This window comes from Bubalus bubalis, chromosome 8 (genome assembly GCF_019923935.1).
Source record: "Bubalus bubalis isolate 160015118507 breed Murrah chromosome 8, NDDB_SH_1, whole genome shotgun sequence".
NCBI classification, from domain to species: Eukaryota; Metazoa; Chordata; class Mammalia; order Artiodactyla; family Bovidae; genus Bubalus; species Bubalus bubalis.
Window position 1 is genome coordinate 106,310,932 of NC_059164.1, and position 115,104 is coordinate 106,426,035.

General features: G+C 46.3%; 4 protein-coding genes and 2 long non-coding RNA genes across 8 annotated transcripts; 5 read left to right on the forward strand and 1 right to left on the reverse strand.

Annotated features, from left to right (window-relative positions):
- Positions 1–22,684: 22,684 nt before the first annotated feature.
- On the forward strand, positions 22,685–28,317 carry LOC123334842. The gene is made up of 3 exons (XR_006552994.1): positions 22,685–23,272; positions 26,175–26,231; positions 28,100–28,317. It is a non-coding gene; the product is annotated as an uncharacterized LOC123334842 (long non-coding RNA).
- Positions 28,318–29,060: 743 nt separating this feature from the next.
- Positions 29,061–38,136, forward strand: ZYX (zyxin). Its single transcript, XM_006071870.3, has 10 exons — positions 29,061–29,221; positions 29,370–29,583; positions 30,067–30,266; positions 30,423–30,515; positions 30,630–31,124; positions 35,284–35,404; positions 35,567–35,736; positions 35,879–36,057; positions 36,901–37,021; positions 37,560–38,136. Exons 1-10 carry the CDS (start codon positions 29,075–29,077, stop codon positions 37,656–37,658), a joined length of 1,839 nt encoding a protein of 612 aa, XP_006071932.3. The 5' UTR covers positions 29,061–29,074; the 3' UTR covers positions 37,659–38,136.
- A 485-nt stretch (positions 38,137–38,621) lies between these two features.
- EPHA1 (EPH receptor A1) lies at positions 38,622–54,123 on the reverse strand. 2 transcript variants are annotated; one of them, XM_025291735.2, is made up of 18 exons: positions 53,947–54,123; positions 52,874–52,941; positions 47,941–48,222; positions 46,570–46,975; positions 46,177–46,332; positions 45,510–45,854; positions 45,255–45,382; positions 44,858–45,008; positions 44,312–44,408; positions 44,033–44,100; positions 43,116–43,241; positions 42,064–42,249; positions 41,834–41,895; positions 41,503–41,709; positions 41,183–41,332; positions 40,731–40,924; positions 39,040–39,195; positions 38,622–38,956 (listed from the first exon to the last, which is right to left on the reverse strand). In XM_025291735.2, the coding sequence occupies exons 1-18, from the start codon at positions 54,032–54,034 to the stop codon at positions 38,878–38,880; spliced, it is 2,949 nt and encodes a 982-aa protein (XP_025147520.2). In that variant the 5' UTR covers positions 54,035–54,123; the 3' UTR covers positions 38,622–38,877. The 2 variants fall into 2 exon arrangements, with proteins under 2 accessions (XP_025147520.2, XP_025147519.2); XM_025291734.2 differs by having other exon boundaries at positions 45,255–45,385.
- Positions 54,124–54,160: 37 nt separating this feature from the next.
- LOC112586630 lies at positions 54,161–61,548 on the forward strand. Of its 2 annotated transcripts, XR_006552996.1 has the most exons (4): positions 54,161–54,541; positions 55,513–55,641; positions 59,684–59,816; positions 61,155–61,548. It is a non-coding gene; the product is annotated as an uncharacterized LOC112586630 (long non-coding RNA). The 2 variants fall into 2 exon arrangements; XR_003111089.2 differs by lacking the exon at positions 61,155–61,548 and having other exon boundaries at positions 54,174–54,541; positions 59,684–59,947.
- Positions 61,549–89,275: 27,727 nt separating this feature from the next.
- On the forward strand, positions 89,276–90,659 carry LOC102395702 (taste receptor type 2 member 134-like). The gene is given in 2 exon segments (XM_025290742.2): positions 89,276–89,951; positions 89,954–90,659. Coding segments are annotated over 2 exon segments (924 nt in total). The 5' UTR covers positions 89,276–89,422; the 3' UTR covers positions 90,349–90,659.
- Positions 90,660–99,314: 8,655 nt separating this feature from the next.
- On the forward strand, positions 99,315–100,268 carry TAS2R60 (taste 2 receptor member 60). The gene has a single exon (XM_006071867.3). The coding sequence runs from the start codon at positions 99,315–99,317 to the stop codon at positions 100,266–100,268; it is 954 nt and encodes a 317-aa protein (XP_006071929.2).
- Positions 100,269–115,104: the final 14,836 nt, after the last annotated feature.

Sequence of the window (115,104 nt, forward strand, 5' to 3'; positions counted from 1 at the left end):
AATCCCAGATGAGAGATATGGGGAAAGATACTAATAATTTAATTGCAGATCTGGGAGATAGGATGATGGAGACGGAAATGATCTTTAGTCTCTGTGCATGAAGAAATAAACCAGATCTACATCTCTAGAACCACAAAAGAGAAGACAGAACAGTGGTCAGTAGGCTTAGATTTTAATCGCCTTGTGTATTTTGTGGCAAGATTTGCTATCTCAGTTTGACAGTGGAGGGAATTAGAAAGTATTTCCCCCCTGGTCAGCTTTTGTTGGTTATACACAAGAAGGACAAAGTGGATTTTGCCCTCCTGAAGTATAATGTCTAGCTGCAAAGAAAGAAAATAGAAAGATAGTTTAAAAAAAAAAAAAAAAGATGAAGAAACAGCCTCCATTACTGTAGTAATGCTCGCAAACTCCTGTTGTTTGAGCAAAGAAAGCACTGACTCTCCAGGTCAGAAGTCATGAACCAGGTGGCCAGCTCTGCTTTCGCCTTCTCACCTGAAGCTGTCCTTCCCTTGGAGTGCTTTCTGATTCTACTATTCTCATGAGTCCTCTGGTCCAAACATGGATACAAGCCCTTCCCTGGGTGCCCTTAGCACAATTGCATAAGGTTGCTGTTGTTCAGTCACTAAGTCATATTTGACCCTTCTCAACCTCATGGACTGCAGCATGCCAGGTTTCCCTGTCCTTCACTATCTCCTGGAGTTTGCTCAAACTCATGCGCATTGAGTTGGTGATGCTATCTAACCATCTTGTCCTCTGCCACTCCCTTCTCTTTTTGCCTTCAATGGTTCCCAGCATCAAGGTCTTTTCCAATGAGTTGGCTCTTTGCAGCAGGTGGCCAAAGTATTGGAGCTTCAGCTTGAGCATCAGTCCTTCCAATGAATATTCAGAGTTGATTATTTAAATCAAGTCAACTCCAAGTCTTGAAGATTTAGTCCCATCCTATATTCTGTCTTAAAGGTGTTTCAAGCATCAGAGAGAAGGAATCTATCAGAGGCACAACACTAATACGCTTCCTTCCTTCTTCTTGTACTGAATCATCTTACTTCTCACCATTTAAAGACATTTTCCCAGTCTCTTTGCCATCTTCTGAGCCAAGGTCAAAGACTCTAGTTCTGTTATGAACAGGAACAACCTTTCTGGAGGGCAATTTGACAGTGCAGATCAAAAAAAATCTTTAAAATATGCATTACTATTCTTACTAAATTGTGACACAGCAATTCCATTTATAGAAATAGTCTAAGAAAACAAAAATAGAATGTAGACAAAGATTTACAACACCCATCAGAGCACAATTTCATAATAATTATAAAGACTGTACGCAGCACACATGTTGAAATGTAGGGATAAATTAAATAAATCATGCTATATGCCTATAATAGAATATTATGCAGCCATTAATACTATCTTATAATTGTATTTGTTGAAAATTTCTCATGATCTATTGTGATATTATAAAAAAGCAGGCTATAATAATGACAGGATATCAATTTTTGTTTGAAAATCACACACATACACATACACATACACACACAGATTCTTCTCCTGCCTTTTGTCAGGATTTCCATCCCGAATAATTTATGGGATTCCTTGAAGAAAGCCTATGTTTTACAAATGTCCAATTCCACTCATCAGTTACAGTTTGACTCTCAATGAAATTACAATATTAATCAGTCCATTTCCAAAGTCTAAAAATATAGGACTTTGGCAGAATGCCCCAGTAAGACACTGGCACGTCCTTATTGGTTCCCTTTGGGGCACAACCCCAAGGTGAAGTTATGTTTCTGTCTTCACTGTGGTTGCTGCTTTGTGCTCCTAATCTCTTGTGGACAGAACTTGGACGGAAGGAACAAACCAATTTTAGAGACAGTACTGCTGAAAATGGGGACTCTTGCCCCAGGATCCATGGACAGAATCCACAGTCCATAACCTTGGATGGGAAAAAAAGGTGTTATGTTCACTAACTTGTCATAGAAATTCTCTGTGCTTGTTAGGGTTGTAGGCAGCAAATCGTGGTAGTATTAGAAGTGCTGCACTGTGTCTGTATCAGCCGTGAAAAGTGCAGATGCGTCTATGTTGTTGCACAGTCGCTGAGTCCTGTCTGAGTTTTTGTGACCCCATGGACTGCAGCACACCAGCCTTCCCCATCCTTCACTGTCTCCTGGAGTTTGCTCAAACTCATGTCCATTGGATGGCATCGGTAATGCCATCCAACCATCTCATCCTCTGTTGCCCCCTTCTCCTCCTGCCTTCAATCTTTCCCAGCATCAGAGTCTATTCCAATGAGTCAGCTGGCCAAAGGTGGACAAAGTATTGGAGCTTCAGCTTCAGCATCAGTCCTTCCAATGAATATTCAAGGTTGATTTCCTTTAGGATTGACTGGTTTGATCTCCTTGCAGTCCAAGGGACTCTTAAGGGTCTTTTCTACCACCATAATTTAAAAGCATCAGTTCTTCAGTGCTCAGCCTTCTTTATGGTCTAACTCTCACATCCATATATGACTACTGGAAAAATCATAGCTTTGACTATAGAGACCTTTGATTAAATGTTAGCAAAGTGATACCTCTGCTTTTTAATACAGTATCTAGGTTTGTCATAGTTTTTCTTCCAAGAAGCAAGCATCTTTTAATTCTGTGGCTGCAGTCACCTTCTGCAGTGATTTTGGCATTCAAGAAAATAAAATCTGTCACTGCTTCTACTCTTTCCCTATCTATTTGCCTTGAAGTGATGGGACCAGATGCCATGATCTTAGTTTTTTTGAATGTTGAGTTTTAAGCCAGCTTTTTCACTCTCTTCTTTCACCTCTATTAAGAGGCTTTTTACTTTCTCTTCACTTTCTGCCATTAGAGTGGTATCATCTGCATAACTGAGGTTGTTGATGTTTCTCCTGGCAATCTTGATTCCAGCTTGTGATTCATCCAGCCCAGCATTTTGCATGATATACTCTGCATATAAGTTAAATAAGCAGGGTGACAGTATACAGCCTTGACTCACTCCTTTCCCAATTTTGAACCAGTTTTTTGTTCCATTTCTGGTTTTAACTGTTGCTTCTTAACCCGCATACAGGTTTCTCAGGAGACAGGCAAGGTGGTCTAGTATTCCCATCTCTTTAAGAATTTTCCATAGTTAGTTGTGATCCACACAGTCAAAGGCTTTAGCTTAGTTGATGAAGCAGAAGTATATGTTTTTCTGGAATTTCCTTGCTTTTTCTGTGATCCAACAAATGTTGTCAATTTGATCTCTGGATCCTCTGCCTTTTCTAAATCCAGCTTGTACATATAGAAGTTCTTGGTTCGTATACTGTAGAAGCCTAGCTTGAAGGATTTTGAGGATTACTTTGCTAGCATGTGAGATGAGCACAATTGTACCATAATTTGAACATTCTTTGGCACTGCCTTTCTTTGAGATGGAATGAACACTGATTTTTTTCCAGTCCTGTGGCTATGGCTGAGTTTTCCAAATTTGCTGGCGTATTGAGTGCAGCACTTTCACAGCATCATCTTTTAAGATTTTAAATAACTCAGCTGGAATTCCAATACCTCCACTAGCTCTGTTTGTAGTAATGCTTCCTAAAGCCCACTTGACATCATACTCCAGGATGTCTGGCCCTAGGTCAGCGACCACACATCACGGTTATCCAGGTCACTAAGATCTTCTTTGTATTGTTCTTCTGTGTATTCTTTCCACCTCTTCTTAATCTCTTCTACCTCTGTTACGTCCTTGCTATTTCTGCTCTTTATTGTGCCCGCCTTAGCATGAAGTGTTCCCTTGGTGTCTCCAGTTTTCTTGAAGAGATTGTCAACTACAAATTGGTGCTTGCCAAGGACATTTGCTGTCTGCCTCTGTGGAGACTGAGTCCTACGCTGCTGCAGCCCTGAAGGGAGTTCAGGGTGGAAAAAGAAGCACTCTGTGCTCTAGGGAAACTGGTGGAACAGGTCTTTGGATAGTTAGATATTTTAGGAACTGATTTCATAATCCCAATCTTCACATCTCCTTATATCTAGAAAAACACTAAATCCATTCATGGTGACATCAGCTTCTTGTGACTAGTAGAAAACCTTTTGTAACATATGTGCTTGATTGTGTGAACTCCCCCTTCCCCAAAATCACATATATTGACCTTCCCCCAGTACCTCTTTGAAACAGTTTCTTAGAACTATTTGAGGTGCTGTCTCCCAGACTGCAGTCCTCATTTTGCCCCAGATAAAACTTAACTCAGAACTCTCACATTGTGTATCATTTTTTGGTCAAGAGTTATGGTGACTGATGAAGTGACCCAAAACAGCAGCCCCTTGCATCCATCTGCCTGCTCGGGGAGGGAGACCAGATGAATTTGGGTAAGTGTCTCCTGGTTCTCAGATCTTCTGTTTTAGTTGATGATCCTGAGTTTTACTTGGCAGTGGAGCAGGTTACGTGCCACCTTCCAGTTGAAAGATACTGGGGCATACCTACTCATTATCTAGATACTGAGTGGGGCTTGGTTGAAAGATATCACGGTGCTCAGTTGCAGGAGACTGAGTGGGCTGTGCTGAGTAGTTAGGTAAGAGGCTGATTGGATGCTTTTCCTCAGTTCGGCCCACAAACACAGAAGCAAGAGGCATTAGCAAGCAGCTATTAACTCCAGCCAGGGCTATGTATGTACAAAATTAGTACTTGCAAGTACCTATTTCATTGAGGAAATTATACTAAAGGAGATCGCAACCTAAAGGATCCAAATTTGGGGTCTTTTTGATATTCCAAAATTGATATTTTTGCATGCACAGTTACAAAAAGCCAGCAGTAAGATTGACTGAACGGAATGCGTACTTTGATATCTAGAAGATCCTAAAGGAGGAAATGATAGAGTAACTTCTTTGCAGGAAACCAACAAGAAGTTACTTGAAAATATATCAGAACTAAAAATGGCCACTGGCACTGACTCTGCCAGGTCACAGGTCTAGGAGGACTTACTGGGAAGTCATGTTTGGGGGATTTTTGCCATTTGGCTTTTGATTTCTGGGCATCTCTTTGCCATTTGTTTCATTTGGAGTGTGACTTCCAGCTGGTGAGGATCTGGCTTGTTTGGTTTGGTTTGGCTACTTTGATTTGAGCACACAGATTGGTTTGAGCACACAGACATCTGGTCCAAACTATATGAGTTAAGAATGGGAAGTGCTTCCTCTAAAGTTCTACACCCCACCTGGAAGCCTCTTGGGAAAAATCCTAAATGACTGGTCAACCTATAGCTATGATCCAATGATAAAGAAAAATGGCTTGAAAATATTAGATCTCTATTGCCACAGTATGGGAAAATAGATTGAAGTTCTCTTATGTCCAGGACTCTTCTCCTGTAATCAACAGTTTGGGGCTAATCAAACTAACACTCCCACCTCCCCAGAGGGACAATCCCTGCTGGAACCACTCTGCCTTTGTTATCAGGGCCTATTGAGCACTATCTGGTCTAAAATTTTGGCTATGAAACTATGACCACAGGAAAATAAAGATGATTTTTGACAGTGTGGTCACAATATTCTTTAGGATCCAGAGAAAGTTGATTAAAACTTTTTCGAAGTTGTCCTACTAGGAGAAGATGGTTTTCTCTCCCTATGCCTTGAGACCTTGACTTTCAGGGACACTTATCTAGACCATCTCTAATTCCTGAATCTGAAGGGGAAAAAAGAAGGAAAAGAAGCCTTTAAAAATTTGTCTTATTCCAACTGTTGTAAACTAGTGAGCTTTGTATTGTGATATCTAATTCATGGCTAAGTTTAGAAAACAAAGCTATGAGATCTCTTGTTGTTTCTGTTTGGGTATATGTATGGTGGGAGAAATATCAACAACCTCAGATATGCTGATGATACCACTCTAATGGCAGAAAGCGCAGAGGAACTAAAAAGCCTCTTGATGAGGGTGAAGGAGAAGAGTGAAAAAGCTGGCTTAAAACTCAATATTAAAAAAACTAAGATCATGGTATCTGGTCCTATCACTTCATGACAAATAGAAGGGATTACGGTGGACAGTGACAGATTTCCTCTTCTTGGGCTCTAAAATTACTGTGGATGGTGACTGCGGCCATGAAATTAGAAGACAATTGTTTCTTGGCAGGAAAGATATGACAAACCTAGACAGTGTATTAAAAAGCAAAGACATCACTTTGCCGACAAATGTGCGTATAGTTGAGGCTATGGTCTTTCCAGTAGTCATGTAAGAGAGCTGGACAGTAAAGAAGGCAGAGTGCCAAAGAACTGATGCTTTTGAACTGAGATGCTGGAGAAGTCTCTTGAGAGTCCCTTGGAAAGCAAGATCAAACCAATCTTAAAGGAAATCAACTCTGAATATTCATTGGAAGAACTGATATTGAAGCTGAAGATTCAATACTTTGGCCACCTGATGTGAATAGCTGACTTGTTGGAAAAGATCCTGATGCTGGGAAAATTTGAAGGCAGAAGGAGAAGAGGGCAACAGAGGATGAGATAGTTGGATGGTATCATCGATTCGCTGGACATGAACTTGGGCAAACTCTGGGATGTGAGGGTCAGAGAAGCAAGGTGTGCTACAGTCCATGGGGTCTTGAGGAGTCCGATGTGACTTGGTGACTGAACAACATGTCTCAGTATGTGTCTTTATTTTGGATATTGTTACTGAGGTTAATTCGTAAATGAGTTCTATTTAACTGGCTTAAAGAAAAGTCGACGCTTAAAAGCAAATAATTCTAAGTGCAAGAGAAATTAAGCTAAATTTGGATTTCAGGTTCATGTGAACTGGGAAATATTCAGTATCAAATTGACACTTGGTATTAATGTTTGTTGATGTATATGTGTCGGTACTCACACTGACAGTTGAGATGTCTTTGGTAACTAACAGGACAGAGCTCACATGTGACACCAGAGAATGCTTCCTTATTGCCTCAGGCTCTGCCTGTGGTGGAAAATGGGTTGAGATTTAATGGACTTGAAAGTACGTGCTTACAAATTAAATCTAAATATATAGAAAATTGGCCAAGATAAATTTTAGGACCCATCATATGGGAAATATTCAGTACTGAATTGATATCTGCTATTGAAGGTGTCTTAAGAGTGTTGGTTTGATAATATAGACATGTCTAGAGTTATCCATACTAAGTATAATATTTCTGTTGTACATAAGTTTACTAGAGGTCAAATAAGACCTCATTCTGTTATGAATTTGTCAACAAAAAAGTAATTCAGTGTTGGAAAAGCTTTAAGGAACCTAAGATATGTGTTTTCAGTAAAAGAAGATATGAAGAATATATATACCCAGTGAGACACTGGGTGAAGAATATATATATATATATATATATACTGAAAAGAGTTATGCATATCAGGATTTCCTGAGACTGGATTGAATTTAGTTGGATAAATGAACTTTTTTCCCCCTGATATGATTTTTTTCTTTTTTTTTTAAACCTTAAGCTTTTGATTTTATATTGGGGTATAACTGACTGACAATGTTGTGGAACTTTCAGGTGAACAGCAAGTGGACTCAGCCATACATATACATGTATCCATTCTCTCTCAACCCCCCTGTTCCATCCTGCTAAGTCGCTTCAGTCGTGTCCGACTCTGTGCGACCCCATAGACGGCAGCCCACCAGGCTCCTCCATCCATGGGATTCTCCAGGCAAGAGTACTGGAGTGGGGTGCCATTGCCTTCTCCACTGTCCCATCCAGGTTGCCACATAACATTCAGCAGAGTTCCATGTGCTATACAATATATCCTGTTGGCTATCCATTTTACCTATAGCAGTGTGTACATGACCTTCCCAAAGTCACTAACTATCCCTTCTCCCTGGCAACTGTAAGTTTGTGGTTCTCACTAAGAGTATGAGTCTCTATTGTTTTACAAGTAATTTGTATTCATTCGTATCATTTCTTTTAGATTCCACATATAAAGGATATCATGTGATATTTCTTTTCTCTGATGACATTTTCTAGGTCTGTCCATGTTGCTGCAAATGGCATTATTTCTTTCTTTTTCATGGCCGACCAATATTCCCTTCCATATATGTACCACAGGGATTTCCCAGTGGCTCAGTGGTAAAGAATCTGCCTGCAATGCAGGAGCCACAGGAGGCGCAAGTTCAATCCCTGGGTCAGGAAAATCCCCTGGAGGAGGGCGTGGCAACCCACTCCAGTATTCTTGCCTGGAGAATCCCATGGACAGAGGAGCCTGGTGGGCTACAGTCCACAGGGTTGCAAAGAGTCAGACATGACTGAAGGGACTGAGCACACACACATGCATATACGTGCCCCGTCTTTATCCATTCCTCTGTTGATAGACGTTTAGGCTGCTTCCATGTCTTGGTATTGGAAACAGTGCTGCAGTGAACACGGGTGCACATGTCATTTCGGATCATGTTTTTCTTCAGATACATGTCCGGGAGCGGGATTGTAGGGTCATATAGTAGCTGTATTTTTAGTTTTTTAAGGAACCTCCATTCTGTTCTCTATAAGGGTAAATGAATCTTGTTGACAGTAAGCTGAGACTTAGATTTAGTTTTTTCTTTCTGTTCATAGAAAAGTTTTCTTGGAATGCCATTTTTGATAACAGATTATATGAGTTTCTTTGCCTTTAAGGAGGAAACGGGGCAAGCCACAACCTTTGTAAGTATGACATAACCCAAGGACATTACATAGGCTGATTAGAAGCAAAATAGGTGGCCTAGTCGACTTCCACTAGACCTTGAGCCTCAGTATACGCTCTTTGTAACACATCAGCAGACTAAGTGACCCCAAGTAGGTGGTGGCACAATTCAATGTAAAGAAACTTTTAGATAAAGAAATGTAAATGAAATAAAAAAAATTTTTTTTTAAGATAAGGAAGCTTTAAGGAAAGAAAATACAAATAAGAGCTTTAAGTGAACTTTTATAAATAATTACATTTTAGGATCTCTCCAAATATTCAACAAATTGAAAGTTAAAATTGGGCTAATTAAGTGATAAGTTTAAAATAAGTTTAATTGAGTAAATGAACTTTAAAAGTAAGCTGGTACAAAACTTCAATTTGGCTTTTCTCTCTGTTAAAAAGAGACAAAATTTTAAATTGCCATTGATAACAGGTTTTTAAGTTTCTTTACCTCTTAAATGATCTATTCTGTATTTGCCTTTGAAATCATTTATTGTTACTTTGGTTAAATGAATAACTATTTCTCACAATGACCCATGCTCCTATCTGAGTGTCCTAAACCCTTTTGATATTTATTGACAAAACTTCCTTAATCAAATTCTAATGAAGTACTTTTGACCTCTAGCTAAGATTGGTATGCTTCAAAGGGCCTCTGAAACATCCCAAAGAGAGATATTAAACTAATTAGGTTCATTTGGTATGTTGAATTGCATGGGAGTATTGTGAAATGAGTAATAAATCTCCTCAGGTTATATAGTATGATAAATGTTACTAATATAGATACCCTAGAAATCATATGGAATTCCTAGAATTCTAACATATCCTGGTAAAATGTTATCAGTCATAATTCTAGTTACTATCTTAAACTGTTATCACAGTCATAATCAAGTTTCTTTGTCAATTGCATTGTAATCAGATTTTTAAAACATGCCTTCTTAAGTCTTTTGTCATTATTGACAATTATGGTTTTGTTCTGATGTTTTTGCAAAAATGCTTCCTCTTTTAGAAGATTTATAGAAAGGACCTTTGGATAAATACAGGTTTCTGACTTTCAGACCATAATGCTGAACTAGGTAAGAAATAAAAAATTAATGGAAAACCTGATGGCTTCACAAAGATTAACAAAAGGACTGAATGAACTGGTGAATATGCTTATAACTTTCATAGTTTCTATCTGAAAAATTACTGGTTTGAATCTGTGTTTTTCAAGTGTAATAAAGTCTTCTCAATTTAATTATAACTTATAGAAATTTGGTAACTTATACTTTTGTAAGCAAAATTGAAACATTTATCTTTTCTCTCTACCTTATCTGTCCAGAGATTGAAAACTGTTAGGTTTCCAGTAGCTTTAAGTTAGGATATCTATAAGTTAGGAAGGCCATTTCACTAACAGCCACAGAAATCTCAAGGAATTTTGGAGACCTTGAGAAGGGAGGCGTTCACCTAGATCTGTTAGACAAAAGCCCTTGGCATTATTTTCCCAGCTCTGAGAGTTTTCTTTTTTTTTTTTTAAGTTTAGTCCGAACTTCTTTATAAAAGTTTCAGCAAAGCAAAGAAAAAAAAGGTCTATGATCAAATATAGTTATGTAAATCATCAGGTTGAGTTTATTGAAACCAGACATATAGCACACAAACTAGTCTTAATTTGGTGATATTTGGTAAAAACAAGGGTAATTTTAGGAAGAAAAGATGTTTTAAAGAATGTTAAATCCCAGTTTGTTAATGGAGGTGTGTATCTACTAAGACTCATTTCCTGGGTAGTTCTTTGCTCTTATGGTATGTGTGTGCTCAGTCACATTAGTCATGTCTGACTCTGTGACCCTAGGAACTGTAGCCAGCCAGACTCCTCTGTCCGTGGGATTCTTCAAACAAGAATACTGAAGTGGGTTGCCATGCCCTCCTCCAGAGGATCTTCCCAACCCAGGGATCAACCTGGGTCTCCTGCATTGTGCTGCTGCTGTTAAGTCCCGTCAGTCATGTCCGACTCTGTGCGACCCCATAGATGGCAGCCCAACAGTCTCCCCCGTCCCTGGGATTCTCCAGGCAAGAATACTGGAATGGGTTGCCATTTCCTTCTCCAGGGGATCTTCCCAGGTCAGGGATAGAACCCGGGTCTCCCGCATTGTAGGCATATTTTTAAACTGCTGAGCCACTGGGGAAGCCCTGTTATTGTATATTAATGTAAATTTTTGATTAAATTATTAAAGGACACTCTAAGTTTGTTTCTGAAGCTTATCTCAGTAATCTTTGGATGAAGATCAGGTGCCTCACGACCTGCAACCAAAACTCCAACCAGGATGGAAAGACCTTTATATCTACTCTTAACTAGCTCATGCACAGTGAAATTGAAGGGAATTTGACTGTTGGATTAATTCTTACTTCTAAAGGCCCCTGCACCGGACTGGTCTATAGAGAGGACTGCTGACCTCAAACTCACCTTAAAATGACACTTAAACAGAAGAAACTGCGCTATACTAGGAAGAGAAGAAGATGACATCAGAAGTAGACAGCTTAGCCAAGATGCTGGACCTGATTTTTATGATCATTTATAATGTTTTCTTGACTTTTTTGACCTTTGCACATAAATAAAATGTTTTCTATCATGGACAGGATCCTATGTTAGTTTTAAAAAATCAACCCAATTGTTGGGTTTGTGGCCAATTACCTGTGTCTAGTACTTCTGGGTTGCCTTGATGGATTTCTTTCCTCTCAGCCTCTTATTGGATAGCCCTTAGGAAATTTATTTTAGAAGAAAGACTGTTCCGTCCTGTTTTGTCTACTCATGATATTATTAAATGGGATCCTCCCACCTGGCCAATTAATAATACCTGCTCTGACCCTGGCCATAGATTTATATTTTCTTTTAAGGTCACTCAAACTCAATCAGAACAACGACCTAAGTCTCAGTCAAAGACTGTAACCTTTCATCTATTTAAAGGAAAACTCCCATAATAATGGGCTGGATCTATATGGTTTACACCAGGCTGTGGTTGTTTAAATTTTAAGACCCCCCCCTTTATCTTGGGAACAGTTAAATTATACTAAGGATAATCAGCCTAATACCACTAGGAAATTAAACTGAGTGTCTTATGAACAGTGCCAATATATAATTTTCCTAAAAACAATAAAGATTGGTACAGAATACACTAAGTAAAATGATCTAAGGATATACTGGGCTACACATAATGGAAGTTCTTGGCTAAATTCTCACTTATGACTTTAATAATACTGTCAGTTATGTTACTTTTTCGCCAGTTTTACAAGATTGTTGTTTATTTCAATTACCAAATATGTAATGGAGACTCCAGTGAACATAATGACTAGGTGACTTGGAGCAGTTGATGAAATATATTGTTCTGTATACAATCAATGACTGTAATAGTGTAACTCTAGCGACTTAGCAGCAGCAGCAGCAGATATGGGAAGATGCAATAATAGAGAATGTTTTTCTGACCCATAACTAGAAGACAGATGTCCAGAGATCTCTGGTTATTAAAACGTAGTCTAGTAATAGCACATTGCATGACCTATCGGCAAAATCTTCTCCAGAACTAGGAAGGAGCCTTCCTAGCAGTACCAGACAGAATGGTCATGAAAAGCTTTCCAGTGTATGGTCAAATTTATAACCATGAGGGGGCCCTGTCAACTACAAATTGGCACTTGCCAATGGCATCTGGGGCTTCCCCGGGGGCTCAGAGGTAAACAATCCGCCTGCAGTGCAGGAGACGTAGGTTTAATTCTGGGTGGGGAAGATCCCCTGGAGGAAGGCACGGCAACCAATTCAGTATTCTTGCCAGAAATATCCCATGGACAGTGGAGCCTGGCGGGCTACGGTCCTTGGGGTCACGCGGAGTCAGACAACGCCTGACGCAACTGAGTAGGCAAGCATGCAAGGGGCACTTGCCGTCTGCCTCTACGGAGACTGAACCCTGTGCTGCTGCAGCTGTTGACCTTCGACCCGCCCTGAAGGGAGTTCCGGGTGGAGAATGAGGCACTCTGTGCTCCAGGGAAACTGGTGGAACAGGTCCTTAGATAGTTAGATATTTTAAGAACTGATTTCATGATCCCAATCCTTGCACTAAATCCCTTCATGGTGACATCAGCTCTTTGTGATTAGCAGAAAACCTTCTGTAAGATATATACTTGATTGTGTGAACTCCCCCTTCCCCCAAATCAAATATATTGATTTTGAAATATATTTTGAAACAGTTATACCCACTGGGTATAACTACCTTTTGAAACAGTTTCTCAGAGCAATCTGAGGTGGTGTCCTGGGCTGCAGTCCCCATTTTGCCCCAAGTAACTTGAAACTCTCACATTGTGCGTCTTTTTCAGTTGACACTATAATACAATGCTTGTTGCAGATTTTTTTTTTACAATATCCTTTACATTCACCACTACTTTGAAATTATAGTAGTATTGAACCTGCCTCTATGTTTCCTTATTTAATACTTGGCTCAGACGGTAAAAGTGTCTGCCTGCAATGCGGGAGACCTGGGTTTGATTTCTGGTTCTGGAAGATCCCCTGGAGAAGGAAATGGCAATCCACTCCAGCACTCTTGCCTGGAAAATCCTATGGACGGAGGAGCCTGATAGGCTACAGTCCATGGGGTTGCAAAGAGTCGGACACGACTGAGCAACTTCACTTTCACTATATTATATCACAATTTTATCATAACTATGTTTTATATAAGTGGTTCCCTTAGTAATCTATATTTTGTTTTACACATTTAATATTATTCTGAGACTGAAACCATGTCTTTTCCAGATTGCCAAGGGATCCAGGGCACAAAAATGTTTAAGAACTCCTGAGCCTCTAAAAACATGTTTGGTGGTGATGAAAGTGAAAGTCACTTAGTCGTGTCCAACTCTTTGCGATCTTATGGACTGTAGCCTACCAGGCTCCTCTCTCCATGGAATTCTCCAGGCAAGAATACTGGAGTGGGTGGCCATTCCCTTTTCCAGGGGCTCTTCCCAACCCAGGGATCCAACTCAGGTCTCCTGCATTGCAAGCAAGAAGATTCTTTTATAATTTTATTTATTTAGTTTTGGCTGTGCCGCGTCTTTGTTGCTGTGCGGGCTTTTCTCTAGTTTTGGTAGCCGAGGCTGGTCTCCAGTTGTGGTGTGTGGGCTTCTCATTGTGGCAGCTACTCTTGTAATGGAGCACGTGCTCCAGGGCACTCGGGCTTCAGTAGTTGTGGCAATTGGGCTCAGCAGTTGCGGTTCCCGAGCTCTAGAGGACAGACTCAGTAGTTGTTGCACAAAGGCTTAGTTGCTCCAAGGCATGTGGGATCTTCTCAGACAAGGAATCAAACCAGAGTCTCCTGCATTGGCAGGTGGATTCTTTACCACTGAGCCACCAGGGAAGCCCACAAGCAGATTCTTTAGCGTCTGAGCCTCAGACAAGTGGTGGTGATAGTGGTGGTAAAAGTGAAAGTGTTAGGCACTCAGTCGTGTCCTGCTCTTTGTGACCTCACGGGCTGTAGCCCACCAGGCTCCTCTGTCCATGGAATTCTCCAGGCAAGAATACCGGAGTGGGTAGCCATTCTCTTCTCTGGGATCTTCCCAAGCTGGGGATCAAACCTGGGTCTCCTGCATTGCAGGTGGACTCTTCACCATCTGAGCCACCAGGGAAGCCCGATAGTGGCAGTGGGGGTCTCTAATCCTGCAGAGCTAAACAGTCCTGTTAATAGTAAAAAACTTAAAGGACCAAGCAAGATACTTAGAGATCCCATTTTGAAGACCACGTCTTCAAGACAAAGATATGTCCCTTTTATCTGCAGGACTGAGACACATCAAAGACATGCTTGCCCCCAACAAATGCAGAGAGGCAGCTCTAAAACTCGACAGCTTAATAAAGTGCTGCTTTCGTTTTCATGGGAGACATTAGATCCTAATTAAGGGATTATGAAGAGGTCTGAGCAAGAGGAGAGGGTCAACATATCAGAGAGGAAGATTAATTGATACTCAGCAAGAATTCCTAAGGTAGCCACAGGGATATAAGCAAAGTTCAGGGAGAAAGATTAGGCTTAGATGGAGGTGTCCTGCTCTTTTCTGGAAAGAAGGTTGAAGCAGATGCTGGTAGGTTGTGTGTTTGATGTTGGGTAATGAGGGGTCTCTCTCTGATGGTGTCTGTTTACTCTGAGAAATAGAAAGTAGGATCTAGGGATGGAGGAGATACAGAATAAAATAATAATCAATAATATATGAATATTACTTTACAGTTGACAAAGAGTTTTCAGTCTCTTATGACAACAGTCCAATAAGGAAGCCACTATCTTTGTCTTGCAGTTCAGAAAACTGGGGTTCGAGGCCAATCCACTTTCTTTCCCCAGGATTACCCAGCTGCAAAGGGAAGGATCTAGAGCTTAAACTCAGCCCCTTCTAAGCCAGGCTTCAGCAATATGTGAACCGTGAACTTCCTGATGTTCAAGCTGGTTTTAGAAAAGGCAGAGGAACCAGAGATCAAATTGCTAACATCTGCTGGATCATGGAAAAAGCAAGAGAGTTCCAGAAAAACATCTATTTCTGCTTTATTGACTATGCCAAAGCCTTTGACTGTGTGGATCACAATCAACTGTGGAAAATTCTGAAAGAGATGGGAATACCAGACCACCTGATCTGCCTCTTGAGAAATTTGTATGCAGGTCAGGAAGCAACAGTTAGAACTGGACATGGAACAACAGACTGGTTCCAAATAGGAAAAGGAGGACGTCAAGGCTGTATATTGTCACCCTGCTTATTTAACTTATATGCAGAGTACATCATGAGAAACGCTGGGCTGGAAGAAACACAAACTGGAATCAACATTGCCGGGAGAAATATCAATAACCTCAGATATGCAGATGACACCACCGTTATGGCAGAAAGTGAAGAGGAACTAAAAAGCCTCTTGATGAAAGTAAAAGTGGAGAGTGAAAAAGTTGGCTTAAAGCTCAACATTCAGAAAACGAAGATCATGGGATCCGGTCCCATCACTTCATGGGAAATAGATGGGGAAACAGTGGAAACAGTGTAAGACTTTATTTTTCTGGGCTCCAAAATCACTGCAGATGGTGACTGCAGCCATGAAATTAAAAGACGCTTGCTCCTTGGAAGGAAAGTTATGACCAACCTAGATAGCATATTCAAAAGCAGAGACATTACTTTGCCAACAAAGGTCCGTCTAGTCAAGGCTATGGTTTTTCCTGTGGTCATGTATGGATGTGAGAGTTGGACTGTGAAGAAGGCTGAGCGCCGAAGAATTGATGCTTTTGAACTGTGGTGTTGGAGAAGTACTCTTGAGAGTCCCTTGGACTGCAAGGACATCCAACCAGTCCATTCTGAAAGAGATCAGCCCTGGGATTTCTTTGGAAGGAATGATGCTAAAGCTGAAACTCCAGTACTTTGGCCGCCTCATGCGAAGAGTTGACTCATTGGAAAAGACTCATGCTGGGAGGGATTGGGGGCAAGAGGAGAAGGGGACGACTGAGGATGAGATGGCTGGATGGCATCACTGACTCGATGGACTTGAGTCTGCATGAACTCCGGGAGTTGGTGATGGACAGGGAGGCCTGGCGTGCTGCGATTCATGGGGTCACAAAGAGTTGGACATGACTGAGTGACTGATCTGATCTGATCTGATCTTGGATGGAAAATTCATCCTGGAGGCCATAGGAAAAAGGTTTGTCTATGTGTTTACTCATTTTTTAAAAAATAGATAGTGTGACTTGATTCTGGAACTTTTATTTGATATACATTTTTTTCACTCATCTTTCTCTTTTAAGGTGGGGCCATTAGCTAAAGAGAGGGATACATTTATCTACATTCCTAAGGTGCAAAATGCAATGAGTGTTCCTCAGGGTGCCTTGCAGCCCCTGCTACAGGTCTTGGTACTGTCACAAAGTAGTGGTGACAGGAGCAACTCGGTTCCTATTACCCCTGTGTATCACATCTGAGTCTGTATCTGGAGGCAACAAGGAGGTGATTCAAACTACCATCAAATTTACTCAACTTGAGGGCAGCCCTTAGTGGCTCACAGGAGGCCCTATTTGCTTAAGACACCAGATGTAGGCATGCCGGTTCTGGGAAAACTTGGTTAAAGGGCTGGGGTGGATTGTTTGGCAGAGCTTACCTGGAATAGCAAGGGGTCTGGGTGGAAATCTAAAGACTCTGAGGCAGGTGATGGAAGTCTCAGTCAGTTCAGTTGCTCAGTAGTGTCCGACTCGTTGCCACCCCATGGACTGCAGCACGCCAGGCCTTCCTGTCCATCACCAACTCCCGGAGCTTGCTCAAACTCATGTCCATTGAGTTGGTGATGCCATCCAACCATCTCATTCTCTGTCAACCCCTTCTCTTCCTGCCCTCAATCTTTCCCAGCATCAGGGTCTTTTCCAATGAGTCAGTCTTCACATCAGGTGGCCAAAGTATTGGAGTTTCAGCTTCAACATCAGTCCTTCCAATGAATATTCAGGACTGATTTCCTTTAGGATGGACTGGTTGGATCTCCTTGCAATCCAAGGGACTCTCAAGAGTCTTCTGCAATACCACAGTTCAGAAGCATCAATTCCTCAGTGCTCAGCTTTCTTTATAGTCCAGCTCTCACATCCATGGAATTCTGGATTCATTTAAAAGGGATTAATTTCCTCAAGACCCAGTGAACAGGAAGGAGTGTTGGTAGTGTGTTAGCTGTGTTTCCACAGAGTAGGAAGTGGCCACAGAATCTGTGCTGGTGGTCAGTGGTACTCTCTTTCTCACGCCCCCCTCCCTGGATCGCCAGTATCATCAGTAGATGAGGTTCCTGGCTGTTGTGCTGGGGCAGGGTTTTCCTGGACAGAGTAAGTTTGCTGAGGAAGGAAGGACTTCTCAGGGCAGCTAGTTATATATAATAACATAGTCCATAGCAGAAATGCTCTACTTTCAAATGAGCCCAAAGGCCTTATTTGACCAATCTCCGCTTTGTTGGACATCGAGAAAGATAAAACCTTTAACACCAGCACAGGTCATTGTGAGTTTGATTTCTAGGTGAGGTTTGAAACCTTTGCGAAGTGTTAGGGATTTAAGGTGAGCTCATTCCGGCATGGAGGATAATAAAGAAGCTTAGTAGCATGGGCAATGATGGCAAACTCCCCACTCACTCCTGCCCACCTTGGTGCTGTCCCCAGACACATACCTCTGTGCATGAGCCAAAGCTTCCACGGGCAGGTCAGCATGACTGCATCTATGTTACACAGGAAGGATCCTGTGGTTCCCATTCAGCGGAAAAGAATGCTTGAACAAATGTTTCCCTGGTGACTCTCCTGGTCTCTTCTTTAGATTATCAAGGGAATGCATTTGCCCTGTCCTTTCTTGGAGAAACAGGACTGTGGGAAAGTCTGAAACAGAATCACTTCAGATTCGGGGTACTATCCAAACATCTTGATGAGAAAAGCCAGGTCAGGGTTCTGTCCTGATGGGCCCAGGGGCATCAGCCTGAGCAGATAAGCTGGAGTCAAGCAAAGAGACTGAGAAATATGGACCAAGGAGATTGAGAAAAAAAGTATGAGTATAAGACATGCAGAAAGTCAGGCAACAAATGTTTCACAAAGGAGAGAGCAGACAACTGAATCAAATACAGTTGATATGTCAAGAAAAGTGAGAACTGAGAGTTTTCCATTGAGTTTAGCAATATGGAGGTCACTGCTGACCTTGAGAAGAGTAATTCTGGTGAAGTAGTAGGGGTAAAAGATGACCACAGTAGATTAAGAGAAAATAGAAGATAAATTAGAAGTAGCAAGTATAGAATACTCAAGAAGTTTTGCTGCAAAAATGAGCAGAGAAATGGAGTGGTAGCTGGAGAGGAAATTTTTTTTATGGTGGGGCAAACAATAGTATTAAATTAAATGACACTTTTAAAATAAAAGAATATTAAAAGACAAAATTAAAAGATGCTTGCTCCTTGGAAGGAAAGCTGTGATGAATCCTAGACAGTGTACTAAAAAGCAGAGGCATCACTTTGCCAACAAAGGTCTGTACAGTCAAAACTATGGTTTTTCTACTACTCATGTGTGCATGTGAGAGCTGGACCATAAAGAAGGCTGAGTGCTGAAGAATTGATGTTTTCAAAGTGTGTTGCTGGAGAAGACTCTTGAGAGTCCCGTGGACAGTAAGGAGATCCAACCTGTCCATCCTAAAGGAAATCAACCCTGAATATTCATTGGAAAGACTGACAGTGAAGCTGAAGCTCCAATACTTTGGCCACCTGATACGAAGAGCCGACTCTTTGGAAAAGACCCTGATGCTGGGAAAGACTGAAGGCAGGAGATGGAGACGACAGAGGATGAGATTGTTGGATGGTATCACTGACTCAATGGACATGGGTCTGAGACAATTCCGGGATATAGGGAAGGACAGGGAGGCCTGGTGTGCTTCAGTTCATTGGATTGCAAAGAGTTGGACACAACTTAGGGACTGAACAACAACAAAAAGATAGTTTATCAGTATACTGAGGAGAAGGATCCAGTAAAGAGGGAAGACTGAAATTCAAAGCAGTGCATTAATTGCTGGAGCAACCTCCTAAAACAGGTGAGAAGGAACAGAATCTAATACAAGGGTGGCAGGGAAGGCTTTAAATAGGAATATAGGCAGTTCCTTATTCTGCACTAACAGGAAGAAAGACAAAGGGCAGGTGGGAGGGGGGATGTCAGGGGAGCCCAGGCAGTCTTCTCAATTCCTTCAATTTTTCCAATGTGACAGGAGGCAAGATCGTCAGCTGTGTGTGAAGAAGGAGAAGTTGAAAAGAGAGAAGTCTTTCGAAAGAGTGGGAAATGGGTGGACAGGAGAAATTGGTATGTTTACCGGAAGTGGACTTTCTGGGTGGCACCTGAAACTCATCATGAATTTCAAATGAGCCTGGTCAGGAGGTCTGTGTGTTTTCCTCCAGCCCGTTGAGCTGCCTGGGTGCAGGTGTGGGGTTGGTAGACTGGAGTTGAACCCAGGTTTGACTTTGGTCCAGTAAGTACCAAAGAGTGAGAGAGAGGCAAAAAGGAGCTTAGAACAGATTCAAGGGAGGCAGGGGTAGGGGGATGAGTCTCCTGACTGCCTAAGGAATTTAAACTGGGTAAGGAGAACATGATGGGGCAGGGAGAGAGAGAAGGTGATATGAAGTGTAGGTCTCACTGGCTCGAAAGGTTATTAGGGTTAAGGTAAAGGAAGGCAGTGAACTGGAAAGACAGAAGGAGTTGGTTGGGGAGAAGGTTACTTAAAGTTAAGATTGTGAAGGAGTGGTGTGAAATCTGTCTAGAACTGGGACCAGTGCAAGTAGCCACTAGCAACATGTGACTCATCCAAACTGGGATGCACTTATGGTAAAGTTCATACTGAATTCTCAAGACTTAGTGCCAAAGACAGTGATGTATTTTATCGATAATTTAAAGATACTGATTATATATTAAAATGATAATATTTTGGATATATTGAGTTCAGTTCAGTTCAGTCACTCAGTTGTGTCCAACTCTTTGCCACCCTATGGACTGCAGTATGCCAAGCCTCCCTGTCCATCACCAACTCCCAGAGCTTGCTCAAACTCATATCCATTGAGTCAGTGACGCCATCCAACCATCTCATCCTCTGTCATCCCCTTCTCCTCCTGCCTTCAACCTTTCCCAACATCAGGGTCTTTACCAAAGAGTCGGCTCTTCGCATCAGGTGACCAGAGTGTTAGAGTTTCAGCTTCAGCATCAGTCCTTCCAGTGAATATTCAGGACTGATTTCCTTTAGGATGGACTTGTTGGATCTCCTTGCAGTCCAAGGGACTCTCAAGAGTCTTCTCCAACACCACAGTTCAAAAGCATCAATTCTTCGAGCTCAGCTTTTTTTATAGTCCAGCTTTTTTTACAGTCCAACTCTCAAATCTATACATGACTTAAACTATTCTATTAAAATTCATAGTTTCTTTTTCAGTTTCTTTTAAAATTACATATGGGGCTCCCTGGTAAAGAATCTACCTACAATGCTGGAGACCCAGGTTCAATCCCTGGGTCGGGAAGATCCCCTGGAGAGGGCACGGCAACCCACTCCAGTATTCTGGCCTGGAGAATTCCATGGATAGAAGAGCCTGGCAGGCTACAGTCCATGGGCTGGCAAAGAGTCGGACACAACTGAGTGCCTTTCACTTCACATGGGGCTCACACCATATTTCTACTGGTCATGGTTGAGGTATCACCAGATTTCAGCGATAATTTCATGTCCTAAATAGCCCTCTATCTATCCACCTTGTCCATCTCCACAAACCTGCCCATTGCACCTGGAGCTCTACCATAGCCTCCTAACTGGCCTGTCCACATCTGCACTGGATCTTCCTGTTATTTTCCACATTGTCCCAGGATATCCAGCCTTGGGAGGTTTTCAAAGCTCTCAAACCTTTTCATGCCATTTCTTTTCAACCTGAAACTCTGCAGCAGCGCCTCACTCTTCTCAGAACAAAGACAAAATCCTTCAGCATGACCCATTTCTCTGCATAGCCAGCCACCCCTCCGGCTCTCTGGCAGCGCATGCTTGTACCTCATTCTCAGACACCCAGGTCACACTTGCCTCCCTCCGTGTAAGCACGGGGCAGGTTGTGCTCACAGCCATCACAGGGCTCTCAAGTGCTGCCCCCTCCCCCTCTGTCTGGTCAGCTCTTCCTTATGTTGCAGATCTCAGCTTGGACATCCCTTCCTTGAGCTCCCTAACCATGACACATCTCCCAGTTATGTGCTCTATCACTTACATCATCTATCTTTCCCCTGAGGGCCTTGGCAGTTTTACATTTTGCTGTGATTATTTGGTTAACATCTCTCCTGGTCAGCTCCCTAAGGGCATGGACCCTTCATGAGAGATTACGATTGTATTCTGGTTTTGCTCAGTATTCTATCCCCAGCACCTAACAAAGTGTCCCCACACATAGTAGATCCTCAATAAATACTTGTTGAGTAAACAAGTGAATGATCCAAGATGTTCTAAAAAGCCTTTAAAGAAAGTGAAGTCGCTCAGTTGTGTCCGACTCTTTGCGACACCATGGACTGTAGCCTACGAGGCTCCTCTGTCCATGGGATTTTCCAGGCAACGGTACTGGAGTGGGGTGCCATTTCCTTTTCCAAAAAAGCCTTTAAACTTTGCCAAATATAGGGTCTCCCTTGATCTAATATGAGATTTCAATGGTTCTGGAAATCTGTTTCAGTCAGAAAATGTATATGAGGTCCAGGCTTGGTGGTAGGCAATCTGCCAGACCTCCTAAACTGCTGGGACTGAGTAGGTTTCTCTGTGGCATGAATGTCTTCTGGAAGCATCTCGCACTTGGGCGACAAAGGCCTGTCTCCAGCTTTCTCAAGCATGTTGGGAAGCTTTGGTAGGAAGCCATCTGCTGCTCTAAGTGGATCACCTTCCCTTTTTTTTCTGAAACTGAGGGTCCATTTGGCACACTCACCACGTGTCTGGATGACAAGGGCAGTAACAACTAAATGGGGGCCAAGAAGGTGCTCAAGGAAGCTCTTGCAAGCTCTGAGGGTTGGCTCAAGGGCACTCGCTTCCTGCGTCAGGCCGGCCTGGTGGGTTTCTTTACATTAGGACCACCGTGTTAAAGGGAGTGCGGCCAGGTGGCAGAGCCACTGGAGAAAGCTAAGGACTTCTCATCTCAAGCAGCAAGGTTGTCTATCTATATTTAACCTTCCCACTCGCTGACATGTTTATTTCCTGTAGTGACTTCGTCGGCTATTTTCAGTGATAAACAATCGAGCTTCTCACCCTGGCTCTCTCTGAATGTTGGCTCTCCCTGGGTTCTCGGTGCCAGCAACCTGCCTGTGTTGCTATGGGTGCCCTGAGTCTCTTTTCCTGTCTGCCCTTCCCAGCTCCCTCAGCTGCTGACTCTTCACCATCTGACCATCTGCTTTGCTCTGCCCCCCACAACCACCACATATTTCTGGCTGGCTGATGCTTGCAGAGTCTCTGGGTGCCCATCTGGCTCAGACCTGGGGATGTATGGAGACTTCCATGCCTCCTCTGACCTCTGTTCCCTAAACACCCTATGCAGGCTTGGCTTCCCTGGTCCTGGAATCCTCCCTGCTGCTCAGACCTGGTGGGATAATAATAACAATGAGGTTTAAACAGTGAGGTGGCCACTCAGCTATTACAATTGGTGTAGCCACGTGAAGCTGGTGCAAATGGGTGGATGAAAACTTTGTAATCTAATCTTAACACTTGATTACGCTAAAATATCTACTTAAGTGTTTCTACTCTAAATGAAGAATGCCTTGAAGGTAGGGACTGGGCTTATTTATCTTTATATCCTGTGTCCTGTAATAAAGATGTTATTGGTAAATGTTGGTTGAACTGAAGTTGGGGAATGGAAGAGAAAAGTGCACAGAGGCTGATGTTCTGATGTCCGGAAGAAAGGAGGAAAAGCGGGGTATTTGTGGTTTTAAGTTCATCCCTTCCGTGGCGGAAGGTGGGGGTAGGGTAGGGGATGTGGGGTGAGGGTGCCCCTGGGCACAGCAGGAAGCTGCTCTTCCTTGGCTGTGCCACAAAGATCCTGGGTGTTTCTGGGGGCTTCACCCTCCCCCATCCTCCCACCCTACTACCCTCCATCATGCCTGAAGCCCCACGGATGACGGATTCTTTTGTCCTGACAAGCAAATGCAAGTGGGACCAAGAGAGGAGTAAGTTTGGGAGGAAGTGGGAAAGCTGCTGACCACAGTACCCAGTATTCAGTGGGAGGAAACACTATGACATAAGCAAAAAGGGATGATTGCTCTGTCATTTCTCTTCTTTCTTTTCCTTTTTTAAAATGCAAAGTAATACTTGTTCATGGAGAAAAGGACAGTTATAAAAACCTTCTGTTGTTGTTTAGTCACTCAGTTGTGTCCAACTCTTTTTTGACCCCGTGGACTGTAGCCCACCAGCTCCTCTGTCTGTGGGATTCTCCAGGCAAGAATGCTGGAGTGGGTTGCCATTTCCTTTTCCAGGGGATCTTCCCAACCCAGGGATCAAACCCAAGTCTCCTGCTCGGCAGAGGCTTCCCTGGTGGCTCATACAGTAAAGAATCTGCCTGCAATGTGGGAGACCTGGGTTTGATCCCAGGGTTGGGAAGATCCCTGGAAAAGGGAATGGCAACCCACTCCAGTATCTTGCCTGGAGAATCCCATGGATGGAGGAGCCTTGCGGGCTACAGTCCATAGGGTTGCAAAGAGTTGGACATGGATGAATAACTAATACTTTCACTTTCACCTGGGAAGCCCAAAACCTTCTGCTTTCTTCCACTTCTATATCCTAACACCAACTAATGTTAGCAACTCTTTGAGAAGGAGCTAGAAATGTTCTATTATACAAATATATATTTGTATGATATGTAATTATATATTGTATAATATACTATTATATAAATATATCATACAAATATATATGTATATATGGCTGGAAGAAGCACAAGCTGGAATCAAGATTGCCGGGAGAAATATCAATAACCTCAGATATGCAGATGATACCACCCTTATGGCAGAAATTGAAGAGGAACTAAAAAGCTTCTTGATGAAAGTGAAAGAGGAGAGTGAAAGAGTTGGCTTAAAGCTCAACATTCAGAAAACGAAGATCATGGCATCTGGTCCCATCACTTCATGGCAAATAGATGGGGAAACAGTGGAAACAGTGTCAGACTTTGTTTTTTGGGGCTCCAAAATCACTGCAGATGGTGATTGCAGCCATGAAATTCAAAGATGCTTACTCCTTGGAAGGAAAGTTATGACCAACCTAGATAGCATATTCAAAAGCAGAGACATTACTTGGCCAACAAAGGTCCGTCTAGTCAAGGCTATGGTTTTTCCTGTGGTCATGTATGGATGTGAGAGTTGGACTGTGAAGAAGGCTGAGTGCCAAAGAATTGATGCTTTTAAACTGTGATATTGGAGAAGACCCTTGAGAGTCCCTTGGACTGCAAGGAGATCCAACCAGTCCATTCTGAAGGAGATCAGTCCTGGGTGTTCTTTGGAAGGAATGATGCTAAAGCTGAAACTCCAGTCCTTTGGCCACCTCATGTGAAGAGTTGACGCATTGGAAAAGACTCTGATGCTGGGAGGGATTGGGGGCAGGAGGAGAAGGGGACGACAGAGGATGAGATGGCTGGATAGCATCACTGACTCGATGGACGTGAGTCTGAGTGAACTCCGGGAGTTGGTGATGGACAGGGAGGCATGGTATGCTGCAATTCATGGGGTCGGAAAGAGTTGGACACGACTGAGAGACTGAACTGAACTGAACTGATAATATAGATCATACAAATATACACATATCTCACATATACATAACATGTGTGTATAAACACATGCAGTTGATGGATTGACAAACAGATACAATTTCATGGAAGAGGAAAATGGTGGCTCAGGGAACTGAAGTGGAGGATGGAGTTGCAGGTTGACCTGAAGAGGTTGTCCATGTACCAGGCTGGGGCTCCCCAGGGAGCAAGTGATGTACTGCAAGGGTGTAAGCAGGGTGCAGGGGTGTATTCAAATAATTATATACTTGCATTGCAAAAAATTTTTTGCAGTTTAGGAGGTAGGAAATCTAACATCCAGCTGGCCTCAGTTTCCTTACCTGAAAAATGGAATAATAAGGTACATTCCTCACAGGTTTATTGTGAAGATTACGTGGGGTAACAGGTATTGTGCCCAGCATCCCTCCTAAACTTTATCTCAGTGTGTGCTGTTGTTGCGGTTGTTACGGTGGTTGCTGTTCTTGCAGGCCTAGCACAATGCTCCGCATAGGCTTGATCCTCTGTCCATCTGTAGTAAGAACCTTGTGATTGCATTCCTCTTTTCATTTAGGAATTTCTTTTTTTATTTTCCATTGTCCTTATTCCTTTTTTTTTTTTTTCCTTTACTGCTTATAAAAAGTGAAGTGAAGTCCCTTAGTTGTGTCTGACTCTTTGCGACCCCACGGTTGTGGCCCACCAGGCTCCTCTGTCCATGGGATTCTCCAGGCAAGAACACTGGAGTGGGTTGTTCTTACTTTATGTTGTGAGAGCTTGAAGAAAACTTTCTGGCACCTGATGGATATATATCCTTGGAGGTGTGTGGAGATATTTTAGATAGTAAAGGTGCCTGCCCATTTTCTTACTTCCTCTCTCTTGCCTGGCTCCAAGCTGTTGGAAATGATTAGGTGGGAATGTCTACTTACTTGCCAAAGGAAGGACTGTTGTTGAAGCTGAAGCTCCAATACTTTGGCCATTTGATGTGAAGACCCGACTCTGGAAAAGACTCTGATGCTGGGAAAGATTGAAAGCAGGAGGAGGAGGGGGTGTCGGAGGAGGAGATGGTTGGATGGCATCACTGACTCAATGGCACGAATTGGAGCAAACTCTGGGAGACAGTGAAGGACAGGGTAGCCTGGCGCCTTGCAGTCCATGGGGTTGCAAAGAGTTGGACACAACTTATGACTGGACAACAACATCTACTTATTCACTACACTGTTACACATGCTACCAGAGGAGATCAATTAGAATTGCTTAAGAAAAATACCTAAAACTCATTAGTGCTGCTCCTACTCATTGTGTACATTTTATTTATTTAGGTTGTGTACATTTTAAAAGCATTGACCTTGCGGCTTCATTTGAGACATCCTGACCTGGTGAGTCTGTCCTTCTGATATACTCTGTGTACTCCTTGTATTTAGAATGCCTGGCTTAAAACTCTTAGCTTTAATATTCTGCATCCCGAATGCTCTTAGTTGTCAGTAAAACTGAGCCTGCCTACGCACTCTTCTATTCTTGATTTATAAATAGGTTCAGCTGCCTAACAATTAAATAGACTATATTTTGCAACATGCACATTCCTTAAGGAGATAGAGGGCAGATGGCTTTTATGATGCTATCTGGAAACCATCCTCCTAACTTTCCTAAGTGTGTATGTTTTGAAGGATTGGCAAGGAGACTTTTGCTCTCACAGAAAGTCTAGTATCCAATTTCTAGCAAATCTTCACAGGGACAGGCCAGGACCAGCTTATGCTGGTCAGGGAAGGTCTGCGCGACTTCTCTGCAGCACAGAGGTCATGGCTAAACATGGTTGTTGGAGAAGGCAATGGCACCCCACTCCAGTACTCTTGCCTGGAAAATCCCATAGATGGAGGAGCCTGGTAGGCTGCAGTCCATGGGGTCGCTAAGAGTCAGACACGACTGAGTGACTTTACTTTGACTTTTCACTTTCATGCATTGGAGAAGGAAATGGCAACCCACTCCAGTGTTCTTGCCTGGAGAATCCCAGGGACGGGGTCGCACAGAGTCGGACACGACTGAAGCGACTTAGCAACAGCAGCAGCAACACATGCTTGTGGCTGTGAGGAATACTTGTGACAAAGGCAGTAAGACACCAGAGAAAAGAAAGCTCAGTGGGATCTGAGGAGACAGAGATGTAGTCCTTAGGTAGAATCAAATATTTGATAAGATTGAAGGAAGGTGAAGGGATGCATATACCAAGGCCCATAAGAGATGTACCTGGCGAACTGGAAGGGGACCCATGTGGGAAATGGCGTTAAGGTAACCTGTCAGAACTGGGACTTGAATAATAATACTGGGTATGATACAGCACTTTCAGATATGATATTTATTTTTCTATATAATGGGCTTCCCCAGTGGCTCAGACAGTAAAGAATCTGCCTGCAATGCAGGAGACCCCGGTTTGATCCCTGGGTCAGGTAGATCCCCTGGAGAAGGGAATGGCAACCCACTCCAGTATCCTTGCCTGGAGAATTCCATGGACAGAGGAGACTGGCGGCCCACAATCCATAGGTCTCAGTTGGACATGACAGAGCAACTAACACCTTCACTTTCACTTCCGTATAATAATGCATGCTGTGCTGTGCTAAGTTGCTTCAGTGGTGTAATACAATGAGTGGTGGGATTAAGTATCATCACTTTTTTTTTTTTTTTTTCCCGTGGAGAAAACTATGTGAAGAGAAGGAAAAGACTTGTCCCTTAGTTGGGGCCCTCCAGCTGGGTCTCAGGCCCCATGGCCTCATTCTGCTCTCCTGTATCCAGGGTTACCCCACGTGGATATAGTGGGTAAGAAATAAGATCAGACATCAGAGCCCTCAAAGAGACCCAGTTCTAGTCTATCTCTTGCTGCCTACTGGGCATGACCCTGGGCCGAAGTCTTAAGTTCCCAGCCTGTTTTTTCCAGTAAATGTAAGGGGTGGGTCTGGACAATCTCTAGAGTGTAGCCCAGAGGCTGGCTGACAGTAGGGTGTAGCCAATTCGGAGGGCCAGGGACTGTAAATACTGAGTAGCGTGTGCAAACGGGGACTGCCTTAGATGGCAGTAAAGGCTGGGAACACAGAGTCCAGGGTGAGGCCCTGGACTCGCAAGCCAAAGCGCCTCGCGAATCCCGTTTGCAGGTAGTGAGTGTGGTAGAATTCAGTTGGCGATTTGGTTAAGTTTCTACGTTCAGTTAAAAAAAAAAAAAAAAAAAAAAAGAAGGAACCCAGGTCTGTCCCTTTCCTAGGACCTGGGGCACAAGAAGGCTGAGAAATCCCGTCGAACCAATGGGGGGCTCCACCGAGCGCATTCTGCGAATCCCCCGAGGGCCGCCCCCACCGCGCGCAGCTTCCTAAAGGGTCAGTCCTGGTGGGCGCTGAAGAACCGGCGAAGAGGAGTCGCCCGCGTCCACGTCCGTCCTCCCAGCCCCAAGTGTGCAGGGGCCGCCCGCGCCTCCGCCCCGCTCCCCTCACCTCCACGGCCCTGCCTCGCCCCCCTCGACTCCGATCCGCTGGCGGGGGCGCGGGTGATGCGAATTCCTAGAAGCCTGAAGTAGCTGCCCGGGATGTGAAGTTAGGATCCCCCCAAAGGATCGCTGAGGTGCGCACTCACCCGCCCCCCGCCCCCCCCCAACCCCAGGTCACAGAGGGCCTGGGGTCTGGGGTGGGGGGTGGACGAAGGCAGGGAAAACGCCTCTCCCCGTCCACCTAGAAGGCCAGTCCCATCCCAGTCCTGCCAGTCTGAGCTGAGCCGGAGGGGATTTGGGGCGCAGGGCTGGCGGCTGGGTGGGAAGGCGGAGAAACAGCTGGAGGTGGCAGGTAACGGCAGGCCGGGCGAGGAGGGGGCCGGGCCGGGGCGGAGGCGCCTCCGGGCCGCTTGGGCACCTCTGGGGCAGCCGCCCGACCTCCGCGGGCTTAGCCCGGAGTAGGGACGGTGAGTCAGATCTCCGGCACCCGCGGGTCGGGCGGGGAAGGAGGGCAAGTCAGGAAATGACATCAGAGGCCTGTGTTTGGGGAGGGGGTGGTCTGTGCCCGGCCGGGGCGACGGGGGCGGAGGTGCCCGCCTGGAGGGGAGGTGGCCGGGGCGGGGGGTGGGAGTGGGGGCGGGAGGACCTAGGCGAAGCCCGCGGCCCGGGGGCCGGAGCAGGGCCCCTTCCTGGGGGAGTTTCCCGCCGCGGCCGCCTCCCCGCCTCTCCCCGCCCCCTCTCCGGGCCGCTCCTTGTATGGTCTGCGCGCCGCGCTCTCCCCGCCCTCTCCCTCCCTCCGTCTTCCCTGCGTCCCTCCCCGCCCGGCAGGACCGGGACGCAGAGTCCGCGGACTCGGCTGCGAGGCGGCCCCTGGCAGACGCGGCGCGCACGCTCCGGCCCGCGGTGAGGCGCGGGGAGCCGCCCGGCGGCCGCCCACGGGGTCGGGGAGCCGGGGCGCCTAGGGGAGCCGGGCCGCGGCGCTGGGGGCGGGGGGTTCGGTCCTCAGCCCGGCTCGGCGCTGCGTAACCCCGGCACCTCCCGCCCCCCGCAGCCCGGCCTGGCCATGGCGGCCCCCCGCCCGCCTCGCGCGATCTCCGTCTCGGCTCCGGTGTTTTACGCCCCGCAGAAGAAGTTCGCCCCGGTGGTGGCCCCGAAGCCCAAAGTGAATCCTTTTCGGCCCGGCGACAGCGAGCCGCCTCCGGCCGCTGGGGCCCAGCGCGGACAGATGGGCCGGGTGGGCGAGATCCCCCCGCCGCCCCCAGAAGGTAGGTGGCCGAGCTTGGGGACTGGACCTCGTTGGGCGCCGGCCTAAGGGGGGAGGGGTTTCGGGAATTCGGGGGATGTCTGGAAAGGTTGCGGCGGAGGGGGCTGGGCGCAGACACCCAGTCCCGAGCAGATGTTCTTAGCTCATCGCGGAGCTCGTGGCTGGAAGCCAGGGCTCCTGGGACAGTTCCAAGTCCCCTCGCCTGGGGGTGGGAGGCGGGAATGTGGGGCACGAATGTTCCCCTCTGGGTCCGTTTTCCGAAGTGAAATGGGAGAAGCACCCCTCCTTTCCTGACCCGGGGCTCTCAGGGCGCCCTGCGAGCACTGCCCCCCACCCCCTTTACTTTCTTTCCCTTACGCTTCGGGACCTTCGAGAGACTTCTTGGGTTAGAGGTTAGGGGTTAGAACCGCTTCTTCAAGGAGGGGAACTTGACGAAGGGTCGGGGGGCCCCTGCTGACCGCCCTCCGTCTCCTTCCAATCCCAGACTTTCCCTTACCGCCTCCTCCGGTGGTCGGGGAGGCAGACGACGCCGAGGGCGCCCTGGGAGGTGCCTTCCCACCTCCGCCGCCCCCGATCGACGAACCGTTTCCCCCCGCGCCTTTGGAGGAGGAGATCTTCCCTTCCCCACCGCCCCCGCTAGTGGAGGAGGGAGGTCCCGAGGCCCCCACCCAGTTCCCATCGCAGGTACGGAGGCCAGGGAGGGGCAGCCTCAGCGGTCACATCCCCAGGGAAGAAGAAGGAGGGTCCTTTTCCGTCGACTTTGGCGGCATCTCTGCTCTCCGGGATGGCGGGGTGGCGGTGGGGAACTGGGATGGGGCGCTCTGACCCCTGCCCCTCTAGCCCAGGGAGAAGGTGAGCAGTATTGATCTGGAGATCGACTCCCTGTCTTCGCTGCTGGATGACATGACCAAGAACGATCCCTTCAAAGCCCGGGTAAGGGGCTGGAGAGCAGGGAAGGCAGGCCAGGGAGGAAGGGCGTGGGGCTGGAACTCCCGAGGGCCACAGCCTCCTCTAAGGCACTTCTCTTCCCTCTGCCTCCCTTCGCAGGTGTCATCTGGATATGTACCCCCGCCGGTCACCACTCCATTCATTTCCAAGTCCAATACTAAGCCTTCAGCTGGGGGCACAGCACCCCTGCCTCCCTGGAAGTCCCCTTCTAGCTCCCAGCCTGTGTCCCAGGCTCAACCTCAGAGCCAGACACAGTTCCATGTCCAGTCCCAGCCCCAGGCCAAACCCCAGGCCCCTCCCCAGCCTGTGCCTTTGGCCACCACCCAGCCTCGGGGGCCCCTAGCCCCATCTCCAGCCCCTAAGTTTTCCCCGGTGACTCCCAAGTTTACCCCTGTGGCTTCCAAGTTCAGCCCTGGAGCCCCAGGTGGACCCGGGTCCCAGCCCCATCAGAAGCTGGGGCCCCCTGAAGCTCCCTCTTCCACTGGCACCGGCTCCCCTCAGCCCCCAAGCTTTACCTATGCTCAGCAGAAGGAGAAGCCCCAAGTGCAGGAGAAGCAGCACCCAGTGCCCCCACCGACTCAAAACCAAAACCAGGTGAGGGATGCAGGGAGACTGGGCTGATTCCCCAGGGGCTGGAGGCCAGGGAGGCAGGAAGACCGGGCTGAGCCCTGGGGGTTGGAGGCTGGGCTAAGTCCAGGATCCTGAGCCTGAGTGGGGTGAGGGGTGGTGAGATCGTTTTCAGCCTCTAGGGTTGGATGGTGGAGAAAGTGCTTTTGAGGGGAGAGCCTGGCAGGGTCTGAGGCTGGGTGGGGCCTGACTGGGAGTGAGGTGAGCAGCACAGACTCTGAGTTAGGGGGAGGATTTTGTGCACCCTCCCCTGTGCCCTGCCCCAGAAAGTTAAAGAGAAGGATGAGATCATCAGCAGTCCAACTTCAGGTATTCCCCTTTCTTGGATTCTTGAGTTAATCTCTGCTCTGCTACGCGCTTTCCCTGCCCAAGGGCCCATCTGGTGATAAGAGCCACTGGCAATAAACGCTGGTAAACACTGGCTGAGGCAGCCAGCTACTGCTCAGTGCCAGGCACTGTGCTCTGTACTCGCGAGGAAAGAGACCTCAGAGAGCTTGAGCCTAAGGGAGTCAGTGGACCTGTAACCCTTCCTCGCTCACAAGACCCCAGGCAAGTTAGGTGAACTTTGAGCCTCTGTTTGCTACCTACCTTCACAATGGTGATGAGGATTACCTGAGCCAGAGCTGATGCTGGGGGTTGAGCACATGAATGCTCAAGGTAGAAAAGTTATCACTCCTGTCTGACCATTCCCGCCTTGCAGTTCAGGAGACTGATCTTCTGGGTTTAAGGTATCTTGCCAGATACCTGGTCCAAACATCCATGAAGTTAACTGACAGCATGGATTTCTGTGTGTGTGTGCGTGTGTGTGTGTGCAAGGCACAGTGTAGGAAGAGATGCCAAGTGCCAATGAGTTTTGCAGAATTTGGTTGTTACAGGAACTCCAAACAGGGAGCCAGTGTGGAGGCTGGCACATTAGGAAAAGGCATCGGGTGCTGGTGTGCCTTTAATGATGGCAGGATTTTAGAATCCAGAGAGGAGAGGGAAGGGTATTCCAGTGGGAACAGCATGAGCAAAACTCAAGGGCACAGATATACCAGGGGTGTCTGGGCCTTCCAGAAAGTGGAAGGCCCCTGGGGGGAAATTTTAGAGCTGTACTTAGAGAGGTGGGTGGGGATTTGGCGGGGTGGGGGGCTGGGGGGGGGCGGCAAGGATGAAATAGTGCACCCAGGAAGCCTGGGGGTCCTGGAGAGGCAGGAGTGTTGTCTGAGTAGAGGTGTGGCTGCGTCCGGAGGTTTTGGGACACGTTTTTCCAGCAGAGGTGTGGACTAGATGTAGGAGATCAATGACGTGTGGGGGTGCACTCCTGGGTGATGGTAACATTGGCAGAAATGAGAAATATGGCCCAGATCAGAGAGCTCTTATAAAGGAAGCGCCTCCAGGCTTACTGGCTGATAAGGAGTTGGAAGAGGGTGGGAGAGGAGTTAAAAAAAAAAAAGCCCGGATGTGTTGGGGAATGACAGCGTTGCTGACAAAATAGAGAAGTCCAGAAGGGGAAATGGTGTGGACGGAAAGGGGAGGGTCCGGCTGTTAGCATGTTGAGCAGCGGGTTCCAGGAGGATCTCCTTTCAGCTGGAACTGTCATTCAGTCAGAAATGGGGGGACGGGTGGCAGGAGAGGGCCAGGGCGAGGTGTGTGAACGCACGGCGTATGGGCGGTCGTGGGCCGTGACAGCTGCAGCCCAGGGGCGGCTCACACCGGAAGGGCTGGGAAGGAACCCGGGTGATGCTCTTGTGCGCCTGGGAGGAGCGGGAAGAATGACAGGAGGAGGAGAGTCACGAATCAGGGTGGCATCTCCGAAAGAGAATGGTGGCCGAGGAGCCCCATCGGTGGGGCTCCGAGGGGGGTGAGGGCTAAAGTAAGGCCAGGGATTGGACGATTCAGGATTCAGAAGCTGTGTCCTTTTGAGGAGCAGTGAAGGAGTGAGTGGGTGGTGAGAAACTTGGGAGTTGCCTAAGTAGCCTGTTCTTAGAGGTTGGTAGAGAAACACCGAGGGAAGACGTGTGTGCGTGCGTGCGTGTGTGTGTAGGGTTGACATTAGGGGAGGAAGCCTTAGGTGTGTGTGTGTGTGAACCAGGAGGAGGAAGCTTGTGGAAGAGACAGGTTGGGGTCCCTGAGAGCTGGGTGCACTGTTGGTGCCAGCTCCACCCTCGGGGCATTTCCAGCCTAGAGACCTTGGACGGAGTGGCCTCAAGCAGGCTTTTGTACTGAGGGAGCTCAGGCTGGCCGGCTTCCAGCTCCTGGGTCACGTAGGAGGTGAGGTCATCTGAGAGCGAGGGGGCAAGGCCGCGGGGGGCTGGAGGTGATGGAAAGGTTTGGAACAGCTGCTCTGGGGCAAGCGAGACTGGAAACCTGCAGCAGCCAAATACCACCCAGCCGTGCCTGGATGGAGGGTGCGGAGGGCCCTGCGGTGTTTGGTGAACTCCCTCTGCAGTCGTCTCCCCACCTACTTTCTGCAGCTGGGAGGCAGAAACAGGAAGCAGGCGGTGGCCTGGGCCCAGGGTTGATTGAGATCGGACTAGATAAGCAACGGTAGCCGACTGGTGGCAAGGGTGGCTGTGAGCGCCTTGTGGAAATCAATGGTCAAGGGAACCGGGCCTGCGGGGAGGCCAGATGGAAGGAGCGGATGCAGAAGGCATGTGGGAGAGGGTTGGGAATCAGAGGCGCCAAGGCTTTTCCGAGCAGGTTCCTTCAGGAGGTGAGAATGGGAAACGGGGAGGATGTGATGGTCGGGAGGTCAAGCCCAGGGTCTTGGAGGTGGCAACCAGTAAATCTCAGGTCTGAGGGGTCCCATTGTGGAAGGTGACTGAGCCGGAGGGATGTTTGGAGCTGTTGGAGTTGAAGAGGCGTGAGTGCCATGCATGATGAACCTGGGACGTCGGTGATGGCAGGCAGAGAGGGGGAAATAGCGGCTGGATTGTGTCATGGAGGAGCATGGATACCCAAGGGGAGCTAATACTTCCAAAGAATGGAAGAGGCATCTAAGTGGCACCAGAGAGCAAGGGCTGGCTGTGTCCTCTTCCTCTGTCCCCAAGATGTTGGGAGGGGAAGATTGGGAGCAGAAAAGGTGACGCTCACGTAGAAGAAGGGGCTTGCAGGAGACTCCCACGGTCAGTTAAAGACAGGAGGAGGCCGGGGAAAATGGCTGAGAGCTGGAACGTCTACAGCGGATGCAACTCTTGATGCAGACAGGTGTGAGGGTGGTGGTGCCAGGGCTGGGGGCAGGGTGACCGCGGGAAGAGGGAACTGGGTGGCTTTGAGGTTCCCCGTGTTAGGGACTGAAGGCATTGGCAGGTAGAGCGTTCAGTGGTGGGGCCGCAGTCCTGGGTGGACTTAGCAGTGGAGACCCACGCAGCATTCCTGGGGGACCATGTCATGGAGATGCTGTTACAGGTCGGACAGCCTCCGTGGGGCCTCCTCCCGGGATGTCTCAGTGTTACTGGCACGGCCAACCCCCCAACTTCACCCCCACCCCCAATCTGCAGCTGTCTCAGGACCCCCTGAACAGGAGGGGCAGGCTGGCCGGAGAGGGGCCACTGGAGAGTGGCCCTTCTCTGAAGCCTTCTGGGGAGGGCCTGGGGTCAGCCAGGTGGTCTAGGAATGCCCCTCGAGGGAGGGACCCTGGGACATCTGTGTGGGAGCTGGGCACTGGGGTTTAACCTGACTCCCGCTGTGTTGTACCCTCACGCTGACAGGGGCTGCCGGGCAGCCGGCAGGACGGGTAGGTGTGTGTGCGTGGGCTGCACCCGCCACCGTGCGCCGGTCTCTCCGTGGGGGCCGTGTCCTAGCATGCTCTGTGGGGTTGACGCGTGGCCTGGCGTGCTTGGTGCTTCCGTGACCTGAGCTGCTGTGTGTGTGGCCTCCGTCCGCTCAGTCGTTCCGGCCTGTCTGTGTCTTTGGGCAAAGCGGGTGGCAGGGTCCTAACCCCTGATTTGTGTGGTGCTGGGGGGTCGGGGAGGGGAGTTGAGGAGCTTTTGGGGGTCCTGAGTGTCTGGAAAACAGGAGAGAGGGCGGGGGGCGGGATTCGTCCTTTTTGAGGAGAAAGCAGAGAAGGCAGCTGGGGTGGGTTCTTGGAGGGTGGTGACCCTTGAGAGAGAGAGAGGGCACGAAGAAAGTGTTGGGATTTCAGGTGCGCCCCGCTGGGGCCCCAGGGCCTCTGACACTGAAAGAGGTGGAGGAGCTGGAGCAGCTGACGCAGAAGCTGATGCAGGACATGGAGCATCCTCAGAAGCAGAGTGTGCCCGTCAACGGTGAGAGCCCACCACCCCGCCTGGAGGGACGGCCCCTCCGTTTCCGGGCTGTTCCCAGGCCTGCGGCTCCTGGCCCTGTCTGTCTGATGCCAGCTGACCCCTTGCAAGCTCTTTTTTTTGCCATTTCTCCTGTTTCATCTTCATCCTCTCTGGCCTTCCCAGAGTCCTGTGGCCGGTGTCATCAGCCCCTGGCACGTTCGCAGCCCGCGGTTCGCGCTCTGGGGCAGCTCTTCCATATCACCTGCTTCACCTGCCGCCAGTGTGAACAGCAGCTCCAAGGCCAGCAGTTCTACAGCCTGGAAGGGGCTCCGTACTGCGAGGGCTGCTACACTGTGAGTCCTGGGGTCGGGGGTACGGGGGAGGGGGTGTCGGCACCTGGGGCTCAGCCAGGGTTGGGGCGGGCACGGGGCAGATGTCTGGCCCTGGGGTGCCGGTTCCCTGCCCGCCTCCAGCTGCTGCCCTCCCCCTCCGCAGGATACCTTGGAGAAGTGCAGCACCTGTGGGCAGCCGATCACTGACCGCATGCTGAGGGCCACAGGCAAGGCCTATCACCCGCAGTGCTTCACCTGTGTGGTCTGCGCCTGCCCCCTGGAGGGCACCTCCTTCATTGTGGACCAGGCCAACCGGCCCCACTGTGTCCCCGACTACCACAAGTGAGGACCCCCAGCCCACCTCCGGGCCTTTCTCTGGGTGCCAGTGACGGTTTGTTTGGGAGCCAGGCTGCCCCCGACCCAAAGACCGCTCTTCAATCTCTGGGGCTTGCTTGCTGTCCCCACCTCCTGTCTGTGGATAGCAGGGACCAGTTCATCTGGACTTGGCTGTCTAGTGGCCTCTGGCCTTCCCCTCCGGCTCATCCCCTTCCCCAGCCCGGGGCTCGCTCTCCGAGGTTTCTTTTGGGTGTGGTCTTGCGTTCAGCGCTGGCCCCCGAGTGACTTCTTTTCACACGTAGGCTGCATTCTGCCTTTGGAGATCAGCTGTTTGGAGCTCGGGGTTTCCCCTTAGAAACAGTGTTTACATGGTAGCTGCTTTCTGAGGTCAGCGGCAAGGTTCCCATGATGGAACCAAAGGACGGGAAAGCTGCAAGCTCGGACCCCCAGCTCCGAGTGTGAGTGGGGTGTAGGTTTCCAGGGCTCCGTATCCCTCTGTGCAACCCCCCTCTCCCCCCAACCAGGAACCAGGCCAAGGCATGCACATGACAGGGGTTAGCGAGGGCCGGGGGTCTGGGTTGGGGTCCCGGATATCGGGTCCTTTGGGAGTGCTTTGGGCAGGGGCTGCAGTGTGCGTGGTGGGGGTGGGGAAGGACTTGGCAGCGGTTCCTGGGGAGAGGTGGGACGTTCAGATAAGCAGCCAGCCTTCGGCCTTTCTTTTGAGCCTCCTCCACCGAGGCTTGTGGGGCGAGATGTACAAAGCAGCCTGCCCGTCTCATCTCCCTGCGCGTGGGCGGGGGTCAGCGCCCGGCGCCCGGTCCTGACGCACACCCGCTTTCCGCCCCGCAGGCAATACGCCCCCAGATGCTCTGTGTGCGCGGAGCCCATCATGCCGGAGCCTGGGCGCGAGGAGACCGTGCGCGTGGTTGCTCTGGACAAGAACTTCCACATGAAGTGCTACAAGTGCGAGGTCGGCTGCACCCCCGCCCCGAGCCCCTCAGGGATGGGAGGCTGGTGGGACGCTGCTCACGGGTCAGGCGGTGGACGATGCTGGCTTGCAGGACCTGGGTGCTGCAATTTTGAGGGTGGGCAGTGGAGGCGCCCACACCCACCCCGCGAAGACGCGTCCTTGGCTTCAGGATGGCGGTGTGGGGTTCTCTCTGAGGTCACTGAGTGATACAGCAAGGAAAGGGGGCCGACCCACGGGGAGGGAATGGTGCGGCTTTGTCATGGGCGGTTGGGGGTCTCTGCAACGTTAAAGGAGTCGGAAGAGAGGTGAGGCAGGTGGGAGACGCCCCACTAGAAGCAACCACTGCCCATCCTGGGGGAGAGTCCTCAGGCACAAAACTGCGTGAGAGAGGTGGGGATAGGAGTTGGGGGCGGCTGTGGATGGGCCAATGCAGAGAGACCAGGGCTGAGCCGTCAAGCCTCTGGCCTCCCGATGTAAAGATGGAGGTGGGGCATGTGGGTGGGGGGCCTGGAGCTAGCACTCTCTTTGCTCCTCCCAGGACTGTGGGAAGCCCCTCTCCATTGAGGCGGATGACAACGGCTGCTTCCCTTTGGATGGCCACGTGCTCTGCCGGAAATGCCACACCGCCAGAGCCTAGACTGAGTGAGGACTGGCCCCCTTCTCGGACCGCAAGCCCATTCCCCCATCAGCGGACCGCTCACGTTGAGACCACATGCCCTTCACCCTCCCCACAGTTATTTTTTGACGTCCAGCCCCTCCCTCCATATCAAACCTCACCCCAGTCTCCCTCATTCCCCTACGTGGCCTCGGGGCTGCAGAGTCCCAGCCCTGGGGTCCAGTCCCCCCAATCCTGCAGGGACCACCCACCATCGTCCAGGTAACCCCGCCTGAGGGGCACCGGGCTGAGCACTGCTGCTTGCACTGCTGCACCGAGGCCCTCAGCCTGCCCTGAGCAGCCCCGTCCTCTGCTTGCTAAGGGCCAGGTGATGCCCACATCCAACCTTCTGGAAGGCTGGGCTGGGCTCGCCAGCCTGGACGTTCCCCACACCCCCCAGCCCCAGCCCCTGTGCTGCCACGTTGTGGCTACAGCTACAAATAGACAGTGTTTTCCAGAAGGCTTAGTAGTTGACTCTTTTGTACCTACAGCCCTTGAGGATGAGATGGAGATGTTTAATTGCTCAGTCGTGTCGACTGAGTCTGTGACCCCATGGACTGTAGCCCGCCAGCCTCCTCTGTCCATGGATCTGTCCATGGAATTTCCCAGGCAAGAAGACTGGAGTGGGTAGCCATTTCCTTCTCCAGGGATCGAACCCAGGTCTCCCTCATTGCAGGCAGACTCTTTACCATCTGAGTTGCTAAGTTCTGTCTGACTCTTTGTGAGCCCATAGACTGCAGCCCACCAGGCTCCTCTGTCCATGGGATTCTCCAGGCAAGAACACTGGAGAGGGTTGCCATGCCCTCCTTCAGGGGGAATCTCCCAGATCCAGGGGTTGAACCCACGTCCCCTGCGTTGACAGGTGGATTCTTTACCACTGAGCCACCTGGGAAGCCCCAGATGGAGGAGGCAGAGGGATTAAAAAAACACACACACACAAAAACCTGGGGTGAAGTTTCTGTTTATTTACAAAAATATATATGTATATGTATATAATATATATTAAGCCCTCCCCCAACTCCCACAATTCACTTTTGTACTTCTACCCAACCTCCCTTTTTAAAACAAAGAGACTTCAGAGAGCTTCAGAGGCAGTTCCTCGGGAAGCAAGCAGGAGCAGCACCAACATCCTGTGTCTGGCAGGTCAAGGGACCTGGGGCCCATCCTTGCTCCCTGAAGACAGAGTCGGGGAGGGGAAGGCTCAGTCCTTGAAGCCCTGAATACTGTAAAGAATGCGCTTCTGGTGGCCCGGGAGCGTGATCCCCATCTGCACCAGGTCCCTGTGGGCAAGGAGAGGGGCTGGGTGAGTGCCAGGGCTCGATCCCCAGCAGCCCTGCCCTGCCCAGGCCCCCAGGGTCCTCACTCGGCCGTCAGGTCCAGCACGCACTCCATGGTGTCCAGCCCGGCGGAGCGGAAGTGCAGGATGTAGCGCTTCATTCGGATGGACTCCAGCCACTCGGCCACGCTTCGGTAGGGGATCCCATCGGAGCCGCTCAAGCTGGGCAGGCGAAGGGTCACCCTGTGGGGCATCAGGGGGACCCCTTAGTCTCACGCGATGGGAGATGCAGGGCTTTTCTGAAACTGGGGCTCAGCCTCCGGTGCCTGTGCTGCCGGTGCAAGCCAGGCGTCTGACGCAGGACTTTGTGGGTTAGCCCGGCCATTGTCTCTGAACCCATTTCCTGGCCTGTTGCCTGGCAACAGCCACAGGGCAGGCTGACAGTCATGCGGCACTGACAGACCTGGGGACAAGAGGCAGTTTTGGAGGTCCAGACAAGGGACCACCGGCCTGCGGGCAATGCAGTGGCCAGCTCTGGGCAACTGATGGGGGCCTGTTAAGACGCGAGGATCAAGTATCCTGGTTGAGAGGAAGCAGGAGGAAGAGAACAGAGGCCCCGGAAGGTGGATGTGGCCTCGCCTTTTCTCAGGGTGGCCCCCGGGAGTTCTGGGAGCAGCCCCCAGCTTGCCACCTCCAACCTTGGCTGTTATTCTTGCACTCTGACCCCCACAATACAATGAGTGTTCCTGTTCTGAAGCCAGCCGGGGCCAAAAACCATTAGCAAAGTAAATCTGCTGGGGGAAAAATATCCAACATTCCAGAAAGATTAGCACATGCGGTCTCCAGTGCACGAGGGAGTTGTGCTCCAAAAAGATAGTTTCAAAAGTTGGAACTGGGAGCACGTTTTCTCCCAGAAACAAGGTTATATATGGCGGTCTGATACAGAGGCCAGCACACCAGAGTTGCTTTACCCGATAAAGCATTTGAAGCCGTGCCCGTCTCTCCCAACTCACCCCCTCAACCAGTCGATTCTCTGTATTCTGGCACTGTTTTCAGTGAAATGCATTTCTGACCATGTCCCTCCCATGGACAGTTAAAAAAAAAAATTGGTCAGGATCAAGTCCAAACTTCTCTGCACCCTGCATTATTTGCAACTGGCACACCGTCAGCTCCCCAACCCTTGCTGTCTGCATGACCTGGGAGCCTTCCCAGACCCCACAAGGTTGCCTCTCTCAGTCAGGACACGCATCCCCCCGCTGGCTCTTGTTGGTTTCTCTGTCTTCCCTTCCCCATTCTCAGGGACCAAGGCCCCTGGAGCAGGTAGCAGGTTGGCAGCCCCTAGTATATACTCTCTATCTCAGTGTGCTTGCTTCCTGTGCTGTCCTTAGTCGCTCAGTCATGTCCGACTCTGCAACCCTGTGGACTGTAGCCCACCAGGCTCCTCTGTCCATGGGGATTCTCCAGGCAAGAATACTGGAGTGGGTTGCCATGCCCTCCTCCATGGGATACCCCCAACCCAGGGATCAAACCCAGGTCTCCTGCATTGGCAGGCAGATTCTTTGCCACCTGAGCCACCAGGGAAACCTCCATCAAACCAGAGCTATCATGGCTGAGACACAGCACCTCCTCCATCAGAGCAGACTCTTCTCAAAAGTGCAGACTGGAATCCTGCCTCTATGCCTGACTCTTGGGGAGTTCCACGGGCCCGGCGCTTGGTGCGTGTGGCCGCTGCCGGTTTCCATTCTCCCAGACCTGCCCTCCCCGCCCAGCTTGGTTACCTGGGATCAAAGTTGGCAATGGTTCGCAGGGAGTGGGGGTTGGCATGCAGATGTTCCAGCTGTGCCTTCAGGCGGTGGAAGGTGGGCCGGCGGGCACGGTCGTAGGCCCAGCAGTTCTTCATGAGTTCATAGAGGGGGGCAGGGCAGTCCACGGGCGGGGGCAGCCGGTACCCATCCTCAATGCTCTTCATTACCTACAGCGAGGAGGAGGGCAGGAAGCTAGCCTGACAGCCCAGGAGGAATACCTCTGTGCACACAAGATCATTGCCACGGAGCCTCTGAACCTTCTGACCAGGGTGGGCATGGTCAAGACAACAGGGCATGAGGTGAAGGGGACCAGAGAGGACAGGAATGCAGATAAAGGGTCAGAAAGAAGAAATCAGGGTATTTGCAGGAAAGGGCCGTGGAGGATTTGGGGAGGGGACGGGAGGTGTGAGAAACACCAGGCTCACCTCCTGATTGCTCATGTCCCCATAGGGCTTGTCCCCGAAGCTGAGCACCTCCCACATCACGATCCCAAAGCTCCACACATCGCTGGCCGTGGTGAAGATCCGGTGGGCGATGGCTTCGGGGGCTGTCCAACGGATGGGGATCTTCCCTCCCTAACGGGGCACATGGGGCAGAAAGCTGAGGAGTCTCAGCACCGAAGGGCATGGGAAGCTACCGTGTCCCCATGACCATGCCTCTTGTGTTCTGTATGTACTGACTGCTGTACGTACAGCGTGTAGTTGGGGGTGTGAATGTGTATGTGATAGGCGTATAAGGCTCTAACCTGGGTTTCATAGGTGCCATCAAAGTTGTCCAGGAGGCGGGTCAGGCCAAAGTCAGACACCTTGCAGCACAGGTTCTGACTCACCAAGATGTTCCTGGCGGCCAGGTCCCGGTGGACATAATTGTGGTCACTGAGGTAGTTCATGCCAGATGCTATGCCCTGCAGCATGGCCACCAGCTGCCCAGGCACTAGCTGGTCCTCCCGCTCCTGCAGCAGGGAGTGGGTGAAGTCAGGGGCTGGGCCTGGTCTCCTCTTCCCAGAACCGGGGTCCATGCCCAGGTGGGGCTCTGTGGCCAGTCCCCTTTCCCAGCTGGTCCTGTACCCTCCTCACCCTTAGGAAGGCATCCAAGGCTCCATTCTCCATAAACTCCGTGATGATCATGATGGGTTTTCCTGAGACATAAAGCACACATCACCCCAGCAGCCTCCACCCCTTCTGCACCCAGAACCAGACTTCCTGCCTCTGAGAGCACAGCCTCCCTCCACTTCCCGTGGTCTCAGCCCTCCTCTCCTACCCTCTCCCCCGGCCCCTGCAGCCCTCTTGGACCCCACCCCTCATACTCTTTGTGACCACGCCTTCCAGGTGCAGAATGTGCGGGTGGTTGAACTGGCCCATGATAGTCGCCTCGCGAAGGAAGTTCCACCACTGGCCTTCGGGAGATGTGTCTTTCAAGGTCTTAATAGCCACAATCTTGCCATCCTGGCTGGGGAGTCTCAGGGACCCCTGATACACTTCCCCAAACTCTCCTGGGTGGCAAGAAAACAGGGTCATGGCCGAATACACTGTCAGGCTCCCAAGGGGGACAGGCAGCGACCTCCCCAGTCCTCCAGTTCCCTTTTCTTCTCTGGCCCAGAGGATCAGAAACATGGTGTACCCTCCTCCCCGAGACAGGGCTTGGCTGTACTTCCCAGGCCTGGGGAGCCGGGAGCCTGGAACAGGAGGGCAGCTCTGTAAACTGCTGAGCACTGCATCCCCACCTAGCACAGTTCCGGTGCTCAGGAGACACTGGGCAAGGGGGTACTGTGCGGTGGGGCTGGACTGTGTTCACGAAGGGCAGGCTGGTCAGGGTCAGTGCACAGGTGACCGGGGAGGCTGACCACTGCCGCCTCTCTTCCGCAAGCTCCTCCGGTCACAACTCGGCCAGCTTGGCCACACAATCGGCCAAGACACTGCCGAGCTTTGTTCTCTGTTCAGATCCATTTCCCCTGGTGACCCAAGGGATCAGGGCAGCCCAAGGACACTGGGCCCCCAGTGGGGTGGAATGCAGGAGGCCCCAAATCCCTCCCACATTTGGGAACCCTCTGAGAAGAGCCTGAGCCTGGGCACAGTGACCCTCTCTCTTGACAGAGATGATGTGTCAAATGCTCTTTATCAGAAATTCCACAATCACAGAGACAGATGGTGCAGGAGGTGGGGGCTGCTCCAGGACACCTGATAAGGGGGTTACAATGTGAACACAGTGGTTTCAGGACACAGGGTACAATGGGGAGGAAACTCATCTGGGAGCTCCTGGGCCAGAGGAGAGGCCAGCTGGGCTCCATAGGGAAGGGCCGGAAGGAAGGGGCCTGCTGGCAGCTCTGCACTGCCACGCAGAGGGGACCACAGGGCTCACCTTCCCCTATGACGGTGTCCACGACCAGCCAGGCCGGGTCGAGCTCCTGGGTGAAGTCCAGGGCTCCCTGGGCAGGGTCTTCATACGCCTGGAGGTCGACGTAAGGCTTCAGCCACAGCTTGTCCTCTGCAGGCAGAACAGGGTGGACTCAGCCCAACTCCAGGGGCTCAGGAGTACTGCTTCAGGAGGGCCGGCAGACCCCAGAGTCCTGGCTCTTCTGACCCCTGAGGAGCCCTGTCCTGGCTGAAGTGAAAGACAGTCTCCTCCCTCATCAATGAAGCCTCCATAGCCCAGTCACTCCTCCTGTGTCTGCATGCAAAGCTCGTGTGTCCTCACCTCCCAGGGCCCAGAGCAGCAGGCAGGAAGCCAGACCCGAAACGTGTTCATGGCCTCGAGTGACCCAATCTTCCCGAGGCTCCTTGACCCTAAGTCCTTGCCTCCCTCCTCCCCGCAGCTCACCACCCTGCTCCAGTCACTCACAGCTCATTCACATTCCCAGACAAGCCTGGCTCCTGCCCCGTGACCTGGATGGGCCCCAGACTCCCCTTTCGGTGGGGCACCTAACGAGGTGACCAGCAGGAAGCCCACATGCCTGGAAGGAGCCTTTTCCTCCCTCCCAGCCTCAGCCCACAGACCTGGCCAGGCAGGGCAAGGAAGGCGGCCCAGAGCCTGGACATTTCCATACGGTAGCTCCGACAGCTCACAGGTAATTGCACAGAGCCTCTGGGGGACTATTAGTACGGAGTTAATTAACCAAAGTTAATTAAGGAGCGAAACACCACAGCCCCGGAGACAGGAGAGCCCACTCGTGCCCCCAGAGCTGCGCTAGCAAATCTGGGTCCCTGGGTCCTGTCCTAGGGGCACCTCCCAACATGCATGCGCACACAAACGTGGGCACACAGGTGCTCCCGGCTCACCTCGGTCTCCATCAGCGACGCGATCTCGCTGCCTCTGCTGCCTCTGGTGCCGCCGCCGCTGAGCTCTCCTGTCGGGGTGGGGACCAGGGTCTTCAGGGGCCCAGGACCACCTCAGGGGCCCAAATGCTCTTCAGCTGAGCTCTCCTCAGAAACAACGGGGGGTACTCAGGAGTTCTGGGACTAGTGGGTGGGAAGGCTGTTGGGACTGCATTCTGGAGCTTCTGCCTGGGCATGGGGGACCCAGGGCGGGGAGGGGGGTTGAGGGCACAGGAGAAACACCTGGAACGGAAGACCAGCATCCCGAGCAGCAGAGCTACACCCAGCAGCAGCCCAAAGATGATGGCCACGATCTCGCCTCCAGTCAGGACCCTGGAAACTGCAGGCACATGGGGTGAAGAAGTCTGGGGGTGCTTAGGGACCCCAGGGATGATGGAGGCTAAAGGGGCACATGCAGGGGGGTATGCGTCCCCCAACCAGGGAGATGGGTACAGGTGTGGATGAGAAAGCCTGTGGGAAGGGCCCCATCCAGGGACCATCAGCTTGGGCTGCCAGCCAGTGGACCCTGACCTGAGAGGTTAGGAGACTGGACCAGATGCTGGCTGGCAGTATATGGCATTAGGATGTATGTCTGAGAAGGAGGTGCAGTGTGAGTCTGTATGGAGCTGTCCACCCAGGAAGCTTCTGTGTGTGCGTGTGTGTGTGTGTGCGTGTGTGCGTGTATGTGTATACAGGAAGGAGGTCACTAACCAGAACAGGGTCTGAGAAGCCTCAGGGGGATGACAGGTGCGTGTGTGTCTGGGACAGAACACAGAGTAACCCACTGACCTGGTGGGCTGGTCCGAAACTCGTGGTCAGCGGAGAAGGGGCCAGGTCCCAGAGGGGTCACCATGCGGACTCTGACGATGTACGTGGTGTCGGGCTGCAGTTCCGTCAGCAGGACCCTGGGCTCTAGAACCATTTGGTACCGCTCTTCGTCCTGTGGATGGGGGGGCTCATGTTATCTGGGCCGTGCCACACCAGACCTGGTGGAGGAGATGGGCAGTCCTGGGAACATGTGGGAGGGGAGGCTGGGGAATGGTCAGGGCAGGGCTCTTGATGGGGTTCTGTCCTGAGACAGCCACACAGGTCACTGTGGGCCGTCCTCTCCCATCCTGCACCCCAGGCTAGGAAATGTCGGGTGTGTCCAGGCACAGACACTGGAGATGTTTAGTCGCGTTCTCACCTGGTTCAGCACGTGCAACTCGTAGCTGAGGTTCCCCCCGGGGCTGCGGGACCGGGACCCCGCCCAGGTCAGCTCCAGCTGCCGTGGTGCCTTCTTCACCAGTCTCAGGGACAAGCCTGACAGGGACTCTGCTTCAGAGGGAGGAAATCACTTAAGTAGCTTCTGCTGGCTTCTCACCCATCAACTTGTCCCCGTGGTCCTATGCTCCCCCACCCCCCATCTTCTCCAGGCCTTGCTGGCCCCCAAGCCCCTCACCTGCAGACCCCATGTTGATGCTGAGTGAGGCGCTGGCGGGCTTGGAGGCACCCAACCCCGACACTCCATTCTGGGCTTCCACATTGAAGGTGTAGTTGGCGTGGGGATCGAGGCCATCCACACGCACGGAGGATGCAGTCAGCCTGCTAGGGCCTGCAGAGAAGCTCACACCTGCCCCGCAGGGCTGGCAGGGCCCCCCGTCCAGCGCTGCTCCCTGACACTGAGAACACTCCACATTGTATGTGACATCTTCACGTTCCCCCAGGTCTGCTGGGGGTTCCCAGCGCAGGGAGAGCTGAGTCCCTGAAACGGAGAAGCTCAGATTTCGGGGGATTGAGGGGGGACCTGTGGGAAAAGACAGGCTATCAGTAGGGGCCAGCGTTGCTCTCTCCCCAAGCTGCTGGCTCCCAGCCTCCTCCCAACACCCTGATTCTCGAAGTCCTCCAAAGGTCCTGCCAAGAGATTTGATTCCTAGTGAGGAAAAGGTAGCTTAACTGCATCTCTGTGCTCTTCTAGGAGAGCAGGGGTGCGGGCTGAGGGCATTAAGTGGCTGGCACCCTGGATGGTCCCCAGTATCTTATAGGCTCTGGAAAGTTCTGACTCCAACACAGGCTCAGCCACAGTCCTGTACCCCTTCACAGACCACCAGGCCCTGGCCCCGACTCACGTGTGCACGCAGCATGGGGGCCCTCCCCAGGAGCTCGGTAATGCCCACTCTCGCAGGCACACTCCGTGGCCCCTTCAGCCTCGGCTGTGCTATGTTGGGGGCACTTGAGACACTGGGGTGCGTCCACATCACTCCGATAGGAGCCGCTCGGGCAGGCTGGAGAGAGAATGCCACAGAGCCAAGATTGTCCAGCATTTTACAGGCAGAATCATATCCCTCCCTCCAATCCTTTGTGCTAGAAACACCCCGGCACGTGTCTCCCTAGGGCCTTTGGACACCCAGTGTAAAAGTCAACTGAAATGGAGCGTCGGCTTCCCTCCAGCCCTTGGCACCCGGGAGTCCCTCCCACAAGGGGCCCCTGCAGGTTCTCCCCACATCCTCAAGTCTTCTTACCAAGGCATTCCTCAACATCGCTGCTGCCCTCCTCATACCCAGGCTCACAGTGGCACCGCCCCACCGGTACCAACCACTCGCCATCGGGGCTGCAGTGCATGCGGGGTGCACCTGAGGAGCCAGGGCTGATGTGCGCATGGGGCAGGCAGGTCCCTGCCACTTCGGCCAACCCCCCAGGTCCAGGGAGAGTGTCGGGGAATTGGGCCAAGCCATGCACAGTCTCAGGGCAGCGCTGGTAGAAGACCCGGACGGACACCAGGGCCACGCAGGCACCCGGGTTGTGGAAAGCGAGGTAGAGGCCTCGGCGGGTCAGGTGGCCCAAGGAGCAGCGTTCCACGTTCATCTTCACGGCTCTGGATGCAAGGTCTCGGATGGTGAAGCTCTGGTCGGCGGCCACCGTGGTTACCTGGGAAGGAGGTAGGGGATGAGGGAACAAGGCAAAGTCTTGCTTCATTCCCACATCACAGAAGCGACTGCTTGCTTGACACTTCACAATTTATACAGCCATCGGCGGAGGGCTGATTATGTGGCAGCTACTGAACCAAGCATTTTTATATGCATTAATCCTGCAAGGTGGAATGGTTCACCTCCCCATGTGACAGATGAAGAAATTAAGGCCAAGAGAAGTAGAAGAAAGCTGGATAAAATCACCCAGCTACCACCTGGTGGGGCTGGGATGGGAACACAGGCTTTAGGACGCTACAGCTCTGCTACTTCCCACTATTCACAGGTGTTCCCAACCTCAGTGGCAATGAGGTGATCAGTTATAAAGTGTGTCATCGTTCATTTATTACTAATAACCAACTTTACAACAGCTGCTCTTTGGGGAAAAAATGAGAGTACATCCTGTAACAATATGCTCACTTTTCTTTCGCATTCCAGTATGCTTTCTTGGGTAGGAAAGAAAGGGAAAAGATTAGAGAGTGGCCTGCAGAGAACTGTCTTCTTACACAACTCTAGGTATACTCATGAGTGTGTCACACACAGCTGTGGTGAGCACTGATGTAAAAAGTCCAAATACCTCTCTCCTGCCCCCACCATGCCACGCTCTTATTTCAATGGATGCTCATAAAGGCCTCTAAAATAGATGAGGCTGGCACTCATTAATAATAATAAAATATTTTTATCACCACTTCAAGACAAGGAAAAGCTCAGAGAGGTTAAGTGACACTCCCTGTATCGAGACACAGCTGAAAAGGTACTCGAATCCAGCCCTTCTGATTTCTAGTCCCATATTCTTTTTGTTATTCCACACCTACACCCTCTTCCTGTTTTTGCCACCTTCTCTGTCTCTGAGCAGAGCAGGGTCATGGAAGGGAGCGGGGCAAGGATGAGCATCAGGGCTAAAACGGCCACGAGGGGCAGGAGCACCTTCTGGAATAGGGGCCGCCGGAGCTGAATGCCTACGTCCTGGTCACTCTCCATGTACAGGAGGTTGAAGGTCTCCTTGCAGCCCAAAGGCCCTGCTTCCCCGGGGAAACTCTTGCAGTCCCGCACGGTAAACTGCAACTCCACGTGGACACGAGAGGCCTCCTCTCCCCGGTAGATCCAATTGGTGCGAAGCCAGTGGTCAGTGTCTCTGCCTTCTTGCATAGGGCAGTCCTGGTACATGTACAGGGGTGTCCCATTCAGTATCTGCTGCACCTCACTCCACTGTGAGGGAAAAATCAGAGTCAGCCTCCAAGTCATCATCACCAACTCCCCAGATACTCACTTTCTAGAGTGGAGGCGAGGAAGCTGGTGTCAGAGCTCCACAGGTTCACACTTCTTGTTCTGCTTTCTCTCAACCCCCAAGCACCCGGATAGTAAGGTAACTGCTTAAGACTGGGGACTTATTTGGATATAGCATAAGCAAGACAACAGGCTTCCCAGGTAGTGCTAGTGGTAAAGAACTCGCCTGCCAATGCAGGAGATGCAAGAGATGCAGGTTCGATTCCTGGGTCGGGAAGATCTCCTGGAGGAGGGCATGACAACCACTCCAGTATTCTTGCTTGGAAAATCCCATGGACAGAAGAGCCTGGTGGACTATGGTCCAAAGGGTTGAAAAGAGTCAGACATGACTGAAGGGGCTTAGCACGTGTGCAAGACAACACCTCCTTAACAATCCTGGCCAGCCAGTCCTGGACCCTTCAGTGAGCCCACTCCAACTCTAAGAGTATGAGTACCATTTTCACCTATTTCATCAGCAAAGCTGTCAGATACCCCAAAGGCAGATTTTGGTAGCAAAAGCTCATTCACAGAATCTTTCTGCCTATTTGTTCAGAGGAGGGGAGACTACGTATGATGTGAAGGCTCCTGACTTTTGGAGGGCAAGAGCAAGCATAGAACTCTTCTATATGAGGGAATCTCACCCTCTCCAATGTTCCTTCCAGTTAAGGCCACTATCAAAATCAACAATGGAAAGAGCTGGTTGGACTCCTAGACATCATCCAGTTCACCTTCCTTCACTCTTTCAACGTTAAAAAAAATGTTAAATATTAGTAATAATAATGATGGCCAGCACTAATAGAGTGCTTATCATGGGCCAGTCACTATTCTACGCATTTTGGATGAAGAAGCTGAGTAACAGTTAGGTGAAAGGAAGAGGAGGAGCTGGGAGGTGCACTCAGGGATTCTAGGCTCCAGAGTTTATGCTCTTAATCATCATGTTTCTATGTGCTTATTACAAAAAGCCAAAGAGTAAAAACCTACATAAAATAAAAAGTGAAATTCTTCTTGTGCATCCACCCATTCTTAACAACTTGGAATAAAGCTTCCCAGATAATTTTCAGAGCTTCTAGAGAAACACTTGAATGTTTTCTCACGTGCATGGTTTTCATGTAAGTTTTTTTGAACATATACATCTCATTTTATAACCCACTTTTTGCTTTTAACAAATAGTCTTTGAAAGATGTCCACAACAGTGTATGCTGCTGCTGCTGCTAAGTCGCTTCAGTCGTGTCCAACTCTGTGCGACCCCATAGACGGCAGCCCACCAGGCTCCCCGGTCCCTGGGATTCTCCAGGCAGGAACACTGGAGTGGGTTGCCATTTCCTTCTCCAATGCATGAAAGTGAAAAGTGAAAGTGAAGTCACTCAGTTGTGCTGACTCTTAGCGACCCCATGGACTGCAGCCTATCAGGCTCCTCCACCCATGGGATTTTCCAGGCAAGAGTACTGGAGTGGGTTGCCATTGCCCTCTCTGACAACAGTGTATAGATCTACCTAATTTGTTTCAGCAATTCATAATAGTATCTCATTGTACGGATGCACCATAATTTATATAATTATTTACCTATTTTTGGATATTTAGGTAACTTCTAGCTTTTTAAAAAAAATGTTTAAGTAAATATGTTTAGATTTATATGATTTCTGTAGAGCTACTATATCAAAGGGCAAGTACATTATAAATTCTATAAGAACATATTGCCAAATTGTCCTTCACAGAGGCTTTATCAACTTACACGTCCACAGTGCAGGAGGTACATTTTCTCAAAACTTCATTAACACTGAACATTAATGAGCTTTTTACTTTTGGCCAATCTTATGGACAAAACAGCTTCTGGCCATTTTAATTTACCTTTCTTTGGGGAGGAGGTTGTGGCATTTTTCTTTTGTTCTCTGTCTATGGGTATTTTTATGCAGTTATGTTTTTATAACTTTGACCAATATTCTACTGTCATCTTTTGAATTCTTTCAGTATCCATTTGGATACTTTTTTTTTTTTTGCATTACAGATATTATTCATTTGTTTGAAATACATATTTCATATATTTTCTCCATCATACCATTTAATTTTGCTAATGATATCTTTTAAAATTTTTGCATAATGATATTTTTTCTTCTTTCCTTTTTCTGTGTTATGTAAATATTTTGCTTGGGAAGCTCTCCCATCCCAAATTATAAAGATCTTCTATATTTCTCCTAACATTCTTATAGGTTTGGTTTTTAGGTTTAGATTTAAGCTTCCTAGAATTAATTTTTTTGTGTATAGTGGGCTTCCCAGGTAGGGCTAGTGGTAAAGAACCCACCTGCCAATGCAGGAGATGCAGGAGATGTGGGTTCGATCCCTGGGTTGGGAAGATCCCCTGGAGAAAGGAATGGCAACCCACTCCAATATTCTTGCCTGGAAAATTCTATGGACAGAGGAGCCTGGCAGGTTACAGTCCATGGGGCAGCAAAGAGTCGGGCACTGAGTGAGCACATAGTGTGAAGATGTAACTTTACTTTCTTCCTTTAAAAAAGAAATTATGGACACTGAATTGTCAATTTATCAACTAGGCTATACCTTGCACATTGATTTGCAATTCCAATGTTATCACAGACTAAAATCTCAAGTATGCAGGTTTGTTTGGGGACTTTCTATTCTGTTGCGTTGACCTGAATATTCTTGTGCAATACCAAGTGTTTTAATTATAACTGATGTATAGTATGTTCTGATATCTGGTAGGACAAGTTTCCTATTTCATTATTATTCTTTTTCAAAAGAATTCTCAGCCTTTCTTAGGTATATTCTCTGCTAGATGAATTTTTAAGAAGCACTCAAATTCTATAAAATATTTCAGTGATATTTTGGCTGCAACCCCCTTATTGTATAAAGAAGAGACTGAGGCCCATGGCAAGCTCACTTTCCCGAGGGTTTTAATCGCTGCTTGCAGTGTTGGAAAAGGCGAGCAAAACCGCCATGAACTTAAAAATTCGGGGTGGTGTGGGGCAGGCTCAGAAGTATACGTTGCTGTGAGGCACCTATTTTTGTATCAGGGTAGGGGGTTCAAAGATAGAACAAGGGGTGTCCCGGCTACAGCGATGGAAGGCAGCGAGGGCCTGTTCTTAGGGATCTGTGATGGGGAAGCCAGAGTGGAAGGCTTAGGGTGGAGGTCAGGTGGAAAGGTGGTGGGGTGGTTAACACACAGCTCATTAGCCAGACTGCCAGGGCTGCAGCTGGAGCCAGGAGAAGCAGATGTTCCCAGCTGTAACTCGCTTCCCCTGGTTCCAGCAGTGACAGATGTGGGAGAAGCAGCTGCCCGGGATCCACAGCAAGGATCCTTTCACTTATCACTCTGGTTGCTGGCTGCTACACAGGTCTGTTCTGGGGAGGCTGAATCTGAATGTGTGTGTGTGTTTTGAAAAGACGGGGAGGGATGGAAGGGACGCAGCAGACAGTGGAAATGTGCCTGCTGCTGTCTTCTTGCCTTCATAGTACAAAGCTGTTTAGCCTGAGCTGCAAAAGGGGCCTTGCTTCCACTCCAGCCCAGTTAGGGGAGACATTTGGGTGGGGAGTAGCAGGGGTAGCCCGTGGGAGCCTGTGGACGGACCTGCAGCCCTCACTGTGGAGCGATGAGCTGGTTTATGAGATGCGGCACCTATTAGAACTGGCCAACTCCAGGATTTTCCGAGCAGCCCCTCCTGTAGGATACCTTATGATTTAGTCTATTAATTCTAATTACAGGCCACTCCACAGGAGAGCCCAGAGTGCAGCCAGGACCCTGCAACCCAGAGGGAAGGAAACCAAGTAACCCCAGAACCAGAAATGGAGGCTGGATTCCTACTGCCGTATGAAAGAAGAGGGGACACCCAGAGAACAGAGTCCAGGTTCAGAGGGAAGAGGCCTGAGGCCAGAGTCCCGGAGGCTGTGGCACCTGCGGAGACTCCTGTGGTCCCAGGCCCAGGTCTGCTGAGTGGCAGCTCGGCTCTGGAACTCACAGGATCCTCCACCTGCTCACTTGTCTTCCAACAAGGAAGGGGCTTAGAATGCATGGTGTGCCTGGGCTGGGGAGAACGGAAGCGCCAAGGGCTCTCTAATGGGGCAGCTTTTAACTTTGGGAGAGTCAAAGATGCTTTGAAGAAGGTGATGAAAACTCTGGCTCTCCTTTTCCAGAAAAAAAAAAAAAAAAGTCCACATACAGCTACCTAACTCTGCATACTCTTTGATGGGGGCCCCTGACCCCCTGAAACCTATCTGTGCAACTCCACTGGGATGGATGGACCCCAGATTGAAAACACTCTTCTGTGTTTGGGTCTCAGACCCCAACCATCCCAGGGATGGTCCATTCTCTTCCTAGGGGCTGTCACTCTCATCTTCCTCCAAGTCCTCACAAGTATTGAGCCCTTCCTTGCTGGGGCAGGGAGAGGAGGAGCCAGGCATTGAAGCTTTCCCCATGGGGTGAAGCCTGACCCCCCCAGTCCCATTCAGGAGGCTCTGACTCACCTCCCCTCCCCTCACCCTCCCGGAGGAGACACTTCCAGTTTTTCCAGCTCTTTTCTCTGCTCCTCCACCCACCTCACCATTCAGCCTTGAGCCACCCCAGATGCCCCCTGACACTCACCCCATCCTCTGGGGGATCCAGGAGCCAGCCCAGCTCTTCCTGTGCCATGCTAGTATCCATTAGAGTGACTGAAGGTGGAGAGAAAGGGGGCTGTCATCTCTGGGGGAGGCCCCACACGTGCAACTCACATTCCTCCTCCTGGGCCCGTAGCCCTGAGGCTTCAGCATCCTGTACCCTCACAGCTGTGAGTTCCTGAGATTTAGGGGATGAAAACCTCCCCGGAAGGAGGATTGAAGAAGAGCTCCAGGGCTTAGTCTGTCTTCCTCCCGAGTGTGAAGGGAGAAAGGCAGAATGGGGCAAGGGTTGGAGGGCTGAACCTTCGGCCAAAGTCAACGGCAGGAAGAGCAGTCCCAGAGAGGCTGGGCAGCCTCTCACTCGGTAGGGACCATCAGGTGTAGAAATGGAGGGGCGGGTGGACAAGAGAGGAGCTTGGCTGCTGGGCGTCGTTGAGTGGGTAGGATGTGGACAGGGGACTCTGGAGGGGCATCCTGGGTGGGGAGGCTGCCTTCCCCGGCAAAGGGCCTGGCCTGCCCGTCATTGAGGTGGTGGAGTGGGGTATAGGCACAGCCAAGAGTCCGGGAAGCGGGGAGAGCAGGATCACAGAGCATGCAAGTGTCCACAGGAAGGGCTTGACCTCTGCAGCCAGGAGTCCCTGCACCTAACCCACCCCCAGCTGCAGGTCCCTCTGTCCCCAGGCTTAACATGGCATAAGGGCACTACCACCTCCGATTTCTGAAGGTTCAGATCTCTGGGTTTGGAGCCTGAGGCTGGGACTGCTTGGGAATGGAGAGTCCCCAAGATTGCTGGGGTGGGAGGCTGCTTCCAGCAGAAACTCACTCTCCACCCCAACCCCACCCAGGAGCAAACTGCTGGCCAGCAGGGAAAGGGGTGAGTGACCTGGGAAAGCAGCTGTTTGGGGTTAAAGGCCAAAGACTGGCCTGGCCAGACGATCGCCTGGCAGCCGGGCAAAACAAGAGCGCTGGAGAGGGGCTGCGAGGAGAGGGCCTCTCTGGAATGCCGGCTCCCAGAGGAGGAGGGGGTGGGGCGGGGCGGGGAGGGGCGGGGGTCGGTACCTTCCTCGGCGCGCGCCCCCGGGGGCAGCGGGGCGCAGAGCAGCAGCAGCAGCAGCAGCCCGAGTCCCAGGGTCCAGCGCCGCTCCATGGCGCTGGGCCGGGACCTGGGACCGCGGCCCGGATGGCGGGGCCAGGTCGCGAGAACTGGGCTAGCCGGGCCGGCCGGGCGGGGGCGGGGAGGGGGGGGCGGGGCCAGCGCCCGGGGCGGAGTCCCGGCCTCACCTGGATCACCTTCTTAAAGGGACAGGAGGGCAGGAAGGAAACTTGTAAAACAGGCCATAAACTTCAAAAAAACCGGAGGCGCCTTGACCGGAACGAGACTGCGGGCGCCGCCTAGTGGGTGGGATTGGGAATCGACTTGGCTCCGTGCTCCTTTGGACCCTAAACCCATCCCTGTCTCCAACCGGCCTTTGGCCTAACTACACCCTGGTGTCCCCTCCCTTCTCCCTTTCTTCAGGGCCCAGCGCTGTAATAGACACCGGCAGGGGGAAAGCAGGGTAAAGAGACACGTCTTGATGTTCCCGTCGGGGAGGCTTAGGTGACCATCTTGCAAGGCGAGGTTGGTTGGAAGCAAGTCCGGGCGGGGGCTCGGTAGGTGAGTCTTGAGGGAGGAGACTTGGGTGAGCTGGGTTTTCTGGGTGGCAGAGATTGGGCAAGGCATGAGCGATGGCCCGAGGGCAGGGAGCCTCAAGGTGCCTCTGGGAGTGGTAAGGGACCAGTCTGACTGCTGGGTTCAGGACTCTCGTCCTGGGAACCAGGCGGAAAAGGCAGGTGTGGGCCCAGGCAGGGAAGGTCTTAGTAAACGCGTGGAGTTTGCACGTTGCCGCCCACTTTACAGAGCGATGGGAGAAACTGGTGAGGGCTTCTGAACGCAAGTGGTAACAGGAGCTACCGGTGTAGACCCACGGCCCTCTCCCCTGTCAGAGACTTTGTTGTTTTAGTTGCTCAGTCATGTCCCACTCTTTGCGACCCCACGGACTGTAGTTCGCCAGGCTCCTCTGTCCCTGGGATTTCCCAGGCAAGAATACTTGAGCGGGTTGTCATTTCCTTCTCCAGGGGATCTTCCCCACCCAGGGATCAAACCCTCATCTCCTGCATTGGCAGGCAAATTCTTTACCACTGAGCCACCTGGTGTTGGAGAGTGCCTCCCAGTATATTCAATACATGTTTCTTCAATTTCCACTCTGCTTGCGAGCAAGCTCTGAAAGCTTCAAAAAAGAATCCTTGTTCTAAACAAACTATTGTCTGAGGAGTGTTTGCAGGGGCTGGGGCATAAAGCAAGAGCAGAGATGGCTAAAGTGACAGACAGGAGGCACACATTAGGGCTGACAGTGGCTCCAAAGGGAGTGATCACCCACTGAGGACCGGTGGTCAGTCCATGCCTGGACCTCTCCTTCCTGCAGCCCTCTCTGGCTCCATCTCATCTGGCTGACTCATTCATAGTTTTTCTATCATTTGAATTGTTGCATGTTTTGGTCACCGTGGGGGGAAGGGAGGTGGTGCATTTTAGGTGCTTATTTTGTTTCAAAAAACTAATCCTTCTCATGTGTCTTTTTTTACATACAGATAAGGACAGGAGGAAAATGGCTCATAATTTCCTGGCCCAGGCTAGCCTCATTGGCATAAATAAATAAATGGAATCCAAGTACATTGGTTGGAAAATTCACATGGAACAGAAAAGAAACCAAACGGAAAGTAGGATCCTCTCTCTTCCCACCCTCCAGTTCCTGACCCCAGAGTTACCCACCATCCATTGTTTCTTGTTTGCCTAAGATGTTTTCTCTATGGTTTTGTTGTTGTCGTTCAGTCACTAAGTTGAATCCGTATCCGACTCTTTGCGACTGCGGCGTGCCAGGCTCCTCTGTCCTCCACTATCTCCCGGAGTTTGCTCAAATTCAGGTCTTTCCCCTGTGGACACACCATCATATACCTCTCTCTAGTCTCCTTCTGCCCCCACGGCAGCCCTATCCCTCAACCCAGCACATACACATGCTTTTAGAATAAATATACAGAGGGAGCCATAGGATACATAGGCTCTGCACCAGAGGCCTCTTTCTAAAGTAAAGGACTTTGGGAAGGAGGGGGAGGCTCCTGCAGGCTCCAAAAGCTCAGAGCTTTGTGATTTCAGCGGGGAGGAATGGGCGAAGGGTGCACAGCCAACAGAGGGGGGAAATGGAGCAAACTTTGGACAATCGTGCTAGGAAATAAGCCAGACTGTGGTGAGGTCATGCATGTGCTCCGTGGTGTGGTTCATTAAAGTTACAAGACCCTTGGGACTCAAGGGGGGTGGGGTGGGGGCTGCCCATGCAGGGAGAGGTGGAGTCCAGAGGAACCTGGCTTTTGTGGTTAGGCTGTCTCTCTGTCCTGAGTCTGGAAGTATTGAAGAGGGGGAAGGAAAGCCCACGTCCAGCTGCATTCAGGATGAACCCCAACTTCACAGTTCCTCATTCCCTTTGTTGTGGGAGGAGGCACGCCTTCAGTTTTGGCCTCTGTCCTTAACTAACAGTGCAGCTTTTTGGAGTTATTTCCACTCTCTGGACCTTAGTTTTCTTAGACCCAGATGATCTCTGAGACCATTTCCAGGAAAGACGATGGGATATAGAGTCAGAAGATGAAGGCCAGCTCGTTCAGTCTTGTGTGTCTCTGTTTCCTTAGCTACAAAATGCGATTAACCATGCCCACCTCCTAGAGTGGGTGTGATGATCCCAAGGGGAGAAAGTACTTTGCTAACTGGAAGGTACTGAGCAAACATTACTGGGCTCGGAGAATGACAGAGGCCAGGACTTTCCTGACCTTCTCTTACCGGCCTCCCAGGTTACTCCCAGAGTGGAACAACCACAATGACTAAGACATCAATTTTTCTTTTCTTTTAAAAGCAACCTTATTGTGGATGCTTTGCATAAATTACACCCAACCCGAGAGTACAGGTCAATGGGTTCTGACAAATGCATATACCCTGGTGAGCACTGGCTCAGTCAAGTTACAGAGCACTTTCTTCACCTGAAAACATCCGTGCCCTTTGCAGTCAGTCCCACCTCTGGCTCCAGGCTTTCTCTTTTGCCTGATTTGAAATTTCACATAGTCTCCAGAGTCTGGTTTTCTCCCTTCATTGTGACATGCATGTTATGTGCATCAGCAGTATGCTTCCCTGTATGGGTACCCTATGATGTCAGCTAACAATGCAACGTGCAGACCGAACAGTGTCCCCTCCTCTGTTCTCCTGGGAGTTGTAGGCCTTTTAGAGATTAGGCCTTCCCAGAGGGATTCCTGTCCCTTCTTTCAGGTGAAGGGAACCCAAGTTGTCTGGCTCTGTTCTCATCCTGCAATCAGGAAGGGAAGTCTGCATGTCCCTACAGCCTTGGACTTGTGTGCCCTGGCTTCTGTCTTACAGCCCAACCTTAACCCCATCCTGTTGAAGTTGTTCCCTGCATACCAGCTCATCTGGCTCCTTGGGGACATTGGCATTAGGTGAGATCCACCCAGCCTGGGTCAAGGCTTTGGACATCCATAATGTTCTGGAAAACATGCAGTTTAACCACGAGGGGAACCCAGTAAGCTGCCAGCGACCACTGTGACAGCATCAGTACAAATTGGTTTATCAGATTAGGATCAGGTCCCTAGCAGGGGCCAGCGCGGATAGGACCAAAGCAGCTTTTGTTTTGGCTGCATGGGGCTGGCCTGCGCTTGTCGGCAGCCGGATCCGCAGACTGTGTGGGCAGTAGGAAAGGGAACAAACAGCCCTCTCTTCGGGCAGATTCTGCGCATCTTTGATCACCAGGCTAGTTCGGCCCTTCCCTTTGCTTGTGTCTGGGCTCTTCCCCATCTGTTCTCTGATCCTGCTCTACCATCAGGCAACAGGGGCAGGATAATCATCATTACCATTTATTACAGCACCTACGCATGCTGCCAGGGCATTTCACATACATTATTTCATTTACTTCTCACACCAACCCTTTGAGGAAGGTATTATTAGTTCCATTTTATAGATGCAAAAACCCGAGGCGCTGAGATTTAAGTTCCTTGTTTAAAATTACTCAGTTGCAGCGCTAGGATTTGAACCTAGGTCTGCCTGACTCTGGGGCCCGTGGCCTCTACTCAGGGTTTCCAGAAGCAAAGAAAGTAGGGGACCCCTAAATTGTTTTACTTTCCTCCATCCTCCACTCCACCCCTGAGAACACCACAGATTAGGTCTGCTTGCTGCCAGCTTCATACAGTAGAACCATCTGATATGTATTCTTTGGTGTCTGAGTTCTTTCATTTCCTCTGCTGATTGTGAGATTTCTTTATGTGGTTGTGTGCTGGTTCATCCCTCTTGCTGTGTGGTATTCATGTATCAAGAACGTCTTATTTTTGAAGACCTCTTGACTTGTGGTTAAAGTACTACACTTGAATACTGGGCGACTCCCAATGTTTATCCGGCTTGTCTGGGTGTCTCCGAGAGAGGCTTAATCTGCCCAGAAGGTACTTCCGCTTACGAAGGAGAAGTTTTTCTAGCCTCATGGCTCCTAATTGATTAAATACATGCAGAGGTGGTCTGTGAGCAATACCACTGACCCAGTCACCCCCTCTGCCTCCTACCCACCCCCGGCCCCTCCCTTCTTCCTTGTCACATTGCCAAGAGGAAAACACCTGATGTTGTTTAAGGAGCTGCAGCTCTTTGTACCAGAAGTAGGACTGTTTCGCGATAAAGGCAGTTTGAAGTTTCCTCTGAGATGCCAGGAGCACAGCCGTCTACTAGAAAGTTCTAACATTGTCGTGTCCTAGTCCTGTGCTGTGCTGCTCAGGCCCTTCAGTCATGTCCAACTCTTTCTGACCTTGTGGTCTGTAGCCCGCCAGGCTCCTCTGTCCATGGGATTCTCCAGACAAGAATACTGGAGTGGGTTGCCATGCCCTCCTCCAGGGGATCTTCCAGGGATCAAACCCCGGTCTCCTGTGTCTCCTGCATTGGCAGGCTGATTCTTTACCACGGAGCCACCAGGGAAACCCTTATAATCGTGTGATCTTGGGCAAATCATCTAGCTTTCCTGAGCCTCAACTTCCTCATCTACAAAATGGAAGAAATGGTGATCATGATGTTGGTTCTAAACAGCTACCCCATGGTAAATGAGAGTATAAATATGATATAGGACACAAAAGGTTATTCCTGGCACCATGTAACTTAAGGGCACTTCCTTTCCATTTTTGTGTCCTCCTATACAGGGTTCTTGGTGGCTCAGTGGTAAAGAATCCACCTGCCAATGCAGGAGATACAGGTTTGATCCCTGGGTTGGGAAGATCCCCTGGTTTAGAAATGGCAACCCGCTCTAGTATTCTTGCCTAGGAAACTCCGTGGGTAGAGAAGCCTGGCGGGCTACAGTCCATGGGGTCGCAAAAGAGTTGGACATGACTTAGTGACTAAAACAACAACAAAAAATACAGGGTTATTTGCAAGACAGACTTGGGAGAATCAAAGGATAAGTCTGCTGGAAGATGGAAGAGCCTGAGTAGTGTCAGTCCCTGGATTAATAAGGATGGTTGGCTGAAGCTCAGATCTCAAGAAGAGGCAAGAGAAGAATAAAGACCTGGGAGAAATTGCTCTTGAGCCCTTTAGACTGTGAGGTGCTATGGGAATAAATACCACTCTAACACTTTCAGGCTATGTCGCAATTCTCCCTGCACTTAGAAAAAAAAAAAAAAATCCTATCTCTCTTTGCAATGTTAACAAACTTCAAAGCATTCTGTTTGTTTTGGAGGAAAGAAGGTGGTGCAGAAGCTGTGAGCCTCCATCGCATTACAGCAAGGGCCACAGAGGAGCGCAAACTTGAAGAATGGATAGTAGCAGCCACCAAGAAGGAAGTTGGATTGTTTCTGGTGCTGATGGGAGAGACAAAGTGGGTGAAATGGGAATTCTCATGGGGTTATACATTCCATGCAAGTGCATACTTAGGTACAAGCTTGACCACGCCTTCCTCATTCCCATTCTTAGCTGATCTCACTCCAAAGTAAAAATAAAAGCAATTCGCAATCATCCTATTATTTCCTTTGGCTTCTGGAGCACTGACAGGAACTTGTGGAGGGGTCAGTCATACGAAGGGGCCCCGACTCAGAATTCCTTGTATACTCATAAGCACGTGTGTCTCATGAGAAATGGTGCTGCTTCTACCTTACCTTGTTGGCTTGGCTGCCTGAGAAACTGGTGTTGCTGACCTCAGAAGTTAATACTCTGCGTGAATGCTTGGGCAGGTAGGAGGGAGGGAGCGAAGGAAGAGAACAAATGAGTCTCAGTGAACTGGGACATGTCAGAAATTTAATAAGAACAAGTCGAGACAAGTGTTAAACCAGAATCCCCTGAGAGAAGAGAGATAGGGTTGGTCCTTGTCAAAAAATGTCTGCAGGTTAGGCCGCGGGAAGGGAAGAGAACGAGGTAAACTGTGTAGCTAGTAGGAAGGAGAAGGTCAAAAGAAATCGTCAGATTTGGTTAACAGAGTTGATTTGCAAAGCTTCCAATTTTACTTTTAGCCTAGGCTGGGAGTTCTGGGGAACTAACCTCCAGAGAGGGCTGGAGATAGTCAAAAGCTTTTCATTTATTGATCCTGTGGCCTGGAGGCAATACTTATTGTTGTCTTATAAAAGAAGTATTTGATAAGTATGGGGCCTGTTAATTGAACGCAAATTTGATTCCTTTTAAATTTTGCTTTGATGAAGTTCTTAATAGAGGGATTCTAATAGGACGATCTATAACATCTTCTAACAAGTTCTAGTTATGAAGTTACTGTTAGAAATGTATGCACACAGAAGCACACATGTTTGAACGGTACAGTTACCAACCTCCTCTGTTATAAAAAGTTAATGCACACTTCTCCAAATACATCGCCGAGTTTGGACGGTACCCAGACCCCAGGCCATAAAATATGAGCGCCACCTGGTGAGGAAAGTGGGTAACTGCCTCTGTATCTTCAAGTATGCGATCAACAGATAATTACTGTTTATAAAATCTTAGAACGTCCTGGGAATACTCATCAACATGACATGAAAGTGACAGTGATATTTTTAAAAGTTCTAATTATTATGATAATGATAATGGGTAGGCTTTAGGCTAGAAAGTAGCTTTCTTAGCTTGTCCGAATCATCCCGGTAATGATGGCCTCCGAGAGGAGGGAAGGTAAGACCCAGCCGGGAAAGAAAGGGAGGGGCTCGCAGTGGTGTGATGAGAGGCTTGTCTTTTTCAGGCTTCAGTTCAGGACACACAAAAGAGCAGAAACCAAATTGTCTAGGCGGTGCTGGCTGGGCAGAAGGAAAGACCATTATTTGCAAGTGTCTGTTGATAAAAGCTGGGGAGAGAGGCTTCCCCATGCTTTTACCTTCTTACTGCGAAGCTGCCGTCTCTGGACCGAGTCTCTGAAGCAAGACTGAGGACCTACGAAGCCAAAGTGTCAGCATGGTTTCTTTTCCTTTTCTTTCTTTCTGCCACTCCTCCCTCCGTCCCTTCTTTCTTTCTTTTCAAATAATTCTCGGAAAGTGCTATTTGTGAGACCAAAGTTAAGAGCTATGCTCATTATCCTGGGTGCTTAAATTAAAAAATTCCTGTATGTTTTTGACAGGCACTGAGGGTTACTGGAAGGGATGTTTAGATTCAGACTATGGGATGTTTAGTTAGTAGACTTTAGGTCCAGAAATAAAAGACGCTTGCTCCTTGGAAGAAAAGTTATGACCAACGTAGACAGCATGTTAAAAAGCAGAGAGGTTACTTTGCCAACAAAGCTCTGTCTACTCAAAGCTATGGTTTTTCCAGTGGTCATGTATGGATGTGAGAGTTCGACTATAAGGAGAGCTGAGCGCCGAAGAATTGATGCTTTTGAACTGTGGTGTTGGAGGAGACTCTTGAGAGTCCCTTGGGCTGCGAGGAGATCCAACCACTCAATCCAAAAGGAAATTAGTTCTGAGTGTTCATTGGAGGGACTGATGTTGAAGCTGAAACTCCAATACTTTGGCCACCTGATGTGGAGAGCTGACTCATTTGAAAAGACCTTGATGCTGGGAGATATTGAAAGTGGGAGGAGAAGGGGACAACAGAGGATGAGATGGTTGGGTGACATCACTGACTCGATGCACATGAGTTTGAGTAAACTGTGGGAGTTGGTGATGGACAGGGAGGCCTGGCGTCCTGCAGTCCTTGGGGTTGCAAGGAGTCGAACATGACTGAGCAACTTAACTGAACTGAGGTCCAGATTGACCTAGAGTAGAATTTTGGCATTCTGCCTTCCAGGTGTAAGGCAAGGAGGGGTGTGTGTGCATTTTCTTTAACCTCTCTAAGACTCAGTTTCCTTACACGCATATGGCTCCTTTACTTTCTAGGAGAACTTCTCTGTGTGTTTTTTTATTTTTTCGGGTGGTATCCCCAAGTGGCTCCCTTAAGCCCTAAGTTGGAGACAGAAGCAAACAGTCATAGAATACAGGATGTTGATATTGACAGGAATAATATGGGGAAAGGGTGGCCTTTGCATTGGGCCTGGCAGTGTGACTTCAATAGGCCACTTTGTTCATTCAGTCAATAACAATTTATGGAGTTCCTATAACAAGCAAGACATCGTTTTAGGTGCTGAGGATACGCCTGTAAATAAGGAAACAGAAACAACCAACTCTGCCCTGCCCTCACTGAGCTCACATTCTCAGGGGAGAAGCCATGTTGTGCACATATAAGGAACTATATACTTTTTTTAGATAGTAGGAAACTCTGGGAGAAAAATTAAAACAGGGTAAGGGGATAGGTGTTATACCAGAAAGTCTTGATTTCATATTGATAAGTGAGTTTGGGACAGAGAACTGAAGAAAGGGAGGGAATGTACCAGACAGATCCAGATGGGAAGGAAAGGCAACGCACACAAAATAGTGTTGCTGCAAACGGCATCATTTAGCTTTTTCACGGCTGAATAATACTCCACTGTGTCTATGTGCCACGGTTTCTTAATCCATTCCTCTGTTGATGGACATTTAGGTTGTATCTGTGTCTTGGCTGTTGTGAATAGTGCTGCTATGGACATGTGTGTGTGCTAAGTCACTTCCGTCGTGTCCAACTCTTTGTGACCCTATGGACTGTAGCCCTCCAGGCTTCTCTGTCCATAGAATTCTCTAGGCAAGAATACTGGAGTGGTTTGCCATCCCCTCTTCCAGGGGATCTCCCAGCCCAGGGACTGAACTCACATCTCTTACATCTCCTTTATTGGTAGGTGGGTGCTTTACCACTAGCGCCATCTGGGAAGCCCACTATGAACACAGGGCTGCATGTATCTTTGTTTTTTGTTTTGTTTTTTTTTAAGGTAGGCAAGATTTCTTTTCTTTTTTATTTATTTGGCCGTGTCAGGTCTTAGTTGCGGCATGTGGCAATGACCGTAGTTGTGGTAAGTGGGATCTAGCTCCGTGACCAGGAATCAAGCCCGGTCCCCCTGCGCTGGGAGCACAGAGTCTTAGCCACTGGACCACCAGGGAAGTCGTGCGTATATATTTTTGGATTATAGTTTTTTCTGGGTATATGCCTAGGAGTGGGATTGCTGGATCATACAGTGCTGTGCTAAGTCACTTCCATTGTGTCCGACTCTTTGCGACCCTATGGACTGTAGCCCACCAGGCTCCTCTGTCCACAGAATTCTCTAGGCAAGAATACTGGAGTGGGTTGCCATGCCCTTCTCCAGGGCACGAACCAGGGATCGAACCTGCATCTCTTAAGTCTCCTGCATTGGCAGGCGGGTTCTTTACCACTAGCGCCACCTGGGAAGCCCGGATCATATGGTAGCTCTGTTTTTAGTTTTTAAAGAAACCTTCATACTGTTCTCCATAATTGTTGTAGCAATTTGCATTCTCACCATCAGTATGGGAGGGTTCCCTTTAAGGGAGATAAACATTGTGGCTCACCTCTTCAAGGAGTCACTCTGGGCAGTGTGCAGAGAATAGATAGGGGTGTGGTTCAGGAGGAGGGCCAAAGGCAGAATCAGGGTCCAGTTAGGAGGCTTGGTCTTAGTTCTAGGAAGAGGTGGGAGGGCTTGAGGCAGGGTGTTGATGGGTGGTGCGGGTGCTGGGGAGAGTCAGGTGTGTAGCAAGGGTGTTTCAGGTCCAGGCAGGCAGCAGCTGGGTAAGTGTACAGTATGGGAAAATGGTATTCTGTCCAGGAAATGGCCTGTGATGTGTTGTGATGGGCTGGGCTGGGATGAGGAGGGAGAAACGGGAGACAAGCTGAGGAAGGCAGGATGGTGTTGGCTTGGTGAACAGCTTATAGAGTTTGAACTTTCTTCTCTGTATAAAATGGAGGCAGCAAAGTTCTGTACATAAGAGCCACATGATCAGACAGGGTTTTGAGCTCTGGTGGCTAATGGAGATAAGACTACAGAGGGAGCAAAGAATTAGAGACAATAGTCCTGGGAAGAATAAGGTTCAGACTTAGGCAGTGAGTAGAAAGGATATATGAGTGATGTTTCACAAGTGGAACAACAGCAAAGTGAGGGAAGTTAACCACATGATATACAGTTGGCCCTTGGACAACACGGGGGTTAGGTGGCACCAACCCACCGTGCACTCAAAAAGTCCAAATATAACTTCAGATTGGATCTGCATACCTGCAATTCTGCACCCGAGAATTCAACCAACCTCAGATGGTGTAGTACTGTGAAAGTGAAAGTTGCTCAGTAGTGTCCGACTCTTTGCAACTGTAATACATATTCATTGTAAAAAAGAAATCAACATGTAAGTGCATCTAGGCAGTTCAAACTCAGATTAAGGGTCAACTGTATAATCATTGATAGGGGCATATTTTTGATTAAAAAAAAACATATCTCAGTGTGGAAGTAGGTGTGCTAGAATGAATGCCTGCTCTTCTCCTCCTTCTGCCCCCCATCCGGGTTAAATGCTTTAGAGATAATGGTGATAAATCAGTGTGATATTGTAATTTAATAAGAAATATACATTTGGTCTTTGTCCCTGCTTCTGGCAAGCTTCTAGAACTCTTGGAATTTCTTAAGAAGAGGGTGATTTAAATGTCTTTTGTTATGTTGATGAGGCAATTGGTGAAAAGCCCCTAGGGTAGTCTCATGGTGGGGTAGGGGGTGGTTACCAGGAGAACCCATCTAGTGATCAGAAGGTTGGAATTTACAGTCCCACCCCAGTCTCTGGGGAGAAGGGAGGGGCTGGTCATTGGATCAGTCATTGATAGCCCACAATTTAATCAATCAGTAGTTAGTCAGTTTAGTTACTCAGTCCTGTCTGACTCTTTTTGACCCTATGGACTGCAGCATGCCAATCCTCCCTATCTATCACCAACTCCCACAGTTTATACAAACTCATGTCCATTGAGTCAGTGATGCCAACCAACCATCTCATCGTCTGTCGTCCCCTTCTCCTCCTGCCTTCAGTCTTTCCCAGCATCAGGGTCTTTTCAAATCAATCAGTTCTTCACATCAGGGGGCCAAAGTATTGGAGCTTCCAGCTTCAACATCAGTCCTTCCAATGAATGTTCAGGACTGATTTCCTTTAGGATGGACTGGTTGGATCTCCTTGCAGTCCAAGGGACTCTCAAGAGTCTTATTCAACACCACAGTTCAAAAGAATCAGTTCTTTGGCACTCAGCTTTCTTTATTGTCCAACTCTCACATCCATACATGACTACTAGAAAAACCATAGCTTTAACTAGATGGACCTTTGTTGGCAAAGTAACGTCTCTGCTTTTTAATATGCTGTCTAGGTTGGTCATAACTTTCCTTCCAAGGAATAAGCATCTTTTAATTTCATGGCTGCAGTCACCATCTGCAGTGATTTTGGAGCCCCCCAAAATAAAGTCTGTCACTGTTTCCACTGTTTCCCCATCTATTTCCCATGAAGTGATGAGATCAGATGCCATGACCTTAGTTTTCTGTTTCTGAGTTTTAAGCCAACTTTTTCATCTCCTCTTTCACTTTCATCAAGAGGCTCTTTAGTTCTTTTTTCTCTGCCATACGGATGGTGTCATCTGCATATCTGAGGCTATTGATATTTCTCCCAGCAATCTTGATTCCAGCTTGTGCTTCATCCAGTCCAGAGTTTCTCATGATGTACACTGCATGTAAATTTAAATAAGCAGGGTGACAATATACAGCCTTGACATACTCCTTTTCCTATTTGGAACTGGTCTGTTGTTCCAGGTACAGTTCTAATTGTTGCTTCCTGACCTGCATATAGGTTTCTCAAGAGGCAGGTCAGGTGGTCTGGTATTCCCATCTCTTGAAGAATTGTCCACAGTTTGTTGTGATCCACACAGTCAAAGGCTTTGTCATAGTCAATAAAGCAGAAATAGACGTTTTTCTGGAACTCTCTTGCTTTTTTGATGATCCAATGGATGTTGGCAATTTTATCTCTGGCTCCTTTGCCTTTTCTAAATTCATCTTGAACACCTGGAAGTTCACGGTTCATGTACTGTTGAAGCCTGGCTTGGAGAATTTTGAGCATTACTTTACTAGTGTGTGAGATGAGTGCAGTTGTGCAGCAGTTTGAGCATTCTTTGGCATTGCCTCTCTTTGGGATTGGAATGAAAACTGACCTTTTCCAATCCTGTGGCCACTGCTGAGTTTTCCAAATTTGCTGGCATATTTAGTGCAGCACTAAATGACAACATCATTTTTGAAGATTTGAAATAGCTCAACTGGAATTCCATCACTTCCACTAGCTTTGTTCATAGTGATGCTTCCTAAGGCCTACTTGACTTCGCATTCCAGAATGTCTGGCTCTAGGTGAGTGATCACCCCATTGTGATTATCTGGGGCATGAAGATCTTTTTTGTACAGTTCTTCTGTGTATTCTTGCCACTTCTTAATATCTTCTGCTTCTGTTAGGTCCATACCATGTCTGTCCTCTATCGAGCCTATGTAATGTGCCTGGAGAGATAATGGAAATGCTGATTTCTTTTCTTGAATTGTATCCCTTTATAATAAACCAGTCCTGTGGCCACTGCTGAGTTTTCCAATTTTGCAAACTACTGCACAATTGCACTCATTTCACATGCTAGTAAAGTAATGCTCAAAATTCTCCAAGCCAGGCTTCAGCAATATGTGAACCGTGAATTTCCTGATGTTCAAGCTGGTTTTAGAAAAGGCAGAGGAACCAGAGATCAAATTGCCAACATCTGCTGGATCATGGAAAAAGCAAGAGAGTTCCAGAAAAGCATCTATTTCTGCTTTATTGACTATGCCAAAGCCTTTGACTATGTGGATCACAATCAACTGTGGAAAATTCTGAAAGAGATGGGAATACCAGACCACCTGATCTGCCTCTTGAGAAATCTGTATGCAGGTCAGGAAGCAACAGTTAGAACTGGACATGGAACAACAGACTGGTTCCAAATAGGAAAAGGAGTACGTCAAGGCTGTATATTGTCACCCTGTTTATTTAACTTATAGGCAGAATACATCATGAGAAATGCTGGACTGGAAGAAACACAAGCTGGAATCAAGATTGCCGGGAGAAATCTCAATAACCTCGGATATGCAGATGACACCACCCTTATGGTAGAAAGTGAAGAGGAACTAAAGAGCCTCTTGATGAAAGTAAAAGTGGAGAGTGAAAAAGTTGGCTTAAAGCTCAACATTCAGAAAACAAAGATCATGGCATCCGGTCCCATCACTTCATGGGAAATAGATGGGGAAACAGTGGAAACAGTGTCAGACTTTATTTTTCTGGGCTCCAAAATCACTGCAGATGGTGACTGCAGCCATAAAATTAGAAGATGCTTACTCCTTGGAAGGAAAGTTATGACCAACCTAGATAGCATATTCAAAAGCAGAGACATTACTTTGCCAACAAAGGTCTGTCTAGTCAAGGCTATGGTTTTTCCTGTGGTCATGTATGGATGTGAGTGTTGGACTGTGAAGAAGGCTGAGTGCCGAAGAATTGATGCTTTTGAACTGTGGTGTTGGAGAAGACTCTTGAGAGTCCCTTGGACTGCAAGGAGATCCAACCAGTCCATTCTGAAGGAGATTAGCCCTGGGATTTCTTTGGAAGGAATGATGCTAAAGCTGAAACTCCAGTCCTTTGGCCACCTTATGGGAAGAGTTGACTCATTGGAAAAGACTCTGATGCTGGGAGGGATTGGGGGCAAGAGGAGAAGGGGACGACAGAGGATGAGATGGCTGGATGGCATCACTGACTCGATGGACGTGAGTCTGGGTGAACTCCGGGACTTGGTGATGGACAGGGAGGCCTGGTGTGCTGCGATTCATGGGGTTGCAAAGAGTCGGACACGACTGAGTGACTGATCTGATCTGATCTGATAATAAACCAGGAAACTAATTAATAAATTCTTTCCCCGAGTCTCTGAGCTGTTCTAGCAAATGAATCCGACCTGAGGAGGGGGTTGTGGAAGCCTCTGCTCTATAGACTTGCTACAGCTGTTTGAAGTGGGTGGGGGGTGCGGTCTGGAGGGAATGAGGCCTTACCCTGTGGAATCTGATGCTGGCCCTGGCTGGACAGTGTCCACATTTAGCTGAATTGTGGGACATTTAGCCAGAGTTGAGCAGTCATTTGGTGGTGTGGGGAAACAACACATAGGAATTGGATGCAGAACCATAGCTGGACCAAGAGTCATTAACTGGGATTTTGTTTGGCTGAGTGGGGTATGCTAGCGGGAGAAACCAAAAAACGGGACTGACGGTGGCAAGGGGAACCAGAGAAGTCTTGGGAAAAGGTGGCTTGAGAGAGAACAAAAGAACAAGCAGAGATGTGGCAGACACCTTCTGTTACCCTCCTGCATCATTCCCAACAAGGTTTGTCTTCTCTGGTGTCTCTTGAGCTGACAAAATGAGGCCAAGTTTGGTTCCGAAGCAAAGGAAAGTTTAGTTTCTGATCAAAAATGGAAAGATGTGAGTTCTGCTTTAGAGTACACATGCTCCCCTTACAGGCTGGTGGGTGGAGCTGCTTTATATGGGTTTCCTCAGTGGGGAAGGGAAGGGAGGGAAGCGGGCAGAGTTCTCCTCGGTCCAGTGTAGTGGTATTGCTCAGGGCTCCAGATGTCAGTGCTCTGAGCAGCCTCTCTGTACACGGACCCCAGCTGCCATCTTGGATTGCAGTGCCCTGAGCAGACTCTGTACATGGGCCCCAGCCGCCACCTTGGATTGCAGGGCCGTGAGCAAACTCTGTACACGCCCCCCAGCCGCCATCTTGGATTGCAGGGCCGTGAGCAAACTCTGTACACGGCCCCCAGCCGCCATCTTGGATTGAAGTGTTGTGAATTGCTTCTCTGCACACGGCCCCCAGCCTCCATCTTGGATTGCAGTGCTGTGAGCAGACTGTACACGGGCCCCAGCTGCCATCTTGGACTTTGAAACCACCTAGCTGAGGTGTTGGAATAGCAATGCTGCAGGAGGAACTCTGGTCTGAAGGCCTCTGCACTTGGACCTCTGTGAGCACGTGAAACCAGACTAAGCACAAAGGGGGAAAAAAGGTTAGGTTTTATCTTATTACCCAGAGTCTATTTATTTCCCCTGGGAATTGTTAATGGGCTGTGCCAGTGACCTTTCTGGGGCAGAACGCTGGTTAAAAACGGCCCAGATACTTCAAGTGGGCACTTGTGAGGCTGTGCAGTGAGCTGTGGTGGGGATTGCAGCCGCCTCCTCTGTCTCCCCAGAGAGGCTCTGTGGAAGTAAAGCTGTCTTATGGGGCTTTGGATTCAGACCTCAGTTTTCTCAGAGGAGAGGGTGCCAAGGGCAGGTGCCCAGGAGCAGACCTGCCTTTTGTTTGCTCTGCTGCCAGGATCCTGGTAGGAGAATGAAGTGAGTGAATATTGCAGCCACATTTTGGTATTTTCGCTAATGTATCCTGTTCCTGCTTCTGCTCTGCTATGAGGCTCTACGTCCCTCAGCCATCCAGCTGGGCCAAAAACAAAAGTTAGTCTTCCTGCTCCTTTGTCCTCCAGCTTGCTCCCTCCCACTGGGTTCTCCGCAGTCTCCCTATAGGTCTGGCCTTCTGCCTAAAGCAGGGATTTGTCCTGAGAGGCACCACAGTTTACTCAGTCCTTCACTTGTCTTTTGCTTCCTGGTGAGGATTTGTTTTTGTTCCCTCTTCCTTTGTCACCTTTCCAGATTGAAATACATACCTCACTGTCATTTTGCCATTCCCGAAATTAGAAAGAAAGCCAATAGGAAAATAGGAAAATGGCATTAACCTGTTATTATTGTAATTGTCATTCCCTCGAGGAAGCATCTAATTGTATTAAGTGGCCTGTGGTGACAACAGGGAACAGGCAGTTTTCGTACAGAAATGCCCTTGGTTCTTGGGCTTCCCCAGTGGCTCAGATGGTAAAGAATCTGCCTGCAATGAGGGAGATCCAGATTTGATCCCTGGGTTGGGAAGATCCCATGGAGAAGGGAATGGCTACCCAATCCAGGATTATTGCCTAGAGAATTCCATGGACAGAGGAGACTGGTGAGCTGCAGTCCACGGGGTTGCAAACAGTTGGACATGACTGAGCGACTTCCACTTTTTTCTTAGAGCCTTAAGGGTTTGATACCAAGAACCATGGACACTCATATGCAATGGAAGGGACCAAATGTCCTAATTTTGGGGGGTTGATCCTGACTTCTTTCGGTCTTTAATTCCCCCATCTTTTACTCTGAGACTCTAGGTCTGTCTCTTGAGCTCTCTTGGCTTCAAGTAGGGATAATGAGATCTTATCTGAAGTCAGGGGTTTCCCATTTGGCGCTAGTGGAAAAGAACCCACCTGCCGATGCAGGAGACATAAGAGACCAATATTTGATCCCCGGGCCGGGAAGATCCCCTGGAAGAGGGCATGGAAACCCACTCCAGTACTCTTTGCCTGAAGAATCCCATGGACAGAGGAGACTGGCAGGCTACAGTCCATGGGGTTGTAAAAAGTCAGACACAACTGAAGCGACTTAGCATGCATGCACCTGATGTCAGCAGCAGGACCACGTGATCTCTGAAGGCCCCTCAGAGCCATTTAGACTGTGAGGTGCTATGGGAATAATACCACTCTAACACTTTCGGAGTACTAAAATCCACAATTTTATGAATATTCTTTATTCAAAGGTCCCCAAAACAAAGTAAAAGTCCAGCAGAATTTCAGAATTCCCACTCTCCAAGGAAGCCTTATGAGATAAGAAAACAGTGTTAAAAGAAACGAGATAATATATCCGAATGTTATTATTGTTTAGTCACTCAGTCGCGTCTGACTCCGCGACCCCACAAACTGTAGCCCACCATGCATCTCTGTCCATGGGATTTCCCAGGCAAGAATACTGGAGAGGGTTGTCATTTCCTCTTCCAGGGGATCTTTCCAACCCAGGGATCCAACCTTCATCTCCTGCATTGCCGAGTGGGTTCTTTACCACTGAGCCATCTGAGAAGTCCATACATCAGAATACAGGTCTCTAAAATGTGCATCACTGCATTGGACAGTTGCAGTGGGGGCTTCATAGCTCTTTTTCCAGGTGACCCTGGGACAGAAGTCTTATATGAACCAGGACTGTGCTAACCACTCCATATATGTTGCCATTTAATGTTTCGACAAAACTTGCGTGGTGTACACATTTAGAAATGAGGAAGCTGAAATCCAGGAAATTAACTAACTCAAGCTAAGTAATGGTAAAGAGGACCTTCAAACTCAGTTGATCTGACACCAGCGCTCATACTCTAAATCACATTTAATGCTTGTCTTTCTGTGTAGACACCAGGAATCTTATTTATGGGAAGAGTCTGTTAGTGATGGCTAGGTTCTGGGAACTTGTGCATAAAAAATTAAGAATCCGTAAAGAATGTCACCTAACTGGATGCTTGGAGGGCAGAGGGATTTGGAGAGGGTGGAGGTGTGTGAGCTCTCGTAGCACTCTGGTCTTGCCATCAGGAAAGCTTTCTCAGGTGTTCTGGTCCTGAGCTATCTTTTTAAAGCATGTCTAAGGTTGAAGGTTGAAATTAAGAGCGTGCTCCTTGGAGGCAGGACCGTTCCTTTGGGAACTGCAGGGTGTGGTGGTGAGGTGAGGACACAGGCAGGCAGAGCAGCGGCCGGATGGACGGCAGCAGCAGGGAGCCTGACAGCTGTGGGGGCAGAACCCTGCACAGCTGTCTGGGGGCGTGGAGGCCCGCGGGGCCGGGCGTGGAGATCCGCAGAGCAGACTGGCAGGGCACACAGAGCCTAGTGCCATTGCGATGCGTCATCTGTGCTCCAGGTGGCTAGGACTTGGGGAAATGACTGTTACCCTGCATGCAGATGGATCTGTTATGTTTAGAACATCTTCCTCCTAATGGGCTGTCTAAGTGTACTCTTCTACTGCTGTAGCTGCCTTTCCAAGGTGCATTCCAAGTTTTCTGTTGTGTTTAGGATGGGCAGTGAGCCCAGTGAACTTTAGAGAGGGGGCCCTTTGTGCTAACCATAACCACCAAGCATTATGACTTAGTCACGTGGCATTGGAGGGACTGATGTTGAGGCTGAGACTCCAATACTTTGGCCACCTGATGTGAAGAACTGACTCATTTGAAAAGACCCTGATGTTGGGAAAGATTGAAGGTTTGAGGAGAAGGGGATGACAGAGGATGAGATGGCTGGATGGCATCAATGACTCGATGGACATGAGTTTGAGTAGACTCCGGGAGTTGGTGATGGACAGGGAGGCCTGGCGTGCTGCAGTCCATGGGGTCACAGAGTCGGACATGACTGAGCAACTGAACTGTGGGATCAGGTACGCACTTTCTTTCTCAGAGGACATTGAGTCCTTGACCCTCTGGTGATGGCAGAAGGCCCAGGGGTTCGTTGCAACCCTTCTCTGATGCTCTTGTCCCCTTCCTGTCATGTGACTGGGATCTCCTGATGCTTCATTGAGTTTTGGTCTGCAACAGAGGGAGGGAACCCAGTTTGGCTCAGTCCTTTCTTGATGACTGCATGAAGTTGGCCTTACTCTCTGGTGTGGAAAGCCACAAAGCCAGGAGGCCTGTGCCAGGGCCTCCTTCGTGGATGATGGTGATCATGCAGTGATGCTCCCTGGAGGGAAAGCCTTTGGATTGGAACACCCATTTCCCACTGGTGCTGGGCTCAGTGGAGGGCTTCTCCTGGGCTAGGAGTGGGACCCAGGACAAATGTCTTCTCTTCCAGTCTTCGGTGCAAGATGTAGGTATCTAGATGCGGCCAACTGTTGCCAGGGGACCCACAGAGCCTTCAGATTTCCTGGCACGGGTGAAGTTCCTCCACACGAGAGGCTAGCTCCTGGGGTGATGGCCCAGCTGTGCTGAGGCCACTCCTGCCGTTGGCCTTCCTGAAGTTCAGGCCAACCACATGGGGCTCACAACACTGGGAACTCAAGCATGGCTTTTTCCCCAGCAATTCTTCACACAATTTTAATTTTAGCTGTTTTAAATTATGTAATGGACTCCTGCATACACTCTCTGTACACTTTTAAGCTTCACAAAGTGGAAATCCACCTTGACTACCATTCCTGATTCCATCTCCTCATTATCAGTTTATTTTATAGACTTTCAGATGTTTCCTCCTTGCATTTTTTCTCTATATATACATATATCATCCCACACAGTGTGGTTGTGTAATTGGTATCAGCTGTACATGCTGTATAAACTTTTTTGAAACACTTTCTTTACTCAACTATCTTAGCAGTTTTTCCAATCAGTATATGTATGTTTAGTCGCTGAGTCATGTCCAACTCTTTGCAACCCCATGGACTGCAGCATGCCAGGCTTCCCTGTCCTTCACTATCTCCCAGAGTTTGCTCAAATTCATGTCCACTGAGTCAGTGACACTAACCATCTCATCCTCTGCCACTGTCTGCTCCTTTTGCCTTGAACCTTTCCCAGCATCAGGGTCTTTTTGATTGAGTTGGCTTTTCACATCAAGTGGCCAAAATATTGAATCTTCAGCTTCAGCATCAGTGCTTCCAATGGATATTCAGGGTTGATTTCCTTTAAGATTGACTGGTTTGATCTTCTTGATGTCCAAGGGACTCTCAAGAGTGTTCTCCAGTGCCACAGTTTGAAAGCATCAGTTATTTGGTGCTCAACCTTCTTTATTGTCCAGGAGGAGATGGTGAAGGACAGGGAAGCTTGGCGTGCAGCAGTCCATGGGGTTGCAAAGAATCAGACACAACTGAGCAACTGAACAATAACAACAACACATCCATACATGACAACTGGAAAAACCATAGCTTCAACTATACAGAATTTTGTCGACAAAGTGATGTCTCTTCTTTATAACACACTGTCTAATTTTGTCATAGCTTTCCTTCCAAGGAGCAATCGTCTTTTAATTTCATGGCTGCAATCACCGTCTGCAGTGACTTTGGAACCCAAGAAAAGCAAATCTGTCATTGCTTCCACTTTTTCCCCTTCTATTTGCCATGAAGTGATGGGACCAGATGCTGTGATCTTAGTTCTTTGAATGTTGAGTTTCAAGCCAGCCTTTTCACTCTCATTTACCATCATCAAGACTCTTTAGTTCCTCTTCACTCTCTGCCATTAGAGTGGTAATTCTCTTAACTGTTGCAGAGTATTCCATAATATATCATATTATGGGATACTGTGAACCAATGCTCCCTTTTTATGAAAATATTGGAGAATACCTCCGTATTGTCCTGAAATGAAATTCATAAATAATATATGATTAAAAAGCAATATAATGTTCTAGCTGTAATAAAAGGATACAAAGAAAAACAATGTATAATAAATTAACATCTACATTGATATACAAATGACTTGGGCACACTGAAGCAGATGACATCATCACGTAGACAGATGCTGTACCTCTTTATAGACTCAAGTGAGTGCTACAGTCCCCAGTGCAGACAGATTTGGGTGTGATTTGATGCTAAATTAAATACCCTGGATGACATTGCCAATGACTTCATGATTTTTCTGAGATGATGAACAACTCATGGTAAAGATTCAAGCTAAACAAAGTTCCAATGTGTCTCAGTTTATTTGGTGGTTCCATTCTTAGAAATCATCATCTATTAAAATTGTGCAAAAATTGATTTGTGTTTATATGTAGTGGAGTTAAGTTTTTGGCTCAGATGTTTTTCACCAACAAGGCTGTGACGGGACACCCAAAATCCTTGATGGATGGGGAAAATTCTTCATTGCATGAGATATGTTGTGGCCCCCAACCAATCCATACCAATAGTAACCCCAAAGATCATGACAGTCAATGCCTGTGTAAATTTCCTAAACATCTCCAGTCATTTAATGGAGACATTTATGCTTTTATTTTTTCCTCTATGTTTTTGCTATTATAAACAAAGTAGTAAAGAGAATCCTTATATTTTCAGTCTTGTGCACATGTCAGAACAGTTTTTCCCAGAAATATAAATCCTCAAGTCACTTCACCTGAGGTTCAAGTTGACACATGATTTTCCCCATCCATCAAGGATTCTGGGTATCCTGTCACAGCCTTGTTGGTGAAAAACATCTGAGCCAAAAACTTAACTCCACTATATATAAACACAAATCAATTTTTGCATAATTTTAATAGATGATGATTTCTAAGAATGGAACCACCAAGTAAACTGAGACACATTGAAACTTTGTTTAGCTTGAACAACCCTCACAGGTTGGCTGGGGTGTGAAATGTGACTTCTCTGCAGGATGGCTCTTTCTGTTCCACTTTTTCTTCTTCCCAGGGAACCCCAGCCTGGGTCAGAGCTGATTCTTGTTCACTGGGAAAATGCAGAGCCATGGCTTCCCCTCCATCTCCAGAAAAACAGCCCTCCTCTGGATCAGCTGCTCTTACCTGTCCTTCTTTTTTTTTAAAAAATGACTTTATATATTGATTTTTGGCTGTGGTGGGTCGTTGCTGTGTGCAGGCTTTCTCTAATTGTGGCAAGAGGGGCACTCTTCGTCGCAGCGTGCAGCCTTCTCATTGCCGTGGCTTCTCTCGTTGCAGAGCATAGGCTCTTGGGCACATGGAATTCAGCAGTTGCAGCACGCAGGCTCGGTAGTCGCGGCTCTCAGGCTTAGTTGCTCCTGGGCACGTGGGATCTTCCCAGACCAGGGCTCAAACCCGTGTACTCTGCATTGGCAGGTGAATTCCCATCTACTGTAGCACCAGGGAAGTCCTCTTTCCTGTCCTTCTAACAAAGGCAGCACCTTCATGATTTCCAGGAGTTTGCCCCCACTCTCCCCATGTATCAGATTCAGAATATGAGCAGAATTTGTTATTATCAGATTGATTTTTGGATTAATGAGGTATCTTCCTTGTGCATATTGGTGCTGATGAGTCACTGTAAGGCGTTTCTTGGAGAGAGGGTGAAGTTGGACATTTTCTCAGAGAGACTGATGGAAAAGAAAGAGGTCTAAAGTTCTCCCACGGTGACTGGAAAAGAGAGAGAAGAGTCAGGAACAGGGACTCTCAGACTGGCAGAGAACTTTGAGGAGAGTTTGTTCGAGTCTTTGATGCCCATTCCACGCGAGAGACCCCTTAGGAAGCCTCGGATGAAGCAGGGGCTGCTGAATGTTCTGAGGGAAAGCAGCAGTTTCAGAACCTTACAAAGAAGACCGTGCAAGATTTGAGATTTGTACTTTAGTAAGAAGCATAAAAGGCTTTTCATTTATTTATTTATTTAAATGAAGAAAGGCATTGCAACAGGAAAGTTGTGAAAACAGGTTTCCCTTCAGAAAAGGACAACAGTAGAAAACTTGAGTTTGCATTTTGTTTCTGCTGTTTTGTCTGCTTCTCATATGCGGGTTGTGCTTGTTTTCCTAAATAACTAACATGCAGGCTTCAGCAATGGACAAAATATTTTTATGTATATTGCCTGGTCCAAAATTCACAAACTTGCCGGGTATTTATTATTAAATTGTACTCTCTGAGGTTGAAAGCGAGGAGGAGATTTAATCCAATGTTGCATGTTGAGAGAATGACAGAAGTAAAATCAAGCCCAGGTCTTCTGAAACTTAATTATATGCCCTTTACAAGAAACTGGCTGTATGTTAATTTAACTCATAGAATGTTAAGATGAGCATTTATTTTCATAACTTTCTTTGGAATGTCATGATAGTTTATTAGATTCTCTCTAATGTTTGCCTGCTTGGGCATATTTATTCATTGCCACCTGTTGGTAAATAAATAAATATTATGGGGAAGAGGAGAAACAGGGAGATGACAAAGCACTTGTTAGTTACTCCAAACAGCAATCTTGGTTCAGAAATTTGAGATTCAGTCACTGAAAAATGGCAAGTAGATAGAGCTGATTTATTCTGGCCCCACTGGGCAATGGAAAATACTGTCAAGCAATATGGCTTTCTGATTTTCCATCCAGGGTAAAGGCAGAGTTATAGGAGCGTCATAATATTTTCCTGAGGGGGGAAAAAACAAAACCAACAAAGGCATAGACAGTGTATCTAATAATAAAGAGCAAAATCTGGAGCACACATGGCGTCCTTAAATAAGATTAAATGAGAAAATGCTGTATGCAAACGTGCTTAGCTTAATGCCAGCCACAAATTAGGCTTTCATTGAATGTTGGTTCACTCTGAGGTTATATTGCTTTCCTAGAACTCCCTACTTAATAATCTGTGATTTAGAAAAATATTTCTCTCCTTTTTTTTTTTTTTTGGCCTCACAGCTTCCAGAATCTTAGTTCTGAAACCTCGCCCTTGGCAGTGAAAGCAGAGTCCTAACTACTAGAACACTAAGGAATTCCCTCTCCTCTTACTTTTATTACTGGTCTGATGGGGAAAAACTATCGAATCCAGTAAGCTACCTGCCTGGGAGGCCAGTGCCCATTCCCTATTGGCTCCGCACTCACCCAGTCTTCCTGCCACCATTCTGCAATCCTTCCCTACCTTCCCACCCAGGTAGAAGCCATCATGGCTGCCAGCTGAAATCCCTTGTTTTCCTTCATTTCTGCAGATGCAGACAAAGTGATGGGAATTTTCTGTGGGGATTGTCAGGAGGAGCTGGAAAACTGGGAATGCCTTTTATCTTCCAGCTTTATTGAGATATAATTTGTGCATGACACTGTATTAATATTTGCTTAAGGTATACAGCATAATGTTTTGACATACAAACCTCATGAAGTGGTTATCACATTAAGTTTAGTGGCCATCCATCATCTCATATAGATACAAAATTAAAGAAATAGAGAATTTTTTTTTCCTTGTGGTGAGAACTCTTAGGATTTACTCTGTTAACTTTCATGTATAACATACTGCAGTGTTAATTATGTTTATTATGTTGTACTTTATATCCCTAGCATTTGTTTAGCTTATCACTGGAAGTCTGTACCTTTCAACCACTTCCAGTAACTACTTCTGATCTCTTCTTCTATGAGTTTGTTTTTGAAGTATAATTGACTTACAACACTACGTTAGTTCCTGGTACACAACATAATGATTCAATATTTCTATACATTTCAAAATGATCACCATGATAAGTCTAGTTACCATGTGTCGCTACACGAAGATATTATATAATTATTGACTGTGTTCCCCACACTGCACATTTTATACTTGTGATTCATTTATTTTGTAATTGGGAGTTTGTACCTATTAACCTCCCTCATCTATTTCCCGATCCCCACCAACAATCCCATGCTTGTCCTCTGTACTTATGACTTTTGTTTCCACTTTGTTATGTTATGTTTGTTTTTTTTTTTTTTTTAGATTCTATACACTAGTGAAATCATACAATATTTGTCTTTCTCTGAGTTAGTTCACTTAACATAATACTGTCGAGGCCCATCCACGTTGTTGCAAATGGCAGCATTGTTTTTTATTTTTGGCTGCATGGGGTCTTTGCTGTGGTGCTTGAGCTTTCTCTAGTTGTGGCAAGGTGGGGCTAGTCTTCATGTGATATTTGGGCTTTTCACTGCGGTGGCTTCTCTTGTAGACCATGGGCTCTAGAGCTCACAGGCTTAGCTGCCCCATGGCATGTGGAATCTTCCCAGACCAGGGATTGAACCCGTGTCCCCTGCATTGGCAGATGGATTCTTAACCACCGAACTACCAGGGAAGTCTGCAACATTTTTTTTTAATAACTGAATAATATTCCACTAGATATATCACATTTTCTTTATCTGTTCATCCTTTGATGGGCACTTTGGTTGCTTCCATATCTTGTTTATGTTTTAAAAAAAAAACTCTTTCTCTTCTCCATTGAATCTAAGAGGAAATATGTGAGCTTCCATATATGTGGGAACACATTGGAAGAACACAGTGTGTTCTTGCCTCTTTATTTTATCCCCAAATTCCCACTAATGGTGGTATATAGGTCAGCACATTTTGGCCTCATCCCAAGAAGTGTTGCACAGTCTCTGCCACCAACACTCCCTTCACCCTACACCTCCAGGAAGTTGAATGGTGCTGAATGGTGGAGGTGGGGGTGTTCAAGGAGACAAGGAGGCACAAGATGGAAGGGGGTTGGAAAGAAAAAAATCAGGAGAAAAATCACCATTTGAAAAATGGAAATCTTAGATTATGGTTTTTTTGAAGCAAAATGATTAAGCCATTTTAGAAACATGACTCATATTGACTTCTACCCTTTCTGCCTCCAAAAGATTATGAAAAACACATACTTGGAAGATTTTAATAAAATTATGAGTAATATTAGATCATTTTAATTCCTGTTTATGGAGGACAGCAGTCCAATACTTAATTGCAAGAGGAAAATAAATCCGTGCTTCTAAGAGGCACTGCCATTTACAAAAACCAAGGAAGAGTCACTGGCTGTTTTAGTTTATAGCCTTCTACTTATTGCCTTTTCTCACTTTTCCTTAAAATTTCATCAAAATAGTGTGTCTCATTTAAAGAGCCAGATTTCTACCAATTTGTTTTAAAAATAGTGGTTCTTGCTCCCATCTTCTTCTATTCCCCCTTTCCCAAGGCAACTACTTTCACTTTCTTTCACACGTGTGTGTATATGTGTTTATGTGTGTGTTTCTGTCCTTGTCTCTAAACTAAATGTTTGCATTGCTACTTTTGATTTTTCAGTCTTAGGCATTCATTCCACTATGGAATGCCTTCTTTCCTTCATTTCCATGGCAGACCCTTTCATCCCACTTTTCAATATAATTTGTGATGTTGGCTAGATCGGTTTTCAGTGTTTGAAATATTATGACTGTGACATGATAAGAAATACACATTTGGTCCCTGCCTGCAGTTCCTGACACAGGATTCCTAAACCCTGTACAAGGATCCTAAACCTTATAATTTCCTGAGCATCTTTTGTTCTCATACATGGTCTTTGATTCCAATTTCTGACAAAGGAGTTTCTAAGATCCTTTGGCATCTCTGGAGTGATAAGAGTGACTCTGTATGCTAATGAAAATGACCGGGTACACCGGCTTCAGGATGGGAATGGTCACCAGAAAGACCCAGGCTTGATTAGAAGACTGGAATTTTCAGCTCCATCTCCAACCTCAGGAAGGGGAGAGGGGCTGAAGATTGAGTTAAACACCAGTGGTCAAAGATTTAATCCATCTTACCCATATAAAGGGATTCTCAGGTGACACAAAGGTAAAGAATCCATCTGCCAATGCAGGAGATGCAAGAGACGAGGGTTTGATCCCTGAGTCGGGAAGATCCTCTGGGGAAGGAAATAGCAACCCATTCCAGTGTTCTTGCCTGGAAAATTCCATGGACAGAGGAGCCTGGTGGGCTATAGTCCATGGGGTTGCAAAGAGTCAGATATGACTGAGCACACATGAATCCACATAACAGAACCTCCCGCGTGCTGAAACAATGGATAACTACACTCAGAAGCTGTCTGCATCTCGTCTTGTTAAGAAGAAACAGGTCCCGAATGGAGTCATTGTGTTAAGGCCCTATATCAGCAAACCAAGACTTAAATACCTAACCTAACCACAGTTACAACCTCTCCCAGAAACTTAACCTCTAACCAGTCAACCTGGAATCATCTGGTCAACAATAATGAGATATTCCACTGGATGGGCCCCTTGTGTTTCCCTTAGGAGGGCAACTTTGCCTGAAACAATGCATTCTTTCTGTTAATAAGTTTCCTTTTTTCCTCCTCCTCTCCACTTTTAGAAACCTTTACTTTTCTATTGCTGGGTGGAACTTTTTTCTACTACTGGAATAGATGGCATGCTGCCCGATTCATTGTTCAATAAAAAATTCAATTTTTTGAGTTTTTTAAAAAAACTTTTATTCAATTAGATCTTAAATTTTACTCTGATAAATTTTTTTTAAACAGTCCTATGTAGCTTTTCATCTAGCTGTTCATCTGAATCCTTTATAATGAACCCATAAATGTAAGTTAACTGTTCCCTTAAGTTCTGTGAGCTGTTAAAGCAAATTTCTTGATGGCTCAGCTGTATAGAATACACCTGTAGTGCAGGAGTCTTGGGTTCGATCCCTAGGTTGGGAAGATCCCCTGGAGGATGAAATGGCAACCTACTCCAGTATTCTTGCTGGGAAAATTCCATGAACAGAGGAGAGTTGGACACAATTGAGTGACTGAGCATACATTAAACCTAAAGTGGTGGTGTGGGAGCCCTTAATTTATAGCTGGTTGGTCAGAAGTACAGATGACAAGTGAGGAGCAGTCTTGTGGGACTAAACTCTTAACCTGTGGGTCTGCACTAGCTTCGAGTAGTCCCTGTCAGAATTCAACTGTAAAATCTCCAGATGATGACTGGAGACTGGAAAACTGGTTGGTGTGAGACCCTCTCTCACCACCCCACCGCCTCAATTTGATGTCAGAAGTGTGGTGAGTGGAGAAACATGTTTTCTTTCCATGTTTATGTAAATGTTATTCATGATGGAACCATGTAGTTTTAGCAATATTTTTTCCTCTGGCTTTCTGTTCAGCTAGTAATTGCCTTGTTTTGTTTGCTTTTGCTCTCAAACTCTTTGTCAGTGGTTTAAATCTTTCTCAACATTTTTGGGCTCATCAGATATTCCAAGATTTTATTTGTCTGAGAAAGTCTCTTCTGGAGCCTCATGTCCTGCTTCTAAATGGACACATCCCCATGTCTGGTGCGCCTCCATTCATTTTGAGATCCATCTTCATTCATCCAATTGACCCCTTTACGTCTCTCTTATTTCAGATCTTGCATTGTCTGTACCCCATGTCTTCTTTTACCATAGAGTGCTCACTCACTTTGGAAGAGTAGTTCCCAGAGAAAGTAAAGTTTGAGACTTGGCTTGTCAGAAAAGTCTTTATTTCGCTCTTGCACTTGAATATCCAAATAGAGAGTCTAGGTTAGAGACAGTTCTTACATTGCTTTCTATCTTAAAAAATTGCTTTCAAGAAGACTAAAATCACTCAATTTCTAATATTCTGGATTTGGTGTTCTCCTCCCTCTTTAAAGTGTGTAGGATCTTCTTAGTATTCTGAAATTTTATCATGATGTGCTAGATACTTCGTGGATCCTTTAATATGAAGATCCATATTCTTTAGTTCTGGGAATTTCTCTTCACTTATTTTGTTGATGGTTTTCTGCCCTCCATTTATTATTTCTCTCTCTCTCTCTTTTTTAGAATTCCTATTACTCGGGCATTGGATATTGTGGACTGGTGTTCTTTCGTTTTTCAGCTACATTTTTTTTGGCTGTACTTCCTGAGATACTTCATAGATTTTATTTTCCAACTCTTCTACTGAGTTTTAAATTTCAGATATGCTTTTAATTAAAAAGAGCTCTATTTTTGAAAAATTTGAGTGTTTCTTTTAAACAACATGGCATTGTTTTATATGATTTTGTCATTGTCTCTTAATTCTCTGGGAATATTGATATTGGTGAGTGGAGGGAGGGTTATCTTACTTTGCTTTTTTCTCCAAGTAGCTGTTTTATTTCTTTGTTTTAGTTTTATCTTCCATCTTTTCCCAGATGTCGCAAACTCCTCATTGTCTGTTCTGTTGAATAAGGGATGGAGAGGTTGGTTGGGAACCAAGCTCATGATTGTTACTTGCTGATTTTCACTGTAAAGTGAGTAGTATTTATCTACCAAATTTTCCAGCTTTTGATATATCTTTGCCTCATATGTATTTGGTATACACCCAGCTCAGAGATCCTGTTTCACTCTCCCCAGAAAATACACCTCAGGTGTTTTCCTGGGATAGGCAGGAGCGGTTGCCCAATTACACCAAAGGGAAGAAGTGATCTCAGAATCTGAACCAAATTTTTTTTTATCAGAATCAAAAAAAAATTGATTTTTTTGCTAATTTTTGCCATTTTTCTTTGATGGTTCCTGGTGCTGACAATCCTGAGTAAAAGATTATTTCTTGACTTTTCCTTCTGCCTACACGGAGTTCAGTTTCCTCAGCTCTGCTATCTTTTACCACTCTTCCATCGACACTCTTTCTGGCCTCTCAAATGTTTGTGCTGTCATTATGAGTCGGTGCCTTGAAAATAATTTTTTAACAATTCTCTTACAGTCAATTTAGAAGAATTTTGGAAGGGAGTGAAAGATGATGTGTTGACTCCATCTGTCTTTTTCCTTTCAGTAACTTTTGATCTAGAACTGTAGTTTCAAATTTGTTTTTTTCAGTGGAGTTCTGTCTGCAAAATGAGAAACTGTGCCTCTACTTTCTCACTTCTCCTTTCCCCTTTCACTGCTATCTGGAGCCCATGGGAGGCATGGCTTGTAAACCACAGATTAGAAGTTGTTGAACATGATTTCTCTCTCCAGTAGACATTTGAGTGAAGTTTATGGCAGTATGGAAGGAGCATTGATTTATTCCTTAAGAGATTTGTTGTATTGATTCCAATTTGCTCAAATGGCAGAAGACAGAAGGAAATATTCAAAAATTTTTGACTTGGAATAAAATTGGACTCTGCTCCTCCTTGTGGGCTAAACTCATCATCATAAAAACAACTTTAAAATGTTATTTTTATTTGACAGGAAACTGTGTCAGTTCAGTTCAGTCGCTCAGTTGTGTCTGACTCTTTGCGACCCCATGAATCACAGCACACCAGGCCTCCCTGTCCATCACTAACTCCCGGAGTTCACTCAGACTCACGTCCATCGAATCAGTGATGCCATCCAGCCATCTCGTCCTCTGTCGTCCCCTTCTCCTCCTGCCCCCACTCCCTCCCAGCATCAGAGTCTTCTCCAATGAGTCAACTCTTCGCATGAGGTGGCCAAAGGACTGGAGTTTCAGCTTTAGCATAATTCCTTCCAAAGAAATCCCAGAGCTGATCTCCTTCAGAATGGACTGGTTGGATCTCCTTGCAGTCCAAGGGACTCTCAAGAGTCTTCTCCAACACCACAGTTCAAAAGCATCAATTCTTCGGTGCTCGTCTTCGGCGCTCAGCCTTCTTCACAGTCCAACTCTCACATCCATACATGACCACTGGAAAAACCATAGCCTTGACTAGACAGACCTTTGTTGGCAAAGTAATGTCTTTGCTTTTGTATATGCTATCTAGGTTGGTCATAACTTTCCTTCCAAGGAGTAAGCATCTTTTAATTTCATGGCTCAGTCACCATCTGCAGTGATTTTGGAGCCCAGAAAAATAAAGTCTGACACTGTTTCCACTGTTTCCCCATCTGTTTCCCATGAAGTGATGGGACCGGATCCCATGATCTTCGTTTTCTGAATGTTGAGCTTTAAGCCAACTTTTTCACTCTCCACTTTCATCAAGAGGCTTTTGAGTTCCTCTTCACTTTCTGCCATAAGGGTGGTGGTATCTGCATATCTGAGGTTATTGATATTTCTCCCGGCAATCTTGATTCCAGCTTCTGCTTCTTCCAGCCCAGCGTTTCTCATGATGTACTCTGCATATAAGTTAAATAAGCAGGGTGACAATATACAGCCTTGACGTCCTCCTTTTCCTATTTGGAACCAGTCTGTTGTTCCATGTCCAGTTCTAACTGTTGCTTCCTGACCTGCATACAAATTTCTCAAGAGGCAGGTCAGGTGGTCTGGTATTCCCATCTCTTTCAGAATTTTCCACAGATTATTGTGATCCACATAGTCAAAGGCTTTGGCATAGTCAATAAAGCAGAAATAGATGTTTTTTTCTGGAACTCTCTTTCTTTTTCCATGATCCAGCAGATGTTGGCAATTTGATCTCTGGTTCCTCTGCCTTTTCTAAAACCACCTTAAACATCAGGAAGTTCACGGTTCAAGTATTGCTGAAGCCTGGCTTGGAGGATTTTGAGCATTACTTTAACTAGCGTGTGAGATGAGTGCAATTGTGCGGTAGTTTGAACATTCTTTGGCATTGCCTTTCTTTGGGATTGGAATGAAAACTGACCTTTTCCAGTCCTGTGGCCACTGCTGCGTTTTCCAAATTTGCTGGCATATTGAGTGCAGCACTGTGTAAATTTATCTAAATATTAAACAATGTTTAACTTGCTTATGAATGTGAAAGAGAAAGTCACTTAGCTGTGTCTGACTTTGCAACCCCATGGACTATATAGTCCATGGAATTCTCCAGTCCAGAATACTGGAGTGGGTAGCCTTTCCTTTTTCCAGGGGATCTTTCCAATCTAGGGATTGAACCCAGGTCTCCTGCATTGCAGGCAGATTCTTTACCAGCTGAGCCCAAGGGAAGGGCAAGAATACTGGAGTGAGTAGTCTATCCCTTCTCAAGTGGACCTTCCTGACCTAGGAATTGAATCGGGGTCTCCTGCATTGCAGGTGGATTCTTTATCAACTGAACTATCAAGGAAGCCCAATTTGCTTATACCTTTTGTTAATTGAGGATGTTGGAAATTCCCAAATTACATTCAGAGAGCTAAAATGCTATTTCATACTGGATTGCTATTAGATCCAATGTTTTATCCCAAATTATTTCCCTAAATAGAAGAGTAAAAGGAAGGCTATAGGGTCAGAAAATTAGAGCTTATTGTGTATGAACAGCATTAAAACTGTGCATGATTTAGCCTCATATTTATGTGCAGTCCCATTAGCATTGCTATTTCCTTCCTTTTCCACCCTTCTGTGGCATAGACCATCAATTACCTGATGAAACTATGGAAGAATATGGGAGTTTTTGCACACTGAGTCATTCAAAGGCCCAGTGGGCAAAGGACACCAAGATTTAAAAACTTGCCAAATAAAATGTGTATTTTCCCATGCCTCTAAGATGACTCAATGACTATTTGAATGTAATAAGAAAAAATAAATAAGCTAATTAACAGAAACCACAAAAATTCCTTTATAAGTGTAGACCACCAAAATGAAAGAAGTGCAAATAGATCTTTTCAGAATCACCCATCTGGAATCTGACCTTCCAATGTTACTGGTTTGACACTAGCATCATCTCACAGAAGACTCAGGCATCATTTAAAAAAAAAAATTGACAACTGTGCTACAAGAAAGGGTTTTTAAGTTTCATTTGCAAGCATGAGACACTTTTAGAAGGGAGACACATGACCAAAGCTTGTGAGAAGCACTTGGTATTTTGATTACCTTTGTGTATTGGAAGGGTTCTCAAAAGACAACTTGAAGTGTTGCTCTATATGTGGCCTCTTTTGGAGGCAGGCCACGAATGGGATGTTGGTTCAAAATTATTCACAACCTAGTGACGGACAGGGAAGCCTGGCGTGCTGCAGTCCATGGGGTCGTGAAGAGTCGGACACAACTGAGTTCCTGAGCAACAACGGCAACCTACAAGTTGAGAGTTTTGCTTAATTAGGTGGGAGTTTTTAGGACTTCAAGCGTGGGAAGCAGGATCTCAAGTACCCTGAGAGAACCACTATGAGGAAAGGTGTGGTGGGGACAGGATATATAGGAGTTGTGCAACAAAGGGCTGGTAGTTTGAACATTGAAAGGTTATTGTTAAAGAAAATAAAATATCTCAAGCTAAGGAATTTAATGCTTTTCTATACATGGGAAGATGTAAGAGTCTGGGCTCACTGAAATCATTCCTTTGATTCGCACCTCAGCCATCTGGGGCTGGTATCCTGTTTTTCATATCCTAAGTTTCCTCAGGACTCCTTGTAGGGAGTGGCTGCAGCCTGATCACTGCTAGATGGCAGGTATTCTTTTCCTTCCTGAGTTTCTCAGGGCTCGCCTGCTCGTTATCGATTGGTGGCTGTAACTGTTGATGACAGTGACATCCTTTGTTCACTGATGTGATCGGCAATATTCCATTTATTGGGGACATGGGACCTCTCTAAGACATGTCTGGTGGAGCACTGAGAGATGGATGAGTAGGAACCTGCAGAATGGTATCCTTTCAACCTTTTTATAGAAGAGTATTGAAATGGGAAAAAACATTCACTTTATGTAGAGTCTTTAATGTAGAAAAGGAGAAGTCTTGGGAAAGACTGTTTTTGACAAAGCATAAGCTATGGTGACTGCGCAAGTCACATGAGTGTTGCCTGTGAAAGAAAGCACAGAACGCTTGGTTACATGTGGCCACAACAGGGTGTGTGTGCCATGGCCTCAACTTGCTTTTGATGACATCATGAAGCTGGCCTTTCACCAAAGGACTCAGAGAAGAGCCAAAATGTTGTGAAACATGCAGAAGCCACTCATTGCTGCTGTCTTTGAGAAAAACCGGCAAAGAACTAAATCAAGTCACTGAAGTTGTGCTGCAAAACCATTGATCAGATTGGATGATCTACTCTTTGATTATCTTCTGAGAAAAATGAAGAAGCTCTTCAAGCAAGTGCCATAATCTCTCCCCCCCCCCACCCACCGAAGTCTCCACTATAAATAGTTAACCATGGTTTTATTTACTTTAATTCTTTTACACATAGACCACTCCCCTGTGGAATCTTGATGAGACTGTGTAAAGCAGGAAGCAAGGCTATTAGCTGTGAGTTGTCTCAGGGCAGGCAGGGAGGGGTGGAAGGACCCTGACTCCAGAATCTTCCCTGCTTCTCCACCTATACCTCTGCTTTCCTGTACCCTCCTCTCTGTTGTTGTTTTGCCCCTTTTTGCTTGTCTGTTTTTCACGTGCATAGGATTCTTGCCCTTTACAATCCACTTTAGCTGGAAACCCACTTTATCTTTTTTAATGGTTACCTGACCCTGGGTTGGCTGATCTGAACCAACGTCCCTTTGTGTGGCTGGCGGTGGCAAAATGTGACATGTGTGAAGTCACTTTATAAATGGCAAGGTGATGTTCTAACAAGTTGGTTGTTATTATCTTCAGCATTGTTATCGCGTGTACAGATAGCTGTGTACAGATAGCTGTCTTTCCCTGAGGGCTCATTCTGAGCATTGTTCTCAGCTCCCCTGACCATCCTGCCGGCTCTTGCTCCCCTGGCTCCTACTGTGATGTCCACTCTGGATCTCATCTCCCTGTTGACCTCCTCTGTCTTTCCCTTCTTCTCATTATGATGTATCTGCTGCTGCTAAGTCACTTCAGTCGTGGCCGACTCTGTGTGACCCCATAGATGGCAGCCCACCAGGCTTCCCTGTCCCTGGGATTCTCCAGGCAAGAACCCTGGAGTGGGTTGCCATTTCCTTCTCCAATGCAGGAAACTGAAAACTGAAAGTGAAGTCACTCAGTTGTGTCCCATCCTCAGCGACCCCATGGACTGCAGCCTTCCAGGCGCCTCCGTCCATGGGATTTTCCAGGCAGAGTACTGGAGTGGGGTGCCACTCTCTTCATATGATGTATCTACTCCCTCACATATCCTCAGAGGCTTCTTAGAAAATGATTGATTTTGGTTTTCCAAACGCATTGACGCTAAAGTGTTAATGGCTAACAGATTTGATGTTAACACATCAGAGAAACTCAGGTTTTGGGTTGAGACTCCTTGAACTCCAATGTGGAGCCTGCCAGTGAAACTTTAGGCTGCAAGAGCAGTCACTGGAGGGGAGACGGAGCCTCTTCTTAGTGTTCCACGACTTGTGCGTATAGATGGGTCTTGGAAGGGTCACAGGAGTTTTGTGGTTATGGGAAGGAAACAAGCATAAGGACATGTTTTAAGGAAACGTTAGGAAAGAAATAGTATGCTGCTGCTACTGCTAAGTCACTTCAGTCGTGTCAGACTCTGTGTGACCTCATAGACGGCAGCCCACCAGTCTCTGCCGCCCCTGGGATTCTCCAGGCAAGAACACTGGAGTGGGTTGCCAGTTCCTCTCCAATGCATCAAAGTGAAAAGTGAAAGTGAAGTCAGTCGTGTCCAACTCTTCGCGACTCCATGGACTGCAGCCTACCAGGCTCCTCCCTCCATGGGATTCTCCAGGCAAGAGTACTGGAGTGGGGTGCTATTTCTCCAAAGAAATAGTATAGTGAGAAATAAAGTACAAAATATGAATATTCTCAATCACCCTTGGAGCGTCTATTCTGTTACCATTTCCCTACATCTGGCTCTGATAAAAAACAGGCAAATACAGGTTATGCAGACAGGGTGTCATTGAGCTAGGAGTGATTTGCATGCCAATCTTTTCAAATCCTGGAGGACCGATGGGAGTGTGATGGGTGTTTGGGAGGAGGGGAGGGGGTGGGGTGATGATGTTTGCTGGTAGCTCTGCTTTTGCCTGAATCCAAGGAGAGAGCCTCTGAATTTGGTCTCAACAGAGTGGCTTGGCCAGAGAGACTGTGCTTTCCGGTGGATGTACCTGGAGTAGAAGCTGAGTCTGAGCAGAGCCTACCTGGAGAAAATGCCCTCCTCGCCCATGTTGATATTCAAGGCCATCTTTTTCCTGGAGTCATTGGTTGCTGTGCTGCAGAATGGCTTCATAGTTACTGTGTTGAGTGGGGAGTGGGTGCGAAACCGGATGCTGCCCGCCGGTGACACGATTGTGGCCTGCCTGGCTGCCTCCTGGTTCTGTCTGCACGGGATGGCCCTCCTGAACAACATCATGGCCTCTTTTGGCTTTTGTTCCAAAATCAACTATTTCAGCATCCCCTGGGATTTCATCAACTGCCTCAGTTTCTGGCTGACTGCCTGGTTTGCTGTCTTCTACTGCGCGAAGATCTCCCTCTTCTCTTATCCCGTCTTCTTCTGGATAAAGTGGAGGATTTCTCGGTCGGTTCCCCAGCTGGAGCTGGGCTCCTTGATCTTATCTGGTCTGTCCGTCATCTCAGCTGCTGGGAATACAATTCTTGCCCAGATGACAGCTGCCCATATTTCCCATGGAAACGACACTCTGGCTGATAGAATACATGCTACCTATTTGCACTTTTTCTACCTCATATAATTATCATGTGGTTGGTTCCATTCCTCCTGTTCCTGGTGTCCACCCTCTTGCTCATGTTCTCACTGCTCCGGCACCTCTGGCAGATGCAGGACCACAGACCCAGCCCACGTGATCTCAGTACCTGGGCTCACACCATGGCCCTGAAGTCACTTGCCTTCTTCCTCATCTTCTACACCTTGTACTTCCTGTCCCTGGTTATCATTATGTACATCCCAGCCCTCTGGGAACACTGGCACTGGGCCTATAAGGTGGTGACCTACACTGGCATCTGTCTGCACTCCAGCATCTTGGTGCACAGCAGCCCCAAGCTGAGAAAGGCCCTGAAGAAGAGGCTTTGGCGAGCCCTGGACAAGGACCAGTTTGTCTCCAGTTATCAGTATCAATAGCTACTGTCACCGAACGAGCCCTGAGTGGCAAGAATGCACAAGGTTTGGGTGCTGTCTTTCACTCTTTTTCATTTCCCTCTTTCTTCCCCACTCTTTCTATGTCCCATTAATTCTTTTTCCATCCCTCTTTGTTTCTACCATCCCTTCCACTGCTCCTAGTTTCTTGTCTGGGTCCCGAATCACCTTGGACTAGGATGGTGGCCTCATTTCCACACAGGCCTCTCTCACTCTCTACACAAGGAACCCTAATAATATTCTCCAGTCCATACTGTCTTTACAGAGAACTGTGATGGTGGTCACTTGTTCTGTGGTCAACCTAAAGGGCTTTTTTGTTTTGTTGTTGTTTTGAATGCTGGCTTCCCTGGTGGCTCAGACAGTAAAGCGTCTACCTGCAATGCGGGAGACCTGGGTTCAATCCCTGGATCAGGAAGATCCCCTGGAGAAAGAAATGGCAACCCACTCTAGTACTCTTGCCTGGAAAATTCCACGGATGGAAGAGCCTGGTGGGCTGTAGTCCATGGGGTTGCAAAGAGTCAGACACTACTGAGCGATTTCACTTTCACTTGAATGGTGACATAGGTTGTCCCACACTCAAACTGCCCTCTGCATTCCTTCTCTGCTCTCAGAGCTCAGTGTCTCTACTGCAGCCTAGGAAGCTTCTTTCTGTCTCCCCACAGGCTCTTCCCCGCAGCCTGTGGCCCATCTTCAGTTCCTTCTTTCCTTTCTCTGTCATTCTTTGCCATTCTTTTCTTTTGTGCCCTGCTTAAGATCGGTCGCACTCAAGGAACTTTTTGAACCATTGAAGTCTGAGGATATATATGAGTTTTGTGCCACTATAGGTCCTGCCTGTGATTCTGTGTGTTTGCTCTATGTTGAATTAAAGCAAATTGTCTGATGTGGCAAAGCTTTTAGGTCTTGGCCAATAGAAGATAGAAGAGGAAAACAAAGGGAATTTGCTATAGTTCTTAATTTTGAGAATCTTACTCTTCCTGTCCACTCACCCAGGACGTTGGCCCTGGATATTGATGTCTAGGATGGTAGTCTATAAATTATGTTGTTTGCATATCAGAGTGTGTGCAAAATGATCCACTGGATGGAGAAAGGAAAATGTGACAACTTCAGTATATTTTTACTCTCATCTTTTTAATTGCAATTTTAATATGTATTTTATGATGTATTAATACATAACATATGAGCAGAGTATTACAAGCATATAAGTAAAATAAATAAATATGCATATGGTGGAATTCATGTTCATAGTTGTTTTCAACTGATGGAGTTTCCTATAAAAAAGTTTGAAGATCAAGGGACAAGAAAAGATTGGGAAAAGCACCCCACATGGTTAATAGATTTATATGTCCAAGCTAATCAAAACAGGAATAATAACAGAACAGAAATCATTGCATTTATGGTAAGTTGTCCAACAATCGTGGGAAACTGAGACCTCAAGACATTATAATACTTGCTAGGGGCTGAAATACGGCAAGAGGAGAGAGAGAGAGGAGCTAGCAGAGATGAGTTAAGAGGGTGAGGAGTTTTCACTTACAAGAAGATTAAGGCTTTAAAAGAGAAGATCCCTAAATTGCAGGAGAGAAGCTTAAGGAGTTTCCCAGAGAAAGGGTGAAGTCGAACACAGGAAACTGGGAAGCTGGGACTATCATCAAGAAATCTTTTCCTTTTTTTAAAAAGCAGCAACATGAGTGAGCTGGGAAAGCAATAGCAAATTGCAAGGACTGAACTTTGGAACTTAAGCCACAGAGGGCTGAGTGGAGGCAGCAAAGACAGAACCAGCAGCGATGTCACCTGGAACACTGGCTTTCCCTTGGTCAGAGCTCCAGAACTTAAATATCTTGTGTGGGAAGGGGATGGTCGTGTGACTCCCATCTGAAGCATTTTCACAGTCTTTTGAGTTATGCCAGGTCCACTGGGCTCATCTCAGGACTTTTAAATTGGTTGATGTTCTCATCCTCCCTTTCCTAGGCTCTAGCTCATAAGAGCCCATAAACAGTTGGTGGCTCCATCTTGACCAAAGACACAGGCTAATAGCTCATCCTCACTTTCAAGACCTTCTGGGATCTCTTACCAGTCTATCTTTTCAGCCTGATATGCCACCATTCCCTTATAGAAATCCTCTGCTGTAGCCAAACTTATCCCTATGCTAGACATTCTCACACTTCCACCTCCTTTACTGATGTCATCGCTCTGTGCTTTCAACATACAAGGCACATCTTTGCTCTTCCACAATAAAGGGGCTGTGGCTGCTACTGAATCCCTCTCAGAATTCTTGGGATGGAAATAGGATGACACATACATTTAGAACTGCAGCCTGGGTGTCTTCCTTTTTTGTCCTGAGAGACAGAACCGAGCTGTTTCCCACTCAGGGAATCTACTCAGGATTCCTACCTCTACCACCCTCATGATCATACATATAAAGATTGCCTGTTAGAATTTCAACGTTCTCAGACTTGACTTCTACCGGATAAGAAAGTCTGAATATGAGAAAGCAAAGTGTAACAAACAGAAAGCACAAACAACAAAAGAATCACCATAATACACAACTGTATATTAAACTACAAATGATTATTCCCCTTTTGGATTAACTTAACCCTCACTTAGTGTGTGTATATATATATATATATATATGCCTAGTAAATGTTTGTGGTTTATGATAAGCCTATGAAAACACTTTCAGGGCAGATACTTATTAATAGCTCATTGTTACAGCCTAGCACCTTTCACAGGGTCATTACAATATATTGGAGATGCTTACTAATTGTTGTTAGTTGAATTGAAGAATAACAGCTCATCTTTCTCAGTATATGAGCCATCAAAGATGTAGGAGGCAGATGGGAAAATATATGAGTTTTCCATATTGAGAGGTTTGTGGCTGGTCAGACTCCAGAGCTATAAGCTCAAAGTTTGCTTTATTGCTCCACGTTTCATTGGAAACAGCCGAATGCCACACAGATGAATGTGGGTGGCAAGGGAGAGAGCAGTTGGGAACTTTATCCCATGCAGTTTTGCATCTTCTCAGAAAGGCAGAGTGAATGAGTTACCTAAGTTCACCTCGGCTTTCCCCAGGAAGTCAGTGTTCACTGCAGCAAGGCTTCTGTGTTTGAAGAACAATTTCACCTGGACCTTTGTCCCAGGTGAACTGGGAACCGGAAAGAGATGCTAGTGATCTGCATTCTATTCTCTCTTGGTGGGGTTCTGCGCTTGGAACTGGTAGGATATGGTGCTGGTCAGGAGGTGAGTGTACTATCAAATACCCACTCTCTCTCCTGTTACTGGATCGTGAGCCTTCACCATTGCTGTGTTTGACCCAGAAGAATTTCTACTTGCCTTACTTCCTGTGACATATTAACCTGCTTACACTCACCTGAGTACGTAAGCACTCGCCTGATTGCTTTTTTTTTTTATTCTTTGGATGTCATTCCTATTGAAAATGTGGCTTTTGCTTACTCCACCTATCTCTAATTAAAGTAGATGTCCAATATTTGGTGGCTTGGACCTCTGTTGCATCCCTGATGCTTTCCTGAATTCTTCTAGGACTACTTGTCCCACCACAGGATGGAGGTCATTATAATAACAATGTCATCATCACCTTACTTATTTCTTATGAATGTGTAGAGATTTATAGTTTACATATACACATCCCTATATATGCATATAATATATTCACATTTATTTGTGACCCATATTTTACAGGTGAAGAAATAGGGGTTCAGAGAGATTAAATGACTAGTCCAAAGATCCATAGATGGTGACTGTTCAGTTCAGTTCAGTCGCTAAGTCATATCCCACTTTTTGCGACTCCATGGACTGCAGCATGCCAGGCTTCCCTGTCCATCAACAACTCCCAGAGCTTGCTCAAACCCTCTTCCATTGAGTTGGTGATGCCATCCAATCATCTTACCCTCTGTCGTCCCCTTCACCTCCTGCCTTCAGTCTTTCCCAGCATCAGGGTCTTTTCCAAGGAGTCAGTTCTTTGCATCAGGTGGTCAAAGTGTTGGAGTTTCAGCTTCAGCATTAGTCATTCCAATGAATATTCAGGACTGATTTCCTTTAGGATGGACTGGTTGGATCTCCTTGCAGTCCAAGGGACTCTCAAGAATCTTCTCCAACACCACAGTTCAAAAGCATCAGTTCTTTGGTGCTCAGCTTTCTTTATGGTCCAACTCTCACATCAATACACGACTACTGGAAAAACCATAGCTTTGACTAGTCGGACCTTTGTTGGCAAAGTTATGTCTCTGCTTTTCTATATGCTATCTAGGTTGGTCATAGCTTTTCCAAGGAGCAAGCGTCTTTTAATTTCTTGGCTGCAGTCACCATCTGCAGTGATTTTGGAGCCCAAGAAAATAAAATCTGTTATTGTTTCCATTGTTTCCCCATCTATTTGGCATGAAGTGATAGGACCAGATGCGATGATCTTAGTTTTCTGAATGTTGAGTTTTAAGACAGCTTTTTCACTCTCCTCTTTCACTTTCATCAAGAGGTTCTGTATGCAAGACAGCAAAAGAGACACAGATGTATAGAACACTCTTTTGGACTCTGTGGGAGAGGGTGGGATGATTTGGGAGAATGGCATTGAAACATGTATAATATCATATATGAAACAAATCACCAGTCCAGGTTCGATGCAGGATACAGGATGCTTGGGGCTGGTGCACTAGGATGACCCAGAGGGATGGTATGGGGAGGGAGGTGGGAGGGGGGTTCAGAATGGGGGACACGTGTACACCCATGGCGGACTCATGTTGATGTATGGCAAAACCAATACAATATTGTAAGTAATTAGCCTCCAATTAAAATAAATAAATTTATATTAAAAATAAAGTAAAATTAAAAAAGAGGTTCTTTAGTTCTTTTTTGCTTTCTGCCATAAGGGTGGTGTCATCTGCATATCTGAGGTTACAAGATTTCCAGCAATCTTGATTCCAGCTTGTGCCTCATCCAGCCCAGCATTTCTCATGATATACTCTGCATATAAATTAAATAAGCAGGGTGACAATATACAGGCTTGATGTACTCCCAATTTGGAACCAGTCTGTTGTTCCATGTCCGGTTCTAACTGTTGCTTCTTGACCTGCATACAGATTTCTCAGGAGACAGGTCAGTGTCTGGTATGCTAATATCTTTAAGAATTTCCCACAGTTTGTTGTGATCCACACAGTCAAAGGCTTTGGCATAGTCAATAAAGCAGAAGTAGGTGTTTTTCTGGAACTCTCTTGCTTTTTTGATGATCCAGTGGATGTTGGCAATTTGATCTCTGGTTCCTCTGCTTTTTCTAAATCCAGCTTGAACATCTGGAAGTTCACTGTTCATGTACTGTTGAGGCCTGGCTTGGAGAATTTTGAGCATTACTTTGCTAGCATGTGAGATGAGTGCAATTGTGGGGTAGTTTGCACATTCTTTGGCATTGCCTTTCTTTGGGATTGGAATGAAAGCTGACCTTTTCCAGTCCTGTGGCCACTGCTGAGTTTTCCAAATTTGGTGGCATATTGAGTTCAGCACTTTCACAGCATCATCTTTTAGGATTTGAAATAGCTCAACTGGAATTCCATTATCTCCACTAGCTTTGTTTGTAGTGATGCCTCCTAAGGCCTACTTGACTTTGCATTCCAGGATGTCTGGCTCTAGGTAAGTGATCACCCCATTGTGATTATCTGGGTCATGAAGATATTTTTTTATAGTTCTTCTGTGTATTCTTGCCACCTCTTCTTAATATCTTCTGCATCTCTTTAGGTCTATACCATTTCTGTCCTTTATTGTGCCCATCTTTGCATGAAATGTTCCCTTGGTATCTCTAATTTTCTTAAAGAGATCTCTAGTCTTTCTCATTATATTGTTTTCCTCTATTTCTTTGTATTGATCACTGAGGAAGGCTTTCTTATGTCTCCTTGCTACTCTTTGGAATTCTGCATTTAGATGGGTATATCTTTACTTTTCTCCTTTGCCTTTAGCTTCTCTTCTTTTCACAGCTATTTGTAAGGCCTCTTCAGACAGCCATTTTGCCTTCTTGCATTTCTTTTTTTTGAGGATGGTCTTGATCACTGTCTCCTGTACAATGTCACGAACCTCTGTCCATAGTTCTTCAGGCACTCTATCTATCAGATCTAATCCCTTAAATCTATTTCTCACTTCTACTGTATAATCGTAAGGGATTTGATTTAGGTCGTACCTGAATGGTCTAGTGATTTCCCCTACTTTTTTCAATTTAAGTCTGAATTTGGCAATAAGGAGTTCATGATCTGAGCCACAGTTAGCTCCTGGTCTCATTTTTGCTGACTGTATAGAGCTTCTTGATCTTTGGCTGCAAAGAATATAATCAATCTGATTTCGGTATTACCATCTGGTGATGTCCATGTGTAGAGTCTTCTCTTGTGTTGTTGGAAGAAGGTGTTTGCTATGGCCAGTGCATTGTCTTGGCAAAACTCTGTTAGCCTTTGCCCTGCTTCATTTTGTACTCCAAGGCCAAATTTGCCTGTTACTCCAGGTATCTATTGGCTTCCTACTTTTGCATTCTAGTCCTCTGTGATGAAAAGGACATCTTTTTTGGGTATTAATTCTAGAAGGTCTTGTAGATTTTCATAGAACTGTTCAACTTCAGCTTCTTCAGCATTACTGGTTGGGGCATAGACTTGGATTACTGTGATATTGAGTGATTTGCCTTGGAAATGAACAGAGCTCATTCTCTCATTTTTGAGATTGCACCCAAGTACTGCATTTTGGACTCTTGTTGACTCTAATGGCTACTCCATCTCTTGTAGGGGATTCTTGCCCACAGTAGTAGATATAATGGTCATCTGAATTTAATTCTCCCGTTCAAGTCCATTTTAGTTCACTGATTGCTAAAATGTTGATGTTCACTCTTGCCATCTCCTGTTTGACCACTTTCAATTTGCCTTGATTCATGGACCTAACATTCCATGTTCCTATGCAATATTGCTCTTTATAACATCGGACTTTACTTCCATCACCAGTCACATCCACATTTGGGTGCTGTTTTTGCTTTGGCTCTGTCTCTTCATTCTTCTTGGAGTTATTTCTCCACTTTTCTGCAGTGGCACAGTGGCCTGTCGCAGGGGCAGGGCTCTGGGTGAAGCAGACCTGAGACACAGAGCCTGTGGCATAAGCCTCTTGGAGGAGGTCACCATTAACCTCACCATAGAGCCACCGAGCAGACGACTCACAAACTGCAGAACAATTACACCAAATAGTGACTGTGACAAGACTCAAAACTTGGTCTTCTGACTTCATCTGGGGAGGAAGAAGATAGGAGTACAAGATGTCCTGCTAACTATGCAAGGATTTCTGGTCATGGAATCAGCTTGGGTCTTGGTCTTTCCTCCATTTAACTGTGACTTTAGGAGAGAGTTTTAATCTATAACTTGAGGCTTCATTTATTTCATCATTAAATTATTTAAGTCTTCTTTTACTCTGAAAACTGAGATTCTAGTCTTAGAATCTAGTCTTATCCTGTGCATTACAAAAGATGATGCTTTTCACATCTTACAGATGAAGAAACTGAGGCACAGAGCAACCTACTGACATAGCCAGTAACTCACAGTGATGGCTGTCTCTAGGACTAACACCTGCCTTGATCCTAGCCCAGGGTTCTTCTTGCCATAGCACATTGGTGTTATAGCTGTCATAGAGGGTTTCCTACATGAAATGCCCTTTGAAAATGAAAGTCAAGTCTCTCAGTCATGTCTGATTCTTTGCGACCCTATTGACTGTAGCCCGCCAGGCTCCTCCGTTCATGGGATTTTCCAGGCAAGAATACTGGAGTGGACTGCCATTTCCTTCTCCAGGGGATCTTCCCAACTCAGGGATTGAACTCGGGTCTCCCACTTTGCAGTCAGACTCTACCATCTGAGCCACCAGGAAATCCCTAAAGTGAAAGTTGTTCAGTCATGTCCAACTCTTTGCGACTCCATGGACTATACAGTCCATGGAATTCTCCAGGCCAGAATGCTGAAGTGGGTTACGTTTCCCTTCTCCAGGGGATCTTCCCAACCCAGGGATTGAACCCAGGTCTCCTGCATTGCAAGAGAATTCTTTACCAGCTGAGCCACAGGGAAGCCCAGAAATGCCCTTTAAAGGTCACTAATAAAATATGGTTAAAAAATTCACTTGCATGTGCATTGTGTGCTCAGTCATGTCCGACTCTTTGTGAGCCCATGGACTGTAACCCGCGGGTCTCCTCTGTCCATGAAATTTTTCAAGCAAGAACACTGGAATGGGTTGCCATTTTCTACCCCAGGGGATGTTCCTGGCCCAGGGACTGAACATGCATCTCTTGCATCTCCTGCATTGGCAGGCAGAGTCTTTACCACTAGCAGCACCTAGGAAATCCTTTATTATGTATAATTATCTCCTGTGTTCTATTAGATAATAATGGTCCCCACAAGTAATAGGATTTGAGTTAGCCTAAGTAGAAGTGTTGCTCAGTTTTATGCCTGTCAAAGGAGTTTTCTAAAGTCACCTGCTTCATAGGGTCATTGTGAGAACTAAGGACAACAAAGATCACTTAGAACAGTGCCCAGAACACACCAACCAACCACAGATGTGAGCTCCGACTGTCAGATGGGGGTGTGCTCACCAGATTTCCTCATGGAGCGCCCAGCAGGTGTGTGGTCATGTCTTAGGTGTCAGCTTAGAGAGGTGTAAGTTCCCACTTGAGGGATGCTAAATGCAAGGACCTGATATAGTATCCATGCCAGTGTTTACACGGGCAGAAAGCAGGCAGAGGAAGGACAGGCAAATTCATGGACAGGCAGGGAGACTTCTGAAACTGAGCCTTAATGATATTTGCATCTATTCTGAGAAGAAAATACCTCTTCACCTTCCTCAGATAGCCCACGTCCTCGACTTTGTACTGGGGCAGCTGGAGGGGCCAATATTATCCAGGACCTTCCAGAACCGCCCTACAGGAAGAGACCTTGAAGTCTGCAGGAGAGATGAGCGGAGGGGACATGGTTGCTGGACCTCAGTTGGTTGATAAGACAGCCCTCATCTGCATTATTATTTTATTCCTTTTGTTCCTGGTGGCATTGGTAGGTAATGGCTTAATCATCGCGGCACTGGGCAGCGAGTGGCAGCTGCGGAGAATGTTGTCGCCCTGCGATAAGTTATTGGTCAGCCTGGGGGCCTCTCGCTTCTGTCTGCAATGGGTGGTGATTAGTAAGAACATTTACATTTTCCTGAATCCCACGGCCTTTCCATACAACCCCGTGTTCCAGCTCCTGGCCGTTCAGTGGGACTTCTGGAACTCTGCAACACTGTGGTTCTCCACCTGGCTCAGTGTCTTCTACTGTGTGAAAATTGCCACCTTCACCCACCCCATCTTCCTCTGGCTAAAGCGGAATGTATCTGGGTTGGTTCCTTGGATGCTACTCAGCTCTCTGGGGTTCTCTACCTTTACCACCGTTCTATTTTTCATAAGCAACCAGAAAATATATCAGAACTATTTAAAGAAGGGTCTGCAACCTTGGAATGTCACTAGGAATGCTGTGAGAACATATGAGAGGTTCTGCCTCTTCCCTTTGAAAATTGTTACCTGGACCGTCCCTACTGTTATCTTTATTGTGGGCACGGTTTTGCTCATTACATCTCTGGGAAGACACACCAAGAAGGTCTTCTTCTCCATCTCAGGCTTTCACAGTTCCAGTGTCCAGGCACACATCAAGGCTCTCTTGGCTTTTATCTCCTTTGCTATCTTCTTCACTTCCTCTTTTCTGTCACTGGTTCTCACTGCCTCAGGTATGTTTCCTTTTGGGGAATTCCGGTTCTGGATATGGCAGACTGTGATTTATCTGGGTACAGCAATCCACCCCATTATTCTTCTCTTGAGTAACCACAGGCTGAGAGCTGTGCTAGGGAGGGGCTGCTCCTCAGCACATGGGGCATCTTGAATTGCAATTGATGAAAAGCCTCAGATTCTACTGCAGGAGGCCTTCTTGGATGGAATGGGATGTTGCTTCTTTAAATTTCTTTGCCACGTTTAATCACATTTAATTCTCTTTCCTTCTTTGCTGTGTTTCATTATTAGAAGAATAACTTCAGTGAAATAGGATTAAAGATGAAATAGAAGGTACTGAAGTAGTGGCCCAGCACCACTGACTTGTATCAATACTAGCAAGGCTGTAGCTGATATAGTTAATGTTCCCTGTGTGACCTGATGTGGCCAAAGAAGCAGGAAACTTTTATTTCCCTGTGACTAAACTCTTGGTGTTTAAAATTATCCTCCTGGAAACTGAATGCAAGGATCCTGACACATGATTCATTTTTTATCTGTTAAATCAGACTGGAGAAGATTTTTGGAACGTCAATTTTCCTCTGACTTCATCCTGTAAAACCGTGTTTCCTTTCTCAGCCTTAACTGATTTCCAGCCATCTACTGCAATGAAATCCTCTTTCCTTTCATGCGAGAGTTCCTGGTGTCTGAACTCCCTTTACAGAGCATGGTGTAATTTGTGCATGTGTGCAGCTGTGTGTGTTACCTGGGATTTGTATATTTGCAGATTACCTTTTGAGGACTCCTGAATGCTGGGAGTTTACGATTTATATATTGCTTATGTTCTCTATTATAGTCCAACTGGTTAGACTGATCTATAAATGATAAGGCTCATGAGCCAGATGTGACTTCTTTTATGTTGCTCTTAGTGAAGTGAAGAAGTGAAGTCTCTCAGTCGTGTCCGACTCTTTGTGACCCCATGGACTGTAGCCTACCACGATCCTCCATCCATGGGGTTTTCCAGGCAAGAGTACTGGAGTGGGTTGCCATTGCCTTCTCCAGAGAATCTTCCCAGCCCAGGGATCGAACCTGCATCTCCCACATTGTAAGCAGATGCTTTACCATCTCTTGGGATTTACTAAAACTTTTGACATGGAGAGATTCATCTGTATCTGATACAGATTTAAGAAACTCCTGACTTGGTTTGGTGAAGCATGTAGACTGCTTTTCTGCTTTCCACAGGTCTTCTCAAACTCTCCTTAAGATCAGTGATCTTTTGAACCATTCAAACTGAGATCCCTCAGTGTCCCTCTGTTTGCTTTAAAATCTCTCAGCCTCATTTCCTGTTTTTCCTCCCTTTCCTGTCTGTATGAGAAGACAGGTCCCTGTTTTCACTTTTCAAGGCTAATGTTCACACTCTTGTAGCCTCTTTTCCATCTCCTGCTCAATCAAGAATTCCCACTCTACCCATCTTCAACCTTTTCCTCTTTATTGTTCTTCCCTTCTTCATTAAATGTGCCCCTTACTTTCATCCCTAAAAAAATAAAGTAAATCCCCTCCATGCTCTTATTGCCTCAAGTGATCAACCTGCTTGTTAGTCACTTGCTAAGAGTCCTCTCCCCCTGCTCCTCCCCACCCTCCTCCACAGACACACTCTCCTGATGCTCTTTCTGTTGAAATGTGTTTCTAAAGGACACCCATGAGCTCCTGATCCCTAAGTGTGATATCCTCAGCCCCCATTTTCCTATGTTTCTATAAAATTTGCCCCTCTTAATAAAAAATGATTTCTTCAAAAAATGTGATTAAAATATTTTACAAAAAGTAATACCAGATTTTGGAAGAAGGTTTTAAAACAGGAAAATCAATGTCACCCATAATTGTTTCCCCACACATCTTCCTAAAACTCTTTTTCCTCTTGGCCTTTGAGATGCTGCACGAGGTTTTGTTCCCTGCTCTGTGGCTCCTTTTATGTCTTCTTCACTATCTGCTATTTGTCTGACTTGGTTTTCTCCTTAGCCAGCTCTCTTCCTTCCTGGACATGAATCTTCCCCCTTTTCCTTTATGTTCACATCTATTTACATATCAATAGCTTCAATTGTGACCTTTGTGTGAATAATCACCAAAGTCTTGACTGTCTCCAAAACTCTAAGCCTCTGTTTTCTTCTGCTTGCTGAGCATTTCTATGTGATAGTACATGAGCACCTCAGATTTAGCAGGTTTGAAACAGCTGTCCCTTTTTTTCCTCCTCCTCTTTCTTTCCTTCCACCACCCAGTTGAATCTATTTTTTCTATTACTGATATCCAATAAGTCAGACTTACCAACTCTGAGTTAGTTTTCACTCCTCACTGTCCACAGAACCCTTCCACCTAATCGGCAATTTGTCTACAATTGGTAATTCTACAACTGTCTGTATTATCTGCTCTTGTCTTCCTGTTCTAGAAGATCCTTTCTTAGATTAAACTGTCCTCTTCTCCCACCTGGACTGCTTATATTTATTTTTCACCACTTACTTTATTACAGTGACTCTCCACCCACCACCAAGGCAAAAGTATCGTTACCAGATTAATCTCTTGACCATTTGACCCATAGCCTTTTGACAGCTCAGTGCCTATCAGTTGAAACACAGGTTCATAAACTGGCATGCACCACAACGTGGCAACAGTTTTATCTTTGACATGGAGAGGTTCATCTGGATTTGATACTTAAGATTTCAGAAAACTCCCGGCTTCCATTCTAGGAGACGCAACCCTGTTTTGCAGCAAAATTTGTGTTATCATTATTCTGAACATGCCTGGAGTTTCCTCCATGATGTACGAAGTGTGGTCTCTTATCCCACATCTACCTGTCAAAATTCTATTTATTTTTTTCCCCTGTTTAATTTTTGAAGGTTAATTCAAATGGCTTCTCTTCTGGGAAGCTTTTCTGGATGTGCCCCCACCTCAAATTTTGATCTCTTTCACCTTGGAGGACACATAAATGAGGTGTTGCTCAGTTGTGACATGAATTCTGCCTTGTAGTGGTATGATCTGTATATTCATTTTATCCTTGTGTGTGTGTGTAGTTCCTCAGTTGTTTCTGACTCTATGTGATCCTTTGGACTGTAGCCCACCAGGCTCCTTCGTCCATGGGATTCTCGGGGCAAGAATCCTGGAGTGTGTTGCCTTGCCCTCCTCCAGGGAATCATCCTGACCCAGGAATTGAACCCACAATTCCTGTGTCTCCTGAATTGCAGGTGGATTCTTTACCCTCTGAGTCACCGAGGAAGCCCATTTTATTCTCAGATTTTAAAGTTCTTAGAGGTGTGGGCTGCCTCATTCTCTTCCTTGTGTCCCTGGAAGACTTACAAGTTCTTGCTGCATTGAATGGAATGGTTCTGTTGCACCTGGAATCCTGCTGTAAACACATGCATTTTTTGTCTGCATATATATAATCTGGGCTACTTACTACCACCAATTATATTTTTATGGTTATATTTGAGCTGTATGTGCTTCACTGTCTGGCTAGCTTGTTTTTGGAAATCAAACATATATCCTGTTTCTCTTGAGTTATACACAATGTAGGAATAATAAATGGGTGAGAGAGTAACATTTGCCTGATTTTTTTTTTTTTTTTCTGATGCCTTTCCCTTCTTTCTTCTGTGTTTACAGGTTGCTAGGCAACTGTGAAACTCCTCCCTCTGGAAATTTGCATGGAGTGCCATTTCTCCACTTTGTTACTGACCCAGGGGCCCTTTCCTAGCACGCTGTATCAGTTACTCTTTGTCCTTTCCACTGTTTGCATTGTTAGCCTAGGAGGATTAAGCATCTACCCCAATCGGAATGATTTCCCCACAGGAGAAGAATGATCTTCCTTATAAGAGGAAGTTCTCTTGGAACTTTTTAAAAAAACTTTTTATTTTATATTGGAGTATAGCTGATTAGCCATTAACTGACCATGGGGTTGCAAGATTCAGACACAACTTAGCAACTAAACCACCACCAGAGCTGATTAACGATGTTGAGGTAGCTTCAGGGGCACAGCAAAGGGACACAGCCTTACATATACATGTATCCATTCTCCCCCAAACACCTCTCCCATCCAGGCTGCCATGTAAGGTAGAGCAGAGTTCCATGTACTATACAATAGGTCCTTGTTGGTTATCCATTTTAAATATAGCCATGTGTATATGTCCATCCCAAACTCCCTAGCTATCCCTTGAACACACAGGGAAATATAAGAGAGATAGTGTTTGTTGTATTTTTAAAATGCCTAGTAATATTATTGTCATTAATTTTTTACCTACAGTCTAATTTCATTATGCTTTATGATGGTATTAATGGCATTTATGAATGCTTATTTTGTATGAGTGATGGGGCCAGAAAATTTATTCACTTATATGCTTTATACATTGAATTCCTAAAACAACACTGCAAAGTAGAAACTGAGGCTTAGAGGAGTTTACTGAGGTCTCATGGCCACTGTGTAATAGAATTGGGGTGTGTGTGTGTTAGTCACTCAGTTGTGTCCAACTCTTTGTGACCTCATGGACTGTACCTACCAGGCTCCTCTGTCCATGGAATTCCCCAGGCAAAAATACTGGAGTGGATAGCCATTCCCTTCTCCAGGAGATCTCTCCAACCCGGGAATTGAACCTGGATCTCCTGCATTGCAGGCAGATTCTTTACTGTCTGAGCCACCTGGGAAGCCAAGAATTGGGATACTTTAGAAGGCAATGGCACCCTACTCCAGTACTCTTGCCTGGAAAAATCCCATGGATGGAGGAGCCTGGTAGGCTGCAGTCCATGAGGTTGCTAAGAGTCAGACACGACTGAGCGACTTCACTTTCACTTTTCACTTTCATGCATTGGAGAAGGAAATGGCAACCCACTCCAGTGTTCTTGCCTGGAGAATCCCAGGGACGGGGGAGCCTGGTGGGCGGCCATCTCTGGGGTCGCACAGAGTCAGACACGACTGAAGCGACTTAGCAGCAGCAGCAGCACTGCTATAATATGTAAACCAGTGTGATATTGGTGTAGGGATAGGTAAGTACATCAGCAAACAATCCAGATAATAGTTACATGAAAAGTTGTATTTAATAAGTAAAGCATTTCAAATCAGTGAGGGAAAAGATAGTCATTCAATAGTGTGACAGCAAATATAGAGTAAACATTTTATTCTAGATTCCAGACAGATCTTTAATGTAAATGTTATTTAATTTTTTTAAAGCTCCCCATTTTGGATAATTTAATTTTCCAATATTTTTACTCCATAAACATTGTCTTTATATTTTACAGAAATGTTGACTGTTTTCTCCCTACCTTTTTAGGTGTCATTGTAGACTATATATGTATTATCCCTCAGCTCCCACAATTCAAAATCCCTGTTTTCATAGGCTGTCTTAAGCCAGACTCAAAATACCAACTCAGAATGGAAATTGTAAATTTGACTACAGAAAAATTTATGACCTTTTAATAAAATTTTTTATAAATGTAGGGATCACTGAAATCCTTTTCAGTTTTAAGGGAAAAGTAGTAAAAAGATAAAAGCTAATATCTCTAGTGTATAAAGAGCGTCTACCAATCAGTAAGCAAACCACAGACAAATTGATAGAATATTGATTAAATGACAAAAATAGATAAAGATTGCCAAGTAAACATGTGAAGTTTATCATCACTATTGACCAAGCTAAACAATAAGACTTCTGCTATGAACATAGTTGCATAAGCCAATGTTTTCCCCGCTCCTTTCCCTGGAAAGCACATAAAAGCAACAAGAAAGTTGAAAAAGATTCTGAAAACTACATTTTAAATAAAGCTGAGACAGATAATCCAGAAATTTCAAATTATGCAATATCACAGATGAGATCAGGTAGAGTCAAGAAAGAAGACGAAAAGAAGTATGAAGAGGCATGAGAGGGCCCAGCGGGGACAGAGAAAATATTCCAGCAAAAACACACTCTTCAGAAAAGAGACAACTGGAAAAGCAAAAGCCCTTTAGTATGCATGTGATAGCTATCTATTGATGCATAACAAATTGCCCCAACAGTTACTGGCTTAAAACAACCTTACTCCAAACTCATAGCTCCTGTAGATAAGAAATCCAGGTCTATCATAACACCGTTGAGAATCTCAACTGTATTTTCTGGCTCTGTGTCTCTCACAGGCCACAGTCATCTCCAGGTTCAACTGGGAAGGAGCCACTTTCCAACTCACTCACAGAGCTATTGGCAGGAGTCAGTTACTCATGAGTTGTCGGACTGAGCCATAAGGTCCTCACGAGCTGTTGGCTGGAGGCCTCTTTAAGTTCCTGGCCACGAAACCCTGTACTTAGACCAGAGTGAGCAAATGGGAAGGCAGAAGGTGTCGGCAAGAGAGAGAGTGCCAGCAAGACGAAAGTCATAGACTTTGTAACATAATTCATTATTTTTCTCATTATTGTTCAGAGGTAATAACCAACAGATTTGGTCAAAAAAAGTATGAGGAATGAGAAAATTATATAAAATTATATTTATAAAGGTAAGCACTAGAATAAAAAAGCCATACTTTTCTTAGAATTAATAGAGCCACAAACAAAACTGAAGAAACATACAATAAATATAAATACAATACAGATCTTAAAAAAAAACACCCTTTCAAAAACAGAACATAAAACATAAAACAATGTGCTAGAACTAAGACTAAACATATTGGATATATAATTAAATAAAAATAGTCTTTACACCTAAAAACACTGGTCTTTGGATTATTTAAAAAGCAAAGTACAACTTTGTGATATTTTTAAGATCCATACAAAAGAAAAGTTTGAAAATAAAAGAATGAAAAATAATATGTCAAGTAAATGCCAACAAAAGAAATTTATACCTAAATAATTAATGAGATAACAAAAGTTTTTAATGTTAAGAGGTAAAATGCAAAATTAAGATAGAAATAGTATAAATATCTATATGACAAAAAACATAGCAGTCTTATTTATGGGGCTTTCCTCATGGCTCAGACTGTAAAGAATCTGCTTGTAATATGGAGACCTGGGTTTGATCCCTGGGTCAGGAAGATTCCCCTGGAGAAGGGAATGGCTACTCCTTCTAGTATTCTTGCCTGGATAATTCCATGGACAGAGGAACCTGGTGGGCTACAGTCATAATTACAAGAAATATAAGCAGAATTACTAAAAGACTTATTCTTTGTCAAATAGAGAAAAAATTAAATATAACCAAATGTTAGCTTTTATTGATAAATGTCAAACTGTACACATTCAGAAAACACAACTTCTTTGTAAATACCAGTGGAATAATCATGAAAACGAATCTAACAAAAATTGCATAAAGTAATTACAACATGATCTCACTTAAGCAAACAAGATCCTAGAAAAACAATTAGAAAGCAATGTCCAACAGTACATTAAATCATTATCAAATAGAATTTAATCGGCAATTCCCTGGCTGTCCAGTGGCTGGGACTTGGCACGTGCACTGCCAAGGGCACAGGTTCAATCCTGGGTCAGTGACTAAGATCCAGCAAGCTGCTTGGTGTGGCCAAAAACAAAGCAAAGCACGTAGAGTTTAACCTGAGAACTTTAAGATGATTCCTTATTAGGAAATTCATTACTATAAGCTATCTCATTAACAAAGCTAAAGGAAAATTCATATAATCAACTCCCAAAATGCTAAAAGACAGATGTATATATGAATACATATATTCAATAACATGACACATATATCTATCTCAACCCAAACCTGCAGCATATTTGACATTCATACAAAATTCGAAATATTAAAAGAATGAATATTGTCACCACTATTTTCGTTTTAACATTATAATATCAAATATAATTAAGAGAAGTTAGTTATAGACACTGAAAATAGGAGGTAAAAATATATGTCTGCATAGTTCAAAAATCCAAACATAAATCCAAAAATAAAAGCTACTATAGAACAATAAGAATTTTGTAAAATTGTTGTTGCTTTTCAGTTGCTCAGTCATTTCCAACTCTTTGTGAGCCCATGGACTGCAACACGCCAGGCTTCCCTGTCCATCACTATCTCCAGAAGTTTGCTTAAACTCATGTCCATTGAGTCAGTGATGCCATCCAACCATCTCATCCTCTGTTGTCCCCTTCTCCTCCTGCCTTCAATTTTTCCCAGCATCAGGGTCTTTTTAAATGAGTCAGCTCTTCACATCAGGTGGTCAAAGAATCAGTTCAGTTCAGTTCAGTCGCTCAGTCATGTCCAGCTCTTCTCGACCCCATGAATCTCAGCACGCCAGGCCTCCCTGTCCATCACCAACTCCCGGAGTTCACTCAGACTCACGTCCATCAAGTCACTGATGCCATCCAGCCATCTCATCCTCTGTCGTCCCCTTCTCCTCCTGCCCCCAAACCCTCCCAGCATCAGAGTCTTTTCCAATGAGTCAACTCTTCGCATGAGGTGGCCAAAGGACTGGAGTTTCAGCTTCAGCATTATTCCTTCCAAAGAAATCCCAGGGCTGATCTCCTTCAGAATGGACTGGTTGGATCTCCTTGCAGTCCAAGGGACTCTCAAGAGTTTTCTCCAACACCACAGTTCAAAAGCATCAATTCTTTGGCACTCAGCCTTCTTCACAGTCCAACTCTCACATCCATACATGACCACAGGAAAAACCATAGCCTTGACTAGACGGACCTTTGTTGGCCAAGTAATGTCTCTGCTTTTGAATATGCTGTCTAGGTTGGTCATAACTTCCCTTCCAAGGAGTAAGTGTCTTAATTTCATGGCTGCAGTCACAATAGTGGGGTATAAAATAAATGCATGGAAATAAAAAATTTCTCAGTTCAGTTCAGTCACTCAGTCGTGTCCGACTCTTTGCGACCCCATGAATCGCAGCATGCCAGGCCTCCCTGTCCATCACCAACTCCCAGAGTTCACTTAAACTTACGTCCATCCAGTCGGTGATGCCATCCAGCCTAAATTTCTAATACATACAAATAACAAAACTCAGAAAATAGAAAGAAAGGTTCTATTTGCAATAACAACAAAAGTAAAATACTTAGAACTAAATTTTACAAGAAATAGGTAAGACATATATGAAGAAAACTTCAAATTACTCAAGAGGACATGGAAAAAAATATGAATCAATGGAATACAATACCATGCACTTGGATGAGAAGAATCAGCTCTGTAAAGATGTCAGCTACTCTAAAGTTAATTTCTTAAATATAAGAACTATAAAATCAAAATTTACCCCCTCTTTCTAAACCTATAAAAAGAAGGTGCTAACATTCTAAGGTTAATATGGAAGTTGGAAGAACCCTCCCCACCAAAAAACAGGTAGATAAGGTCTATCATACATTAAAAAGCATGATTTAATTTGCCATATGAACCTCAAAGTTTAAAAAAGGTGTGTGACTCTACAATAGTCGAATAGATAGTCCAGAAAGCAAACATTTATAATATGGGAATTTAGTATAAATTCAGTAAATAAAAATTATATTTCAGATCAGGAATAAATGGATTATTCAATAATTGATACTGAGATAACAGGATGGCCATCTGAAAAAAAATTAAGGTGCTGCCATATAGTGAGATAAAGTCCAAGTGAATCAAATATTTTAATGTTAAAGACAATAAAGTTACTGGAAAAAAGTGAGAGGATGAAGATTCTTTTAAAACCTCAGGGTGTGGAAAATCTTTTAAACTCTTAAAAGATTGATTAATGAAAATTAAATTCTGCATGGTAAAAATTCATGAGATTTGCAAAAAAAAAACAAAACAAAACCAATCTTTGAAAATATATGCATTCATAGCCAAAATTTGGTTCTTTAATATATAAAGAGCTCTTAAAAATGATAGGAAAAAGATCAACAACCCCAAAGCAGGACTTCCCTGATAGCTGAATCGTTAAGATTTTGCCTTGCAATGCTGGAGCCATGGGTTCAATCCCTAGTCAGAGAACGATCCCACATGTCTTGAGCTCATGTGCCACAAGGAAAGATCCTGCACAAGGCAACCAGGATCCCATGTGCCACAGCTATGACCCAAGGCAATCGAATAAATAATAAATATTTAAAAAAAAAGAAAAGGAGAAGAGTCAGGTGATAATGAATACATAATTCACAGAGAAGGAAATACAAATGGTTCTTAAGAACAAGAAAGGTAGTCAAGCGAATTTATAACAAGAGACACACAAGTTAAAACTATATTGAGATACCATTTTTAACTATCCATTTGGTAAAACTCCTAAACTTTGGAAGTACTTTTTGTCAAGTTATTGGAGGAATATGTTTTCTGCACATTGCTGATGGAAGTATAAATTAGTAAATCTCTATGGAGGGCAATTTGGCAATATCTGTCAAATTTACTGGGCTTCTCTGGTGGCTCAGTGGTAAAGAATCTGCCTGCAAATGCAGGATACATGAGTTCAACCCCTGGGTAAGGAAGATCTCTGGAGAAGGAAATGGCAACCCATTCCAGTATTCTTGCCTGGGAAATCTCATGGACAGAGAAGCCTGGTGGGTTACAGTCCATACAGTCAGACATGACCTAGAGACTAAACAAGAACAACCAAATTTACATATGTGTGCACCCTTTGATTTGCAATCCCCCCTTAGGATTTTGTTGTATATTACCTTCTCATGGATCACAATTAACGTCTTACCCTCTCGAGTATGGTTATAGTTCTAGAAGTAATGAGGGGAGAGAGAGTGTGTTACTAGTAGGCTCAGTAATACCTTTCAAGGAACTACCGCAGAGGCATCTATGACAGGCTCTGCGGGGATGGGGTGACTAGCTTACTCAGATAAGCGAGGATGAGTTGCCTCTATTGATAAAGAAGATTTGACAGAATTTAGGGATTCAAGTATCTAGCAAACTACACTCCAGATCTTCCTATAGTATCAGACAAAGATGACACCTGATGTAAAGAGCCGACTCACTGGAAAAGACCCTGAAATTGGGAAAAATTGAGAGCAAGAAGGGAGAAGTGGGTGACAGAGGATGAGATGGTTGGATGGCATCACTGACTCAGTGGACATGAGTTTGAGCAAGCTCCAGGAGATAGTGAAGAACAGGGGAGCCTGGCATGCTGGAGTCCATGGGGTCGCAAAGAGGTGGACTTGACTTAGCGACCAAACAACAAAGAGGATTTTAACCTTCAAACTCCCTGTTGTTGTTGTTTTGGTCTAGCTTCTTCCCCTTGCCCTACCTTGTATCTCTTAATTTTCTATAGAAAATTAAAAAATTTAGATTTCTATAAAAATCACTTGCACAGGGACCTGCATTATAGGCTCTGATTCTGGAGAGCTTGATCTAAGTGGTTTGATCTTCAGATTGTATCTCTCTGATCTACATTTGTATATCAAACTTATCATGTGCAAAACTGAACTCTGGTATCTCACTCTTCGAGGTTTGGTTACTATTTTTCATGTTTCCGGATGCGGCCATTCATCTAGCTGCTCTGGATAAAACTTTCTACATTTCAGTCATGCAGCAGTTCTAATGCTAAGCCATTTAACCTAGAGGTAAACCATTTTTAGATAAACTGCCTTTGGGTTGGGTTCATATGCAATAAGCAGCTCCTTCACTGCAATCTGTTGAAAGCCAACCCTTGACAAAAGGGTTTGAAAAAACTAGGGTTAGAGTTCCTAATTCAACTTTCCAAATGAACTTGTACCGTTTACCACCACCTTCATTGCTACCACTCAGTGCAAGCCCCTATTATCTCTTGCTTGCTTCATTGCAATGGCCTTCTAATGGGTCTTGCAGCTTTTACTCTTGCTTGCCTTTGGTCTATTTTCAACATAGCAGCCAACAAGATCCTTTAAAAATATGTCACATCTCTTTCATGATTCTCCACTTGCTTTTCAACCTGGAGCAAAAGCCTAAGTTTTCGTGATGAACTAACATGCCCTTTATGATTTTGTCCTCCACCTCATACCTTTTAAGTCATATCCTGCTATTCTGCCCTCCTCTCACTCTGCTCTAGCCACTTTGTCTTCCTTTGATGTTTCTTGACTATGCCTGGCATATATGTGACTCCCCATGGCCCCTGTATTTGATGATCCCTGGTTGGAAGCTCTTCCCCAGATACTAGCTGGTTCAGTCCCTTTCTTCTTTCTGGCGTTGTCATTGTCATCCAAATTACAGTCCTCCATTCCCTGCTCTGCTTTCTCTCTCCAGTGTCATCATCTATTTTACTTATTTGTGTATTTGTTTTAATCATTTGTTTCCCTCAATCTAACATAAACTTCATAAGGACAGGGATTTGTATCTTTTTCCCCCACTGGCAAATGGTAAACCATAAATATTTATCGAACACACGAATGCCTTATTTTATCGTAATTACCTAGATTTCTTTATTATTGTAAAATTTCATTATTTCTATGCCTGTAGAAGTAACTAGGGCTACTAGAAGCTGGATCATCAACTTATATTCTCTTATAAAGTCACACACTTCAGTGATTTTTGCTGGTTCACTAATAAAATATTTAGTCTTCACATTTTTCTACAGTTGTTAGAGGTAATTGCTGCCATACTTCTTTTACATTTGAACAAGATTTTATTGACCATCTAGACATGTAGATCTAGGTACATATCTCCCTGCTAAGTGAAGTGGAGATATGAATGTAGGATTTAAACCTACTGTGTAACATACTAAACCAGTTAGAGGAATATAGAACAGTTAAGAACTATGGTGTTGGAGAAGACTCTCGAGAGTCCCTTGGACTGCAAGGAGATCCAACTAGTCCATCCTAAAGGAGATCAGTCCTGAATGTTCATTGGAAGGACTGATGTTGAAGCTCAAACTCCAATCCTTTGGCCACCTGATGTGAAGAGCTGACTCATTTGAAAAGACCCTGATGCTGGGAGAGATTGAGGGCAGGAGGGGAAGGGGACGACAGAGGATGAGATGGTTGGATGGCATCACTGACTCAATGGACATGAGTTTGGGTAAACTCTGGGAGTTGGTGATGGACGGGGAGGCCTGGCGTGCTGCGGTTCATGGGGTGGCAAAGAGTCAGACATGCCTGAGCGACTGAACTGAACTGAACTGAACTGAAGAACTGAACTGACCATTGTTAAGTACTAGTAGTTCATATAGTAAAGAGAAAGAGAGAGAGAGTTTTCAGTAGAGAGAATTCTATAATGGAAATTAATCAGACACAGTTGTCTAACATTATAATGTTTAGCCACAAATTTTATTTGTCTCCATTACATGATATTAGGGAGTTTCCATCTATCGTTGGTAATAGTCTGTTTGATTGTGACATTTCTTACTATCACCAATGACCTCCTTTCCTGAATTTTTATAGAATTATAGCCTGTATCACTGGCCATTCTTGTATGATTCACTCAGGTGAAGGGTAATAATCTTGATATTAAAAAAAGTCATGGGACTTCCCTGGTAGTCCAATGGTTAAGACTGCAAACTTCCAATGCAGGGGGCCTTATACACTCCCTAATCAGGGAACTAAGATCCCACATGACCCATGGCACAGGCAAAAAAAATAGTCACAAGATCAAGGGCCTGCGTGGGAGGAGAGTTGAGAAGGGAGATAAACAGTGAAATCAGATCAGAGTTGTGAAGCAGGAGTGAGCCAGGATGTAGCTTCTGGTGGCTGCTCATGGGTTTGGCCTCTGTCACAGGCTTGTAATGAATCTAAGTTCCAATGGTTTGGATGGTTGGCCTTGGTAACAGATAAAAGCTTTTGAAGCTGGGCTTTAGCAGCAGGCAGCTGAATGCGTTTTGAACTTTAGTAGGCTAAGCTGACTAATACATCTTTTAACTATAAATAATACTTTTCCTGGACTATAGTGATGAAAACTCAGGCTTGGGGCGGGTGGTGGTTGGCAGTTTTTTCTTTTCTGGACTTTTATTTCCCTTTCAGTGGACATGAGTTTGAGCAAACCCAGGGAGACAGTGAAGGACAGGGAAGCCTGATGTACTGCAGTTCATGGGGTTGCCGAGAGTCAGACATGACTTGGCGACTGAACAACAACAACAAATTTTCCTTTCAATAAAATATCAATAACCTCAGATATGCAGATGACACCACCCTTATGGCAGAAAGTGAAGAGGAACTCAAAAGCCTCTTGATGAAAGTGAAAGAGGAGAGTGAAAAAGTTGGCTTAAAGCTCAACATTCAGAAAACAAAGATCATGGCATCCGGTCCTATCACTTCATGGGAAATAGATGGGAACAGTGGAAACAGTGTCAGACTTTACTTTTTTGGGCTCCAAAATCACTGCAGATGGTGACTACAGCCATGAAATTAAAAGATGCTTACTCCTTGGAAGGAAAGTTATGACCAACCTAGATAGCATATTCAAAAGCAGAGACATTACTTGGCCAACAAAGGTCCATCTAGTCAAGGCTATGGTTTTTCCTGTGGTCATGTATGGATGTGAGAGTTGGACTGTGAAGAAGGCTGAGCACCGAAGAATTGATGCTTTTGAACTGTGGTGTTGGAGAAGACTCTTGAGAGTCCCTTGGACTGCAAGGAGATCCAACCAATCCATTCTGAAGGAGATCAGCCCTAGGAGTTCTTTGGAGGGAATGATGCTAAAGCTGAAACTCCAGTACTTTGGCCACCTCATGCGAAGAGTTGACTCATTGGAAAAGACTCTGATGCTGGGAGGGTTTGGGGGCAGGAGGAGAAGGGGACGACAGAGGATGAGATGGCTGGATGGCATCACTGACTCTATGGACGTGAGTCTGAATGAACTCCGGGAGTTGGTGATGGACAGGGAGGCCTGGTGTGTTGCGATTCATGGGGTCTCGAAGAGTCGGACACGACTGAGCGACTGAACTGAACTGAAAGAAGAACTTGATACACTATTTACAGAATAGTGTTCATTCTCTGTTTTTCTCAAGATGATTTTTTTAATGAGAAAATACTCCTGTGTAATCAGATTATTCTATCACATCAGAACTAAAGTGCAAAAATTTTGAAAGCAACATGGAAACTCTGCCTTCGGGGAGAACTATAGTTTTCATAAGATAAGGGACTAGGACTACTTTTTTGAGGTTGGCAGCTTCCTACCCTGCTGACAAACTCATTGGGA

Excerpts from the sequence above, each read along its gene's own strand:
- ZYX (XM_006071870.3), top strand. The coding sequence starts at position 29,075 with ATGGTCTGCGCGCCGCGCTCTCCCCGCCCTCTCCCTCCCTCCGTCTTC. Across the intron at positions 29,222-29,369 it reads CGCGCACGCTCCGGCCCGCG|CCCGGCCTGGCCATGGCGGC; the intron begins GTGAGGCGCGGG and ends CGCCCCCCGCAG. Across the intron at positions 30,516-30,629 it reads ACGATCCCTTCAAAGCCCGG|GTGTCATCTGGATATGTACC; the intron begins GTAAGGGGCTGG and ends CTCCCTTCGCAG.
- EPHA1 (XM_025291734.2), bottom strand. The coding sequence starts at position 54,034 with ATGGAGCGGCGCTGGACCCTGGGACTCGGGCTGCTGCTGCTGCTGCTG. Across the intron at positions 46,976-47,940 it reads GGCGGCCCCTATTCCAGAAG|GTAACCACGGTGGCCGCCGA; the intron begins GTGCTCCTGCCC and ends CCTCCTTCCCAG. Across the intron at positions 42,250-43,115 it reads GGACACCGTCATAGGGGAAG|GAGAGTTTGGGGAAGTGTAT; the intron begins GTGAGCCCTGTG and ends CTTGCCACCCAG.
- TAS2R60 (XM_006071867.3), top strand. The coding sequence starts at position 99,315 with ATGAGCGGAGGGGACATGGTTGCTGGACCTCAGTTGGTTGATAAGACA.